The sequence below is a fragment of the Euphorbia lathyris genome, chromosome 10, assembly GCF_963576675.1.
Source record: "Euphorbia lathyris chromosome 10, ddEupLath1.1, whole genome shotgun sequence".
NCBI classification, from domain to species: Eukaryota; Viridiplantae; Streptophyta; class Magnoliopsida; order Malpighiales; family Euphorbiaceae; genus Euphorbia; species Euphorbia lathyris.
In genome coordinates, this window is record NC_088919.1 from 7,777,320 (window position 1) to 7,921,498 (window position 144,179).

Consider the following 144,179-nt stretch of genomic DNA (forward strand, 5'->3'; position numbering starts at 1 on the left):
ATAAAGATCCATCTGAAAATCAAGAAACTGTGACTTTGGTTGGGCCTTTTCCTCAACTTCAGTCCCCGTCTCCTCCTCCGCCACCACAGACTGGTTTGGATTTCATATATGTGTGATTTGATTTGTAGATGAATTTCTGATTATTATTTTATTTTCTTTCTTTTTTTTATAGAAATTTTTCTTTTATTGTTTTGGTAGTTTATTCGCACTATTGTCAATTTCTGCGGGATGAAATTCGGGTCAGGGAAAGGAGTCTTCGGTCATCTCTGTTCACATCCCGAAAGGGAGTGGCGCGGTTCTTTTCCGCCGTCGAAAAGTGATCAACTCACTTGGATGCCACCCCCTACGCAACTTGAGGAGGTACTCGCCCTTACTTTATTGGCAGTAGCACGTCAAACATTGGCTAAAAATAAGAGAAAAAGAGTCCATAGATGCGGATGCGGGTGCGGGTGCCGGTGCGAGTGAGGGTTCTAGGGTTACACTTGATTTAAATAAAGATCCATCTGAAAATCAAGAAATTGTGAGCTTGGTTAGGCCGTTTCCTCAACTTTAGTCTCCGTCTCCTCCGCCACCACGAACTGGTTTGGTTTGATATAAGTGTGATTTGATTTGTGGATGAATTTCTGATTATTATTTTATTTTCTTTCTTTTTTTATAAAAATTTTTCTTCTATTATTTGGTATTTTATTCGCCCTATTGTCAATTTCTGCAAGAAGAAATTCGGGTCATGGAAAGGAGTCTTCGGTCATCTCCATTCACATCCCGAAATACAGTGGCGTGGTGATTTTTTACCGGCAAAACGTGATCAACTCACTTGGATGCCTCCCACTACGCAACTTGAGGAGTTACTCGTCCCGTTTTTATTGGCAGTAGCACATCAAACATTGGCTAAAATGAAAGAAAAAAGTCCATAGATGCGGATGTGGGTGCGGGTGTAGGTGCGAGTGAGGATTCTAGGGTTACACTTGATTTAAATAAAGATCCATCTGAAAATCAAGACTATGTGACTTTGCTTGGGCCTTTTCCTTAACTTCAGTCTCCGTCTCCTCATCCGCCACCACAGACTGGTTTGGATTTGATATATCTGTGATTTGATTTGTAGATGAATTTCTGATTATTATTTTATTTCCTTTCTTTTTTTATAGAAATTTTTCTTTTATTGTTTTGGTAGTTTATTCTCACTATTGTCAATTTCTGCAGGAAGAAACTCGGGTCATGGAAAGGAGTCTTCGGTAATCTCCGTTCACATCCCGAAAGGGAGTGGCGTGGTGCTTTTTCGCCGCCGAAAAGAGATTAACTCACTTGGATGCCACCCAATATGCAACTTGAGGAGGTACTCGTCCTGACTTTATTGGCAGTAGCACGCCAAACATTGGCTAAAATAAGAGAAAAAATGCCATAGATGCGGATGCGGGTGTGGGTGCAAAGGCGAGTGAGGGTTCTAGGATCACACTTGATTTAAATAAAGATCCATCTGAAAATCAAGAAACTGTGACTTTGGTTGGGCCTTTTCCTCAACTTTAGTCTCCGTCTCCTCCTCCGCCACCACGGACTGGTTTGGATTTGATATATGCGTGATTTGATTTATCGATGAATTTCTGATTATTATTTTATTTTCTTTCTTTTTTTATAGAAATTTTTCTTTTATTGTTTTGGTAGTTTATTCGCACTATTGTCAATTTCTGCGGGATGAAATTCGGGTCATGGAAAGGAGTCTTCGGTCATCTCCATTCACTTCCCGAAAGGGAGTGGCACGGTTCTTTTCCGCCGTCGAAAAGTGATCAACTCACTTGGATGCCACCCACTACGCAACTTGAGGAGGTACTCGTCCCGTTTTTATTGGCAGTAGCACATCAAACATTGGCTAAAATGAGAGAAAAAGAGTCCATAGATGCGGGTGCAGGTGCGAGTGAGGATTCTAGCGTTACACTTTATTTAAATAAAGATCCATATGAAAATCAAGAATATGTGACTTTGTTTGGGCCTTTTCCTCAACTTCAGTCTCCGTCTCCTCATCCGCCACCACGGACTGGTTTGGATTTGATATATCTGTGATTTGATTTGTAGATGAATTTCTGATTATTATTTTATTTCCTTTCTTTTTTCATAGAAATTTTTCTTTTATTGTTTTGGTAGTTTATTCGCACTATTGTCAATTTCTGTAAGAAGAAACTCGGGTCATGGAAAGGAGTCTTCAGTAATCTCCATTCACATCCCGAAAGGGAGTGGCGAGGTGCTTTTCTGCCGCCGAAAAGTGATCAACTCACTTGGATGCCACCCACTATGCAACTTGAGGAGGTACTCGTCCCGACTTTATTAGTAGTAGCACGCCAAACATTGGCTAAAATGAGAGAAAAAGTGTCCATAGATGCGGATACGGGTGTGGGTGCAAATGCGAGTGAGGGTTCTAGGATTACACTTGATTTAAATAAAGATCCATCTGAAAATCAAGATACTGTGACTTTGGTTGGGCCTTTTCCTCAACTTCAGTTTCCGTCTCCTCCTCCGCCACCGCAGACTGGTTTGGATTTGATATATGTGTGATTTGATTTGTAGATGAATTTCTGATTATTATTTTATTTTCTTTTATTGTTTTGGTAGTTTATTCGCACTATTGTCAATTTCTGCGGGATGAAATTCGGGTCATGGAAACGAGTCTTCGGTCATCTCCGTTCACATCCCGAAAGGGAGTGGCGTGGTGCTTTTCCGCAGTCGAAAAGTGATCAACTCACTTGGATGCCACCCACTACACAACTTGAGGAGGTACTCGTTCTGACTTTATTGGCGGTAGCACGTCAAACATTGGCTAAAAATGAGAGAAAAAGAGTCCATAGATGCGGATGCGGGTGCGGGTGCAGGTGCGAGTGAGGGTTTTAGGGTTACACTTGATTTAAATAAAGATCCATCTGAAAATCAAGACTATGTGACTTTGCTTGGGCCTTTTCCTCAACTTCAGTCTCTGTCTCCTCCTCCGCCACCACAGACTGGTTTGGATTGGATATATGTGCGATTTGATTTGTAGATGAATTTCTCATTATTATTTTAGTTTCTTTCTTTTTTTATAGAAATTTTTCTTTTTTTTTGTTTTGGTAGTTTATTCGCAATTGTCAACTTCTGCGGGATGAAATTAAGGTCATGGAAAGGAGTCTTTAGTCATCTCCGTTCACATCCCGAAAGGGAGTGGCGCGGTGCTTTTCCGCCGCCGAAAAGTGATCAACTCACTTGGATGCCACCCACTACGCAACTTGAGGAGGTACTCGCGCCGACTTTATTGGTGGTAGCACGTCAAACATTGGCTAAAATGAGAGAAAAAGAGTCCATAGATGCGTATGCGAGCGTGGGTGCAGGTGCGAGTGAGGCTTCTAGGGTTACACTTGATTTAAATAAAGATCCATTTGAAAATCAAGAAACTATGACTTTGGTTGGCCTTTTCCTCAACTTCAGTCTTCGTCTCCTCCTCCGCCACCACAGACTGGTTTGGATTTGATATATGTGTGATTTGATTTGTAGATGAATTTCTGATCATTATTTTATTTTCTTTCCATTGTTTTATAGAAATTTTCTTTTATTCATTTGGTAGTTTATTGGCATTATTGTCAATTTCTACAGGAAGAAATTTGAGTCATGGAAAGGAGTCTTCGGTCATCTCCATTCACATCCCGAAAGGGAGTGGCGCGGTGCTTTTCCGCCGCCAAAAAGTCTTCAACTCACTTGGATGCCACCCACTACGCAACTTGAGGAGGTACTCGTCCCGACTTTATTGGCGGTAACACGTCAAACATTGGCTAAAATGAGAGAAAAAAGTCCATAGATGCGGGTGTGGGTGCAGGTGCGAGTGAGGATTCTATGGTTACACTTGATTTAAATAAAGATCCATCTGAAAATCAAGAATATTTGACTTTGCTTGGGCCTTTTCCTCAACTTCAGTCTCTGTCTCCTCATCCGCCACCACGGACTGGCTTGGATTTGATATATCTCTGATTTGATTTGTAGCTGAATTTCTGATTATTATTTTATTTCCTTTCTTTTTTTATAGAAATTTTTCTTTTATTGTTTTGGTAGTTTATTCGCACTATTGTCAATTTCTGCAGGAAGAAACTCGGGTCATGGAACGAAGTCTTCGGTAATCTCCATTCACATCCCGAAAGGGAGTGGCGAGGTGCTTTTCCACCGCTGAAAAGTAATCAACTCACTTGGATGCTACCAACTACGCAACATTGGCTAAAATGAGAGAAAAAGTGTCCATAGATGCGGATGCCGGTGCGGGTGCACGTGCGAGTGAGGGTTCTAGGATTACACTTGTTTTAAATAAAGATCCATCTAAAAATCAAGAAACAGTGACTTTGGTTGGGCCTTTTCCTCAACTTCTGTCTCTGTCTCCTCCTCCGCCACCATAGAGTGGTTTGGATTTGATATATGTGTGATCTGATTTGTAGATGAATTTCTGATTATTATTTTATTTTCTTTCGTTTTTTGTAGAAATTTTTCTTTTATTGTTTTGGTAGTTTATTCGCACTATTGTCAATTTCTGCGGGATGAAATTCGGGTCATGGAAAGGAGTCTTCGGTCATCTCCATTCACATCCCGAAAGGGAGTAGCGCGGTGCTTTTCTGCCGTCGAAAAGTGATCAACTCACCTGGATCTCACCCACTACGCAACTTGAGGAGGTACTCGCCCCGACTTTATTGGCGGTAGCACGTCAAACATTCGCTAAAAATGAGAGAAAAAGAGTCCATAGATGCGGATGCGAGTGCGGGTGCGGGTGCAGGTGCGAGTGAGGGTTCTAGGGTTACACTTGATTTAAATAAAGATCCATCTGAAAATCAAGAAACTGTGACTTTGGTTGGGCCATTTCCTCAACTTCAGTCTCCGTTTCCTCCGCCACCACGAACTGGTTTGGATTTGATATATGTGTGATTTGATTTGTGGATGAATTTCTGATTATTATTTTATTTTCTTTCTTTTTTTTATAAAAAATTTTCTTTTATTGTTTTGGTATTTTATTCGCACTATTGTCAATTTCTGCAAGAAGAAATTCGGGTCATGGAAAGAAGTCTTCGATCATCTCCGTTCACATCCCGAAATGCAGTGGCGCGGTGATTTTTTGCCGGTGAAACGTGATCAACTCACTTGGATGCCGCCCACTACGCAACTTGAGGAGGTACTCGTCCCGTTTTTATTGGCAGTAGCATGTCAAACATTGGCTATAATGAGAGAAAAAGAGTCCAGAGATGCGGGTGCGGGTGCAGGTGCAGGTGCGAGTGAGGGTTCTAGGATTACACTTGATTTAAATAACGAGCCATCTGAAAATCAAGAAACTTTGACTTTGGTTGGGCCTTTTCCTCAACTTCAGTCTCCGTCTCCTCCTCCGCCACCACAGACTGGTTTGGATTTGATATATGTGCGATTTGATTTGTAGATGAATTTCTCATTATTATTTTAGTTTCTTTCTTTTTTTATAGAAATTTTTTTTTTTTGGCAGTTTATTCACAATTGTCAACTTCTGCGAGATGAAATTAGGGTCATGGAAAGGTGTCTTCGGTTATCTCTGCTCACATCCCGGAAGGGAGTGGCACGGTGCTTTTTCGCCGCCGAAAAGTGATCAACTCACTTGGATGCCACCCACTACGCAACTTGAGGAGGTACTCGTGCCGACTTTATTGGCAGTAGCACGTCAAACATTGGTTAAAATGAGAGAAAAAGAGTCCATAGATGCGGATGCGGGTGCTGGTGCGAGTGTAGGTGTGAGTGAGGCTTCTAGGGTTACACTTGATTTAAATAAAGATCCATCTGAAAATCAAGAAACTATGACTTTGGTTGGCCTTTTCCTCAACTTCAGTCTTCGTCTCCTCCTCCGCCACCACAGACTGGTTTGGATTTGATATATGTGTGATTTGATTTGTAGATGAATTTCTGATCATTATTTTATTTTCTTTCCATTGTTTTATAGAAATTTTCTTTTATTCATTTGGTAGTTTATTGGCATTATTGTCAATTTCTACAGGAAGAAATTTGAGTCATGGAAAGGAGTCTTCGGTCATCTCCATTCACATCCCGAAAGGGAGTGGCGCGGTGCTTTTCCGCCGCCAAAAAGTCTTCAACTCACTTGGATGCCACCCACTACGCAACTTGAGGAGGTACTCGTCCCGACTTTATTGGCGGTAACACGTCAAACATTGGCTAAAATGAGAGAAAAAAGTCCATAGATGCGGGTGTGGGTGCAGGTGCGAGTGAGGATTCTATGGTTACACTTGATTTAAATAAAGATCCATCTGAAAATCAAGAATATTTGACTTTGCTTGGGCCTTTTCCTCAACTTCAGTCTCTGTCTCCTCATCCGCCACCACGGACTGGCTTGGATTTGATATATCTCTGATTTGATTTGTAGCTGAATTTCTGATTATTATTTTATTTCCTTTCTTTTTTTATAGAAATTTTTCTTTTATTGTATTGGTAGTTTATTCGCACTATTGTCAATTTCTGCAGGAAGAAACTCGGGTCATGGAACGAAGTCTTCGGTAATCTCCATTCACATCCCGAAAGGGAGTGGCGAGGTGCTTTTCCACCGCTAAAAAGTAATCAACTCACTTGGATGCTACCAACTACGCAACATTGGCTAAAATGAGAGAAAAAGTGTCCATAGATGCGGATGCCGGTGCGGGTGCACGTGCGAGTGAGGGTTCTAGGATTACACTTGATTTAAATAAAGATCCATCTAAAAATCAAGAAACTGTGACTTTGGTTGGGCCTTTTCCTCAACTTCTGTCTCTGTCTCCTCCTCCGCCACCATAGAGTGGTTTGGATTTCATATATGTGTGATCTGATTTGTAGATGAATTTCTGATTATTATTTTATTTTCTTTCGTTTTTTGTAGAAATTTTTCTTTTATTGTTTTGGTAGTTTATTCGCACTATTGTCAATTTCTGCGGGATGAAATTCGGGTCATGGAAAGGAGTCTTCGGTCATCTCCATTCACATCCCGAAAGGGAGTAGCGCGGTGCTTTTCTGCCGTCGAAAAGTGATCAACTCACCTGGATCTCACCCACTACGCAACTTGAGGAGGTACTCGCCCCGACTTTATTGGCGGTAGCACGTCAAACATTCGATAAAAATGAGAGAAAAAGAGTCCATAGATGCGGATACGAGTGCGGGTGCGGGTGCAGGTGCGAGTGAGGGTTCTAGGGTTACACTTGATTTAAATAAAGATCCATCTGAAAATCAAGAAACTGTGACTTTGGTTGGGCCGTTTCCTCAACTTCAGTCTCTGTTTCCTCCACCACCACGAACTGGTTTGGATTTGATATATGTGTGATTTGATTTGTGGCTGAATTTCTGATTATTATTTTATTTTCTTTCTTTTTTTTATAAAAAATTTTCTTTTATTGTTTTGGTATTTTATTCGCACTATTGTCAATTTCTGCAAGAAGAAATTCGGGTCATGGAAAGAAGTCTTCGGTCATCTCCGTTCACATCCCGAAATGCAGTGGCGCGGTGATTTTTTGCCGGTGAAACGTGATCAACTCACTTGGATGCCGCCCACTACGCAACTTGAGGAGGTACTCGTCCCGTTTTTATTGGCAGTAGCATGTCAAACATTGGCTATAATGAGAGAAAAAGAGTCCAGAGATGCGGGTGCGGGTGCAGGTGCAGGTGCGAGTGAGGGTTCTAGGATTACACTTGATTTAAATAACGAGCCATCTGAAAATCAAGAAACTTTGACTTTGGTTGGGCCTTTTCCTCAACTTCAGTCTCCGTCTCCTCCTCCGCCACCACAGACTGGTTTGGATTTGATATATGTGCGATTTGATTTGTAGATGAATTTCTCATTATTATTTTAGTTTCTTTCTTTTTTTATAGAAATTTTTTTTTTGGCAGTTTATTCGCAATTGTCAACTTCTGCGAGATGAAATTAGGGTCATGGAAAGGTGTCTTCGGTTATCTCTGCTCACATCCCGGAAGGGAGTGGCACGGTGCTTTTTCGCCGCCGAAAAGTCTTCAACTCACTTGGATGCCACCCACTACGCAACTTGAGGAGGTACTCGTGCCGACTTTATTGGCAGTAGCACGTCAAACATTGGTTAAAATGAGAGAAAAAGAGTCCATAGATGCGGATGCGGGTGCTGGTGCGAGTGTAGGTGCGAGTGAGGCTTCTCGGGTTACACTTGATTTAAATAAAGATCCATCTGAAAATCAAGAAACTGTGACTTTGGTTGGCCTTTTCCTCAACTTCAGTCTTCGTCTCCTCCTCCGCCACCACAGACTGGTTTGGATTTGATATATGTGTGATTTGATTTGTAGATGAATTTCTGATTATTATTTTATTTTCTTTCTTTTGTTTTATAGAAATTTTCTTTTATTCATTTGGTAGTTTATTGGCATTATTGTCAATTTCTACAAGAAGAAATTTGAGTCATGGAAAGGAGTCTTCGGTCATCTCCATTCACATCCCGAAAGGGAGTGGCGCGGTGCTTTTCCGCCGCCAAAAAGTCTTCAACTCACTTGGATGCCACCCACTACGCAACTTGAGGAGGTACTCGTCCCGACTTTATTGGCGGTAGCACGTCAAACATTGGCTAAAATGAGAGAAAAAAGTCCATAGATGCGGGTGTGGGTGCAGGTGCGTTTGAGGATTCTACGGTTACACTTGATTTAAATAAAGATCCATCTGAAAATCAAGAATATGTGACTTTTCTTGGGCCTTTTCCTCAACTTCAGTCTCCGTTTCCTCATCCACCACCCCGGACTGGCTTGGATTTGATATATCTATAATTTTATTTGTAGATGAATTTCTGATTATTATTTTATTTCCTTTCTTTTTTTATAGTAATTTTTCTTTTATTGTTTTGGTAGTTTATTCGCACTATTGTCAATTTCTGCAGGAAGAAATTCGGGTCATGGAAAGGAGTCTTCGGTAATCTCCGTTCACATCCCGAAAGGGAGTGGCGAGGTGCTTTTCCGTCACCGAAAAGTAATCAACTCACTTGGATGCCACCCACTACGTAACATGAGGAGGTACTCGTCCCGACTTTATTGGCGATAGCACGTCAAACATTGGCTAAAATGAGAGAAAAAAGTCCAGAGATGCGGATGCGGGTGTGGGTGCAGGTGCGAGTGAGGATTCTAGGGTTACACTTGATTTAAATAAATATCCATCTGAAAATCAAGAATATGTGACTTTGCTTGGGCCTTTTCCTCAACTTCAGTCTCCGTCTCCTCATCCGCCACCACGGACTGGCTTGGATTTGATATATCTCTGATTTGATTTGTAGTTGAATTTCTGATTATTATTTTATTTCCTTTCTTTTTTATAGAAATTTTTCTTTTATTGTTTTGGTAGTTTATTCGCACTATTGTCAATTTCTGTAGGAAGAAACTCGGGTCATGGAACGAAGTCTTTGGTAATCTCCGTTCACATCCCGAAAGGGAGTGGCGAGGTGCTTTTCCGCCGCCGAAAAGTAATCAACTCACTTGGATGCTACCCACTACGCAACTTGAGGAGGCACTCGTCCTGACTTTATTGGCGGTAGCACGACAAACATTGGCTAAAATGAGAGAAAAAGTGTCCATAGATGCGGATGCCGGTGCGGGTGCACGTGCGAGTGAGGGTTCTAGGATTACACTTGATTTAAATAAAGATCCATCTAAAAATCAAGAAACTGTGACTTTGATTGGGCCTTTTCCTCAACTTCTGTCTCTGTCTCCTCCTCCGCCACCATAGAGTGGTTTGGATTTGATATATGTGTGATTTGATATGTAGATGAATTTCTGATTATTATTTTATTTTCTTTATTTTTTTGTAGAAATTTTTCTTTTATTGTTTTGGTAGTTTATTCGCACTATTGTCAATTTCTGCGGGATGAAATTCGGGTCATGGAAAGGAGTCTTCGATCATCTCCATTCACATCCCGAAAGGGAGTGGCGCGGTACTTTTCCGTCGCCGAAAAGTGATCAACTCACTTGGAGCTCACCCACTACGCAACTTGAGGAGGTACTCGCCCCGACGTTATTTGCGGTAGCACGTCAAACATTCGCTAAAAATGAGAGAAAAAGAGTCCATAGATGCGGATGCGGGTGCGGGTGCAGGTGCGAGTGAGGGTTCTAGGGTTACACTTGATTTAAATAAAGATCCATCTGAAAATCAAGAAACTGTGACTTTGGTTGGGCCGTTTCCTCAACTTCAGTCTCTGTTTCCTCTTCCACCACGAACTGGTTTGGATTTGATATATGTGTGATTTGATTTGTGGATGAATTTCTGATTATTATTTTATTTTCTTTCTTTTTTTTATAAAAATTTTTCTTTTATTGTTTTGGTATTTTATTCGCACTATTGTCAATTTCTGCAAAAAGAAATTCGGGTCATGGAAAGAAGTCTTCGGTCATCTCCGTTCACATCCCGAAATGCAGTGGCGTGGTGATTTTTTGCCGGTGAAACGTGATCAACTCACTTGGATGCCGCCCACTACGCAACTTGAGGAGGTACTCGTCCCGGTTTTATTGGCAGTAGCATGTCAAACATTCGCTATAATGAGAGAAAAAGAGTCCAGAGATGCGGGTGTAGGTGCAGGTGCGAGTGAGGGTTCTAGGATTACACTTGATTTAAATAACGAGCCATCTGAAAATCAAGAAACTGTGACTTTGGTTGGGCCTTTTCCTCAACTTCAGTCTCCGTCTCCTCCTCCGCCACCACAGACTGGTTTGGATTTGATATATGTGCGATTTGATTTGTAGATGAATTTCTCATTATTATTTTAGTTTCTTTCTGTTTTTATAGAAATTTTTCTTTTTTTTTTGTTTTGGCAGTTTATTCGCAATTGTCAACTTCTGCGAGATGAAATTAGGGTCATGGAAAGGTGTCTTCGGTCATCTCCGCTCACATCCCGGAAGGGAGTGGCACGGTGCTTTTTCGCCGCCGAAAAGTGATCAACTCACTTGGATGCCACCCACTACGCAACTTGAGGAGGTACTCGCGCCGACTTTATTGGCAGTAGCATGTCAAACATTGGCTAAAATGAGAGAAAAAGAGTCCATAGATGCGAATGCGGGTGCGTGTGCGGGTGTAGGTGCGAGTGAGGCTTCTAGTGTTACACTTGATTTAAATAAAGATCCATCTGAAAATCAAGAAACTGTGACTTTGGTTGGCCTTTTCCTCAACTTCAGTCTCCGTCTCCTCCTCCGGCACCACAGACTGGATTGGATTTGATATATGTGTGATTTGATTTGTAGATGAATTTCTGATTATTATTTTATTTTCTTTCTTTTGTTTTATAGAAATTTTCTTTTATTCATTTGGTAGTTTATTGGCATTATTGTCAATTTCTACAAGAAGAAATTTGAGTCATAGAAAGGAGTCTTCGGTCATCTCCATTCACATCCCGAAAGGGAGTGGCGCGGTGCTTTTCCGCCGCCAAAAAGTCTTCAACTCACTTGGATGCCACCCACTACGCAACTTGAGGAGGTACTCGTCCCGACTTTATTGGCGGTAGCACGTCAAACATTGGCTAAAATGAGAGAAAAAAAGTCCATAGATGCGGGTATGAAGCAGGTGCGTGTGAAGATTCTACGGTTACACTTGATTTAAATAAAGATCCATCTGAAAATCAAGAATATGTGACTTTGCTTGGGCCTTTTCCTCAACTTCAGTCTTCGTTTCCTCATCCACCACCACGGACTGGCTTGGATTTGATATATCTATAATTTTATTTGTAGATGAATTTCTGATTATTATTTTATTTCCTTTCTTTTTTTATAGTAATTTTTCTTTTATTGTTTTGGTAGTTTATTCACACTATTGTCAATTTCTGCAGGAAGAAATTCGGGTCATGGAAAGGAGTCTTCGGTAATCTCCGTTCACATCCCGAAAGGGAGTGGCGAGGTGCTTTTCCGTCGCCGAAAAGTAATCAACTCACTTGGATGCCACCCACTACGTAACATGAGGAGGTACTCGTCCCGACTTTATTGGCGGTATCACGTCAAACATTGGCTAAAATGAGAGAAAAAAGTCCAGAGATGCGGATGCGGGTGTGGGTGCAGGTGCGAGTGAGGATTCTAGGGTTACACTTCATTTAAATAAATATCCATCTGAAAATCAAGAATATGTGACTTTGCTTGGGCCTTTTCCTCAACTTCAGTCTCCGTCTCCTCATCCGCCACCACGGACTGGCTTGGATTTGATATATCTCTGATTTGATTTGTAGCTGAATTTCTGATTATTATTTTATTTCCTTTCTTTTTTTATAAAAATTTTTCTTTTATTGTTTTGGTAGTTTATTCGCACTATTGTCAATTTCTGTAGGAAGAAACTCGGGTCATGGAACGAAGTCTTTGGTAATCTCCGTTCACATCCCGAAAGGGAGTGGCGAGGTGCTTTTCCGCCGTCGAAAAGTAATCAACTCACTTGGATGCTACCCACTACGCAACTTGAGGAGGCACTCGTCCCGACTTTATTGGCGGTAGCACGACAAACATTGGCTAAAATGAGAGAAAAAGTGTCTATAGTTGCGGATGCCGGTGCGGGTGCACATGCGAGTGAGGGTTCTAGGATTACACTTGATTTAAATAAAGATCCATCTAAAAATCAAGAAACTGTGACTTTGGTTGGGCCTTTTCCTCAACTTCTGTCTCTGTCTCCTCCTCCGCCACCATAGAGTGGTTTGGATTTGATATATGTGTGATTTGATTTGTAGATGAATTTCTGATTATTATTTTATTTTCTTTATTTTTTTGTAGAAATTTTTCTTTTATTGTTTTGGTAGTTTATTCGCACTATTGTCAATTTCTGCGGGATGAAATTCGGGTCATGGAAAGGAGTCTTCGATCATCTCCATTCACATCCCGAAAGGGAGTGGCGCGGTACTTTTCCGTCGCCGAAAAGTGATCAACTCACTTGGATCTCACCCACTACGCAACTTGAGGAGGTACTCGCCCCGACTTTATTTGCGGTAGCACGTCAAACATTCGCTAAAAATGAGAGAAAAAGAGTCCATAGATGCGGATGCGGGTGCGGGTGCAGGTGCGAGTGAGGGTTCTAGGGTTACACTTGATTTAAATAAAGATCCATCTGAAAATCAAGAAACTGTGACTTTGGTTCGGCCGTTTCCTCAACTTCAGTCTCTGTTTCCTTCGCCACCACGAACTGGTTTGGATTTGATATATGTGTGATTTGATTTGTGGATGAATTTCTGATTATTATTTTATTTTCTTTCTTTTTTTTATAAAAATTTTTCTTTTATTGTTTTGGTATTTTATTCGCACTATTGTCAATTTCTGCAAGAAGAAATTCGGGTCATGGAAAGAAGTCTTCGGTCATCTCCGTTCACATCCCGAAATGCAGTGGCGCGGTGATTTTTTGCCGGTGAAACGTGATCAACTCACTTGGATGCCGCCCACTACGCAACTTGAGGAGGTACTCGTCTCGTTTTTATTGGCAGTAGCATGTCAAACATTGGATATAATGAGAGAAAAAGAGTCCAGAGATGCGGGTGTAGGTGCAGGTGCAGGTGCAGGTGCGAGTGAGGGTTCTAGGATTACACTTGATTTAAATAACGAGCCATCTGAAAATCAAGAAACTGTGACTTTGGTTGGGCCTTTTCCTCAACTTCAGTCTCCGTCTCCTCCTCCGCCACCACAGACTGGTTTGGATTTGATATATGTGCGATTTGATTTGTAGATGAATTTTTCATTATTATTTTAGTTTCTTTCTTTTTTTATAGAAATTTTTTTTTTTTGTTTTGGCAGTTTATTCGCAATTGTCAACTTCTGCGAGATGAAATTAGGGTCATGGAAAGGTGTCTTCGGTCATCTCCGCTCACATCCCGGAAGGGAGTGGCACGGTGCTTTTTCGCCGCCGAAAAGTGATCAACTCACTTGGATGCCACCCACTACGCAACTTGAGGAGGTACTCGCGCCGACTTTATTGGCAGTAGCACGTCAAACATTGGCTAAAATGAGAGAAAAAGAGTCCATAGATGCGGATGCGGATGCGGGTGCGTGTGCGGGTGTAGGTGCGAGTGAGGCTTCTAGTGTTACATTTGATTTAAATAAAGATCCAACTGAAAATCAAGAAACTGTGACTTTGGTTGGCCTTTTCCTCAACTTCAGTCTCCGTCTCCTCCTCCGGCACCACAGACTGGTTTGTATTTGATATATGTGTGATTTGATTTGTAGATGAATTTCTGATTATTATTTTATTTTATTTCTTTTTTATAGAAATTTTTCTTTTATTGTTTTGGTAGTTTATTCGCACTGTTGTCAATTTCTACGGGATGAAATTCGGGTCATGGAAAGCAGTCTTCGGTCATCTCCGCTCACATCCCGAAAGGGAGTAGCGCGGTGCTTTTCCACCGCTGAAAAGTGATCAACTCATTTGGATGCCACCCACTACGCAACTTGAGGAGGTACTCGCCCCAAATTTATTGGCGGTAGCACGTCAAACATTGGTTGGGTGCAGGTGCAGGTGCGAGTGAGGGTTCTATGGTTACACTTGATTTAAATAAAGATCCATCTAAAAATAAGGAAACTGTGACTTTGGTTGGGCCTTTTCCTCAACTTTAGTCTCCATCTCCTCCTCCTCCTCCTCCTCCTCCTCCTCCACGGGCTGGTTTGGATTTGATATATGTGTGATTTGATTTGTGGATGAATTTCTGATTATTATTTTATTTTCTTTCTTTTTTTATAGAAATTTTTCTTTTATTGATTTGGTAGTTTATGGCATTATTGTCAATTTCTACAGGATGAAATTCGGGTAATGGAATGGAGTCTTCGGTCATCTCCGTTCACATCCCGAAAGGGAGTGGCGCGTTGCTTTTCCGCCGCCGAAAAGTGTTCAACTCACTTGGATGCCACCCACTACGCAACTTGAGGAGGTACTTGTCCCGACTTTATTGGCGGTAGCACGTCAAACATTGGCTAAAATGAGAGAAAAAAGACCATAGATGCGGATGCGGATGCGGGTGCAGGTGCGAGTGAGGGTTCTTGGGTTACACTTGATTTAAATAAAGATCCATCTGAAAATCAAGAAATTGTGACTTTGGTTGGGCCTTTTCCACAACTTCAGTCTCAGTCTCCTCCTCCGCCACCACAGACTGGTTTGGATTTGATATATGTGTGATTTGATTTGTAGATGAATTTCTGATTATTATTTTATTTTCTTTCTTTTTTTATAGAAATTTTTCTTTTATTGTTTTGGAAGTTTATTCGCACTATTGTCAATTTCTGCAAGAAGAAATTCGGTCATGGAAAGAAGTCTTCGGTCATCTCCGTTCACATCCCGAAATGCAGTGGCGCGGTGATTTTTTACCGGGAAACGTGATCAACTCACTTGGATGCCGCTGTTAGACAAGGTGCCGAACGGCCTCGCCCGGGCGGACCGGGGGTGGACACCTCATGGCGACATAAGCGGTGATTGGTGCCGAAAGCAACCAATCGTGGAATCAAGCTTCTCGGTAGGACCGGAGCTCGGATTATGGAAGAGTCGCCACCCACGAATGGGAAAATGAACACCGATCCTTTGCGGGAGACCGGTGAGGGTTCGGGAAACTTAGGTACGAGCCGAGAAGGCTAGCTCCTTTCCGAAGAAAGGCTACTAGGCACCCCGACATCGCCCGGTTATGAACCACCGGCCTCCTACTCAGCGTGTTAGGCGATAACGGACTAATCGCATATTTCTTTAAGTTTAAAATTCATTTGAAACTTTTTCTTTCTCACTTTGAAAACCGTTTTGAGCATGTCATTAAAAGCCACTTTAGTAAAGAATCACCCATTTTGCATAAATTTAAAATACATAGGAGAGAGAGGGGGAGAAGGAAGAATTGATTTATTCACAGTGTGATTTTATGCCTTAGTTTGTACACTAGTTCTAAGCTAATCTCATTCCCCAAAACGAGTTTATTTACATGGTTCGTGCCTTAATCGCCGTTGGAACGATTTAGGTACGTTTCAAAACCCCGTTAATGACGTTCACTCGAATCGCCGTTGGAACGACTCGAGCGTTTGAAAACGTTGAGCAAACATTTTTAATCTAAAAAAACGTGATTAAGCATACAAGTCAATTTATTTTGTACAAAACCATTTAGTTAGAAAAACAATTCAAAACTTCATTATTTATAATGAAAACGATTTTAATTACAAGGTTCGCCTAATCCGTCGTTGGAACGAATTAAGGTTTCAACACGTGATATTTTGGAAATGGTTAAAAAATAACAAGAAAACGTTATTTACACTTTAGGAATATCTAGAAAAGCTTTAATTTAAACAAACAAATTAAACTCTCTTTTTTGTGGTTTATTTTCCCCTCTTTCACTCAATTATCATTTATGTAGATAAAATGACAACAAGTAATGAATTAAATCTCAAAATTCACCAAATAAAACCCATTTAAAACACATACACCTAAATGTCAAAAGGATAAGAAAAACAAAAGGTTATATACATGTATATATGCATTTTGTCTAAAAATAATGATAAAAAAATGAGTAAGAGGATAATAAGTAATAAATATATAGGTATAAGAAATGATAGTGAAAATATTAAATAGAGTACATTTTTATCCTACTTATAACTATGTGAAAACAATGAAAACCATAAAAACTAGAAAATAAGTTTGATATAATAAGTACATAGAAAATACTCTTCCCTAAATAATAGCTAAACCATCATTTGATAACCCAAGAATATATATACATATATACCAAAACCAAATCAATGACAATCATAATCAAAAATACAAAATAAGTAAGTATATAGGTAGTTATTAAGTAAATACCTCAAAAATAATTTCTACCAACATGTTACATAATTATACATATATATATATAAAGGATTAAAATGCCAAAAAGTTGAGAAAATGGTTTAAAAGGGTGATTTTCGGTTTCCAGCAGATTACCGACGGAAAATCCGTCGCCAATCTGCTGTTAGTGACAGAAAAAGGAGAATTACAGAAACAGTCCACAACTTTCCAGATTTATTCAAACACTTTGGATTAGATCCATTCTATCGTTTTGGACCTCCGAACTACCAAAAATGGATCATAGTCTATAACAGAGGTTCCTAAACGATGTTTTTTATTTAAAACGTTATTTAGAAAAATTTTGAAAACTTATAATTACAACGTTTTTTAATCCCGAACTACCTTTGAATCGGATCACGGTTCGTATTGGGATATTAAAACGAGGTTTTTATTTCAAAACAAAACCGAACGTTTATTTAACACGAGGCGAAAATTAAATGAATACGAAAAATTAAATAAAGCGTGATAAATAAATAAATAACTAAATAAATAAAACTATAACATAAAAATAAATAAATAAAAGAAATAAATTAAATAAAATAAAACGAGTCTAGTCCTCGGATAATACCTCAAGATCGGTATCTGACAGTCGAAGTTGGTTGATTCCGCGAATCGTGATTTTCCGGTGTTTTTTGTGTTTTCGATAAAATATTCAACTTTGGAAAATTTGGATTTTTTTGGGAAAAAAAATATTTTCTCCAAAAAATTGATTTTCTCTTCTAAAAATGTCTAGAGTGAGAAAGCTCCAAAAATTTCCTCCCCTCAATGCATGGGGATCCGTGCCTTATATAGGCACGGATCCCGGAGACTTTGGGCGACGCCCGATTAAGATTGGGCGTCGCCCAAAGCAGGTTGGGCGAACGCCCAACCTAGTTGGGCGGACGCCCAACTTATGTTGGGCGAACGCCCAACTTGCATTGGGCGAACGCCCAACTCTCGTTGGGCGCTCGCCCAACAGGCGTTGGGCATTCGCCCAACGCTGGTTGGGCGTGCCTAACGAGAGTTGGGCGTTCGCCCAACAGCCGTCGGGCGCTCGCCCCACCTACGTTGGGTGTTTGCCCCACGTCGTTGGGCGCTCACCCAATGACCGTCGGGCGCACGCGCCCAACGGACGTCAAGCGTGCGCCCCGCGCCGCCGGGCGCGCGTCCAACTATCGTCGGACGCGCGTCGACTGCCGTTAGGCGTTCGCACCACGTCGCTGAGCACTCGCGAGCCGTCCACTCGACGATCGCGACTCCCACTAACTTCTTCCCTTTTTATTATATATTTTTGTTTTAAAACTTCCAGAACCAACCGCTTCGATCGTCTTGTTACAGGTTTTCGTCACAGGTCCTCCGACTCGGTGTCTACAGTTGCCCCTACTTTCCTATTTTGACAGTGATGTGTGTGTTTTGAAAACGTTTTTTGCTAACGCAACACATGCAATGTAAATATATTAAAGTAAAAGACACGTAAAGAGTAGGAGGAAGAATACCTGATCTCTGCGCTGCGTGCTCCAGCATCGTCTTCGATCCTCTCTGTCCTTGCCTTTGAATCGGCTGCTCGCGGATGTTCTTCTTAAGGACCCTAGCCTAAATTGACTGCGGGTAAAAAGCTCTTTCTAGCGACCCTAGTCTCTAAATCGATCACGGGTAAAAATGGCTCAAAAGCAACCCTGGTCCACGACCGCGGGTAAAATGGCTCAAAAGCGACCCTGGTCTACGACCGCGGGTAAAATGGCTCAACAGCAACCCTGGTCCACGACCGCGGGTAAAAGGGCTCAAAAGCCACCCTGGTCCACGACCGCAGGTAAGATGGCTCAAAAGCAACCCTGGTCCACGACTGCGGGTAAAATGGCTCAAAAGCAACCCTGGTCCACGACCGCGGGTAAAATGGCTCAAAAGCAACCCTGGTCCACGACCGCGGGTAAAATGGCTCAATAGCAAAAGGTTCTCTCTAACAATTCTAAATTCTAAAGCGCTGTCGTCGCTATCTTTACTGGAGCTCTCGTCTCGGGTATTTGAGTTGCTTGATAAGAGCGTCCTTATCTTTTCGTCTGGAACGATTTAGACTAACCATTATTTTTCTGTTGACTGTTGTCTGTATTTTAACTGGCACCGCTATTCTGTAAAATTTGGTTGTCGTCTAGAGTCATATCTTGATGTTATCGGTCACCGCCTGGCAGAAACGTAGGCTGAAACGAACTGTAGATCGGAGGTTTGTGCACCTAGTAATTAATTATTTACTTTTTACCTTTATGTCACATCGTACCTTTTTGCTACTTACGGGAATGCCATTCCCTCTTCTTATATAAGGTGGTGGGGTTTCATTTCAACCCCACACCTTCTCTCTCTTCTCTCTCTCTCTAACTTCTAATTTGGATCATTCTCGTGATGGATTTGGATAAATACGATGGTACGAAGGGCATGGATGCGGGTTTTGAGAACCTGACTACAGTGGCCCCTTTTCAGGATCCTGCTTCACATCTGAGCCGGACCCACGCTAACCAGGTAAGTACCCTTCTACTCTGTTATCCTTTGACTAGACTTATAGGCTTTAGTAGCCCTACTTTGAACATGATTTGCATGCTAACCTCTAAGTCGCTTTGGAAGACTTTAGCTAGAAAACACGAATTTCCTCGTCCGCAAGCAACACCTTATTTATCTTTTGAAAGAATGTGAATTATATGCATGTGAATAGTAAAAATACGAACAATGCATGTCAACAGTAGAAACGTGAATAGCACATGAATAGTGAAAACGTGAATAGTGCACGTGAACAGTAGAAACGTGAATAGTGCACGTGAATCGTGAAAACATGAATAGTGCATGTGAATAGTAAAAACATGAATAGTAAAAACGTGAATAGTGCACGTGAATAGTAAAAACAAAACACAAACGATCGAATTAAATGTTAAAATTGGATCGATCTCCTTGCCAATGCGTGGGAGAGTAGAGCATCAAAAATAATGAACTAGTCAAATCTTATACAAACGACCCAAAATTTCACCAAATGATGGTCCTAATTGACAAAGAGTCTCTAGGTTAGACTTAAGCATGACCGAAAGGACAACTAGGTTAACAAACCTTTATTAGACACGAGCCTAGGAGCGAGATTTAAACTTACCCGTTCTGTTCCTTCCAGGTCATTGGTATTTCCGGGACCACTGAGGAGATCCATGTCTGGTATGCCATGTTGAGCCCGGCGGCTAAAGCTCGGGTTCGGGAGTTGGGCTTTGAGCCCTTTATCCTGGTGTTGCCTCACGCCAACAGAGTGTGTGATCGATTCGGCCTTCGTGCCTTATGTGAGAGATGGGTAGACTCGACCCACACCTTCCACTTTTCGTTTGGGGAGATGACGATCTCGCCCCGTGACTTCTCCCTGCTGACCGGATTGCGGGGGAGTGGTATCCCGGTTCCCCTCTTCTTCGACATGGTGCGTCCCTGGGTCAACCGCGATGAGTTAGCTGCTCTGATTGGACCTGGAGTCTACACGGGGGTCAAGTCCACCCCGGCGAAGTTTATTACCACCTCCAGACTATTGAGTTGCAGGGACTCCTGCGGGCTAGACGACACTGATCTGGCTGTTCGCAGCTTTCTTCTATACGCCTTGGGCGAGACGATCTTCTGCACCAAGAGCGGGACGATACACGCGGGTCTTATCCAGGCCTTTTGTGATTTGGATCCAGTGTCGTCTTATGATTGGGCAGGAGCCGGCTTGGCTTTTCTGTATAAGTTTTTGGATCTGACTTGCCGGAAGCGCAAGGACTTCGGTGGTTAAACCTTTGCTCTCATGGTACGTCTTTCATCCTTAACTTGTTTCTTTATTCTTTTCGCGATTTCTGTTAGTAACCTTTGTTTCTGCGAGCATGTTTGGGCCTATGAGAGGCGGATCCTTCCATGCGAGCGTCGGCGCAGATCGCGGGTGGTTAGGCCTCCACTTATGGCTCGGTGGAGTGAGTTTGATCTAAGCGTCGAGGAGAGGTGGACAGTGGCGCGATTCCTAGCGTGGATCGACTCGCGGACTCTGGGGCAGGTGAACATCTTCTAACTACGCTAGATTTTCATTTGATCGGACTTGACTTTTCTTTTTTGTTTTCAGATTCGATTCGGATGGGATGACCTCGACTTTGGTCCTGACTACATGTATGTTACCCGCATCCAGGGGCAGTGGTGCGTACTCACAGGCCCCTGCGTGCGGGCCTGGTACTTTGGCGATCGGGGCATTACCGGGGTTAGCGCCTCACACTGGACACCTGGCGAGATTCCCGTGTCCATGTTTGTCGTGAGGACCATGCCTCTGTCGGACATTCGTCGCGACCTGACCCGCCAGTTTGCCCCCCGAGATGTGTGGGGCCACGCAGGGGGTCGTGCTCACTATTTATCGACTTTGTTGACCCCGGCGGACGCTCTCGAGGTTGTGATGGAGGTGGATCATAGAACGGACGTGTTTTCAGCCGAGGCTGTCGCGGCGGTTTTCGGTAGGGAGGAGCTCCCGGTGAGTGCTCGACCGTTTTTCATTCTTTATTTGCTAGGTGGTTAGGGATACTCATTGTGTCTTCATATGCAGGAGGGTTCTTTGAGGAGTGCTCGGATGTCCGACTTCTTTGATGGTGCTCAAGCTCGAACGCCTGCGGGCGAGCCCTCCTATTACGCGGGCGAGTCCTCGGGTGTCACCCGGCCGGAGTGGCCCCCTTTAGGCGTACCTATCCCTGACTTTGGGAGGGACTTCTCAATAGTTCACTATGATGAGTTCGGAGTGGCTTATGCCGGTGTTGAGATAGCTCCTCCTGCTTTCACATCGAGGATACCGTTTGATCCCCCGGACGCCCTCCAGACTTCGAGGGAGACGTGCACCGACTACGTGGGGTTGTCTGGTTATCTCCGAGAGAAACTTAGCCTTCGTTGCACCAGCCACCTGGTAAGTATCCTTATTTTATTTTAGTGTAGTGGAATGTATGCACATATGTATGTATGACTTCTGTTGTTGCCTTGTTTCAATGCTCTTTTTCTTTTTTTTTTCTTTATAGAGCGATCTCCATGCAAATGAGCAGAGGAGGAGTGAGTCGCAGCGGGAGGCCGATGCCAGGGTCGGCCAGGTCTATCGGGAGAGGAATGATCATTGGTCTGGGGTGATGCGAGCGGAGATCGAGGGGCGTCTTGCTGCAGAGGAGAGGGCGCGAGTGGAGACCGCGGGGCGCCTTGCCACCGAGGAGAGACTTCGAGTTGCCGAGGAGGCCTTATCTACGGAGCGGGCTTCCCGTCTGAGGGATTTTGAGGATTACTGGGATCTTCCTCCTTATTAGGCTCATTATTTATAGCTTTGTAGCTTTTTATTAGAATCACCCCGATGTATAGCTTGTGTATAGGGAGAGGGGTGGATAGTACGTAGGCTTTTTATGTGAAAAGAGAGGTAAGAAAATGTATAACTCATGATTTATATTACCATGCATTCAGTAGATTGTAATGATTCCAATCATCCTCTTCAAATATATTCATGCCTTTATTTATTTACAAACGATGGAAATACTTAGCCGCTCATACATTATTTTTATAATTGCTCAAGATATAACTATCGTTACCAGGACCCGCCTTTTCGGTTTTCAGATCCCAGCGATTTTTCATCTCTCCTTTTACTATCCCGGAATTTTCAAATGAGTGCCCTTTCGGGTTTTCACCCATTGGGATGTCCCTTATTGTTACATAGGCCGCCCTTTGCGGGTTTTCAACCTATCGGGAATTCTCGTTTCTTTTTTCCTTTTTTTTTTTACGAAAAGTATTTCTTAAGCCTATCCAGATTGGTAGGTTCGGAGAACTCCATGCCGTCCATAGTAGTAAGCTTCACCGCCCCTTTGCTCAGGATCTTCTTCACGAAGAACGGTCCTTCCCAGTTAGGCCTAAACTTGCCCCTAGGGTCGGTGTGCGTCACTCGGATCTGTTTCAGCACCAGGTCTCCTTCTTTGATAGGGCTGGCCTTGACCTTTTTGTTGAAGGCTCGGGCCATCCTTCTCTGATATAACTGCACATGGTAAAGGGCCTCCATCCTTTTCTCATCCACCAATGCTAACTGCTCATATCGCTTCTTCACCCATTCCGTCTCGGGAATCTCTGCTTCTACTGCAATTCTCAACGATCGCTTTTCAATCTCAATCGGGAGAACGTCTTCCGCACCGTATACCAAGGAGAATGGCGTTGCCCCAGTTGATGTTCTAACTGTCGTGCGATAAGCCCATAAAGCGAGCGGAAGCTGCTCGTGCCAGTTCCGGTGTGATTCTACTGTCTTTACGAGAATCCTTTTAAGGTTCTTATTAGCCGTCTCTACTGCGCCATTAGCTTGCGGACGATACGGAGAAGACCTATGATGTTCAATACCGTACTCTTGGAAGAGACTTCTCACCTCTCCATGAAATTGGACCCCATTATCCGTGATCATGTGATGAGGCACTCCGAACCTGGTGATCAAGTGCTTTTCAATGAACTTCCTCATCTGCTTAGACCCCAACTTGCTAAATGATTCTGCCTCTACCCACTTGGTGAAGTAATCAATAGCGACTGCAATGAATTTGTGCCCGTTCGAAGCATTAGGCCTCACCTCTCCGATGATATCAATGCCCCAAGCCGCAAACGGCCAAATGGGTGCTAACACGTGCAGTTCCATAGCTGGTAAATGATTGTAATCTCCGTGGATTTGACAATCATGGCATTTCTTCACATATTCGTTACAATATCTTTCCATGGTGAGCCAATAGAAGCCTTGCCTTATGATTTTCTTTGCCAATACCGCTCCTCCCATATGGGCCCCACAAATTCCCGAGTGTACTGACTCCATTGCCTCACGGGCTTCTCCCGCATCCAAGCACCTTAGTTGTAAACCATCGGTGTGCCTTTTGTAAAGCAAGTCGTTATGGATGACGAACTGCTGAGCTAACCTTCTAATCACAGCCTGATCCCTAAGTTCTGATTCTGCTGGGTATGCCCCACTCTTCATGAAGTTTACGATATCGAAATACCAAGGCTTTTCATCTGCTCCCAATAGCATCACATCTTCATAGCACGGTTTGTGAGACCTCCTCAACACCAACGGCTTTGAGGCGAGGTTCCGAGGGTTATCCCATACTGACACCAAAGTGGCCAAAGCATCCGCTGCCTGGTTCTGTGCTCGAGGAATGTGATAAAAACGACATTCGCTGAACTTATGCGCTAATCCCTCCAACTGGTCTAGGTATGGACGCAACCTTTCTTCCCTCACTTCCCAGTTTCCCTGCGCTTGTTCGATAATCAGTTTTGAGTCACCCCAAATCTCAACATATGATGCTCCCAGTGCTGCTAACGACTCCAACCCATAGATGCACGCTTCATATTCGGCCATATTATTGGTGAGAGGGAAGGATAACTTTTTTGCCATTGGAATCCTTTCTCCTTCTGGTGAGATAAGCAGCACTCCTACTCCGGCTCCATTTGAGTTAACTGCTCCATCGAAGAACATTTTCCACGGCATGACTTCTATTGCGTTCAAGTGCTCATCGGGGAAATCATAGTTTATCTCTTCCTCTTCTGCGTTCAGAGGTTGCTTGGCCAGAAATTCTGCTATGGCTCTCCCCTTGATAACCTTCTTCGTTACATATTCGATATCAAATTCGGACAAGAGCAACAACCATCGGGCTAGCTTCCCTGTTAGAGACGGAGTTCGGTACAGATACTTCACGGGATCCATCCTAGAAATAATGATCACTTTGTAAGATTGAAAATAGTGCCGTAGTTTCTTTGTTAACCATACTACCGCCACGCACGTCTTTTCGATCATGTTATACTTAAGCTCGTATTCCATGAACTTCTTACTCAGATAATACACCGCGTGCTCCGCACCGGTGTCCCCTTCTTGGGCCAGCATTGCCCCAATAGATCGCTCTTCGATTGCTATATAGAGGAGAAGCGGTTTTCCAAGTTTAGGCGGTCTCAGAACCGACGGGTTAGACAAGTAGTTCCGGACATTCTCTAAGGCTTGCTGACACTTATCATTCCAAATCGTGGGTTGATCTTTCCGTAGCAGCTTAAAGATCGGCTCGCAGATTGCAGTGAGTCTTGCTATGAACCGACTGATATACTGAACCTGTCCCAGAAACCCTCTCACCACTTTCTCATTCTTTGGTGCCGGCATTTCCCGTATGGCCTTTACTTTGTCGGGATCTACTTCAATTCCCTTATTTCCGATTACATAGCCTAAGATTTTCCCCAATGAAATGCCGAAGAAGCACTTCTTCGGGTTCAACCTTAGTTTGAATTCTGCAATTCGGGCCAAAAACTTCTCGAGCGCAGTGAAATGCCCCTCTCTCGTCTCCGATTTGACCATCATATCATCCACATAAACCTCTACCTCTTTGTGTATCATATCATGGAACAGTGCCGTAGCCATTCGCTGGTAAGTTGCCCCGGCATTTTTCAAACCAAACGGCATCACCCTATAGCAGTATGTTCCCCACTCAGTTGTGAATGAGGTTTTTGCTTTGTGTTTCTCGGCCATCTGAACTTGCATGTAGCCCATGAAACCGTCCACATTCATGTGTAAGACGCTCGATGCTGCACTATCGATTAACACGTCGATATGAGGCAGCGTGAATTCATCTTTGGGGCACGCCTTGTTAAGATCTCTATAATCGACGCACATTCTTACTTTGCCGTCCTTCTTTGCGATGGGCACTACATTTGCGACCCAAGGGGGATAGTCGATTACTTCGATGAACCCTGCTTCTAACTGCTTCTTCACTTCTTCTCTGATCTTATCTGCCCATTCCGGTCTCATGCGTCGGAGTTTCTGTTTCACGGGCTTAGCATCGGGGTATGTTGGAATACGGTGAGTTACGATTGATTGATCAATTCCTGGCATGTCTTCGTATGTCCAAGCAAACACTATTTCGTATTTTTTAATTATTCTCTCAAATTCTTTCCTCTCTTCAATAGTTAATTCTTGAGTAATTTGTATAAGTTTAGGATTTTCATCCGTGCCAAGATTGAAAGTTGACATTTCTATTGTATTGATTTCAAATGTAGGCATGTTATATGAATGAGAATGCATGGAATGCTCACGATCAACATCAAGCAAGTAAGCAAAATCAGAATTCATTTCATTGATAGTGTTGGTGAGTACATCATCGGATTCAAATAAAGCAGTAATACAATTTTCATCATCGGGGTTCTCGGGTTTCTCATAAGCCTTGGAGGTACTGGGCTCGTCCACCGCTCCCACAGTTGCTTCAATAGTGATGACCTGCTCCACGGTATTAAGATCTAACATCATGATCTCCTCGACAAAACAGCTTGCCTTTCCTTTTCCCCAGTCGGTAACATCATTGAAGATCTCGAAACCTGGCAGAATCTTTCCCTCGGTGCTAGTCCATGACTCAGGAGCCCCCGAATAAACCTTCATGTGACCCTCATTCACAAAATACTTCTTTAGACCCACTTTTCCTTCACCGCCTATGTTGGACGGACCTCCCTGCTCATACCCTAAGCCCCTCCGGGTTTTCTGACTCTTGAAATCCAGAAATTCTGGCAACCCCTGATGGTGTGCTCTCAAGCCCATGCCGGGGATGAAACCCCCTTTCATCATCTTCACCACATCGGTGGTCATGCTAGACTCGTAGATCCCAGAAACTTGGAATCCGGAGAAAAGCTGAGGCTCAATTCCCAATACCGCCACTGAACTCAATTTCTCAGCTCTAATCGTTACTATCTCCTCCCCGAAGGGAAATTTGATCATTTGGTGCAGCGTGGAGAGCACACCTCCCAACTTGTGGAACCATGGACGTCCCAACAACACAGCAAACGTCACCGGTATATCCAGCACAGTGAATTCAGTCTCCTCTTCATGCGGCCCTACTTTCAGCTTGGCCTTAAAAACTCCTTTGATGTGCCTACGGCTATCATCATAGGCCCTGATCACGGTTTCCGAGGCAGTCAAATCTCCTCTTCCTACTCCCAACTTGGACAAAAGTTTTAGTGGGTAAACATTAATGGCCGATCCATCATCGACCATCACACAGCTAGTCTTCTTCCCATTAAATTCAGCTCGGATGTACAAAGGCTTGTTGTGAGCCTTCCCCTCTTCTGGGAGATCTTCGTCAGTGAACGTGATTTCGGTCTTCTTCCAGGCCATAATTGCCCCTACTAACGCTGCCGGCTCAGTATCGGTAGAAATAACCAAATTCTGCAGCTCTTTCATCAGATTTTCACGGTGGTACTTGGAATGGCATAGGACTTCCCATACCGTAGACTTAGCTTGTGTTTTCTTCAACTTCTCGAGGACTTGGTCATCTGGCTTGGGAGCCGATCCTTCCCCTATCTCAGTCTCAACCACAGGTGCCTTTCCCTCAGCCACTCGACCTGATCTTATCATGACGGCGATTTCCGGCTCATCATCAGATTCATCCCAAATATTGATAGGAATCCTCCGATCAGCATCCTCCTCGTCCGAAGACCTTTCCCAGATGTCCACAACCATTAGGTCCATCACGTGAGGGACGTTTGAATTTAAATACAAGGGATCTGCCGATCCATACATGGCCCAGCCTATCAATTCATCATAATTTCGGAGAAACGCCCTATTCATTCTCCTTGCCGCTAACGGAATAGCGCCTCTCTGTATGCACATGATCTGCACCTTATCGCTCATCGTTTCATGACATAACTCGTAACGGTACCTCCACCTCCTAACATAATCCACGAATGGTTCCTCGGGGAATTGCCTGATCCTATCCAGATCTTCCAGGGATCCCATCTATGGAACGTACATCTCATACCTCGACATAAAAGCATCCCTAAGAGGTATCCAATGACCCATCTCTTCCTCTGATAAGCCTTGGTGCCACAACAAGGCTTCTCCCATGAGAGTTTTCAGGAAATGTTCATGTAATTCACACTGAGGGAACCCAGTGTCGTACATGTGGTTGCGGAACAACCTTGCATGCTCCACGGGATCCCGATATCCGCCATATCTGGGCATTGCCAACACCGCCTCGGGTGTTTCATAAGAGGGTGAGTCCGGGGTTTGCTCTGCAAGCATCCATACTGTGTATTCCTTAATGAACCTTTTGGTCATTGTGGCCCAATCGCGCTTAATATGCATTGGGAGAGACATATACCACATCAGCGGCTCCCCCATCAGTGAATTGCAAAACAGACTGGTGATCTCTTCTTCCTTAAAACCCAAAGGCCCCATGGCCGATAGGTAGAAGTGAAGGTGCTCCATTGGATCCTTGTTGCCATTATACTTAATGACCTTCAGTAGCGGACGCTTGATGGGTCCAATCTGCATCGCAAAGCGCTCTGCGGTCCTATCCTTAGCTTTCTTGTACTTTTCTAGGAATAGATCAGACAGTCGTTCCCAATCATGCTTGTAAGAGTCAGGTAATGAGTGGAACCACCCCAAAGGCTCGCCTATTAGCGAATGGTGGAACCACTGAGCAATCTCATCCACCCCGAAGGATTCAACAAACATATCATGCATATATTCACGCAAGTGCACATCGGGATCCTCTCCTCCACTAAATAGACTCAATTCTGGCACAATAGTCCGAGACGACCCTTCCCCGGTCTCTTCGGCACTATCCTCATCATACGGTGCTCCACCGTCCAACCCTTCATCCATCGGTTCGCCCTCCAGTTCCTTGCCAAGGAAGGACACATATAGACCATTTCCTACATTGCTCTTTTCATCGGAGTCCAACAACTCCTCTTCATTTTCCCTGAAGGATTCCACCACCATGCTTTCTTTCAGCCCGACTCCGATCATGCTCACCCTATGATTAGGCAGCGGATTGCGCCTAGTGGAAGGGTTTGCTGATGAAGGATCAACTATCTTCTTCTCCTCAATCAAATCTTGGATCTCATGCTTTAACCTCTCACAGTTCTCAATGGTATGTCCATAACTGCTGTGGAATTCGCAGTATCCCCTAGCTTGTATCTGGTGAGTGGGCGGAGCTTTGTTATAAGGAGTAAGAGCTTTCAACAACCCCTTTTTCTGCAATCGTTCGAAAACTTTTGCGTAGGTCTGATCAAATTTGGCGAACTGCCTCTTTTCGATAGCATTAAGATCAAGCACTTTCACTGCTGCAGATTCTGCACTCGCACTTGGCCCTCCGGCACTATATCCAGATTTCGTCCACTTGGTATAAGCTTTTTTCGGTTCTCCGTCCCCCTCAACTGTCAAGACGTAGCTATACATCTGGTTGAAATTGGTAAAAGGCATGTACCGCAGCTCATTCTTAATATACGACAATGTGTTACCGACTACCATTCGGATCTGATCCTGCTCAAGCGGCTTCTGCTTCATAACCGCAGCCTTGGCCCTCCATCTTCTCACGAAATTGGAAAAAGATTCCCCGGCCTGCTGCTTAGTGCTCTCTAGCTCCTTCAGAGTAACCTCAAGCATAGTGTTGAAACTATACTGAGTGATAAATGACTTTGCCAACTCCTTCCAATCTCTTTTCGTAACCATTGGCAACGGATGGAACCATGTGAGGGCAGCCCCCTCCAGATAAGTATTAAACAGCCCCAGGACTTGGTCCTTAGTCAGGATCGTGTGCTTCATTACTACGATATACTGATTCATGTGGGCGGTAGGATCCCCAGTTCCGTCAAACTTTTTCATGTCAGGAAGTCGAAACTTCAAAGGCAAAGCAGTTGTTGACAAACAATTCTTCAAATTATAAAAGTCCTGACTTCCGGCGCTTCCCCCACGCAGATCCTGCACCTCCTGAGTGATGTGCTGCTTCCACTCCTCTTCCTTAGCCTTCTCTTTCTCAAGCTGTTTCTGGATGTAGTCCTGATAGTCATCCTCATTCCCGATGCGGGGACCGGTGTTCACTTCATTCTCAGCACGCTTACTACCACTCTTGTTGTCCTTCAATGCTAGCTCAGCTACCTGGGCCAAAATTATGGCCAGCTGATCATTGATATTGTTCACAGAATTTTCCAATTCGGCCACCTTTTCGTCGGTCGCAGACATACTGGCTGAAGACTGAGTATACTCAGACGAAGATGACTCAGAAGCCACAACTGCCGATTCAGAACTGTCAATTTGTAGCTGATCAAACTGCCTGACTAACCGGTTACTCTCGCGAAACCACAACCGCTTAATGATGAAGTCTGCGCGAACGGCATCCATTAATATGTATGCATGATTTTATATGCATGATTTGTGGTGTGTGCGTTTATTTATTTACGGATATATAAGATAAGAAGAACAAACGTCAGTCTAATTACACGTATCACAACATCTCTCTTCCACCCTTATTCCTCCACACACTCGATGGTCCAAGTCTCTTTCCTAGGATTTTGGTTCAGGGCTCACATTGCGGTCCAGGGGACGCGTGATGCCGTCGATTATTGTGGAAAAGTAAATCATTCATCAGACAATACAATTTGTTTTGACATATCAACGTTCAGTGACTAAGATATCGACCAAGTTGGATTGTCCTTTTGGAATAACTCGTCTTTTGTCATTTTGCGAGACGCAGTAATTCGGGTTTTGACTCCCTTTGAGCGCGTCTCGGATTTTAGACGTGGTACGAGTTATTCTTTTGGTTCAATCATTCGTTATTGACAATGACTCGTTCCCTTTTATTCGCGTGGGTTTGTGTCTCGATTTTTGGATTACAACAGGATCTTTTGGATCTATCGAGAGACGTAACCATGTGTTTATTTAGTGATGAAATCACTTTTTGGATTTTATTTTAGGGAACGGACTCATCGCGTAACGTGTTTGTTTTTAGCGTCAAGAATCCGCTTGCTCGTTTTAGCTACGTGAGAAGACGACGAGTCTTATTCGAGCGCATGGTAATCTTTCGGCTAGCAACAAATTTTTATTTCTTCCAATTTACGGGATATACCATCCTAGCGTGGTTATAGAAAATCAACGTTTCGTTGAATCGCATGCTTATTCAAAGCAGGGATATTACCGTTCTTTTTCATTTAGGCACGAGTTAAGAAAATGCGCATGTCGGGCCATATTTCTTGTAGTTTTGGTAACGGTCGAAATGATCGAGTCATTAGTCAAACCCACAGTCTCGTCCATATGGCGCAATTATGCGGTTTAGCTTAATTCGGCTTTGTGATTTTAAACGGCGTATACACTCGTTCGAGGCACGTATTCAATGACATTGGTTCATTTTCTTTAACTACTCTCAGGATTGACATATATCGTAGATACGGAATGATTTTGGTCGTTCGTTTATTTTTGCTTTTAGTCACTTTCGCGGATACATCCATTTCTCTTAAGAACAACACAAGGCGTAATGTAAGAGTTTGTTTTTTCATTCGGAACAGGCCACGTTTATAAAACTCTTTACTTTATGACGAGGTCGTTCAAAACAGAAATGTTCTTCGTTTTCGTTTCGTCATGATTTCGTTTTATCCTAACGTATTTAAAGAATGTGAATAACGGTTACCGTTATTATAGTCTTTTGAATCGAGATATAACTATCCTTAATACCAAACCGATTCATACTGATACATGCTTAAGTCATAACGCATTTCCTGAACATGTGCCTTCTTCGGGACACGGAAAGGGACTAGGCGGGTCGCACAAGTTCATTCATACGAGATGACTAAGTCGTCTTTAGTTCGAATCATTTCAATGTTTTGGGGTAGTTTGTATATCGGTTTAAGAGTATATATTAACGTACCGTTTCATTTTCTTTACATATTTTAGAATGTAGACACGTATCATGGCAATTTGAAAACACGAACTGATTCATTCATCGCATCAAAAAATGGTAACGGGTAATCCTATGGCAACTTCTAAGGCTACTATATGCTGACACGGCTGATCGCGGGACCTCACAGGACCGCACAAATTCGCCCCTAACGAATGGATGGGGACCCTCTGGCGCCTTACTGTAAGGGGGAACTTACGCTAGCCTCTTTCGAGCGACGAAAGGACTCTCGCTAGAGGTTTCGCAGAAATTACCCAAAAGGTTTGCAATAATGCTTATGAATGCATACGAAAATAAATAATACGATCCGTCCCCGTTAAGGGCTTAATACACGCCTTCCGGAATCAAATTTCTCGCTTCCCCAGTAGAGTCGCCACTTGTTAGACAAGGTGCCGAACGGCCTCGCCCGGGCGGACCGGGGGGTGGACACCTCATGGCGACATAAGCGGTGATTGGCGCCGAAAGCAACCAATCGTGGAATCAAGCTGCTCGGCAGGACCGGAGCTCGGAGTATGGAAGAGTCGCCACCCACGAATGGGAAAATGAACACTGATCCCTTGCGGGAGACCGGTGAGGGTTCGGGAAACTTAGGTACGAGCCGAGAAGGCTAGCTCCTTTTCGGAGAAAGGCTACTAGGCACCCCGACATCGCCCGGTTATGAACCACCGGCCTCCTACTCAGCGTGTTAGGCGATAACGGACTAATCACATATTTCTTTAAGTTTAAAATTCATTTGAAACCTTTTCTTTCTCGCTTTGAAAACCGTTTTGAGCATGTCATTAAAAGCCACTTTAGTAAAGAATCACCCATTTTGCATAAATTTAAAATACATAGGAGAGAGAGGGGGAGAAGGAAGAATTGATTTATTCACAGTGTGATTTTATGCCTTAGTTTGTACACTAGTTCTAAGCTAATCTCATTCCCCAAAACGAGTTTATTTACATGGTTCGTGCCTTAATCGCCGTTGGAACGATTTAGGTACGTTTCAAAACCCCGTTAATGACGTTCACTCGAATCGCCGTTGGAACGACTCGAGCGTTTGAAAACGTTGAGCAAACATTTTTAATCTAAAAAAACGTGATTAAGCATACAAGTCAATTTATTTTGTACAAAACCATTTAGTTAGGAAAACAATTCAAAACTTCATTATTTATAATGAAAACGATTTTAATTACAAGGTTCGCCTAATCCGTCGTTGGAACGAATTAAGGTTTCAACACGTGATATTTTGGAAATGGTTAAAAAATGACAAGAAAACGTTATTTACACTTTAGGAATATCTAGAAAAGCTTTAATTTAAACAAACAAATTAAACTCTCTTTTTTGTGGTTTATTTTCCCCTCTTTCACTCAATTATCATTTATGTAGATAAAATGACAACAAGTAATGAATTAAATCTCAAAATTCACCAAATAAAACCCATTTAAAACACATACACCTAAATGTCAAAAGGATAAGAAAAACAAAAGGTTATATACATGTATATATGCATTTTGTCTAAAAATAATGATAAAAAAATGAGTAAGAGGATAATAAGTAATAAATATATAGGTATAAGAAATGATAGTGAAAATATTAAATAGAGTACATTTTTATCCTACTTATAACTATGTGAAAACAATGAAAACCATAAAAACTAGAAAATAAGTTTGATATAATAAGTACATAGAAAATACTCTTCCCTAAATAATAGCTAAACCATCATTTGAGAACCCAAGAATATATATACATATATACCAAAACCAAATCAATGACAATCATAATCAAAAATACAAAATAAGTAAGTATATAGGTAGTTATTAAGTAAATACCTCAAAAATAATTTCTACCAACATGTTACATAATTATACATATATATATAAAGGATTAAAATGCCAAAAAGTTGAGAAAATGGTTTAAAAGGGTGATTTTCGGTTTCCAGCAGATTACCAACGGAAAATCCGTCGCCAATCTGCTGTTAGTGACAGAAAAAGGAGAATTACATAAACAGTCCACAACTTTCCAGATTTATTCAAACACTTTGGATTCGATCTATTCTATCGTTTTGGACCTCCGAACTACCAAAAATGGATCATAGTTTATAACGGAGGTTCCTAAACGATGTTTTTTATTTAAAACGTTATTTAGAAAAATTTTGAAAACTTATAATTACAACGTTTTTTTAATCCTGAACTACCTTTGAATCGGATCACGGTTCGTATTGGGATATTAAAACGAGGTTTTTATTTCAAAACAAAACCGAACGTTTATTTAACACGAGGTGAAAATTAAATGAATACGAAAAATTAAATAAAGCGTGATAAATAAATAAATAACTAAATAAATAAAACTATAACATAAAAATAAATAAATAAAGGAAATAAATTAAATAAAATAAAACGAGTCTAGTCCTCGGATAATACCTCAAGATCGGTATCTGACAGTCAAAGTTGGTTGATTCCGCGAATCGTGATTTTCCGGTGTTTTTTGTGTTTTCGATAAAATATTCAACTTTGGAAAATTTGGATTTTTTTGGGCAAAAAAATATTTTCTCCAAAAAATTGACTTTCTCTCTCTAAAAATGTCTAGAGTGAGAAAGCTCCAAAAATTTCATCCCCTCAATGCATGGGGATCCGTGCCTTATATAGGCACGGATCTCGGAGACTTTGGGCGACGCCCGATTAAGATTGGGCGTCGCCCAAAGCAGGTTGGGCGAACGCCCAACCTTAGTTGGGCGAACGCCCAACCTAGTTGGGCGGACGCCCAACTTATGTTGGGCGAACGCCCAACTTGCGTTGGGCGAACGCCCAACATTAGTTGGACGAACGCCCAACCTGGTTGGGCGAACGCCGAACTCTCGTTGGGCGCGCGCCCAACAGGCGTTGGGCGTTCGCCCAACGGCCGTCGGGCGCTCGCCCCACCTACGCTGGGCGTTTGCCCCACATCGTTGGGCGCTCACCCAATGGCCGTCGGGCGTGCGCGCCCAGCGGACGTCAAGCATGCGCCCCACGCCGCCGGGCGCGCGTCCAACTATCGTCGGACGCGTGTCGGCTGCCGCTAGGCGTTCGCACCACGTCGCTGAGCACTCGCGAGCCGTCCACTCGACGACCGCGACTCCCACTAACTTCTTCCCTTTTTATTATATATTTTTGTTTTAAAACTTCCGGAACCAACCGCTTCGACCGTCTTGTTACAGGTTTTCGTCACAGGTCCTCCGACTCGGTGTCTACAGCCGCCCACTACGCAACTTGAGGAGGTACTCATCCCATTTTTATTGGCAGTAGCATGTCAAACATTGGCCAAAATTAGAGAAAAAAAGTCCATAGATGCGGGTACATGTGCAGGTGCGAGTCAGGGTTCTAGGATTACACTTGATTTAAATAACGATCCATCTGAAAATAAAGAAACTGTGACTTTGGTTGGTCCTTTTCCTCAACTTCAGTCTCCGTCTCCTCCTCCTCCACCACAGACTGGTTTGGATTTGATATATGTGCGATTTTAGTTTCTTACTTTTTTTATAGAAATTTTTCTTTTTTTTTTGTTTTTGAAGTTTATTCGCAATTGTCAACTTCTGCGAAATGAAATTCGGGTCATGGAAAGGAGTCTTCGGTCATCTCCATTCACATCCCGAAAGGGAGTGGCGCGCTGCTTTTCCGCTGCCGAAAAGTGATCAACTCACTTGGATGCCACCCACTACGCAACTTGAGGAGGTACTCGTCCCGACTTTATTGGCGGTAGCATGTCAAACATTGGCTAAAATGAGAGAAAAAGAGTCCATAGATGCATGTGCATGTGCGAGTGAGGGTTCTAGGGTTGCACTTGATTTAAATAAAGGTACATTTGAAAATCAAGAAACCGTGACTTTGGTTGGGCCTTTTCCTCAACTTCAGTCTCCGTATACTCCTCCGCCACCACGGACTAATTTGGATTTAATATATGTGTGATTTGATTTGTAGATGAATTTTTTATTATTATTTTATTTTCTTTCTTTTTTTATATAAATTTTTCTTTTATTGTTTTGGTAGTTTATTCGCACTATTGTCAATTTCTACAGGAAGAAATTTGGGTCATAGAAAGGAGTCTTCGGTCATCTCCGTTCACATCCCGAAAGGGAGTGGCGCGGTGCTTTTTCGCCACTGAAAAGTGATCAACTCACTTGGATGCCACCCACTACGTAACTTGAGGAGGTACTCGCACCGACTTTATTAGTGGTAGCATGTCAAACATTAGCTAAAATGAGAGAAAAAGAGTCCATAGATGCAGGTGCATGTGCGAGTGAGGGTTCTAGGGTTGCACTTGATTTAAATAAAGGTACATTTGAAAATCAAGAAACCGTGACTTTGGTTGGGCCTTTTCCTCAACTTCAGTCTCCGTATACTCCTCCGCCACCACGGACTAGTTTGGATTGGATATGTGTGTGATTTGATTTGTAGATGAATTTCTGATTATTATTTTATTTTCTTTCTTTTTTTATATAAATTTTTCTTTTATTGTTTTGGTAGTTTATTCGCACTCTTGTCAATTTCTAAAGGAAGAAATTCGGTTCATAGAAAGGAGTCTTCGGTCATCTCCGTTCACATCCCGAAAGGGAGTGGCGCGGTGCTTTTCCGCCGCCGAAAGTGATCAACTCACTTGGATGCCACCCACTACGCAACTTGAGGAGGTACTCGCCCCGACTTTATTAGCGGTAGCATGTCAAACATTGGCTAAAATGAGAGAAAAAGAGTCCATAGATGCAGGTGCATGTGCGAGTGAGGGTTCTAGGGTTGCACTTGATTTAAATAAAGGTACATTTGAAAATCAAGAAACCGTGACTTTGGTTGGGCCTTTTCCTCAACTTCAGTCTCCGTATACTCCTCCGCCACCACGGACTAGTTTGGATTGGATATGTGTGTGATTTGATTTGTAGATGAATTTCTGATTATTGTTTTATTTTCTTTCTTTTTTATATAAATTTTTCTTTTCTTGTTTTGGTAGGTTATTCGCACTCTTGTCAATTTCTACAGGAACAAATTTGGGTCATAGAAAGGAGTCTTCGGTCATCTCCGTTCACATCCCAAAAGGGAGTGGCGCGGTGCTTTTCCGCCGCCGAAAAGTGATCAACTCACTTGGATGCCACCCACTATGCAACTTGAGGAGGTACTCGCCCCGACTTTATTGGCGGTAACATGTCAAACATTGGCTAAAATGAGGGAAAAAGAGTCCATAGATGCAGGTGCATGTGCGAGTGAGGGTTCTAGGGTTGAACTAGATTTAAATAAAGGTACATCTGAAAATCAAGAAACTGTGACTTCGGTTGGGCCTTTTCCTCAACTTCAGTCTCCGTATACTCCTCCGCCACCACGGACAAGTTTGGATTTGATATATGTGTGATTTGATTTGTAGATGAATTTCTGGTTATTATTTTATTTTCTTTCTTTTTTTTATATAAATTTTCTTTTATTGTTTGGGTAGTTTATTCGCACTATTGACAATTTCTGCAGGAAGAAATTCGGGTCATAGAAAGGAGTCTTCGGTCATCTCCGTTCACATCCCGATAGGGAGTGGCGCGGTGCTTTTCCACCACCGAAAAGTGATCAACTGACTTGGATTCCATCCACTACGCAACTTGAGGAGGTACTCGCCCCGACTTTATTGGCGGTAGCATGTCAAACATTAGCTAAAATGAGAGAAAAAGAGTCCATAGATGCAGGTGCATGTGCGAGTGAGGGTTCTAGGGTTGCACTTGATTTAAATAAAGGTACATCTGAAAATCAAGAAACTGTGACTTTGGTTGGGCCTTTTCCTCAACTTCAGTCTCCAATCCCTTTGAGATGTGAACGAAGATGACCGAAGACTCCTTTCTATGACCCGAATTTCTTCCTGTACAAATTGACAATAGTGCGAATAAACTACAAAAACAATAAAAGAAAAATTTATATAAAAAGATAAAGAGAATAAAATAATAATTAAAAATTCATCTACAAATCAAATCACACATATATCAAATCCAGACTAGTCCATGGTGGCGGAGGAGTATACGGAGACTGAATTTGAGGAAAAGGCCCAACCAAAGTCATGGTTTCTTGATTTTCAAATGTACCTTCATTTAAATCAAGTGCAACCCTAGAACCCTCACTCACACATGCACCTGCATCTATGGACTCTTTTTCTCTCATTTTAGCCAATGTTTGACAAGCTACCGCCAATAAAGTCGGGGCGAGTACCTCCTCAAGTTGCGTAGTGTGGCATCCAAGTGAGTTGATCACTTTTCGGTGGCGGAAAAGCACCGCGCCAATCCCTTTTGGAATGTGAACGGAGATGACCGAAGACTCCTTTCTATGACCCGAATTTCTTCCTCTACAAATTGACAATAGTGCGAATAAACTACCAAAACAAACAAAGAAAAATTTATATAAAAAAGAAAGAAAATAAAATAATAATTAGAAATTCATCTACAAATCAAATCACACATATATCAAATCCAGACTAGTCCATGGTGGCGGAGGAGTATACGGAGACTGAAGTTGAGGAAAAGGCCCAACCAAAGTCACGGTTTCTTGATTTTCAAATATACCTTTATTTAAATCAAGTGCAACCCTAGAACCCTCACTCGCACATGCACCTGCATCTATGGACTCTTTTTCTCTGATTTTAGCCAATGTTTGACATGATACCGCCAATAAAGTCGGGGCGAGTACCTCCTCAAGTTGCGTAGTGGGTGGCATCCAAGTGAGTTGATCACTTTTCGGCGGCGGAAAAGCACCGCGCCACTCCCTTTCGGGATGTGAACAGAGATGACCGAAGACTCCTTTCTATGACCCAAATTTCTTCCTGTAGAAATTGTCAATAGTGCGAATAAACTACCAAAACAATAAAAGAAAAATTTATATAAAAAAAGAAAGAAAATAAAATAATAATCAGAAATTCATCTACAAATCAAATCACACATATATCAAATCCAAACTTGTCCGTGGTGGCGGAGGAGTATATGGAGACTGAAGTTGAGGAAAAGGCCCAACCAAAGTCACAGTTTCTTGATTTTCAGATGTACCTTTATTTAAATCAAGTGCAACCCTAGAACCCTCACTCGCACATGCACCTGCATCTATGGACTCTTTTTCTCTCATTTTAGCTAATGTTTGACATGCTACCACCAATAAAGTTGGGGCGAGTACCTCCTCAAGTTGCGTAGTGGATGGAATCCAATTGAGTTGATCACTTTTGGGTGGTGGAAAAGCACCGCGCCACTCCCTATCGGGATGTGAACGGAGATGACTGAAGACTCCTTTCTATGGCCCGAATTTCTTCCTGTAGAAATTGACAAGAGTGCGAATAAACTACCAAAACAATAAATTGACAAGAGTGCGAGTACCTCCTCAAGTTGCGTAGTGGGTGGCTTCCAAGTGAGTTGATCACTTTTCGGCGGCGGAAAAGCACCGCGCCAATCCCTTTGGGATGTGAACGAAGATGACCGAAGACTCCTTTCTATGACCCGAATTTCTTCCTGTACAAATTGACAATAGTGCGAATAAACTACAAAAACAATAAAAGAAAAATTTATATAAAAAGATAAAGAGAATAAAATAATAATTAAAAATTCATCTACAAATCAAATCACACATATATCAAATCCAGACTAGTCCATGGTGGCGGAGGAGTATACGGAGACTGAATTTGAGGAAAAGGCCCAACCAAAGTCATGGTTTCTTGATTTTCAAATGTACCTTCATTTAAATCAAGTGCAACCCTAGAACCCTCACTCACACATGCACCTGCATCTATGGACTCTTTTTCTCTCATTTTAGCCAATGTTTGACAAGCTACCGCCAATAAAGTCGGGGCGAGTACCTCCTCAAGTTGCGTAGTGTGGCATCCAAGTGAGTTGATCACTTTTCGGTGGTGGAAAAGCACCGCGCCAATCCCTTTTGGGATGTGAACGGAGATGACCGAAGACTCCTTTCTATGACCCGAATTTCTTCCTCTACAAATTGACAATAGTGCGAATAAACTACCAAAACAATCAAAGAAAAATTTATATAAAAAAGAAAGAAAATAAAATAATAATTAGAAATTCATCTACAAATCAAATCACACATATATCAAATCCAAACTAGTCCATGGTGGCGGAGGAGTATACGGAGACTGAAGTTGAGGAAAAGGTCCAACCAAAGTCACAGTTTCTTGATTTTCAGATGTACCTTTATTTAAATCAAGTGCAACCCTAGAACCCTCACTCGCACATGCACCTGCATCTATGGACTCTTTTTCTCTCATTTTAGCTAATGTTTGACATGCTACCACCAATAAAGTTGGGGCGAGTACCTCCTCAAGTTGCGTAGTGGATGGAATCCAATTGAGTTGATCACTTTTGGGTGGTGGAAAAGCACCGCGCCACTCCCTATCGGGATGTGAACGGAGATGACCGAAGACTCCTTTCTATGACCCGAATTTCTTCCTGCAAAAATTGTCAATAGTGCGAATAAACTACCAAAACAATAAAAGAAAAATTTATATAAAAAAAGAAAGAAAATAAAATAATAATCAGAAATTCATCTACAAATCAAATCACACATATATCAAATCCAAACTTGTCCGTGGTGGCGGAGGAGTATATGGAGACTGAAGTTGAGGAAAAGGCCCAACCAAAGTCACAGTTTCTTGATTTTCAGATGTACCTTTATTTAAATCAAGTGCAACCCTAGAACCCTCACTCGCACATGCACCTGCATCTATGGACTCTTTTTCTCTCATTTTAGCTAATGTTTGACATGCTACCGCCAATAACGTCGGGGCGAGTACCTCCTCAAGTTGCGTAGTGGATGGAATCCAAGTGAGTTGATCACTTTTCGGTGGTGGAAAAGCACCGCGCCACTCCCTATCGGGATGTGAACGGAGATGACTGAAGACTCCTTTCTATGGCCCGAATTTCTTCCTGCAGAATTGTCAATAGTGCGAATAAACTACCAAAACAATAAAAGAAAAATTTATATAAAAAAAGAAAGAAAATAAAATAATAATCAGAAATTCATCTACAAATCAAATCACACATATATCAAATCCAAACTTGTCCGTGGTGGCGGAGGAGTATACGGAGACTGAAGTTGAGGAAAAGGCCCAACCGAAGTCACAGTTTCTTGATTTTCAAATGTACCTTTATTTAAATCAAGTGCAACCCTAGAACCCTCACTCGCACATGCACCTGCATCTATGGACTATTTTTCTCTCATTTTAGCCAATGTTTGACATGCTATCGCCAATAAAGTCGGGGCGAGTACCTCCTCAAGTTGCATAGTGGGTGGCATCCAAGTGAGTTGATCACTTTTCGGCGACGGAAAAGCACCGCGCCAATCCCTTTTGGGATGTGAACGAAGATGACCGAAGACTCCTTTCTATGACCCGAATTTCTTCCTATAGAAATTGACAAGAGTGCGAATAAACTACCAAAACAATAAAAGAAAAATTTATATAAAAAAGAAAGAAAATAAAATAATAATCAGAAATTCATCTACAAATCAAATCACACACATATCCAATCCAAACTAGTCAGTGGTGGCGGAGGAGTATACGGAGACTGAAGTGTAGGAAAAGGCCCAACCAAAGTCACAGTTTCTTGATTTTCAAATGTACCTTTATTTAAATCAAGTGCAACCCTAGAACCCTCACTCGCACATGCACCTGCATCTATGGACTATTTTTCTCTCATTTTAGCCAATGTTTGACATGCTATCGCCAATAAAGTCGGGGCGAGTACCTCCTCAAGTTGCATAGTGGGTGGCATCCAAGTGAGTTGATCACTTTTCGGCGACGGAAAAGCACCGCGCCAATCCCTTTTGGGATGTGAACGAAGATGACCGAAGACTCCTTTCTATGACCCGAATTTCTTCCTGTACAAATTGACAATAGTGCGAATAAACTACCAAAACAATAAAAGAAAAATTTATATAAAAAAAGAAAGAAAATAAAATAATAATTAGAAATTCATCTACAAATCAAATCACACATATATCAAATCCAGACTAGTCCATTGTGGCGGAGGAGTATACGGAGACTGAAGTTGAGGAAAAGGCCCAACCAAAGTCACGGTTTCTTGATTTTCAGATGTACCTTTATTTAAATCAAGTGCAACCCTAGAACCCTCACTCGCACATGCACCTGCATCTATGGACTCTTTTTCTCTCATTTTAGCTAATGTTTGACATGTTACCGCCAATAAAGTCGGGGCGAGTACCTCCTCAAGTTGCGTAGTGGATGGAATCCAAGTGAGTTGATCACTTTTCGGTGGTGGAAAAGCACCGCGCCACTCCCTATCAGGATGTGAACGGAGATGATCGAAGACTCCTTTCTATGACCCGAATTTCTTCCTGCAGAAATTGTCAATAGTGCGAATAAACTACCAAAACAATAAAAGAAAAATTTATATAAAAAAAAGAAAGAAAATAAAATAATAATCAGAAATTCATCTACAAATCAAATCACATATATATCAAATCCAAACTTGTCTGTGGTGGCGGAGGAGTATACGGAGACTGAAGTTGAGGAAAAGGCCCAACCGAAGTCAAGGTTTCTTGATTTTCAGATGTACCTTTATTTAAATCTAGTTCAACCCTAGAACCCTCACTCGCACATGCACTTGCATCTATGGACTCTTTTTCTCTCATTTTAGCCAATGTTTGACATGCTACCCGCCATTAAAGTCGGGGCGAGTACCTCCTCAAGTTGCGTAGTGGGTGGCATCCAAGTGAGTTGATCACTTTTCGGCGGCGGAAAAGCACCGCGCCACTCCCTTTTGGGATGTGAACGGAGATGACCGAAGACTCCTTTCTATGACCCAAATTTCTTCCTGTAGAAATTGACAAGAGTGCGAATAAACTACCAAAACAATAAAAGAAAAATTTATATAAAAAAGAAAGAAAATAAAATAATAATAAGAAATTCATCTACAAATCAAATCACACACATATCCAATCCAAACTAGTCTGTGGTGGCGGAGGAGTATACGGAGACTGAAGTTGAGGAAAAGGCCCAACCAAAGTCACGGTTTCTTGATTTTCAAATATACCTTTATTTAAATCAAGTGCAACCCTAGAACCCTCACTCGCACATGCACCTGCATCTATGGACTCTTTTTCTCTCATTTTAGCCAATGTTTGACATGCTATCGCCAATAAAGTCGGGGCGAGTACCTCCTCAAGTTGCATAGTGGGTGGCATCCAAGTGAGTTGATCACTTTTCGGCGACGGAAAAGCACCGCGCCAATCCCTTTTGGGATGTGAACGAAGATGACCGAAGACTCCTTTCTATGACCCGAATTTCTTCCTGTACAAATTGACAATAGTGCGAATAAACTACCAAAACAATAAAAGAAAAATTTATATAAAAAAAGAAAGAAAATAAAATAATAATTAGAAATTCATCTACAAATCAAATCACACATATATCAAATCCAGACTAGTCCATTGTGGCGGAGGAGTATACGGAGACTGAAGTTGAGGAAAAGGCCCAACCAAAGTCACGGTTTCTTGATTTTCAGATGTACCTTTATTTAAATCAAGTGCAACCCTAGAACCCTCACTCGCACATGCACCTGCATCTATGGACTCTTTTTCTCTCATTTTAGCTAATGTTTGACATGTTACCGCCAATAAAGTCGGGGCGAGTACCTCCTCAAGTTGCGTAGTGGATGGAATCCAAGTGAGTTGATCACTTTTCGGTGGTGGAAAAGCACCGCGCCACTCCCTATCAGGATGTGAACGGAGATGATCGAAGACTCCTTTCTATGACCCGAATTTCTTCCTGCAGAAATTGTCAATAGTGCGAATAAACTACCAAAACAATAAAAGAAAAATTTATATAAAAAAAAGAAAGAAAATAAAATAATAATCAGAAATTCATCTACAAATCAAATCACATATATATCAAATCCAAACTTGTCTGTGGTGGCGGAGGAGTATACGGAGACTGAAGTTGAGGAAAAGGCCCAACCGAAGTCAAGGTTTCTTGATTTTCAGATGTACCTTTATTTAAATCTAGTTCAACCCTAGAACCCTCACTCGCACATGCACTTGCATCTATGGACTCTTTTTCTCTCATTTTAGCCAATGTTTGACATGCTACCGCCATTAAAGTCGGGGCGAGTACCTCCTCAAGTTGCGTAGTGGGTGGCATCCAAGTGAGTTGATCACTTTTCGGCGGCGGAAAAGCACCGCGCCACTCCCTTTTGGGATGTGAACGGAGATGACCGAAGACTCCTTTCTATGACCCAAATTTCTTCCTGTAGAAATTGACAAGAGTGCGAATAAACTACCAAAACAATAAAAGAAAAATTTATATAAAAAAGAAAGAAAATAAAATAATAATAAGAAATTCATCTACAAATCAAATCACACACATATCCAATCCAAACTAGTCTGTGGTGGCGGAGGAGTATACGGAGACTGAAGTTGAGGAAAAGGCCCAACCAAAGTCACGGTTTCTTGATTTTCAAATATACCTTTATTTAAATCAAGTGCAACCCTAGAACCCTCACTCGCACATGCACCTGCATCTATGGACTCTTTTTCTCTCATTTTAGCCAATGTTTGACATGCTACCGCCAATAAAGTCGAGGCGAGTACCTCCTCAAGTTGCGTAGTGGGTGGCATCCAAGTGAGTTGATCACTTTTCGGCGGCGGAAAAGCACCGCGCCAATCCCTTTTGGGATGTGAACGAAGATGACCGAAGACTCCTTTCTATGACCCGATTTCTTCCTGTACAAATTGACAATAGTGCGAATAAACTACCAAAACAATAAAAGAAAAATTTATATAAAAAAAAGAAAGAAAATAAAATAATAATCAGAAATTCATCTACAAATCAAATCACACATATATCAAATCCAAACTTGTCCGTGGTGGCGGAGGAGTATACGGAGACTGAAGTTGAGGAAAAGGCCCAACCAAAGTCACAGTTTCTTGATTTTCAGATGTACCTTTATTTAAATCAAGTGCAACCCTAGAACCCTCACTCGCACATGCACCTGCATCTATGGACTCTTTTTCTCTCATTTTAGCTAATGTTTGACATGCTACCGCCAATAACGTCGGGGCGAGTACCTCCTCAAGTTGCGTAGTGGATGGAATCCAAGTGAGTTGATCACTTTTCGGTGGTGGAAAAGCACCGCGCCACTCCCTATCGGGATGTGAACGGAGATGACTGAAGACTCCTTTCTATGGCCCGAATTTCTTCCTGCAGAATTGTCAATAGTGCGAATAAACTACCAAAACAATAAAAGAAAAATTTATATAAAAAAAGAAAGAAAATAAAATAATAATCAGAAATTCATCTACAAATCAAATCACACATATATCAAATCCAAACTTGTCCGTGGTGGCGGAGGAGTATACGGAGACTGAAGTGTAGGAAAAGGCCCAACCAAAGTCACAGTTTCTTGATTTTCAAATGTACCTTTATTTAAATCAAGTGCAACCCTAGAACCCTCACTCGCACATGCACCTGCATCTATGGACTATTTTTCTCTCATTTTAGCCAATGTTTGACATGCTATCGCCAATAAAGTCGGGGCGAGTACCTCCTCAAGTTGCATAGTGGGTGGCATCCAAGTGAGTTGATCACTTTTCGGCGACGGAAAAGCACCGCGCCAATCCCTTTTGGGATGTGAACGAAGATGACCGAAGACTCCTTTCTATGACCCGAATTTCTTCCTGTACAAATTGACAATAGTGCAAATAAACTACCAAAACAATAAAAGAAAAATTTATATAAAAAAAGAAAGAAAATAAAATAATAATTAGAAATTCATCTACAAATCAAATCACACATATATCAAATCCAGACTAGTCCATTGTGGCGGAGGAGTATACGGAGACTGAAGTTGAGGAAAAGGCCCAACCAAAGTCACGGTTTCTTGATTTTCAGATGTACCTTTATTTAAATCAAGTGCAACCCTAGAACCCTCACTCGCACATGCACCTGCATCTATGGACTCTTTTTCTCTCATTTTAGCTAATGTTTGACATGTTACCGCCAATAAAGTCGGGGCGAGTACCTCCTCAAGTTGCGTAGTGGATGGAATCCAAGTGAGTTGATCACTTTTCGGTGGTGGAAAAGCACCGCGCCACTCCCTATCAGGATGTGAACGGAGATGATCGAAGACTCCTTTCTATGACCCGAATTTCTTCCTGCAGAAATTGTCAATAGTGCGAATAAACTACCAAAACAATAAAAGAAAAATTTATATAAAAAAAAGAAAGAAAATAAAATAATAATCAGAAATTCATCTACAAATCAAATCACATATATATCAAATCCAAACTTGTCTGTGGTGGCGGAGGAGTATACGGAGACTGAAGTTGAGGAAAAGGCCCAACCGAAGTCAAGGTTTCTTGATTTTCAGATGTACCTTTATTTAAATCTAGTTCAACCCTAGAACCCTCACTCGCACATGCACTTGCATCTATGGACTCTTTTTCTCTCATTTTAGCCAATGTTTGACATGCTACCGCCATTAAAGTCGGGGCGAGTACCTCCTCAAGTTGCGTAGTGGGTGGCATCCAAGTGAGTTGATCACTTTTCGGCGGCGGAAAAGCACCGCGCCACTCCCTTTTGGGATGTGAACGGAGATGACCGAAGACTCCTTTCTATGACCCAAATTTCTTCCTGTAGAAATTGACAAGAGTGCGAATAAACTACCAAAACAATAAAAGAAAAATTTATATAAAAAAGAAAGAAAATAAAATAATAATAAGAAATTCATCTACAAATCAAATCACACACATATCCAATCCAAACTAGTCTGTGGTGGCGGAGGAGTATACGGAGACTGAAGTTGAGGAAAAGGCCCAACCAAAGTCACGGTTTCTTGATTTTCAAATATACCTTTATTTAAATCAAGTGCAACCCTAGAACCCTCACTCGCACATGCACCTGCATCTATGGACTCTTTTTCTCTCATTTTAGCCAATGTTTGACATGCTACCGCCAATAAAGTCGAGGCGAGTACCTCCTCAAGTTGCGTAGTGGGTGGCATCCAAGTGAGTTGATCACTTTTCGGCGGCGGAAAAGCACCGCGCCAATCCCTTTTGGGATGTGAACGAAGATGACCGAAGACTCCTTTCTATGACCCGATTTCTTCCTGTACAAATTGACAATAGTGCGAATAAACTACCAAAACAATAAAAGAAAAATTTATATAAAAAAAAGAAAGAAAATAAAATAATAATCAGAAATTCATCTACAAATCAAATCACACATATATCAAATCCAAACTTGTCCGTGGTGGCGGAGGAGTATACGGAGACTGAAGTTGAGGAAAAGGCCCAACCAAAGTCACGGTTTCTTGATTTTCAAATGTACCTTTATTTAAATCAAGTGCAACCCTAGAACCCTCACTCGCACATGCACCTGCATCTATGGACTCTTTTTCTCTCATTTTAGCCAATGTTTGACATGCTACCGCCAATAAAGTCGAGGCGAGTACCTCCTCAAGTTGCGTAGTGGGTGGCATCCAAGTGACTTTGGTCGAGGCGAGTACCTCCTCCGCCACCACGGACAAGTTTGGATTTGATATATGTGTGATTTGATTTGTAGATGAATTTCTGATTATTATTTTATTTTCTTTCTTTTTTTATATAAATTTTTCTTTTATTGTTTTGGTAGTTTATTCGCACTATTGACAATTTTTGCAGGAAGAAATTCGGGTCATAGAAAGGAGTCTTCGGTCATCTCCGTTCACATCCCGATAGGGAGTGGCGCGGTGCTTTTCCACCACCCAAAAGTGATCAACTCAATTGGATTCCATCCACTACGCAACTTGAGGAGGTACTCGCCCCAACTTTATTGGTGGTAGCATGTCAAACATTAGCTAAAATGAAAGAAAAAGAGTCCATAGATGCAGGTGCATGTGCGAGTGAGGGTTCTAGGGTTGCACTTGATTTAAATAAAGGTACATTTGAAAATCAAGAAACCGTGACTTTGGTTGGGCCTTTTCCTCAACTTCAGTCTCCGTATACTCCTCCGCCACCACGGACAAGTTTGGATTTGATATATGTGTGATTTGATTTGTAGATGAATTTCTGATTATTATTTTATTTTCTTTCTTTTTTTTATATAAATTTTTCTTTTATTGTTTTGGTAGTTTATTCGCACTATTGTCAATTTGTACAGGAAGAAATCGGGTCATAGAAAGGAGTCTTCGGTCATCTTCGTTCACATCCCAAAAGGGATTGGCGCGGTGCTTTTCCGCCGCCGAAAAGTGATCAACTCACTTGGATGCCACCCACTACGCAACTTGAGGAGGTACTCGCCTCGACTTTATTGGCGGTAGCATGTCAAACATTGGCTAAAATGAGAGAAAAAGAGTCCATAGATGCAGGTGCATGTGCGAGTGAGGGTTCTAGGGTTGCACTTGATTTAAATAAAGGTATATTTGAAAATCAAGAAACCGTGACTTTGGTTGGGCCTTTTCCTCAACTTCAGTCTCCGTATACTCCTCCGCCACCACAGACTAGTTTGGATTGGATATGTGTGTGATTTGATTTGTAGATGAATTTCTTATTATTATTTTATTTTCTTTCTTTTTTATATAAATTTTTCTTTTATTGTTTTGGTAGTTTATTCGCACTCTTGTCAATTTCTACAGGAAGAAATTTGGGTCATAGAAAGGAGTCTTCGGTCATCTCCGTTCACATCCCAAAAGGGAGTGGCGCGGTGCTTTTCCGCCGCCGAAAAGTGATCAACTCACTTGGATGCCACCCACTACGCAACTTGAGGAGGTACTCGCCCCGACTTTAATGGCGGTAGCATGTCAAACATTGGCTAAAATGAGAGAAAAAGAGTCCATAGATGCAAGTGCATGTGCGAGTGAGGGTTCTAGGGTTGAACTAGATTTAAATAAAGGTACATCTGAAAATCAAGAAATCTTGACTTCGGTTGGGCCTTTTCCTCAACTTCAGTCTCCGTATACTCCTCCGCCACCACAGACAAGTTTGGATTTGATATATATGTGATTTGATTTGTAGATGAATTTCTGATTATTATTTTATTTTCTTTCTTTTTTTTATATAAATTTTTCTTTTATTGTTTTGGTAGTTTATTCGCACTATTGACAATTTCTGCAGGAAGAAATTCGGGTCATAGAAAGGAGTCTTCGATCATCTCCGTTCACATCCTGATAGGGAGTGGCGCGGTGCTTTTCCACCACCGAAAAGTAATGAACTCACTTGGATTCCATCCACTACGCAACTTGAGGAGGTACTCGCCCCGACTTTATTGGCGGTAACATGTCAAACATTAGCTAAAATGAGAGAAAAAGAGTCCATAGATGCAGGTGCATGTGCGAGTGAGGGTTCTAGGGTTGCACTTGATTTAAATAAAGGTACATCTGAAAATCAAGAAACCGTGACTTTGGTTGGGCCTTTTCCTCAACTTCAGTCTCCGTATACTCCTCCGCCACAATGGACTAGTCTGGATTTGATATATGTGTGATTTGATTTGTAGATGAATTTCTAATTATTATTTTATTTTCTTTCTTTTTTTATATAAATTTTTCTTTTATTGTTTTGGTAGTTTATTCGCACTATTGTCAATTTGTACAGGAAGAAATTCGGGTCATAGAAAGGAGTCTTCGGTCATCTTCGTTCACATCCCAAAAGGGATTGGCGCGGTGCTTTTCCGTCGCCGAAAAGTGATCAACTCACTTGGATGCCACCCACTATGCAACTTGAGGAGGTACTCGCCCCGACTTTATTGGCGATAGCATGTCAAACATTGGCTAAAATGAGAGAAAAATAGTCCATAGATGCAGGTGCATGTGCGAGTGAGGGTTCTAGGGTTGCACTTGATTTAAATAAAGGTACATTTGAAAATCAAGAAACTGTGACTTTGGTTGGGCCTTTTCCTACACTTCAGTCTCCGTATACTCCTCCGCCACCACTGACTAGTTTGGATTGGATATGTGTGTGATTTGATTTGTAGATGAATTTCTGATTATTATTTTATTTTCTTTCTTTTTTATATAAATTTTTCTTTTATTGTTTTGGTAGTTTATTCGCACTCTTGTCAATTTCTATAGGAAGAAATTTGGGTCATAGAAAGGAGTCTTCGGTCATCTCCGTTCACATCTCGAAAGGGAGTGGCGCGGTGCTTTTCCACCGCCGAAAAGTGATCAAATCACTTGGATCCCACCCACTACGCAACTTGAGGAGGTACTCGCCCCGACTTTATTGGCGGTAGCAAGTCAAACATTGGCTAAAATGAGAGAAAAAGAGTCCATAGATGCAGGTGCATGTGCGAGTGAGGGTTCTAGGGTTGAACTAGATTTAAATAAAGGTACATCTGAAAATCAAGAAACCGTGACTTCGGTTGGGCCTTTTCCTCAACTTCAGTCTCCGTATACTCCTCCGCCACCACGGACAAGTTTGGATTTGATATATGTGTGATTTGATTTGTAGATGAATTTCTGATTATTATTTTATTTTCTTTCTTTTTTTATATAAATTTTTCTTTTATTGTTTTGGTAGTTTATTCGCACTATTGACAATTCTGCAGGAAGAAATTCGGGCCATAGAAAGGAGTCTTCAGTCATCTCCGTTCACATCCCGATAGGGAGTGGCGCGGTGCTTTTCCACCACCGAAAAGTGATCAACTCACTTGGATTCCATCCACTACGCAACTTGAGGAGGTACTCGCCCCGACGTTATTGGCGGTAGCATGTCAAACATTAGCTAAAATGAGAGAAAAAGAGTCCATAGATGCAGGTGCATGTGCGAGTGAGGGTTCTAGGGTTGCACTTGATTTAAATAAAGGTACATCTGAAAATCAAGAAACTGTGACTTTGGTTGGGCCTTTTCCTCAACTTCAGTCTCCATATACTCCTCCGCCACCACGGACAAGTTTGGATTTGATATATGTGTGATTTGATTTGTAGATGAATTTCTGATTATTATTTTATTTTCTTTCTTTTTTTATATAAATTTTTCTTTTTTATTTTTTTGGTAGTTTATTCGCACTATTGACAATTTTTGCAGGAAGAAATTCGGGTCATAGAAAGGAGTCTTCGGTCATCTCCGTTCACATCCCGATAGGGAGTGGCGCGGTGCTTTTCCACCACCCAAAAGTGATCAACTCAATTGGATTCCATCCACTACGCAACTTGAGGAGGTACTCGCCCCAACTTTATTGGTGGTAGCATGTCAAACATTAGCTAAAATGAGAGAAAAAGAGTCCATAGATGCAGGTGCATGTGCGAGTGAGGGTTCTAGGGTTGCACTTGATTTAAATAAAGGTACATCTGAAAATCAAGAAACTGTGACTTTGGTTGGACCTTTTCCTCAACTTCAGTCTCCGTATACTCCTCCGCCACCATGGACTAGTCTGGATTTGATATATGTGTGATTTGATTTGTAGATGAATTTCTAATTATTATTTTATTTTCTTTCTTTTTTATATAAATTTTTCTTTGATTGTTTTGGTAGTTTATTCGCACTATTGTCAATTTGTAGAGGAAGAAATTCGGGTCATAGAAAGGAGTCTTCGGTCATCTCCGTTCACATCCCAAAAGGGATTGGCGCGGTGCTTTTCCGCCACCGAAAAGTGATCAACTCACTTGGATGCCACACTACGCAACTTGAGGAGGTACTCGCCCCGACTTTATTGGCGGTAGCTTGTCAAACATTGGCTAAAATGAGAGAAAAAGAGTCCATAGATGCAGGTGCATGTGTGAGTGAGGGTTCTAGGGTTGCACTTGATTTAAATGAAGGTACATTTGAAAATCAAGAAACCATGACTTTGGTTGGGCCTTTTCCTCAAATTCAGTCTCCGTATACTCCTCCGCCACCATGGACTAGTCTGGATTTGATATATGTGTGATTTGATTTGTAGATGAATTTTTAATTATTATTTTATTCTCTTTACCTTTTAATATAAATTTTTCTTTTATTGTTTTTGTAGTTTATTCGCACTATTGTCAATTTGTACAGGAAGAAATTCGGGTCATAGAAAGGAGTCTTCGGTCATCTTCGTTCACATCCCAAAGGGATTGGCGCGGTGCTTTTCCGCCGCCGAAAAGTGATCAACTCACTTGGAAGCCACCCACTACGCAACTTGAGGAGGTACTCGCCCCGACTTTATTGGCGGTAACATGTCAAACATTGGCTAAAATGAGAGAAAAATAGTCCATAGATGCAGGTGCATGTGCGAGTGAGGGTTCTAGGGTTGCACTTGATTTAAATAAAGGTACATTTGAAAATCAAGAAACCGTGACTTTGGTTGGGCCTTTTCCTCAACTTCAGTCTCCGTATACTCCTCCGCCACCACGGACTAGTTTGGATTGGATATGTGTGTGATTTGATTTGTAGATGAATTTCTGATTATTATTTTATTTTCTTTCTTTTTTATATAAATTTTTCTTTTATTGTTTTGGTAGTTTATTCGCACTCTTGTCAATTTCTACAGGAAGAAATTTGGGTCATAGAAAGGAGTCTTCGGTCATCTCTGTTCACATCCCGAAAGGGAGTGGCGCGGTGCTTTTCCGCCGCCGAAAAGTGATCAACTCACTTGGATGCCACCCACTACGCAACTTGAGGAGGTACTCGCCCCGACTTTATTGGCGGTATCATGTCAAACATTGGCTAAAATCAGAGAAAAAGAGTCCATAGATGCAGGTGCATGTGCGAGTGAGGGTTCTAGGGTTGCACTTGATTTAAATGAAGGTACATTTGAAAATCAAGAAACCATGACTTTGGTAGGGCTTTTCCTCAACTTCAGTCTCCGTATACTCCTCCGCCACCACGGACTAGTTTGGATTTGATATATGTGTGATTTGATTTGTAGATGAATTTCTGATTATTATTTTATTTTCTTTCTTTTTTATATAAATTTTTCTTTTATTGTTTTGGTAGTTTATTCGCACTATTGTCAATTTGTATAGGAAGAAATTCGGGTCATAGAAAGGTGTCTTCGGTCATCTCCGTTCACATCCCAAAAGGGATTGGTGCGGTGCTTTTCCACCGCCGAAAAGTGATCAACTCACTTGGATGCCACCCACTACGCAACTTGAGGAGGTACTCGCCCCGACTTTATTGGCGGTAGCATGTCAAACATTGGCTAAAATGAGAGAAAAAGAGTCCATAGATGCAGGTGCATGTGCGAGTGAGGGTTCTAGGGTTGCACTTGATTTAAATGAAGGTACATTTGAAAATCAAGAAACCATGACTTTGGTTGGGCCTTTTCCTCAACTTCAGTCTCCGTATACTCCTCCGCCACCACGGACTAGTTTGGATTTGATATATGTGTGATTTGATTTGTAGATGAATTTCTGATTATTATTTTATTTTCTTTCTTTTTTAATATAAATTTTTCTTTTATTGTTTTGGTAGTTTATTCGCACTATTGACAATTTCTGCAGGATGAAATTCGAGTCATAGAAACGAGTCTTCGGTCAACTCAGTTCACATCCCGATAGGGAGTGGCGCGCTGCTTTTCCGCCGCCAAAAAGTGATCAACTCACTTGGATGCCACCCACTACGCAACTTGAGGAGGTACTCGCCCCGACTTTATTGGCGGTGGCATGTCAAACATTGGCTAAAATGAGAGGAAAAGAGTCCATAGATGCAGGTGCATGTGCGAGTGAGGGTTCTAGGATTGCACTTGATTTAAATAAAGGTACATTTGAAAATCAAGAAACCGTGACTTTGGTGGGCCTTTTCCTCAACTTCAGTCTCCGTATACTCCCCTACCACCACGGACTAGTTTGGATTTGATATATGTGTGATTTGATTTGTAGATGAATTTCTGATTATTATTTTATTTTCTTTCTTTTTTTATATAAATTTTTCTTTTATTGTTTTGGTAGTTTATTCGCACTATTGTCAATTTCTGCAGGAAGAAATTAGGGTCATGGAAAGGAGTCTTCTGTCATCTCCATTCACATCCCGAAAGGGACAGGCGCGGTGCTTTTCCGCCGCCGAAAAGTGATCAACTCACTTGCATGCCACCCACTATGCAACTTGAGGAGGTACTCGCTCCGACTTTATTGGCGGTAGCATGTCAAACATTGGCTAAAATGAGAGAAAAAGAGTCCATAGATGCAGGTGCATGTGCGAGTGAGGGTTCTAGGGTTGCACTTGATTTAAATGAAGGTACATTTGAAAATCAAGAAACCATGACTTTGGTTGGGCCTTTTCCTCAACTTCAGACTCCGTATACTCCTCTGCCACCACAGACTAGTTTGGATTTGATATATGTGTGATTTGATTTGTAGATGAATTTCTGATTATTATTTTATTTTCTTTCTTTTTTTATATAAATTTTCTTTTATTGTTTTGGTAGTTTATTCGCACTGTTGTCAATTTCTGCAGGAAGAAATTCGGGTCATGGAAAGGAGTCTTCGGTCATCTTCGTTCACATCCCGATAGGGACTGGCGCGGTGCTTTTCCGCCGCCGAAAAGTGATCAACTCACTTGGATGCCACCCACTACGCAACTTGAGGAGGTACTCGCCCTGACTTTATTGGCGGTAGCATGTCAAACATTGGCTAAAATGAGAGAAAAAGAGTCCATAGATGTAGGTGCATGTGCGAGTGAGGGTTCTAGGGTTGCACTTGATTTAAATGAAGGTACATTTGAAAATCAAGAAACCATGACTTTGGTTGGGCCTTTTCCTCAACTTCAGTCTCCGTATACTCCTCTGCCACGACGGACTAGTTTGGATTTGATATATGTGTGATTTGATTTGTAGATGAATTTCTGATTATTATTTTATTTTCTTTCTTTTTTTATACAAATTTTTCTTTTATTGTTTTGGTAGTTTATTCGCACTATTGTCAATTTCTGCAGGAAGAAATTCGGGTCATGGAAAGGAGTCTTCTGTCATCTCCGTTCACATCCCGAAAGGGACTGGCGCGGTGCTTTTCCGCCGCCGAAAAGTGATCAACTCACTTGGATGCCACCCACTATGCAACTTTAGGCGGTACTCGCCCCGACTTTATTGGCGGTAGCACATCAAACATTGGCTAAAATGAGAGAAAAAGAGTCCATAGATGCGGGTGCGGGTGCAGGTGCGAGTGAGGGTTCTAGGGTTACACTTGATTTAAATAAATATCAATCTGAAAATCAAGAAACCATGACTTTGGTTAGGCCTTTTCCTCAACTTTAGTCTCCGTCTCCTCAGCCTCATCCGCCTCCACCGCAACAGACTGGTTTGGATTTAAATGTCACTCCATCTCCGGAAAATGAAGTTCAATGAAAGGATGGGGATGAATAGGAGAAAAGGACATCCATGATGGGGAAAAAAGAGCTTTCACTCTAAATTTATCGAGTATATTATTTATATCATATAGTATTGATGATAATTTTGGTGTGTTTTATGAATTTCTTAAACATTGAAACAATTATTTATATGTTTATGATTTAATTTTTTTGATGAATTTATGTGGAGGCCTATATATTTTGATTATTATTATTATTATATTTTCTTTATTTTTTAATGATTTTTTTGTAGTTAATAATGAAACATGTGTTCGATATATTTATATTTTCTTTATTTTTTATGATTTTTTTTGTAATTAATAAGGAATCATAAGTTAGATATATGTGTTCTTTTTTATATAAATTTTTCTTTTATTGTTTTGATAGTTTATTCGTATGAATATCAATTTCTCTCATAATTAGTATGTAATCTAATAATTTGATTATTATTATTACATTTTCTTTGTTTTTTAATGATTTTTTTATTTTTTATTTTTTATTTTGTAATTAATAATAACACATATATTTGATATATTTGTGAGTTGATTTGGATCTGAATTTCTGATTATTATTTTATTTTCTTTCTTTTTTATATAAATTTTTCTTTTATTGTTTTAGTAGTTTATTCGCACAATTGTCAATTTCTATAGGAAGAAATTCGGATCATGGAAAGGAGTCTTCGGTCATCTCCATTCACATCCCGAAAGGGAGTGGCGCAGTGCTTTTCCGCCGCCGAAAAGTGATCAACTCACTTGGATGCCACCCACTACGCAACTTGAGGAGGTACTCGTCCCGACTTTATTGGAGGTAGCATGTGAAACATTAGCTAAAAGGAGAGAAAAAGAGTCCATAGATGTAGGTGCATGTGCGAGTGAGGGTTCTAGGGTTACACTTGATTTAAATAAAGGTACATTTGAAAATCAAGAAACCATGACTTTGGTTGGGCCTTTTCCTCAACTTCAGTCTCCGTATACTCCTCTGCCACGACGGACTAGTTTGGATTTGATATATGTGTGATTTGATTTGTAGATGAATTTCTGATTATTATTTTATTTTCTTTCTTTTTTTATATAAATTTTTCTTTTATTGTTTTGCTAGTTTATTCGCACTCTTGTCAATTTCTACAGGAAGAAATTTGGGTCATAGAAAGGAGTCTTCGGTCATCTCTGTTCACATCCCGAAAGGGAGTGGCGCGGTGCTTTTCCGCCGCCGAAAAGTGATCAACTCACTTGGATGCCACCCACTACGCAACTTGAGGAGGTACTCGCCCCGACTTTATTGGCGGTATCATGTCAAACATTGGCTAAAATCAGAGAAAAAGAGTCCATAGATGCAGGTGCATGTGCGAGTGAGGGTTCTAGGGTTGCACTTGATTTAAATGAAGGTACATTTGAAAATCAAGAAACCATGACTTTGGTTGGGCTTTTCCTCAACTTCAGTCTCCGTATACTCCTCCGCCACCACGGACTAGTTTGGATTTGATATATGTGTGATTTGATTTGTAGATGAATTTCTGATTATTATTTTATTTTCTTTCTTTTTTATATAAATTTTTCTTTTATTGTTTTGGTAGTTTATTCGCACTATTGTCAATTTGTATAGGAAGAAATTCGGGTCATAGAAAGGAGTCTTCGGTCATCTCCGTTCACATCCCAAAAGGGATTGGTGCGGTGCTTTTCCACCGCCGAAAAGTGATCAACTCACTTGGATGCCACCCACTACGCAACTTGAGGAGGTACTCGCCCCGACTTTATTGGCGGTAGCATGTCAAACATTGGCTAAAATGAGAGAAAAAGAGTCCATAGATGCAGGTGCATGTGCGAGTGAGGGTTCTAGGGTTGCACTTGATTTAAATGAAGGTACATTTGAAAATCAAGAAACCATGACTTTGGTTGGGCCTTTTCCTCAACTTCAGTCTCCGTATACTCCTCCGCCACCACGGACTAGTTTGGATTTGATATATGTGATTTGATTTGTAGATGAATTTCTGATTATTATTTTATTTTCTTTCTTTTTTAATATAAATTTTTCTTTTATTGTTTTGGTAGTTTATTCGCACTATTGACAATTTCTGCAGGATGAAATTCGAGTCATAGAAACGAGTCTTCGGTCAACTCAGTTCACATCCCGATAGGGAGTGGCGCGCTGCTTTTCCGCCGCCAAAAAGTGATCAACTCACTTGGATGCCACCCACTACGCAACTTGAGGAGGTACTCGCCCCGACTTTATTGGCGGTGGCATGTCAAACATTGGCTAAAATGAGAGGAAAAGAGTCCATAGATGCAGGTGCATGTGCGAGTGAGGGTTCTAGGATTGCACTTGATTTAAATAAAGGTACATTTGAAAATCAAGAAACCGTGACTTTGGTGGGCCTTTTCCTCAACTTCAGTCTCCGTATACTCCCCTACCACCACGGACTAGTTTGGATTTGATATATGTGTGATTTGATTTGTAGATGAATTTCTGATTATTATTTTATTTTCTTTCTTTTTTTATATAAATTTTTCTTTTATTGTTTTGGTAGTTTATTCGCACTATTGTCAATTTCTGCAGGAAGAAATTAGGGTCATGGAAAGGAGTCTTCTGTCATCTCCGTTCACATCCCAAAAGGGACAGGCGCGGTGCTTTTCCGCCGCCGAAAAGTGATCAACTCACTTGCATGCCACCCACTATGCAACTTGAGGAGGTACTCGCCCCGACTTTATTGGCGGTAGCATGTCAAACATTGGCTAAAATGAGAGAAAAAGAGTCCATAGATGCAGGTGCATGTGCGAGTGAGGGTTCTAGGGTTGCACTTGATTTAAATGAAGGTACATTTGAAAATCAAGAAACCATGACTTTGGTTGGGCCTTTTCCTCAACTTCAGTCTCCGTATACTCCTCCGCCACCACAGACTAGTTTGGATTTGATATATGTGATTTGATTTGTAGATGAATTTCTGATTATTATTTTATTTTCTTTCTTTTTTAATATAAATTTTTCTTTTATTGTTTTGGTAGTTTATTCGCACTATTGACAATTTCTGCAGGATGAAATTCGAGTCATAGAAACGAGTCTTCGGTCAACTCAGTTCACATCCCGATAGGGAGTGGCGCTCTGCTTTTCCGCCGCCAAAAAGTGATCAACTCACTTGGATGCCACCCACTACGCAACTTGAGGAGGTACTCGCCCCGACTTTATTGGCGGTGGCATGTCAAACATTAGCTAAAATGAGAGAAAAAGAGTCCATAGATGCAGGCGCATGTGCGAATGAGGGTTCTAGGGTTGCACTTGATTTAAATAAAAGGACATCTGAAAATCAAGAAACCGTGACTTTGGTTGGGCCTTTTCCTCAACTTCAGTCTCCGTATACTCCTCCGCCACCATGGACTAGTTTGGATTTGATATATGTGTGATTTGACTTGTAGATGAATTTCTGATTATTATTTTATTTTCTTTCTTTTTTTTATATAAATTTTTCTTTTATTGTTTTGGTAGTTTATTCGCACTATTGACAATTTCTGCAGGAAGAAATTCGGGTCATAGAAAGGAGTCTTCGGTCATCTCCGTTCACATCCCGATAGGGAGTGGCGCGGTGCTTTTCCACCACCAAAAAGTGATCAACTCACTTGGATTCCATCCACTACGCAACTTGAGGAGGTACTCGCCCCGACTTTATTGGCGGTAGCATGTCAAACATTAGCTAAAATGAGAGAAAAAGAGTCCATAGATGCAGGTGCATGTGCGAGTGAGGGTTCTAGGGTTGCACTTGATTTAAATAAAGGTACATCTGAAAATCAAGAAACCGTGACTTTGTTGGGCCTTTTCCTCAACTTCAGTCTCCGTATCCTCATCCGCCACCACGGACTAGTCTGGATTTGATATATGTGTTATTTGATTTGTAGATGAATTTCTAATTATTATTTTATTTTCTTTCTTTTTTTATATAAATTTTTCTTTTATTGTTTTGGTAGTTTATTCGCACTATTGTCAATTTGTACAAGAAGAAATTCGGGTCATAGAAAGGAGTCTTTGGTCATCTCCGTTCACATCCCAAAAGGGATTGGCGCGGTGCTTTTCCGCCGCCGAAAAGTGATCAACTCACTTGGATGCCACCCACTACGCAACTTGAGGAGGTACTCGCCCCGACTTTATTGGCGGTAGCATGTCAAACATTGGGTAAAATGAGAGAAAAAGAGTCCATAGATGCAGGTGCATGTGCGAGTGAGGGTTCTAGGGTTGCACTTGACTTAAATGAAGGTACATTTGAAAATCAAGAAACCGTGACTTTGGTTGGGCCTTTTCCTCAACTTCAGTCTCCGTATACTCCTCCGCCACCACGGACTAGTTTGGATTTGATATATGTGTGATTTGATTTGTAGATGAATTTCTGATTATTATTTTATTTTCTTTCTTTTTTTATATAAATTTTTTTTATTGTTTTGGTAGTTTATTCGCACAATTGTCAATTTCTATAGGAAGAAATTAGGATCATGGAAAGGAGTCTTCGGTCATCTCCATTCACATCCCGAAAGGGAGTGGCGTGGTGCTTTTCCGCCGCCGAAAAGTGATCAACTCACTTGGATGCCACTCACTACGCAACTTGAGGAGGTACTCGTCCCGACTTTATTGGAGGTAGCATGTCAAACATTAGCTAAAATGAGAGAAAAAGAGTCCATAGATGCAGGTGCATGTGCGAGTGAGGGTTCTAGGGTTGCACTTGATTTAAATAAAAGGACATCTGAAAATCAAGAAACCGTGACTTTGGTTGGGCCTTTTCCTCAACTTCAGTCTCCGTATACTCCTCCGCCACCATCGACTAGTTTGGATTTGATATATGTGTGATTTGACTTGTAGATGAATTTCTGATTATTATTTTATTTTCTTTCTTTTTTTTATATAAATTTCTCTTTTATTGTTTTGGTAGTTTATTCGCACTATTGACAATTTCTGCAGGAAGAAATTCGGGTCATAGAAAGGAGTCTTCGGTCATCTCCGTTCACATCCCGATAGGGAGTGGCGCGGTGCTTTTCCACCACCAAAAAGTGATCAACTCACTTGGATTCCATCCACTACGCAACTTGAGGAGGTACTCGCCCCGACTTTATTGGCGGTAGCATGTCAAACATTAGCTAAAATGAGAGAAAAAGAGTCCATAGATGCAGGTGCATGTGCGAGTGAGGGTTCTAGGGTTGCACTTGATTTAAATAAAGGTACATCTGAAAATCAAGAAACTGTGACTTTGTTGGGCCTTTTCCTCAACTTCAGTCTCCGTATCCTCATCCGCCACCACGGACTAGTCTGGATTTGATATATGTGTTATTTGATTTGTAGATGAATTTCTAATTATTATTTTATTTTCTTTCTTTTTTTATATAAATTTTTCTTTTATTGTTTTGGTAGTTTATTCGCACTATTGTCAATTTGTACAGGAAGAAATTCGGGTCATAGAAAGGAGTCTTTGGTCATCTCCGTTCACATCCCAAAAGGGATTGGCGAGGTGCTTTTCCGCCGCCGAAAAGTGATCAACTCACTTGGATGCCACCCACTACGCAACTTGAGGAGGTACTCGCCCCGACATTATTGGCGGTAGCATGTCAAACATTGGGTAAAATGAGAGAAAAAGAGTCCATAGATGCAGGTGCATGTGCGAGTGAGGGTTCTAGGGTTGCACTTGACTTAAATGAAGGTACATTTGAAAATCAAGAAACCGTGACTTTGGTTGGGCCTTTTCCTCAACTTCAGTCTCCGTATACTCCTCCGCCACCACGGACTAGTTTGGATTTGATATATGTGTGATTTGATTTGTAGATGAATTTCTGATTATTATTTTATTTTCTTTCTTTTTTTATATAAATTTTTTTTTATTGTTTTGGTAGTTTATTCGCACAATTGTCAATTTCTATAGGAAGAAATTCGGATCATGGAAAGGAGTCTTCGGTCATCTCCATTCACATCCCGAAAGGGAGTGGCGTGGTGCTTTTCCGCCGTCGAAAAGTGATCAACTCACTTGGATGCCACTCACTACGCAACTTGAGGAGGTACTCATCGCGACTTTATTGGAGGTAGCATGTCAAACATTAGCTAAAATGAGAGAAAAAGAGTCCATAGATGCAGGTGCATGTGCGAATGAGGGTTCTAGGGTTGCACTTGATTTAAATAAAAGGACATCTGAAAATCAAGAAACCGTGACTTTGGTTGGGCCTTTTCCTCAACTTCAGTCTCCGTATACTCCTCCGCCACCATCGACTAGTTTGGATTTGATATATGTGTGATTTGACTTGTAGATGAATTTCTGATTATTATTTTATTTTCTTTCTTTTTTTTATATAAATTTTTCTTTTATTGTTTTGGTAGTTTATTCGCACTATTGACAATTTCTGCAGGAAGAAATTCGGGTCATAGAAAGGAGTCTTCGGTCATCTCCGTTCACATCCCGATAGGGAGTGGCGCGGTGCTTTTCCACCACCAAAAAGTGATCAACTCACTTGGATTCCATCCACTACGCAACTTGAGGAGGTACTCGCCCCGACTTTATTGGCGGTAGCATGTCAAACATTAGCTAAAATGAGAGAAAAAGAGTCCATAGATGCAGGTGCATGTGCGAGTGAGGGTTCTAGGGTTGCACTTGATTTAAATAAAGGTACATCTGAAAATCAAGAAACTGTGACTTTGTTGGGCCTTTTCCTCAACTTCAGTCTCCGTATCCTCATCCGCCACCAGGGACTAGTCTGGATTTGATATATGTGTTATTTGATTTGTAGATGAATTTCTAATTATTATTTTATTTTCTTTCTTTTTTTAGATAAATTTTTCTTTTATTGTTTTGGTAGTTTATTCGCACTATTGTCAATTTGTACATGAAGAAATTCGGGTCATAGAAAGGAGTCTTTAGTCATCTCCGTTCACATCCCAAAAGGGATTGGCGCGGTGCTTTTCCGCCGCCGAAAAGTGATCAACTCACTTGGATGCCTCCCACTACGCAACTTGAGGAGGTACTCGCCCCGACTTTATTGGCGGTAGCATGTCAAACATTGGGTAAAATGAGAGAAAAAGAGTCCATAGATGCAGGTGCATGTGCGAGTGAGGGTTCTAGGGTTGCACTTGACTTAAATGAAGGTACATTTGAAAATCAAGAAACCGTGACTTTGGTTGGGCCTTTTCCTCAACTTCAGTCTCCGTATACTCCTCCGCCACCACGGACTAGTTTGGATTTGATATATGTGTGATTTGATTTGTAGATGAATTTCTGATTATTATTTTATTTTCTTTCTTTTTTTATATAAATTTTTTTTTATTGTTTTGGTAGTTTATTCGCACAATTGTCAATTTCTATAGGAAGAAATTCGGATCATGGAAAGGAGTCTTCGGTCATCTCCATTCACATCCCGAAAGGGAGTGGCGTGGTGCTTTTCCGCCGCCGAAAAGTGATCAACTCACTTGGATGCCACTCACTACGCAACTTGAGGAGGTACTCGTCCCGACTTTATTGGAGGTAGCATGTCAAACATTAGCTAAAATGAGAGAAAAAGAGTCCATAGATGCAGGTGCATGTGCGAGTGAGGGTTCTAGGGTTGCACTTGATTTAAATAAAAGGACATCTGAAAATCAAGAAACCGTGACTTTGGTTGGGCCTTTTCCTCAACTTCAGTCTCCGTATACTCCTCCGCGACCATCGACTAGTTTGGATTTGATATATGTGTGATTTGACTTGTAGATGAATTTCTGATTATTATTTTATTTTCTTTCTTTTTTTTATATAAATTTTTCTTTTATTGTTTTGGTAGTTTATTCGCACTATTGACAATTTCTACAGGAAGAAATTCGGGTCATAGAAAGGAGTCTTCGGTCATCTCCGTTCACATCCCGATAGGGAGTGGCGCGGTGCTTTTCCACCACCAAAAAGTGATCAACTCACTTGGATTCCATCCACTACGCAACTTGAGGAGGTACTCGCCCCGACTTTATTGGCGGTAGCATGTCAAACATTAGCTAAAATGAGAGAAAAAGAGTCCATAGATGCAGGTGCATGTGCGAGTGAGGGTTCTAGGGTTGCACTTGATTTAAATAAAGGTACATCTGAAAATCAAGAAACTGTGACTTTGTTGGGCCTTTTCCTCAACTTCAGTCTCCGTATACTCATCCGCCACCACGGACTAGTCTGGATTTGATATATGTGTTATTTGATTTGTAGATGAATTTCTAATTATTATTTTATTTTCTTTCTTTTTTTATATAAATTTTTCTTTTATTGTTTTGGTAGTTTATTCGCACTATTGTCAATTTGTACAGGAAGAAATTCGGGTCATAGAAAGGAGTCTTTGGTCATCTCTGTTCACATCCCAAAAGGGATTGGCGCGGTGCTTTTCCGCCGCCGAAAAGTGATCAACTCACTTGGATGCCACCCACTACGCAACTTGAGGAGGTACTCGCCCCGACTTTATTGGCGGTAGCATGTCAAACATTGGGTAAAATGAGAGAAAAAGAGTCCATAGATGCAGGTGCATGTGCGAGTGAGGGTTCTAGGGTTGCACTTGATTTAAATGAAGGTACATTTGAAAATCAAGAAACCGTGACTTTGGTTGGGCCTTTTCCTCAACTTCAGTCTCCGTATACTCCTCCGCCACCACGGACTAGTTTGGATTTCATATATGTGTGATTTGATTTGTAGATGAATTTCTGATTATTATTTTATTTTCTTTCTTTTTTTATATAAATTTTTTTTTATTGTTTTGGTAGTTTATTCGCACAATTGTCAATTTCTATAGGAAGAAATTCGGATCATGGAAAGGAGTCTTCGGTCATCTCCATTCACATCCCGAAAGGGAGTGGCGTGGTGCTTTTCCGCTGCCGAAAAGTGATCAACTCACTTGGATGCCACTCACTACGCAACTTGAGGAGGTACTCGTCCCGACTTTATTGGAGGTAGCATGTCAAACATTAGCTAAAATGAGAGAAAAAGAGTCCATAGATGCAGGTGCATGTGCATGTGCGAGTGAGGGTTCTAGGGTTGCACTTGATTTAAATAAAAGGACATCTGAAAATCAAGAAACCGTGACTTTGGTTGGGCCTTTTCCTCAACTTCAGTCTCCGTATACTCCTCCGCCACCATGGACTAGTTTGGATTTGATATATGTGTGATTTGACTTGTAAATGAATTTCTGATTATTATTTTATTTTCTTTCTTTTTTTTATATAAATTTTTCTTTTATTGTTTTGGTAGTTTATTCGCACTATTGACAATTTCTGCAGGTAGAAATTCGGGTCATAGAAAGGAGTCTTCGGTCATCTCCGTTCACATCCCGATAGGGAGTGGCGCGGTGCTTTTCCACCACCAAAAAGTGATCAACTCACTTGGATTCCATCCACTACGCAACTTGAGGAGGTACTCGCCCCGACTTTATTGGCGGTAGCATGTCAAACATTAGCTAAAATGAGAGAAAAAGAGTCCATAGATGCAGGTGCATGTGCGAGTGAGGGTTCTAGGGTTGCACTTGATTTAAATAAAGGTACATCTGAAAATCAAGAAACTGTGACTTTGTTGGGCCTTTTCCTCAACTTCAGTCTCCGTATACTCATCCGCCACCACGGACTAGTCTGGATTTGATATATGTATTATTTGATTTGTAGATGAATTTCTAATTATTATTTTATTTTCTTTCTTTTTTTATATAAATTTTTCTTTTATTATTTTGGTAGTTTATTCGCACTATTGTCAATTTGTAGAGGAAGAAATTCGGGTCATAGAAAGGAGTCTTCGGTCATCTCCGTTCACATCCCAAAAGGGATTGGCGCGGTGCTTTTCCGCCACCGAAAAGTGATCAACTCACTTGGATGCCACCCACTACGCAACTTGAGGAGGTACTCGCCCCGACTTTATTGGCGGTAGCATGTCAAACATTGGGTAAAATGAGAGAAAAAGAGTCCATAGATGCAGGTGCATGTGCGAGTGAGGGTTCTAGGGTTGCGCTTGATTTAAATGAAGGTACATTTGAAAATCAAGAAACCGTGACTTTGGTTGGGCCTTTTCCTCAACTTCAGTCTCCGTATACTCCTCCGCCACCACGGACTAGTTTGGATTTGATATATGTGTGATTTGATTTGTAGATGAATTTCTGATTATTATTTTATTTTCTTTCTTTTTTTATATAAATTTTTCTTTTATTGTTTCGGTAGTTTATTCGCACTATTGACAATTTCTACAGGAAGAAATTCGGGTCATAAAAAGGAGTCTTCGGTCATCTTCGTTCACATCCCAAAATGCATTGGCGCGGTGCTTTTCCGCCGCCGAAAAGTGATCAACTCACTTGGATGCCACCCACTACGCAACTTGAGGAGGTACTCGTCCCGACTTTATTGGAGGTAGCATGTCAAACTTTAGCTAAAAGGAGAGAAAAAGAGTCCATAGATGCAGGTGCATGTGCGAGTGAGGGTTCTAGGGTTGCACTTGATTTAAATAAAGGTATATCTAAAAATCAAGAAACCGTGACTTTGGTTGGGCCTTTTCCTCAACTTCAGTCTCCGTATACTCATCCGCCACCACGGACTAGTCTGGATTTGATATATGTGTTATTTGATTTGTAGATGAATTTCTAATTATTATTTTATTTTCTTTCTTTTTTTATATAAATTTTTCTTTTATTGTTTTGGTAGTTTATTCGCACTATTGTCAATTTGTACAGGAAGAAATTCGGGTCATAGAAAGGAGTCTTTGGTCATCTCTGTTCACATCCCAAAAGGGATTGGCGCGGTGCTTTTCCGCCGCCGAAAAGTGATCAACTCACTTGGATGCCACCCACTACGCAACTTGAGGAGGTACTCGCCCCGACTTTATTGGCGGTAGCATGTCAAACATTGGGTAAAATGAGAGAAAAAGAGTCCATAGATGCAGGTGCATGTGCGAGTGAGGGTTCTAGGGTTGCACTTGATTTAAATGAAGGTACATTTGAAAATCAAGAAACCGTGACTTTGGTTGGGCCTTTTCCTCAACTTCAGTCTCCGTATACTCCTCCGCCACCACGGACTAGTTTGGATTTCATATATGTGTGATTTGATTTGTAGATGAATTTCTGATTATTATTTTATTTTCTTTCTTTTTTTATATAAATTTTTTTTATTGTTTTGGTAGTTTATTCGCACAATTGTCAATTTCTATAGGAAGAAATTCGGATCATGGAAAGGAGTCTTCGGTCATCTCCATTCACATCCCGAAAGGGAGTGGCGTGGTGCTTTTCCGCTGTCGAAAAGTGATCAACTCACTTGGATGCCACTCACTACGCAACTTGAGGAGGTACTCGTCCCGACTTTATTGGAGGTAGCATGTCAAACATTAGCTAAAATGAGAGAAAAAGAGTCCATAGATGCAGGTGCATGTGCGAGTGAGGGTTCTAGGGTTGCACTTGATTTAAATAAAAGGACATCTGAAAATCAAGAAACCGTGACTTTGGTTGGGCCTTTTCCTCAACTTCAGTCTCCGTATACTCCTCCGCCACCATGGACTAGTTTGGATTTGATATATGTGTGATTTGACTTGTAAATGAATTTCTGATTATTATTTTATTTTCTTTCTTTTTTTTATATAAATTTTTCTTTTATTGTTTTGGTAGTTTATTCGCACTATTGACAATTTCTGCAGGTAGAAATTCGGGTCATAGAAAGGAGTCTTCGGTCATCTCCGTTCACATCCCGATAGGGAGTGGCGCGGTGCTTTTCCACCACCAAAAAGTGATCAACTCACTTGGATTCCATCCACTACGCAACTTGAGGAGGTACTCGCCCCGACTTTATTGGCGGTAGCATGTCAAACATTAGCTAAAATGAGAGAAAAAGAGTCCATAGATGCAGGTGCATGTGCGAGTGAGGGTTCTAGGGTTGCACTTGATTTAAATAAAAGGACATCTGAAAATCAAGAAACCGTGACTTTGGTTGGGCCTTTTCCTCAACTTCAGTCTCCGTATACTCCTCCGCCACCATCGACTAGTTTGGATTTGATATATGTGTGATTTGACTTGTAGATGAATTTCTGATTATTATTTTATTTTCTTTCTTTTTTTTATATAAATTTTTCTTTTATTGTTTTGGTAGTTTATTCGCACTATTGACAATTTCTACAGGAAGAAATTCGGGTCATAGAAAGGAGTCTTCGGTCATCTCCGTTCACATCCCGATAGGGAGTGGCGCGGTGCTTTTCCACCACCAAAAAGTGATCAACTCACTTGGATTCCATCCACTACGCAACTTGAGGAGGTACTCGCCCCGACTTTATTGGCGGTAGCATGTCAAACATTAGCTAAAATGAGAGAAAAAGAGTCCATAGATGCAGGTGCATGTGCGAGTGAGGGTTCTAGGGTTGCACTTGATTTAAATAAAGGTACATCTGAAAATCAAGAAACTGTGACTTTGTTGGGCCTTTTCCTCAACTTCAGTCTCCGTATACTCATCCGCCACCACGGACTAGTCTGGATTTGATATATGTGTTATTTGATTTGTAGATGAATTTCTGATTATTATTTTATTTTCTTTCTTTTTTTATATAAATTTTTTTTTATTGTTTTGGTAGTTTATTCGCACAATTGTCAATTTCTATAGGAAGAAATTCGGATCATGGAAAGGAGTCTTCGGTCATCTCCATTCACATCCCGAAAGGGAGTGGCGTGGTGCTTTTCCGCTGCCGAAAAGTTATCAACTCACTTGGATGCCACTCACTACGCAACTTGAGGAGGTACTCGTCCCGACTTTATTGGAGGTAGCATGTCAAACATTAGCTAAAATGAGAGAAAAAGAGTCCATAGATGCAGGTGCATGTGCGAGTGAGGGTTCTAGGGTTGCACTTGATTTAAATAAAAGGACATCTGAAAATCAAGAAACCGTGACTTTGGTTGGGCCTTTTCCTCAACTTCAGTCTCCGTATACTCCTCCGCCACCATGGACTAGTTTGGATTTGATATATGTGTGATTTGACTTGTAAATGAATTTCTGATTATTATTTTATTTTCTTTCTTTTTTTTATATAAATTTTTCTTTTATTGTTTTGGTAGTTTATTCGCACTATTGACAATTTCTGCAGGTAGAAATTCGGGTCATAGAAAGGAGTCTTCGGTCATCTCCGTTCACATCCCGATAGGGAGTGGCGCGGTGCTTTTCCACCACCAAAAAGTGATCAACTCACTTGGATTCCATCCACTACGCAACTTGAGGAGGTACTCGCCCCGACTTTATTGGCGGTAGCATGTCAAACATTAGCTAAAATGAGAGAAAAAGAGTCCATAGATGCAGGTGCATGTGCGAGTGAGGGTTCTAGGGTTGCACTTGATTTAAATAAAGGTACATCTGAAAATCAAGAAACTGTGACTTTGTTGGGCCTTTTCCTCAACTTCAGTCTCCGTATACTCATCCGCCACCACGGACTAGTCTGGATTTGATATATGTGTTATTTGATTTGTAGATGAATTTCTAATTATTATTTTATTTTCTTTCTTTTTTTATATAAATTTTTCTTTTATTATTTTGGTAGTTTATTCGCACTATTGTCAATTTGTAGAGGAAGAAATTCGGGTCATAGAAAGGAGTCTTCGGTCATCTCCGTTCACATCCCAAAAGGGATTGGCGCGGTGCTTTTCCGCCACCGAAAAGTGATCAACTCACTTGGATGCCACCCACTACGCAACTTGAGGAGGTACTCGCCCCGACTTTATTGGCGGTAGCATGTCAAACATTGGGTAAAATGAGAGAAAAAGAGTCCATAGATGCAGGTGCATGTGCGAGTGAGGGTTCTAGGGTTGCGCTTGATTTAAATGAAGGTACATTTGAAAATCAAGAAACCGTGACTTTGGTTGGGCCTTTTCCTCAACTTCAGTCTCCGTATACTCCTCCGCCACCACGGACTAGTTTGGATTTGATATATGTGTGATTTGATTTGTAGATGAATTTCTGATTATTATTTTATTTTCTTTCTTTTTTTATATAAATTTTTCTTTTATTGTTTCGGTAGTTTATTCGCACTATTGACAATTTCTACAGGAAGAAATTCGGGTCATAAAAAGGAGTCTTCGGTCATCTTCGTTCACATCCCAAAATGCATTGGCGCGGTGCTTTTCCGCCGCCGAAAAGTGATCAACTCACTTGGATGCCACCCACTACGCAACTTGAGGAGGTACTCGTCCCGACTTTATTGGAGGTAGCATGTCAAACTTTAGCTAAAAGGAGAGAAAATGAGTCCATAGATGCAGGTGCATGTGCGAGTGAGGGTTCTAGGGTTGCACTTGATTTAAATAAAGGTATATCTAAAAATCAAGAAACCGTGACTTTGGTTGGGCCTTTTCCTCAACTTCAGTCTCCGTATACTCATCCGCCACCACGGACTAGTCTGGATTTGATATATGTGTTATTTGATTTGTAGATGAATTTCTAATTATTATTTTATTTTCTTTCTTTTTTTATATAAATTTTTCTTTTATTGTTTTGGTAGTTTATTCGCACTATTGTCAATTTGTACAGGAAGAAATTCGGGTCATAGAAAGGAGTCTTTGGTCATCTCTGTTCACATCCCAAAAGGGATTGGCGCGGTGCTTTTCCGCCGCCGAAAAGTGATCAACTCACTTGGATGCCACCCACTACGCAACTTGAGGAGGTACTCGCCCCGACTTTATTGGCGGTAGCATGTCAAACATTGGGTAAAATGAGAGAAAAAGAGTCCATAGATGCAGGTGCATGTGCGAGTGAGGGTTCTAGGGTTGCACTTGATTTAAATGAAGGTACATTTGAAAATCAAGAAACCGTGACTTTGGTTGGGCCTTTTCCTCAACTTCAGTCTCCGTATACTCCTCCGCCACCACGGACTAGTTTGGATTTCATATATGTGTGATTTGATTTGTAGATGAATTTCTGATTATTATTTTATTTTCTTTCTTTTTTTATATAAATTTTTTTTATTGTTTTGGTAGTTTATTCGCACAATTGTCAATTTCTATAGGAAGAAATTCGGATCATGGAAAGGAGTCTTCGGTCATCTCCATTCACATCCCGAAAGGGAGTGGCGTGGTGCTTTTCCGCTGCCGAAAAGTGATCAACTCACTTGGATGCCACTCACTACGCAACTTGAGGAGGTACTCGTCCCGACTTTATTGGAGGTAGCATGTCAAACATTAGCTAAAATGAGAGAAAAAGAGTCCATAGATGCAGGTGCATGTGCGAGTGAGGGTTCTAGGGTTGCACTTGATTTAAATAAAAGGACATCTGAAAATCAAGAAACCGTGACTTTGGTTGGGCCTTTTCCTCAACTTCCCGTATACTCCTCCGCCACCATGGACTAGTTTGGATTTGATATATGTGTGATTTGACTTGTAGATGAATTTCTGATTATTATTTTATTTTCTTTCTTTTTTTTATATACATTTTTCTTTTATTGTTTTGGTAGTTTATTCGCACTATTGACAATTTCTGCAGGTAGAAATTCGGGTCATAGAAAGGAGTCTTCGGTCATCTCCGTTCACATCCCGATAAGGAGTGGCGCGGTGCTTTTCCACCACCAAAAAGTGATCAACTCACTTGGATTCCATCCACTACGCAACTTGAGGAGGTACTCGCCCCGACTTTATTGGCGGTAGCATGTCAAACATTAGCTAAAATGAGAGAAAAAGAGTCCATAGATGCAGGTGCATATGCGAGTGAGGGTTCTAGGGTTGCACTTGATTTAAATAAAGGTACATCTGAAAATCAAGAAACTGTGACTTTGTTGGGCCTTTTCCTCAACTTCAGTCTCCGTATACTCATCCGCCACCACGGACTAGTCTGGATTTGATATATGTGTTATTTGATTTGTAGATGAATTTCTAATTATTATTTTATTTTCTTTCTTTTTTTATATAAATTTTTCTTTTATTATTTTGGTAGTTTATTCGCACTATTGTCAATTTGTAGAGGAAGAAATTCGGGTCATAGAAAGGAGTCTTCGGTCATCTCCGTTCACATCCCAAAAGGGATTGGCGCGGTGCTTTTCCGCCACCGAAAAGTGATCAACTCACTTGGATGCCACCCACTACGCAACTTGAGGAGGTACTCGCCCCGACTTTATTGGCTGTAGCATGTCAAACATTGGGTAAAATGAGAGAAAAAGAGTCCATAGATGCAGGTGCATGTGCGAGTGAGGGTTCTAGGGTTGCGCTTGATTTAAATGAAGGTACATTTGAAAATCAAGAAACCGTGACTTTGGTTGGGCCTTTTCCTCAACTTCAGTCTCCGTATACTCCTCCGCCACCACGGACTAGTTTGGATTTGATATATGTGTGATTTGATTTGTAGATGAATTTCTGATTATTATTTTATTTTCTTTCTTTTTTTATATAAATTTTTCTTTTATTGTTTCGGTAGTTTATTCGCACTATTGACAATTTCTACAGGAAGAAATTCGGGTCATAAAAAGGAGTCTTCGGTCATCTTCGTTCACATCCCAAAATGCATTGGCGCGGTGCTTTTCCGCCGCCGAAAAGTGATCAACTCACTTGGATGCCACCCACTACGCAACTTGAGGAGGTACTCGTCCCGACTTTATTGGAGGTAGCATGTCAAACTTTAGCTAAAAGGAGAGAAAAAGAGTCCATAGATGCAGGTGCATGTGCGAGTGAGGGTTCTAGGGTTGCACTTGATTTAAATAAAGGTATATCTAAAAATCAAGAAACCGTGACTTTGGTTGGGCCTTTTCCTCAACTTCAGTCTCCGTATACTCCTCTGCCACCACGGACTAGTTTGGATTTGATATATGTGTGATTTGATTTGTAGATGAATTTCTGATTATTATTTTATTTTCTTTCTTTTTTTATATAAATTTTTCTTTTATTGTTTTGGTAGTTTATTCGCACTATTGTCAATTGCTGCAGGAAGAAATTCGGGTCATGGAAAGGAGTCTTCTGTCATCTCCGTTCACATCCCAAAAGGGACTGGCGCGGTGTTTTTTCGCCGCCGAAAAGTGATCAACTCACTTGGATTCCACCCACTATGCAACTTTAGGCGGTACTCGCCCCGATTTTATTAGCGGTAGCACATCAAACATTGGCTAAAATGAGAGAAAAAGAGTCCATAGATGCGGGTGCGGGTGCAGGTGCGAGTGAGGGTTCTAGGGTTACACTTGATTTAAATAAATATCAATCTGAAAGTCAAGAAACCATGACTTTGGTTAGGCCTTTTCCTCAACTTTAGTCTCCGTCTCCTCACCCTCATCCGCCTCCACCGCAACGGACTGGTTTGGATTTAAATGTCACTCCATCTCCGGAAAATGAAGATGAATGAAAGGATGGGGATGAATATGAGAAAAGGATATCCATGATGGGGAAAAAAAGAGCTTTCACTCTAAATTTATCGAGTATATTATTTATATCATATAGTATTGATGATAATTTTGGTGTGTTTTATGAATTTCTTAAACATTGAAACAATTATTTATATGTTTATGACTTATTTTTTTGGATGAATTTATGTGGAAGCCTATATATTTTGATTATTATTATTATTATATTTTCTTTATTTTTTAATGATTTTTTTGTAGTTAATAATGAAACATGTGTTTGATATATTTATATTTTCTTTATTTTTTATGATTTTTTTTTGTAATTAATAAGGAATCATAAGTTAGATATATGTGTTCTTTTTTATATAAATTTTTCTTTTATTGTTTTGATAGTTTATTCGTATGAATATCAATTTCTCTCATAATTAGTATGTAATCTAATAATTTGATTATTATTATTATATTTTCTTTCTTTTTTAATGATTTGTTTATTTTTTATTTTTTATTTTGTAATTAATAATAACACATATATTTGATATATTTGTGAGTTGATTTGGATCTGAATTTCTGATTATTATTTTATTTTCTTTCTTTTTTATATAAATTTTTCTTTTATTGTTTTGGTAGTTTATTCGCATAATTGTCAATTTCTATAGGAAGAAATCCGGATCATGGAAAGGAGTCTTCGGTCATCTCCATTCACATCCCGAAAGGGAGTGGCGCGGTGCTTTTCCGCCGCCGAAAAGTGATCAACTCACTTGGATGCCACCCACTACGCAACTTGAGGAGGTACTCGTCCCGACTTTATTAGAGGTAGCATGTCAAACATTAGCTAAAATGAGAGAAAAAGAGTCCATAGATGCATGTGCATGTGCGAGTGAGGGTTCTAGGGTTGCACTTGATTTAAATAAAAGGACATCTGAAAATCAAGAAACCGTGACTTTGGTTGGGCCTTTTCCTAAACTTCAGTCTCCTTATACTCCTCCGCCACCATGGACTAGTTTGGATTTGATATATGTGTGATTTGATTTGTAGATGAATTTCTGATTATTATTTTATTTTCTTTCTTTTTTTATATAAATTTTTCTTTTATTGTTTTGGTAGTTTATTCGCACTATTGACAATTTCTGCAGGAAGAAATTCGGGTCATAGAAAGGAGTCTTCGGTCATCTCCGTTCACATCCCGATAGGGAGTGGCGCGGTGCTTTTCCACCACCAAAAAGTGATCAACTCACTTGGATTCCATCCACTACGCAACTTGAGGAGGTACTCGCCCCGACTTTATTGGCGGTAGCATATCAAACATTAGCTAAAATGAGAGAAAAAGAGTCCATAGATGCAGGTGCATGTGCGAGTAAGGGTTCTAGGGTTGCACTTGATTTAAATAAAGGTACATCTGAAAATCAAGAAACCGTGACTTTGGTTGGGCCTTTTCCTCAACTTCAGTCTCCGTATACTCCTCCGCCACCACGGACTAGTTTGGATTTGATATATGTGTGATTTGATTTGTAGATTAATTTCTAATTATTATTTTATTTTCTTTCTTTTTTTATATAAATTTTTCTTTTATTGTTTTGGTAGTTTATTCGCACTATTGACAATTTCTGCAGGAAGAAATTCGGGTCATAGAAACGAGTCTTCGGTCATCTCCGTTCACATCCCGATAGGGAGTGGCGCGGTGCTTTTCTGCCGCCGAAAAGTGATCAACTCACTTGGATGCCACCCACTGCGCAACTTGAGGAGGTACTCGCCCCGACTTTATTGGCGGTAGCATATCAAACATTAGCTAAAAGGAGAGAAAAAGAGTCCATAGATGCAGGTGCATGTGCGAGTGAGGGTTCTAGGGTTGCACTTGATTTTAATAAAGGTACATCCGAAAATCAAGAAACCGTGACTTTGGTTGGGCCTTTTCCTCAACTTCAGTCTCCGTATACTCCTCCGCCACCACGGACTAGTTTGGATTTGATATATGTGTGATTTGATTTGTAGATGAATTTCTGATTATTATTTTATTTTCTTTCTTTTTTTATATAAATTTTTCTTTTATTGTTTTGGTAGTTTATTCATACTATTGTCAATTTGTACAGGAAGAAATTCGGGTCATAGAAAGGAGTCTTTGGTCATCTCCATTCACATCCCAAAAGGGATTGGCGCGGTGCTTTTCCGCCGCTGAAAAGTGATCAACTCACTTGGATGCCACTCACTACGCAACTTGAGGAGGTACTCGCCCCGACTTTATTGGAGGTAGCATGTCAAACATTGGGTAAAATGAGAGAAAAAGAGTCAATAGATGCAGGTGCATGTGCGAGTGAGGGTTTTAGGCTTGCACTTGATTTAAATGAAGGTACATTTGAAAATCAAGAAACTGTGACTTTGGTTGGACCTTTTCCTCAACTTCAGTCTCCGTATACTCCTCCGCCACCACTGACTAGTTTGGATTTGATATATGTGTGATTTGATTTGTAGATTAATTTCTAATTATTATTTTATTTTCTTTCGTTTTTTATATAAATTTTTCTTTTATTGTTTTGGTAGTTTATTCGCACTATTGTCAATTTCTACAGGAAGAAATTCGTGTCATAGAAAGGAGTCTTCGTTCATCTCCGTTCACATCCCGAAAGGGAGTGGCGCGGTGCTTTTCTGCCGCCGAAAAGTGATCAACTCACTTGGATGCCACCCACTACGCAACTTAAGGAGGTACTCACTCCGACTTTATTGGCGGTAGCATGTCAAACATTGGCTAAATTGAGAGAAAAAGAGTCCATAGATGCAGGTGCATGTTCGAGTGAGGGTTCTAGGGTTGCACTTGATTTAAATGAAGGTACATTTGAAAATCAAGAAACCGTGACTTTGGTTGGGCCTTTTCCTCAACTTCAGTCTCCGTATACTCCTCCGCCACCACGGACTAGTTTGGATTTGATATATGTGTGATTTGATTTGTAGATTAATTTCTAATTATTATTTTATTTTCTTTCTTTTTTTATATAAATTTTTCTTTTATTGTTTTGGTAGTTTATTCGCACTATTGACAATTTCTGCAGGAAGAAATTCGGGTCATAGAAACGAGTCTTCGGTCATCTCCGTTCACATCCCGATAGGGAGTGGCGCGGTGCTTTTCTGCCGCCGAAAAGTGATCCACTCACTTGGATGCCACCCACTGTGCAACTTGAGGAGGTACTCGCCCCGACTTTATTGGCGGTAGCATATCAAACATTAGCTAAAAGGAGAGAAAAAGAGTCCATAGATGCAGGTGCATGTGCGAGTGAGGGTTCTAGGGTTGCACTTGATTTTAATAAAGGTACATCTGAAAATCAAGAAACCGTGACTTTGGTTGGGCCTTTTCCTCAACTTCAGTCTCCGTATACTCCTCCGCCACCACGGACTAGTTTGGATTTGATATATGTGTGATTTGATTTGTAGATGAATTTCTGATTATTATTTTATTTTCTTTCTTTTTTTATATAAATTTTTCTTTTATTGTTTTGGTAGTTTATTCATACTATTGTCAATTTGTACAAGAAGAAATTCGGGTCATAGAAAGGAGTCTTTGGTCATCTCCATTCACATCCCAAAAGGGATTGGCGCGGTGCTTTTCCGCCGCCGAAAAGTGATCAACTCACTTGGATGCCACTCACTACGCAACTTGAGGAGGTACTCGCCCCGACTTTATTGGAGGTAGCATGTCAAACATTGGGTAAAATGAGAGAAAAAGAGTCAATAGATGCAGGTGCATGTGCGAGTGAGGGTTTTAGGCTTGCACTTGATTTAAATGAAGGTACATTTGAAAATCAAGAAACTGTGACTTTGGTTGGACCTTTTCCTCAACTTCAGTCTCCGTATACTCCTCCGCCACCACTGACTAGTTTGGATTTGATATATGTGTGATTTGATTTGTAGATTAATTTCTAATTATTATTTTATTTTCTTTCTTTTTTTATATAAATTTTTCTTTTATTGTTTTGGTAGTTTATTCGCACTATTGTCAATTTCTACAGGAAGAAATTCGTGTCATAGAAAGGAGTCTTCGTTCATCTCCGTTCACATCCCGAAAGGGAGTGGCGCGGTGCTTTTCTGCCGCCGAAAAGTGATCAACTCACTTGGATGCCACCCACTACGCAACTTAAGGAGGTACTCGCTCCTACTTTATTGGTGGTAGCATGTCAAACATTGGCTAAAATGAGAGAAAAATAGTCCATAGATGCAGGTGCATGTTCGAGTGAGGGTTCTAGGGTTGCACTGGATTTAAATAAAGGTACATATGAAAATCAAGAAATCGTGACTTCGGTTGGACCTTTTCATCAACTTCAGTCTCCGTATACTCCCCCGCCACCACGGACTACTTTAGATTTGATATATGTGTGATTTGATTTGTAGATGAATTTCTGATTATTATTTTATTTTCTTTCTTTTTTTATATAAATTTTTCTTTTATTGTTTTGGTAGTTTATTCGCACTATTGTCAATTTCTGCAGGAAGAAATTCGGGTCATGGAAAGGAGTCTTTTGTCATCTCCGTTCACATCCCGAAAGGGACTGGCGCGGTGCTTTTCCGCCGCCGAAAAGTGATCAACTCACTTGGATGCCACCCACTATGCAACTTTAGGCGGTACTCGCCCCGACTTTATTGGCGGTAGCACATCAAACATTGGCTCAAATGAGAGAAAAAGAGTCCATAGATGCGGGTGCGGGTGCGGGTGCGGGTGCGGGTGTGGGTGCGAGTGAGGATTCTAGGGTTACACTTGATTTAAATAAATATCAATCTGAAAATCAAGAAACCATGACTTTGGTTAGGCCTTTTCCTCAACTTTAGTCTCCGTCTCCTCAGCCTCATCCGCCTCCACCACAACGGACTGGTTTGGATTTAAATGTCACTCCATCTCCGGAAAATGAAGATGAATGAAAGGATGGGGATGAATAGGAGAAAAGGACATCCATGATGGGGAAAAAAAGAGCTTTCACTCTAAATTTATCGAGTATATTATTTATATCATATAGTATTGATGATAATTTTGGTGTGTTTTATGAATTTCTTAAACATTGAAACAATTATTTATATGTTTATGACTTATTTTTTTGGATGAATTTAGGTGGAAGCCTATATATTTTGATTATTATTGTTATTATATTTTCTTTATTTTTTAATGATTTTTTTTGTAGTTAATAATGAAACATGTGTTTGATATATTTATATTTTCTTTATTTTTTATGATTTTTTTGGTAATTAATAATGAAACATAAGTTAGATATATGTGTTCTTTTTTATATAAATTTTTCTTTTATTGTTTTGATAGTTTATTCGTATGAATATCAATTTCTCTCATAATTAGTATGTAATCTAATAATTTGATTATTATTATTATATTTTCTTTATTTTTTAATGATTTTTTTATTTTTTATTTTTTATTTTGTAATTAATAATAACACATATATTTGATATATTTGTGAGTTCATTTGGATCTGAATTTCTGATTATTATTTTATTTTCTTTCTTTTTTATATAAATTTTTCTTTTATTGTTTTGGTAGTTTATTCGCACAATTGTCAATTTCTATAGGAAGAAATTCGGATCATGGAAAGGAGTCCTCGGTCATCTCCATTCACATCCCGAAAGGGAGTGGCGCGGTGCTTTTCCGCCGCCGAAAAGTGATCAGCTCACTTGGATGCCACCCACTACGCAACTTGAGGAGGTACTCGTCCCGACTTTATTAGAGGTAGCATGTCAAACATTAGCTAAAATGAGAGAAAAAGAGTCCATAGATGCAAGTGCATGTGCGAGTGAGGGTTCTAGGGTTGCACTTGATTTAAATAAAAGGACATCTGAAAATCAAGAAACCGTGACTTTGGTTGGGCCTTTTCCTCAACTTTAGTCTCCGTATACTCCTCCGCCACCATGGACTAGTTTGGATTTGATATATGTGTGATTTGATTTGTAGATTAATTTCTGATTATTATTTTATTTTCTTTCTTTTTTTATATAAATTTTTCTTTTATTGTTTTGGTAGTTTATTCGCACTATTGTCAATTTCTACAGGAAGAAATTCGTGTCATAGAAAGGAGTCTTCGTTCATCTCCGTTCACATCCCGAAAGGGAGTGGCGCGGTGCTTTTCTGCCGCCGAAAAGTGATCAACTCACTTGGATGCCACCCACTACGCAACTTGAGGAGGTACTCGCCCCGACTTTATTGGCAGTAGCATGTCAAACATTAGCCAAAGGGAGAGAAAAAGAGTCCATAGATGCAGGTGCATGTGCGAGTGAGGGTTCTAGGGTTGCACTTGATTTAAATAAAGGTACATATGAAAATCAAGAAACCGTGACTTTGGTTGGGCCTTTTCCTCAACTTCAGTCTCCGTATACTCCTCCGCCACCACGGACTAGTTTGGATTTGATATATGTGTGATTTGATTTGTAGATTAATTTCTGATTATTATTTTATTTTCTTTCTTTTTTTATATAAATTTTTCTTTTATTGTTTTGGTAGTTTATTCGCAATATTGTCAATTTCTACAGGAAGAAATTCGTGTCATAGAAAGGAGTCTTCGTTCATCTCCGTTCACATCCCGAAAGGGAGTGGCGCGGTGCTTTTCCGCCGCCGAAAAGTGATCAACTCACTTGGATGCCACCCACTACGCAACTTAAGGAGGTACTCGCCCCGACTTTATTGGCGGTAGCATGTCAAACATTAGCCAAAAGGAGAGAAAAAGAGTCCATAGATGCAGGTGCATGTGCGAGTGAGGGTTCTAGGGTTGCACTTGATTTAAATAAAGGTACATCTGAAAATCAAGAAACCGTGACTTTGGTTGGGCCTTTTCCTCAACTTCAGTCTCCATATACTCCTCCGCCACCACGGACTAGTTTGGATTTGATATATATGTGATTTGATTTGTAGATTAATTTCTGATTATTATTTTATTTTCTTTCTTTTTTTATATAAATTTTTCTTTTATTGTTTTGGTAGTTTATTCGCATTAATGTCAATTTCTGCAGGAAGAAATTCGGGTCATGGAAAGGAGTCTTCTGTCATCTCCGTTCACATCCCGAAAGGGACTGGCGCGGTGCTTTTCCGCCGCCGAAAAGTGATCAACTCACTTGGATGCCACCCACTATGCAACTTTAGGCGGTACTCGCCCCGACTTTATTGGCGGTAGCACATCAAACATTGGGTAAAATGAGAGAAAAAGAGTCCATAGATGCGGGTGCGGGTGCGGGTGCAGGTGCGAGTGAGGGTTCTAGGGTTACACTTGATTTAAATAAATATCAATCTGAAAATCAAGAAACCATGACTTTGGTTAGGCGTTTTCCTCAACTTTAGTCTCCGTCTCCTCAGCCTCATCCGCCTCCACCACAACGGACTGGTTTGGATTTAAATGTCACTCCATCTCCGGAATATGAAGATGAATGAAAGGATGGGGATGAATAGGAGAAAAGGACATCCATGACGGGGAAAAAAAAGAGCTTTCACTCTAAATTTATCGAGTATATTATTTATATCATATAGTATTGATGATAATTTTGGTGTGTTTTATGAATTTCTTAAACATTGAAACAATTATTTATATGTTTATGACTTATTTTTTTGGATGAATTTATGTGGAAGCCTATATATTTTGATTATTATTATTATTATTATATTTTCTTTATTTTTTAATGATTTTTTTTGTAGTTAATAATGAAACATGTGTTTGATATATTTATATTTTCTTTATTTTTTTATGATTTTTTTTGTAATTAATAATGAAACATAAGTTAGATATATGTGTTCTTTTTTATATAAATTTTTCTTTTATTGTTTTGATAGTTTATTCGTATGAATATCAATTTCTCTCATAATTAGTATGTAATCTAATAATTTGATTATTATTATTATATTTGCTTTCTTTTTTAATGATTTTTTTATTTTTTATTTTTTATTTTGTAATTAATAATAACACATATTGATAACAAGGGAGAAACTTCTGATCGGAGCTCGTCCCTGTGGGAAACTCCGATGCCAAAGTCAGTAGAGAATATGAAGAATAAACTGTATTGACAAAGCTTAGAGAATATAGAAAAGTCTGAGTACCTTGATAGCCTAGAATGGTAGGCTATATATAGTTGAGAAGTTCGTAACCTCTAGGTAACTAGAAAGTCCCCATTAATGCTCATTTAATGGCGGTTACAAGTTACTCTTAACCTGGCGGATAAGACAGTTAATGATCCATTTAATGATCCTTTATGGCCGAGCCGGCGGCCAGCCGTTACCAAGGTGAATGGAGAGATTCGCCTTAGAGATCCGCCAGCGGATCTCTTAGAGCTAGTCCAGGGAGATCCGCCAGCTGACTTCCTTTGCTACGTGGCATACTTAAAGGCAGATATCTCTTTTGGTCCTCATGATAATATCTCGATGTTATCAGAAGCCCCCCTAAAATGCCTTTAAAGTCCTTTAGGGCTTTTAGACTTCCGCGCGCCGTCATATGCTCCATCATTAATGTGCACTCTGTTCAACGCCATTTGATGGTTGACACGTGTGGTGGCACACTGTCCCAGGCAAGTTCAAAAGAAACCTTTTTCTCCTTCTAATTTCTCTTTCTTCTTCGTTTCTTCATCTCTCTCCGTTTTCGAAGCTTTTCCTAGAAGTTTTCCAGAGCTCTTCTTCAAACTTCTACGTTTCCATGTAAGTGCCCTTTCTTTTTATCTTGAATGTTTAGAAGTTCATCCTCGTCTTCTGGGTCGACTTCTGAACTTTTTAACTCGTCATCTCCTCCTAAGATTGAAGTAGATTTTAGTTGGACCACTTCATCGTCGGAGGACTCCCAATCTTCTGTAGGTGCGATTAATTCCGGTTTAGCTGAGTTCAATAACTCGGCGTGTAACCATTACCAGACTCGTTCAACCAGAAATCCCTCTTTCTTTTTTCCTGTTTCCGGTGCCGTTCCGGCCGGTGCTCGTAACCGGTTTCTGGGTTCCATGGCCACTTCTTCCCTCCCTGCTAAGAAAAAGAATCCTCGAGCGGAGTCCACTCCATCCCGTATGAATGCCGTGGATTTGGCGAATCTGGCGGATCGCTTTCCGTGGATCAAAAATTACGAAACCCAACTTGCTGCTTCTCATCAACGCCCCTCCAATCCGCCTAACGGCTTCTTTACTGTATTCTGTAGTCATGTAGAGAGAGGGTTTCGCCTTCCTCTTCCTAAGATGATGGCGGATATCCTCTCATACTTTGATATTGCCGTCAGTCAGCTACATCCTAATGGATGGCTCGACATGGCCCTAGACTGCTATCTCGCTTCAAATTTAGGCGTTGTTTATACGGGCCGTATTTTTAGGGCCTTTCATAAACCTTCCAAGAGGAAGTCAGAATCCTATCTTACATTCGCCAAATTTGGTGTCTATTCGCCCTTTTACGACAAAATGTCCAACGTTCATAGCTGGGATGAGAGTTTATTCTATGTGAAGATAAAGGAGGATGAACCGTTAGGTTTCCCTTTAGTTTGGAATTCTCGTCCGCTACATATGGCGGGTGACATGCGGATCTTAACAAGCAGTGATGAAGAGGTGGCGGATCTCATGAAGTAGATCAAGGCGGATGCATGGACTTATGCAGATGCCTTAGCCTTCATGATGAGTGACATTCCATTGATTCACCGAGAAGGGGATCAATTTATTTATTCGAAAATTACTCAGTTTGATCAAGGTACCTTTCCGTTACTTCAAAAGTCTTGATTATCTTGATGTTTTCTTTGGCAGGGGTGTATCTAAGGCCAATCACGCTCTTGCAGAGACGCGCAGGAAGCTTTTGGAAGATGAAGCGCGCAAGAAAAGTCAAGCGGCTAATCCTCAAGCCGATACGGGCAAACGTCCTGCAGAGATAGCTGTTGATCCGCCACTGAAGAAGAGGCGGCCCAACACTATGGGTAGTACCAAGATTATGGCGGACGCGATACGATCCGCCAAACCTGCTGAGAAGATTGTTCAGGTAATCCATCTTTTGATTTCCTCTGTTGCTCATCCGATTCTAAAGTGATGTATGGCTCTTCTCTGTTTGTGCAGATGGCGAAGCCCGATATTGGAGGATACTGGTCCGCCAAATTGGGGGCCCAAGGTTCTTTTGAGAATGAATCCCTTCTGAATGATCTGGATGAGGCCTTGGGTCAGGTGGGAGAGGTACAAAGGAACTATAACCAAATCCCTGGGCCAACTCATGTCCAGAAGGGGAAATCGGAGCTTCTTTCGGTGAGTTCAAAAAGAATGTAGATAATGATAATTCCTTCACCTCTTTTTCGCCCTTGGACTAAATCATTTTGTCTTTTATAGCTGTATGCCCGTCTGCGTACTTTGGAAAATGGACTCCTTCAGAACGTGGCGGACAGGGCAACCATTGAAAGGTTAGAAAAAGAGATAGCGAATGCCAATTCCACCATTGCCTCTGCAAACGCGGATCTTGCTTCCGCCACAGCGGCTTTAGTTCTTCGGGATGAAGAGATTAAAAGTTTAAAGGCAACGATGGCTTCTGATGCCAAAAGCCATGAGGATGCTCTCGGAGAAGCTGAATACACGGCGGGTGTACAGGCGTTTTACTATGGCGAGATGCTTATGGCGTACTTCTCCCTGGCCCATCCCGAAGTTGACTTCACAGATCCTCTGCTCGCTGTCCCCGAACCAGAAGACGTGGCGAGGTTCAACAAAATGCCGGATGTCAGGGAATACCTTCGTAATTATGTACGGAAATGGATGAAAGGACCCCCGCAGGAGACCAAACCTTCTACCACAGTTGTGGCGGACAATTCTGAAGAGATGCCGCCCAAGGTAGGTACAGAGCCCATTCTTGATTCTGTCCTTCCACCGGGTCCTACTTCTTCGAAGGATAAGGAGGTATCTCCTGGTGGCGGATCTGTGACTGTGGAGAAGAAGGATCCTCAAGCAAGCATCATAGGCGAAGGAAGCAAAAAAGAGGATGCCCCTATTATTATTTAGTTTCTGTTTAAAGATCTTTTTGTAAAAAATCTTCTAAGTACAATCTGGTTAATCCTTTACGCTGTTATCTATTTATTTTACTCTTACATTTACGTAGAGAAGTACTTTGAACATGAGCATGTTTAGGATTTATGTTTGGAGTAGGTGGCCAGCCATACTCTATGGTATGAACCTTTGTGAAGGTTTGAAGCTGTTTTATTCCTTCTTGGAGGAAGTAAAGCTGCCCAGGGGTTCAATTTGCTACCTATCTTTGAGGTGAAATGATCCGCCCATAGGACTTGTGAATCCCTCTCCGGGAGGGATAAGAGAGTGTAAAGACCTTGCGTCCAAGGATCGTTTTAACTCAATCAGTGATCAGGATTCGCCAAGTGGCGGATCTACATTGAATGTGGAGAGCGTTGGATGCCCCCCTTCTTTTTAAGACTGGAATATTGATATTGTAGCAGTAAACTATAAAAAGAACATAGATGATAAAACCAACAATGTTTATTAATGGGAGAAACACCTTATTACAGCAAATAGGTCTTTATAAATGAGCCTCGTTAAAACCTTTAACAAGAAAAACCACATGGGAAAAAGCTTGTTAAAGGAAAAAGAGTGCTCAAGACCATGAACATACTTCATTTTTTAACAAAGTATTTGCGGAGGTTTTGGAGATTCCACGTGTGTGGCAGTGTATTTCCCTCCATATCTTGTATTTTGAATGTGGCCGGTCCAACCTTGTCTACTATCTGGTATGGACCTGTCCAGTTGAGCCCCAACTTGCCCTTGCCTTCTCGAGATTGGACTTTGTCAGTTTTGCGAAGCACAAGATCTCCTATCTTTAGATCTATAAGCTTGGCATTTTTATCATGGTAAGCCGCGATCCGCTGTTTGTATGCTGCCATGCGTACATAGGATTGGTTCCTGCGATCCTCAACCTGATCCAAACGCTCCCTTAGTCGTTTGTTGTTGTCCTCTTCACAATAAAAGGCTACCCGATCACTGGGGACTTGTATCTCAACTGGGATCACGGCCTCCACTCCATGAGAAAGGGCGAATGGTGTTTCCCCAGTAGCTGTTCTTAGGGTGGTACGATAAGCCCATAAAACACTTGTAAGCTGATTCGCCCACTTCTTGTCATGCTCTCCCAACCTCTTCTTTATCCCCTTAATAATTGTCCGATTGGTAACTTCGGTCATTCCATTGGACCGAGGATAATAAACGGAGGCGAATCTGTTCAGGATGCCCAACCCCTCACAGAAAGCCTTGAATTTGCCACAGTTAAACTGTGTTCCGTTGTCAGTGATGATGGTATGTGGAATGCCATATCTTCCCACGATGTTGTCCTTGACAAACTCCACCATCTGTTCTGCTGTAATAGAGGAAACAGCCTCGGCTTCTACCCATTTTGTGAAATGGTCTACTGCCACTATTACGTACCTCTTTTGCCGGCGAGTTGGGGGAAATGGGCCAACGATGTCTATTCCCCAGAGGGCGAATGGACGTCCCTCAATGATTGGCTTTTGGATATGTTTGATAATATGTGACTCATTTGCGTGAATCTGACAATTGTGACAAGATTCTACCAAACTCTGGGCATCTAATTCAGCTGTGGGCCAGTAGAAACCTGCTAACCTGGATTTCTTCAAGATCGTGGCGGAAGCTTCATGTGACCCACAGGATCCCTCGTGTAGCTCCTTGAGGATCTGCTGCCCTTCTTCTGGTAGAATGCATTTCAGCCAAGGATGACTAAAGGATTTTCTGTAAAGACCATCATTGATCAAGGAGAAATAGGCTGATCTCCTAACTATCCTCCGTGCCTCTTCCTTGTCTTCAGGTAATGATCCATTAAGCAGATATTGGCGGATGACCGATCTCCAATCACCCTCCCCCGCTGTGAGTAGGGACACTTCTTCAAAGGCAAATGCTGGAGCCATTTTTACTTTAAAGGGACAATCCGGGTCCGCCGATTTTTCCTCACAGGAAGCCATTTTGGCCAATTGATCAGCCTCTGTATTGGATTCCCTTGGTATGTGAATCAATTCCCACTTCGTTTCTTTAACTTCAAGGTGATCCAGCAACTTTTTGACTTCTGCTACATATTTGGCCAGAACCTCGTCTTTCACCTCGTAATTCTTGATTACTTGGTTGACCATTAGTTTTGAATCGCTATATATCACGATCCGCTCTGGGGTGATTTCTTGAAGTAGACGTAATCCCAGTATCAGAGCTTCGTACTCAGCAGCATTATTAGTGGCATGGAAATTTAATTTTGCTGCGTATCGCAATCTTATGTAGTGGGGACCTTTGATCACAACTCCCACACCTGCTCCATCCGCCGAGGAAGCTCCATCAGTGTACATCGACCATTCTTCTAACGGAGGCTTGGGATGAGATATCCCTTCGTCAGTGAATTCATTCACGAAGTCCGCCAGGACCTGACTTTTCAAAGATGATCTGCTTTCATATCTTACATCAAATTCGCCCAGGCGAATCGCCCATTCCATCAACCTTCCTGAAGTGTCCGGCTTCTGCAATACCTTTCTCATTGGTATATTGGTTCGAACTATTACAGTATGCGCCTGAAAATATGGCCTAAGGTGAACTGTTGTGGTTACAACAGCCAGTGCCATTTTATCCAGCTTTGAATATCTGGTTTCAGCGTCTTTCAAAACTTTACTCACGTAATAAATTGGGAATTGTTGGCCATCTTCTTCTCGTATCATGACTGTGCATACGGCTTTATCCATGACCGATACGTACATGTAAAGATCCTCCCCTTTCAAAGGTCGACTCATCATGGGTGGCTCTGTGAGGAACCGCTTGATTCCTTCAAAGGCATTTTGACAATCCTCATTCCACTCGAATGCTTTTTGTTTCTTGATGACTTCGAAAAAAGGCTGACATCTACGAGCTGAGCAAGAGATAAACCTGCCCAAGGCTATGATACGTCCATTGAGGCGCTGTACTTCTCTGATATTCTGGGGCGCTTGCATTTTTAGGACTGCTTTGACCTTGTCAGGATTTGGGCTGACTCCTTTTTCGCTGATCATGAATCCTAAAAACTTCCCATATGTTGCCCCGAAAGTGCATTTCTCTGGATTCAACTTGATGTTGTGGTGCCGAAGTACGCCCAATACCTCCTTTATATCTTCTGCATGCCTTTCTACAGTTGTTCTTTTAATGATCATATCGTCTACATAGACAGAATAATTACCGCTCTTATTGTCCGCAAATATCTTGTTCATCATCCTCTGATAGGTAGCACCTGCGTTCTTAAGCCCAAAGGGCATGACTTTAAAACAATAAGTAGCTTGATGCGTCACGAACGAGGTCTTAATTCTATCTGAGGGCTCCATGGGGATTTGATGATAGCTTGACTTCACATCAGTAAAGGAGTACATTGCGTGACCGGCAGTTCCATCTACAAGCATGTCTATGCATGGCAAAGGATAGTTATCCTTGGGGCAAGCTTTATTAAGATCTGTAAAGTCAATGCACATGCGGTAAGATGCGCCAGCTTTCTTGACTAGCACGACGTTCGCCAACCACTGTGTGTAGAGTACCTCCTCAATGGCATCCGCCTTCTGGAGCTTGGCGATCTCTTCCTCTATCACCTTTTGCCTTTCCGGACCATGGTTTCTCCGCTTCTGAGCCACAGGAACTGCATCTTTATCGATGTTGAGCTTATGGGTGATCACATCTGGGCTAATTCCTGGGAGAACTTCGTCCTTCCATGCAAAGACATCTTCAGCTTCACAAAGTACTTTGGTGATTGCATCTCTGATCTTGCCCCGTAGCCCCTTAGATATTCGTACCTGCTTCTCCTCTTCCATAAAGTACATTTCGGTTTCTCCTAAGGCCATTGTGACACGCTCCTCTTCATCTTCTTCCTTAGATTGAGGGCGAATCATTAAGGATGCCGAATATGTTTCTTGAGCCACCTTTTGACAACCTTTGACCATCACACCTCCCTTGACCGTGGGAATGTAAAGTGTCAAATGGCGAATAGAGATAAGAGCTGCAACTTCGGAGATAAAAGGTCGTCCGAGGATAATGTTATAAGCTAATTGTCCATCCAAGATCGAGAACTCCAAATCTCCTTTCCAAACTTGATCATTATCAACAAGCTCACAATCCAAAGTAACTTGGCCTTTCGTCTGAATGGTATGACCTGTCACTCCCAAAATGTCAACCACCGTCGGCTCCACCTGGACGGGATCAATCCGGAGTCTGGCGAATGCTCCTCGGGTAATGACATTATATGAACTTCCCGTATCAATCATTACCCTCTTCATTTCCCAACCTTCGACCATCATGGTGACGACCAGTGCATCCGCATGGGGTGGAATCTCAGGACCCACGTCTGAGAAAGGGCGATTTAATGATGTCCTATCAAGGGCGGTCGTCTTCGCCTTTTTCGATGCTGGCTGATAACCAGGTCCTCCTACTATGACATTGATGGTACCCTTTCCTTTCTTCTTTGGGTCCTCCTTGGATCTATCCTCTTCTTTTCCTTCAGCTTGGATGAACCGATCCAATTTACCTCTTTCAATGAGTCGTTCAATTTCTCGAGCTAACTCCCAGCAAGCATCCGTATCATGGCCATTTTTCCTGTGATACTTACAATAATTTTTAGGATTTTTACCTTTATTGGTGTACTCCCCCCCTTTTGGCTCGGGGTATGAAATGCTCCGCTTGTGCTGGCTGTTCTCAATCCACATAAGAACTTCACTTTTAGAGGCATTGAGAGGTGTGAAGGAGGTGACAAACGTTGATTTATTCCGAGAATCCCTTCGTTTGTTCCGAGAAGAAGAATCCTGACGTTTGTCCTTGTCCCGGTCCCGAGGACGAGATTCGCCTCTGTTTTTTTTGGTGATGATGGCGAACCTCGACGAATGTCATCCACTTCTATAAAGTCTTTACAACGCTCCATTAACTCTGCCATGCTGGTGGGCTTTTTACGAATGAGATCCTCTTCCAAACTTTTACAAGTAGTGTTTCTCACAAAACACTCCACAGCTACGGAGATATCTACATCAACGATTTGTATACACAATTGGTTGAAAGTGTCCACATAGTCTCAGAGGGGTTCATTCGCCTTCTGCTTTAATTCAAAAAGCTTTCCAGATTTCACCACTGCAGGAATACAACCAGCAAATTTAGCACAAAATTCCCTGCTTAATTGATCAAAGCTGTTTATTGATCCTGGAGGTAGAGATTGAAACCACAAATAAGCTGGACCTCCCAGCGTGGTGACAAAAATTTTGCAGAGCACGGGTTCGGTGGCTCGATTGAGCCTGGCCAAGATTCGATACTTTCGAACATGAGCTTCCGGATTATCTTTGCCTGTGTATATTGCAAGATTAGGAATCTTGAAAGCTCTGTCGGTTTCCTCTGCCTCGATCCAGACTGCAAAAGGCGAATCCCTATTGGCGAATGGATTGTGCCTAGCATTTTCTTCATTCATTTGGAGTACTAGGGCCCTCACTCTATCATCAAAATTCTCCGGATCCGCCCTGGGGCGACCCCTTCGTGGCGATCTACTTGGAGAAGAAGAAGAAGAAGAACTTGAATCAGACGATGGATCCGATGGCGAATGTCTTCCTGTATTACCACGTCCGCTCCCTCCTCTTCCTCCACCATCTCCTCCACCACTTCCTCTGCCTGGGGGAGTTGGACCATTTCCTCCTTGCTGGCCTCCAGACGAGGTGCGTCCAACAGTTCCTGAAGATGGATGTGGCGGTGGTCCACCTATATGAGATGTTTTTTCTGGCCTTTTACTTCTTCTACGACCAGTAGATGGAGGTGATCTGCCACGGCATGGGGATCCTGCTTGCTTATTTTTATCCTTTTTATGCTTTTTACGAGTGGGCTCCTTAAATCCGCCAAGAGACGAATTTGTCCGCGGACGCCTAGGTACATTTGGTCCATCAAGATTAAACCTTGGAATCTCCGATCCGCCAGGAGGGACCGTATCATTCCTTCGACTTCCCTCGCCCGAAAATAACTCCCTGATAACCGGTCGTCCGCCACCCGATGCCGTAGTAGTTATCATGGAATCAATGTTGTGAGCTTGAAGGAATGAAGAGCTATGGGCACCTGGTCCCAGACCAAAGTTTAATGGAGGTAAAGATGAGACAGCTGACGTAGATACCGTACTCCAACGAGGAGGAAGAGTCATGAACGCCCGGAGGCGGTTCCCAATTTCAAGCCCATATCGTGCCTCGATATCCCGAGCACACATATCGATGAAAGAAGCAGTGGGCATGTTTCCATCGATATTTGTTACAGGTGTAGTTGTGTTAGTGCGATCAGCACTAGATGGTGTAATTATCGGTGATTCAATCCTAGAGGAGGGATTTTGTCCTCCATCGGTCATGATGTTTCAGTGTGAACGAAAAACCCTTTATTTGATCAAGGATTCCACGCTCACCGCACCAATTGATAACAATGGAGAAACTTCTGATCGGAGCTCGTCACTGTGGGGGGCGTCGTTGGGTTCGACGGGGGAAACTCCGATGCCAAAGTCAGTAGAGAATATGAAGAATAAACTGTATTGACAAAGCTTAGAGAATATAGAAAAGTTTGAGTACCTTGATAGCCTAGAATGGTAGGCTATATATAGTTGAGCAGTTCGTAACCTCTAGGTAACTAGAACGTCCCCATTAATGCTCATTTAATGGCGGTTACAAGTTACTCTTAACCTGGCGGGTAAGACAGTTAATGATCCATTTAATGATCCTTTATGGCCGAGCCGGCGGCCAGCCGTTACCAAGGTGAAAGGAGTCTTCGGTCATCTCCATTCACATCCCGAAAGGGAATGGCGTGGTGCTTTTCCGCCGCCGAAAAGTGATCAACTCACTTGGATGCCACCCACTACGCAAGTTGACGAGGTACTCGTCCCGACTTTATTGGAGGTAGCATGTCAAACATTAGCTAAAATGAGAGAAAAAGAGTCCATAGATGCAGGTGCATGTGCGAGTGAGGGTTCTACGGTTGCACTTGATTTAAATAAAAGGACATCTGAAAATCAAGAAACCGTGACTTTGGTTGCACCTTTTCCTCAACTTCAGTCTCCGTATACTCCTCCGCCACCATGGACTAGTTTGGATTTGATATATGTGTGATTTGATTTATAGATGAATTTCTGATTATTATTTTATTTTCTTTCTTTTTTTATATAAATTTTTCTTTTATTGTTTTGGTAGTTTTTTCGCACTATTGTCAATTTCTGCAGGAAGAAATTCGTGTCATGGAAAGGAGTCTTCTGTCATCTCCGTTCATATCCCGAAAGGGACTGGCGCGGTGCTTTTCCGCCGCCGAAAAGTGATCAACTCACTAGGATGCCACCCACTATGCAACTTTAGGCGGTACTCGCCCCGACTTTATTGGCGGTAGCACATCAAACATTGGCTAAAATGAGAGAAAAAAGAGTCCATAGATGCGGGTGCAGGTGCGAGTGAGGGTTCTAGGGTTACACTTGATTTAAATAAATATCAATCTGAAAATCAAGAAACCATGACTTTGGTTAGGCCTTTTCCTCAACTTTAATCTCCGTCTCCTCAGCCTCATCCGCCTCCACCACAACGGACTGGTTTGGATTTAAATGTCACTCCATCTCCGGAAAATGAAGATGAATGAAAGGATGGGGATGAATAGGAGAAAAGGACATCCATGACGGGGAAAAAAAGAGATTTCACTCTAAATTTATCGAGTATATTATTTATATCATATAGTATTGATGATAATTTTGGTGTGTTTTATGAATTTCTTAAACATTGAAACAATTATTTATATGTTTATGATTATTATTATTATTATTATATTTTCTTTATTTTTTAATGATTTTTTTGTAGTTAATAATGAAACATATGTTTGATATATTTATATTTTCTTTATTTTTTTATGATTTTTTTTGTAATTAATAATGAAACATAAGTTAGATATATGTGTTCTTTTTTATATAAATTTTTCTTTTATTGTTTTGATAGTTTATTCATATGAATATCAATTTCTCTCATAATTAGTATGTAATCTAATAATTTGATTATTATTATTATATTTGCTTTCTTTTTTAATGATTTTTTTATTTTTTATTTTTTATTTTGTAATTAATAATAACACATATATTTGATATATTTGTGAGTTGATTTGGATCTGAATTTCTGATTATTATTTTATATTCTTTCTTTTTTATATAAATTTTTCTTTTATTGTTTTGGTAGTTTATTCGCACAATTGTCAATTTCTATAGGAAGAAATTCGGGTCATGGAAAGGAGTCTTCGGTCATCTCCATTCACATCCCGAAAGGGAGTGGCGCGGTGCTTTTCCGCCACCGAAAAGTGATCAACTCACTTGGATGCCACCCACTACGCAACTTGAGGAGGTACTCGTCCCGACTTTATTGGAGGTAGCATGTCAAACATTAGCTAAAATGAGAGAAAAAGAGTCCATAGATGCAGGTGCATGTGCGAGTGAGGGTTCTAGGGTTGCACTTGATTTAAATAAAAGGACATCTGAAAATCAAGAAACCGTGACTTTGGTTGGGCCTTTTCCTCAACTTCAGTCTCCGTATACTCCTCCGCCACCATGGACTAGTTTGGATTTGATATATGTGTGATTTGATTTGTAGATGAATTTCTGATTATTATTTTATTTTCTTTCTTTTTTATATAAATTTTTCTTTTATTGTTTTGGTAGTTTATTCGCACAATTGTCAATTTCTATAGGAAGAAATTCGGGTCATGGAAAGGAGTCTTCGGTCATCTCCATTCACATCCCGAAAGGGAATGGCGCGGTGCTTTTCCGCCGCCGAAAAGTGATCAACTCACTTGGATGCCACCCACTACGCAACTTGAGGAGGTACTCGTCCCGACTTTATTGGAGGTAGCATGTCAAACATTAGCTAAAATGAGAGAAAAAGAGTCCATAGATGCAGGTGAAAGTGCGAGTGAGGGTTCTAGGGTTGCACTTGATTTAAATAAAAGGACATCTGAAAATCAAGAAACCGTGACTTTGGTTGGGCCTTTTCCTCAACTTCAGTCTCCGTATACTCCTCCGCCACCATGGACTAGTTTGGATTTGATATATGTGTGATTTGATTTGTAGATGAATTTCTGATTATTATTTTATTTTCTTTCTTTTTTATCTAAATTTTTCTTTTATTGTTTTGGTAGTTTATTCAAGCTATTGACAATTTCGGCAGGAAGAAATTCGGGTCATAGAAAGGAGTCTTCGGTCATCTCCGTTCACATCCCGATAGAGAGTGGCGCGGTGCTTTTCCACCACCAAAAAGTGATCAACTCACTTGGATTCCATCCACTACGCAACTTGAGGAGGTACTCGCCCCGACTTTATTGGCGGTAGCATGTCAAACATTAGCTAAAATGAGAGAAAAAGAGTCCATAGCTGCTGATGCATGTGCGAGTGAGGGTTCTAGGGTTGCACTTGATTTAAATAAAAGGACATCTGAAAATCAAGAAACCGTGACTTTGGTTGGGCCTTTTCCTCAACTTCAGTCTCCGTATACTCCTCCGCCACCATGGACTAGTTTGGATTTGATATATGTGTGATTTGATTTGTAGATGAATTTCTGATTATTATTTTATTTTCTTTCTTTTTTATATAAATTTTTCTTTTATTGTTTTGGTAGTTTATTCGCACAATTGTCAATTTCTATAGGAAGAAATTCGGGTCATGGAAAGGAGTCTTCGGTCATCTCCATTCACATCCCGAAAGGGAGTGGAGCGGTGCTTTTCCGCCGCCGAAAAGTGATCAACTCACTTGGATGCCACCCACTACGCAACTTGAGGAGGTACTCGTCCCGACTTTATTAGAGGTAGCATGTCAAACATTAGCTAAAATGAGAGAAAAAGAGTCCACAGATGCATGTGCATGTGCGAGTGAGGGTTCTAGGGTTGCACTTGATTTAAATAAAAAGGACATCTGAAAATCAAGAAACCGTGACTTTGGTTGGGCCTTTTCCTCAACTTCAGTCTCCGTATACTCCTCCGCCACCATGGACTAGTTTGGATTTGATATATGTGTGATTTGATTTGTAGATGAATTTCTGATTATTATTTTATTTTCTTTCTTTTTTATATAAATTTTTCTTTTATTGTTTTGGTAGTTTATTCGCACAATTGTCAATTTCTATAGGAAGAAATTCGGGTCATGGAAAGGAGTCTTCGGTCATCTCCATTCACATCCCGAAAGGGAATGGCGCGGTGCTTTTCCGCCGCCGAAAAGTGATCAACTCACTTGGATGCCACCCACTACGCAACTTGAGGAGGTACTCGTCCCGACTTTATTGGAGGTAGCATGTCAAACATTAGCTAAAATGAGAGAAAAAGAGTCCATAGATGCAGGTGAAAGTGCGAGTGAGGGTTCTAGGGTTGCACTTGATTTAAATAAAAGGACATCTGAAAATCAAGAAACCGTGACTTTGGTTGGGCCTTTTCCTCAACTTCAGTCTCCGTATACTCCTCCGCCACCATGGACTAGTTTGGATTTGATATATGTGTGATTTGATTTGTAGATGAATTTCTGATTATTATTTTATTTTCTTTCTTTTTTATCTAAATTTTTCTTTTATTGTTTTGGTAGTTTATTCAAGCTATTGACAATTTCGGCAGGAAGAAATTCGGGTCATAGAAAGGAGTCTTCGGTCATCTCCGTTCACATCCCGATAGAGAGTGGCGCGGTGCTTTTCCACCACCAAAAAGTGATCAACTCACTTGGATTCCATCCACTACGCAACTTGAGGAGGTACTCGCCCCGACTTTATTGGCGGTAGCATGTCAAACATTAGCTAAAATGAGAGAAAAAGAGTCCATAGCTGCTGATGCATGTGCGAGTGAGGGTTCTAGGGTTGCACTTGATTTAAATAAAAGGACATCTGAAAATCAAGAAACCGTGACTTTGGTTGGGCCTTTTCCTCAACTTCAGTCTCCGTATACTCCTCCGCCACCATGGACTAGTTTGGATTTGATATATGTGTGATTTGATTTGTAGATGAATTTCTGATTATTATTTTATTTTCTTTCTTTTTTATATAAATTTTTCTTTTATTGTTTTGGTAGTTTATTCGCACAATTGTCAATTTCTATAGGAAGAAATTCGGGTCATGGAAAGGAGTCTTCGGTCATCTCCATTCACATCCCGAAAGGGAGTGGAGCGGTGCTTTTCCGCCGCCGAAAAGTGATCAACTCACTTGGATGCCACCCACTACGCAACTTGAGGAGGTACTCGTCCCGACTTTATTAGAGGTAGCATGTCAAACATTAGCTAAAATGAGAGAAAAAGAGTCCACAGATGCATGTGCATGTGCGAGTGAGGGTTCTAGGGTTGCACTTGATTTAAATAAAAAGGACATCTGAAAATCAAGAAACCGTGACTTTGGTTGGGCCTTTTCCTCAACTTCAGTCTCCGTATACTCCTCCGCCACCATGGACTAGTTTGGATTTGATATATGTGTGATTTGATTTGTAGATGAATTTCTGATTATTATTTTATTTTCTTTCTTTTTTATATAAATTTTTCTTTTATTGTTTTGGTAGTTTATTCGCACAATTGTCAATTTCTATAGGAAGAAATTCGGGTCATGGAAAGGAGTCTTCGGTCATCTCCATTCACATCCCGAAAGGGAATGGCGCGGTGCTTTTCCGCCGCCGAAAAGTGATCAACTCACTTGGATGCCACCCACTACGCAACTTGAGGAGGTACTCGTCCCGACTTTATTGGAGGTAGCATGTCAAACATTAGCTAAAATGAGAGAAAAAGAGTCCATAGATGCAGGTGAAAGTGCGAGTGAGGGTTCTAGGGTTGCACTTGATTTAAATAAAAGGACATCTGAAAATCAAGAAACCGTGACTTTGGTTGGGCCTTTTCCTCAACTTCAGTCTCCGTATACTCCTCCGCCACCATGGACTAGTTTGGATTTGATATATGTGTGATTTGATTTGTAGATGAATTTCTGATTATTATTTTATTTTCTTTCTTTTTTATCTAAATTTTTCTTTTATTGTTTTGGTAGTTTATTCAAGCTATTGACAATTTCGGCAGGAAGAAATTCGGGTCATAGAAAGGAGTCTTCGGTCATCTCCGTTCACATCCCGATAGAGAGTGGCGCGGTGCTTTTCCACCACCAAAAAGTGATCAACTCACTTGGATTCCATCCACTACGCAACTTGAGGAGGTACTCGCCCCGACTTTATTGGCGGTAGCATGTCAAACATTAGCTAAAATGAGAGAAAAAGAGTCCATAGCTGCTGATGCATGTGCGAGTGAGGGTTCTAGGGTTGCACTTGATTTAAATAAAAGGACATCTGAAAATCAAGAAACCGTGACTTTGGTTGGGCCTTTTCCTCAACTTCAGTCTCCGTATACTCCTCCGCCACCATGGACTAGTTTGGATTTGATATATGTGTGATTTGATTTGTAGATGAATTTCTGATTATTATTTTATTTTCTTTCTTTTTTATATAAATTTTTCTTTTATTGTTTTGGTAGTTTATTCGCACAATTGTCAATTTCTATAGGAAGAAATTCGGGTCATGGAAAGGAGTCTTCGGTCATCTCCATTCACATCCCGAAAGGGAGTGGAGCGGTGCTTTTCCGCCGCCGAAAAGTGATCAACTCACTTGGATGCCACCCACTACGCAACTTGAGGAGGTACTCGTCCCGACTTTATTAGAGGTAGCATGTCAAACATTAGCTAAAATGAGAGAAAAAGAGTCCACAGATGCATGTGCATGTGCGAGTGAGGGTTCTAGGGTTGCACTTGATTTAAATAAAAAGGACATCTGAAAATCAAGAAACCGTGACTTTGGTTGGGCCTTTTCCTCAACTTCAGTCTCCGTATACTCCTCCGCCACCATGGACTAGTTTGGATTTGATATATGTGTGATTTGATTTGTAGATGAATTTCTGATTATTATTTTATTTTCTTTCTTTTTTATATAAATTTTTCTTTTATTGTTTTAGTAGTTTATTCGCACAATTGTCAATTTCTATAGGAAGAAATTCGGGTCATGGAAAGGAGTCTTCGGTCATCTCCATTCACATCCCGAAAGGGAATGGCACGGTGCTTTTCCGCCGCCGAAAAGTGATCAACTCACTTGGATGCCACCCACTACGCAACTTGAGGAGGTACTCGTCCCGACTTTATTGGAGGTAGCATGTCAAACATTAGCTAAAATGAGAGAAAAAGAGTCCATAGATGCAGGTGCAAGTGCGAGTGAGGGTTCTAGGGTTGCACTTGATTTAAATAAAAGGACATCTGAAAATCAAGAAACCGTGACTTTGGTTGGGCCTTTTCCTCAACTTCAGTCTCCGTATACTCCTCCGCCACCATGGACTAGTTTGGATTTGATATATGTGTGATTTGATTTGTAGATGAATTTCTGATTATTATTTTATTTTCTTTCTTTTTTATATAAATTTTTCTTTTATTGTTTTGGTAGTTTATTCAAGCTATTGACAATTTCGGCAGGAAGAAATTCGGGTCATAGAAAGGAGTCTTCGGTCATCTCCGTTCACATCCCGATAGAGAGTGGCGCGGTGCTTTTCCACCACCAAAAAGTGATCAACTCACTTGGATTCCATCCACTACGCAACTTGAGGAGGTACTCGCCCCGACTTTATTGGCGGTAGCATGTCAAACATTAGCTAAAATGAGAGAAAAAGAGTCCATAGATGCAGGTGCATGTGTGAGTGAGGGTTCTAGGGTTGCACTTGATTTAAATAAAGGTACATCTGAAAATCAAGAAACTGTGACGTTGGTTGGGCCTTTTCCTCAACTTCAATCTCCGTATACTCCTCCGCCACCACGGACTAGTCTGGATTTGATATATGTGTGATTTGATTTGTAGATGAATTTCTAATTATTATTTTATTTTCTTTCTTTTTTTATATAAATTTTTCTTTTATTGTTTTAGTAGTTTATTCGCACTATTGTCAATTTCTACAAGAAGAAATTCGTGTCATAGAAAGGAGTCTTCGTTCATCTCCGTTCACATCCCGAAAGGGAGTGGCGCGGTGCTTTTCCGCCGTCGAAAAGTGATCAACTCACTTGGATGCCACCCACTACGCAACTTAAGGAGGTACTCGCTCCGAATTTATTGGCGGTAGCATGTCAAACATTGGCTAAAATGAGAGAAAAAGAGTCCATAGATGCAGGTGCATGTTCGAGTGAGGGTTCTAGGGTTGCACTGGATTTAAATAAAGGTACATCTGAAAATCAAGAAATCGTGACTTCGGTTGGACCTTTTCCTCAACTTCAGTCTCCGTATACTCCTCCGCCACCACAGACTAGTTTGGATTTGATATATGTGTGATTTGATTTGTAGATGAATTTCTGATTATTATTTTATTTTCTTTCTTTTTTTATATAAATTTTTCTTTTATTGTTTTGGTAGTTTATTGGCACTATAGATAATTTCTGCAGGAAGAAATTCGAGTCATAGAAACGAGTCTTCGGTCATCTCCGTTCACATCCCGATAGGGAGTGGCGCGATGCTTTTCCGCCGTCGAAAAGTGATCAACTCACTTGGATGCCACCCACTACGCAACTTGAGGAGGTAAGCGCCCCGACTTTATTGGCGGTAGCATGTCAAACATTAGCTAAAAGGAGAGAAAAAGAGTCCATAGATGCAGGTGCATGTGCGAGTGAGGGTTCTAGGGTTGCACTTGATTTAAATAAAGGTACATCTGAAAATCAAGAAACCGTGACTTTGGTTGGGCCTTTTCCTCAACTTCAGTCTCCGTATACTCCTCCGCCACCACGGACTAGTTTGGATTTGATATATGTGTGATTTGATTTGTAGATGAATTTCTGATTATTATTTTATTTTCTTTCTTTTTTTATATAAATTTTTCTTTTATTGTTTTGGTAGTTTATTCGCACTATTGTCAATTTCTGCAGGAAGAAATTCGGGTCATGGAAAGGAGTCTTCTGTCATCTCCGTTCACATCCCGAAAGGGACTTGCGCGGTGCTTTTCCGCCGCCGAAAAGTGATCAACTCACTTGGATGCCACCCACTATGCAACTTTAGGCGGTACTCGCCCCGACTTTATTGGCGGTAGCACATCAAACATTGGCTAAAATGAGAGAAAAAAGAGTCCATAGATGCGGGTGCGGGTGCAGGTGCGAGTGAGGGTTCTAGGGTTACACTTGATTTAAATAAATATCAATCTGAAAATCAAGAAACCATGACTTTGGTTAGGCCTTTTCCTCAACTTTAGTCTCCGTCTCCTCAGCCTCATCCGCCTCCACCACAACGGACTGGTTTGGATTTAAATGTCACTCTATCTCCGGAAAATGAAGATGAATGAAAGGTTGGGGATGAATAGGAGAAAAGGACATCCATGACGGGGAAAAAAAGAGCTTTCACTCTAAATTTATCGAGTATATTATTTATATCATATAGTATTGATGATAATTTTGGTGTGTTTTATGAATATCTTAAACATTGAAACAATTATTTATATGTTTATGACTTATTTTTTTGGATGAATTTATGTGGAAGCCTATATATTTTGATTATTATTATTAATATTATATTTTCTTTATTTTTTAATGATTTTTTTGTAGTTAATAATGAAACATGTGTTTGATATATTTATATTTTCTTTATTTTTTTATGATTTTTTTTGTAATTAATAATGAAACATAAGTTAGATATATGTGTTCTTTTTATATAAATTTTTCTTTTATTGTTTTGATAGTTTATTATATGAATATCAATTTCTCTCATAATTAGTATGTAATCTAATAATTTGATTATTATTATTATATTTGCTTTCTTTTTTAATGATTTTTTTATTTTTTATTTTTTATTTTGTAATTAATAATAACACATATATTTGATATATTTGTGAGTTGATTTGGATATGAATTTCTGATTATTATTTTATTTTCTTTCTTTTTTATATAAATTTTTCTTTTATTGTTTTGGTAGTTTATTCGCACAATTGTCAATTTCTATAGGAAGAAATTCGGGTCATGGAAAGGAGTCTTCGGTCATCTCCATTCACATCCCGAAAGGGAGCGGCGCGGTACTTTTCCGCCACGGAAAAGTGATCAACTCATTTGGATGCCACCCACTACGCAACTTGAGGAGGTACTCGTCCCGACTTTATTGGAGGTAGCATGTCAAACATTAGCTAAAATGAGAGAAAAAGAGTCCATAGCTGCTGATGCATGTGCGAGTGAGGGTTCTAGGGTTGCACTTGATTTAAATAAAAGGACATCTGAAAATCAAGAAACCGTGACTTTGGTTGGGCCTTTTCCTCAACTTCAGTCTCCGTATACTCCTCCGCCACCATGGACTAGTTTGGATTTGATATATGTGTGATTTGATTTGTAGATGAATTTCTGATTATTATTTTATTTTCTTTCTTTTTTATATAAATTTTTCTTTTATTGTTTTGGTAGTTTATTCGCACAATTGTCAATTTCTATAGGAAGAAATTCGGGTCATGGAAAGGAGTCTTCGGTCATCTCCATTCACATCCCGAAAGGGAGTGGAGCGGTGCTTTTCCGCCGCCGAAAAGTGATCAACTCACTTGGATGCCACCCACTACGCAACTTGAGGAGGTACTCGTCCCGACTTTATTGGAGGTAGCATGTCAAACATTAGCTAAAATGAGAGAAAAAGAGTCCACAGATGCATGTGCATGTGCGAGTGAGGGTTCTAGGGTTGCACTTGATTTAAATAAAAAGGACATCTGAAAATCAAGAAACCGTGACTTTGGTTGGGCCTTTTCCTCAACTTCAGTCTCCGTATACTCCTCCGCCACCATGGACTAGTTTGGATTTGATATATGTGTGATTTGATTTGTAGATGAATTTCTGATTATTATTTTATTTTCTTTCTTTTTTATATAAATTTTTCTTTTATTGTTTTGGTAGTTTATTCGCACAATTGTCAATTTCTATAAGAAGAAATTCGGGTCATGGAAAGGAGTCTTCGGTCATCTCCATTCACATCCCGAAAGGGAGTGGCGCGGTGCTTTTCCGCCGCCGAAAAGTGATCAACTCACTTGGATGCCACCCACTACGCAACTTGAGGAGGTACTCGTCCCGACTTTATTGGAGGTAGCATGTCAAACATTAGCTAAAATGAGAGAAAAAGAGTCCATAGATGCAGGTGCATGTGCGAGTGAGGGTTCTAGGGTTGCACTTGATTTAAATAAAAGGACATCTGAAAATCAAGAAACCGTGACTTTGGTTGGGCCTTTTCCTCAACTTCAGTCTCCGTATACTCCTCCGCCACCATGGACTAGTTTGGATTTGATATATGTGTGATTTGATTTGTAGATGAATTTCTGATTATTATTTTATTTTCTTTCTTTTTTATATAAATTTTTCTTTTATTGTTTTGGTAGTTTGTTCAAGCTATTGACAATTTCTGCAGGAAGAAATTCGGGTCATAGAAAGGAGTCTTCGGTCATCTCCGTTCACATCCCGATAGAGAGTGGCGCGGTGCTTTTCCACCACCGAAAAGTGATCAACTCACTTGGATTCCATCCACTACGCAACTTGAGGAGGTACTCGCCCCGACTTTATTGGCGGTAGCATGTCAAACATTAGCTAAAATGAGAGAAAAAGAGTCCATAGATGCAGGTGCATGTGCGAGTGAGGGTTCTAGGGTTGCACTTGATGTAAATAAAGGTACATCTGAAAATCAAGAAACTGTGACTTTGGTTGGGCCTTTTCCTCAACTTCAGTCTCCGTATACTCCTCCGCCACCACGGACTAGTCTGGATTTGATATATGTGTGATTTGGTTTGTAGATGAATTTCTAATTATAATTTTATTTTTTTTCTTTTTTTATATAAATTTTTCTTTTATTGTTTTGGTAGTTTATTCGCACTATTGTCAATTTCTACAGGAAGAAATTCGTGTCATAGAAAGGAGTCTTCGTTCATCTCCGTTCACATCCCGATAGGGAGTGGCGCGGTGCTTTTCCGCCGCCGAAAAGTGATCAACTCACTTGGATGCCACCCACTACGCAACTTAAGGAGGTACTCGCCCCGACTTTATTGGCGGTAGCATGTCAAACATTAGCTAAAAGGAGAGAAAAAGAGTCCATAGATGCAGGTGCATGTGCGAGTGAGGGTTCTAGGGTTGCACTTGATTTAAATAAAGGTACATCTGAAAATCAAGAAACCGTGACTTTGGTTGGGCCTTTTCCTCAACTTCAGTCTCCGTATACTCCTCCGCCACCACGGACTAGTTTGGATTTGATATATGTGTGATTTGATTTGTAGATGAATTTCTGATTATTATTTTATTTTCTTTCTTTTTTTATATAAATTTTTCTTTTATTGTTTTGGTAGTTTATTCGCACTATTGTCAATTTCTGCAGGAAGAAATTCGGGTCATGGAAAGGAGTCTTCTGTCATCTCCGTTCACATCCCGAAAGGGACTGGCGCGGTGCTTTTCCGCCGCCGAAAAGTGATCAACTCACTTGGATGCCACCCACTATGCAACTTTAGGCGGTACTCGCCCCGACTTTATTGGCGGTAACACATCAAACATTGGCTAAAATGAGAGAAAAAAAGAGTCCATAGATGCGGGTGCGGGTGCAGGTGCGAGTGAGGGTTCTACGGTTACACTTGATTTAAATAAATATCAATCTGAAAATCAAGAAACCATGACTTTGGTTAGGCCTTTTCCTCAACTTTAGTCTCCGTCTCCTCAGCCTCATCCGCCTCCACCACAACGGACTGGTTTGGATTTAAATGTCACTCCATCTCCGGAAAATGAAGATGAATGAAAGGATGGGGATGAATAGGAGAAAAGGACATCCATGACGGGGAAAAAAAGAGCTTTCACTCTAAATTTATCGAGTATATTATTTATATCATATAGTATTGATGATAATTTTGGTGTGTTTTACATGAATTTCTTAAACATTGAAACAATTATTTATATGTTTATGACTTATTTTTTTGGATGAATTTATGTGGAAGCCTATATATTTTGATTATTATTATTATTATTATTATATTTTCTTTATTTTTTAATGATTTTTTTGTAGTTAATAATTAAACATGTGTTTGATATATTTATATTTTCTTTATTTTTTTATGATTTTTTTTGTAATTAATAATGAAACATAAGTTAGATATATGTGTTCTTTTTATATAAATTTTTCTTTTATTGTTTTGATAGTTTATTATATGAATATCAATTTCTCTCATAATTAGTATGTAATCTAATAATTTGATTATTATTATTATATTTGCTTTCTTTTTTAATGATTTTTTTATTTTTTATTTTTTATTTTGTAATTAATAATAACACATATATTTGATATATTTGTGAGTTGATTTGGATCTGAATTTCTGATTATTATTTTATTTTCTTTCTTTTTTATATAAATTTTTCTTTTATTGTTTTGGTAGTTTATTCGCACAATTGTCAATTTCTATAGGAAGAAATTCGGGTCATGGAAAGGAGTCTTCGGTCATCTCCATTCACATCCCGAAAGGGAGCGGCGCGGTACTTTTCCGCCACCGAAAAGTGATCAACTCACTTGGATGCCACCCACTACGCAACTTGAGGAGGTACTCGTCCCGACTTTATTGGAGGTAGCATGTCAAACATTAGCTAAAATGAGAGAAAAAGAGTCCATAGATGCAGATGCATGTGCGAGTGAGGGTTCTAGGGTTGCACTTGATTTAAATAAAAGGACATCTGAAAATCAAGAAACCGTGACTTTGGTTGGGCCTTTTCCTCAACTTCAGTCTCCGTATACTCCTCCGCCACCATGGACTAGTTTGGATTTGATATATGTGTGATTTGATTTGTAGATGAATTTCTGATTATTATTTTATTTTCTTTCTTTTTTATATAAATTTTTCTTTTATTGTTTTGGTAGTTTATTCGCACAATTGTCAATTTCTATAGGAAGAAATTCGGGTCATGGAAAGGAGTCTTCGGTCATCTCCATTCACATCCCGAAAGGGAGTGGCGCGGTGCTTTTCCGCCGCCGAAAAGTGATCAACTCACTTGGATGCCACCCACTACGCAACTTGAGGAGGTACTCGTCCCGACTTTATTGGAGGTAGCATGTCAAACATTAGCTAAAATGAGAGAAAAAGAGTCCATAGATGCAGGTGCATGTGCGAGTGAGGGTTCTAGGGTTGCACTTGATTTAAATAAAAGGACATCTGAAAATCAAGAAACCGTGACTTTGGTTGGGCCTTTTCCTCAACTTCAGTCTCCGTATACTCCTCCGCCACCATGGACTAGTTTGGATTTGATATATGTGTGATTTGATTTGTAGATGAATTTCTGATTATTATTTTATTTTCTTTCTTCTTTATATAAATTTTTCTTTTATTGTTTTGGTAGTTTATTCGCACAATTGTCAATTTCTATAGGAAGAAATTCGGGTCATGGAAAGGAGTCTTCGGTCATCTCCATTCACATCCCCAAAGGGAGTGGCGCGGTGCTTTTCCGCCGTCGAAAAGTGATCAACTCACTTGGATGCCACCCACTACGCAACTTGAGGAGGTACTCTTCCCGACTTTATTGGAGGTAGCATGTCAAACATTAGCTAAAATGAGAGAAAAAGAGTCCATAGATGTAGGTGCATGTGCGAGTGAGGGTTCTAGGGTTGCACTTGATTTAAATAAAAGGACATCTGAAAATCAAGAAACCGTGACTTTGGTTAGGCCTTTTCCTCAACTTCAGTCTCCGTATACTCCTCCGCCACCATGGACTAGTTTGGATTTGATATATGTGTGATTTGATTTGAAGATGAATTTCTGATTGTTATTTTATTTTCTTTGTTTTTTTATATAAATTTTTCTTTTATTGTTTTGGTAGTTTATTCAAGCTATTGACAATTTCTGCAGGAAGGAATTCGGGTCATAGAAAGGAGTGTTCGGTCATCTCCGTTCACATCCCGATAGAGAGTGGCGCGGTGCTTTTCCACCATCGAAAAGTGATCAACTCACTTGGATTCCATCCACTACGCAACTTGAGGAGGTACTCGCCCCGACTTTATTGGCGGTAGCATGTCAAACATTAGCTAAAATGAGAGAAAAAGAGTCCATAGATGTAGGTGCATGTGCGAGTGAGGGTTCTAGGGTTGCACTTGATTTAAATGAAGGTACATTTGAAAATCAAGAAACCGTGACTTTGGTTGGGCCTTTTCCTCAACTTCAGTCTCCGTATACTCCTCCGCCACCATGGACTAGTTTGGATTTGATATATGTGTGATTTGATTTGTAGATGAATTTCTGATTATTATTTTATTTTCTTTCTTCTTTATATAAATTTTTCTTTTATTGTTTTGGTAGTTTATTCGCACAATTGTCAATTTCTATAGGAAGAAATTCGGGTCATGGAAAGGAGTCTTCGGTCATCTCCATTCACATCCCCAAAGGGAGTGGCGCGGTGCTTTTCCGCCGTCGAAAAGTGATCAACTCACTTGGATGCCACCCACTACGCAACTTGAGGAGGTACTCTTCCCGACTTTATTGGAGGTAGCATGTCAAACATTAGCTAAAATGAGAGAAAAAGAGTCCATAGATGTAGGTGCATGTGCGAGTGAGGGTTCTAGGGTTGCACTTGATTTAAATAAAAGGACATCTGAAAATCAAGAAACCGTGACTTTGGTTAGGCCTTTTCCTCAACTTCAGTCTCCGTATACTCCTCCGCCACCATGGACTAGTTTGGATTTGATATATGTGTGATTTGATTTGAAGATGAATTTCTGATTGTTATTTTATTTTCTTTGTTTTTTTATATAAATTTTTCTTTTATTGTTTTGGTAGTTTATTCAAGCTATTGACAATTTCTGCAGGAAGGAATTCGGGTCATAGAAAGGAGTGTTCGGTCATCTCCGTTCACATCCCGATAGAGAGTGGCGCGGTGCTTTTCCACCATCGAAAAGTGATCAACTCACTTGGATTCCATCCACTACGCAACTTGAGGAGGTACTCGCCCCGACTTTATTGGCGGTAGCATGTCAAACATTAGCTAAAATGAGAGAAAAAGAGTCCATAGATGTAGGTGCATGTGCGAGTGAGGGTTCTAGGGTTGCACTTGATTTAAATAAAGGTACATCTGAAAATCAAGAAACTGTGACTTTGGTTGGGCCTTTTCCTCAACTTCAGTCTCCGTATACTCCTTCGACACCACGGACTAGTCTGGATTTGATATATGTGTGATTTGATTTGTAGATGAATTTCTAATTATTATTTTATTTTCTTTCTTTTTTTATATAAATTTTTCTTTTATTGTTTTGGTAGTTTATTCGCACTATTGTCAATTTCTACAGGAAGAAATTCGTGTCATAGAAAGGAGTCTTCGTTCATCTCCGTTCACATCCCGAAAGGGAGTGGCGAGGTGCTTTTCCGCCGCCGAAAAGTGATCAACTCACTTGGATGCCACCCACTACGCAACTTAAGGAGGTACTCGCTCCGACTTTATTGGCGGTAGCATGTCAAACATTGGCTAAAATGAGAGAAAAAGAGTCCATAGATGCAGGTGCATGTTCGAGTGAGGGTTCTAGGGTTGCACTGGATTTAAATAAAGGTACATCTGAAAATCAAGAAATCGTGACTTCGGTTGGACCTTTTCCTCAACTTCAGTGTCCATATACTCCTCCGCCACCACAGACTAGTTTGGATTTGATATATGTGTGATTTGATTTGTAGATGAATTTCTGATTATTATTTTATTTTCTTTCTTTTTTTATATAAATTTTTCTTTTATTGTTTTGGTAGTTAATTCGCACTATTGACAATTTCTGCAGGAAGAAATTCGGGTCATAGAAACGAGTCTTCGGTCATCTTCGTTCACATCCCGATAGGGAGTGGCGCGGTGCTTTTCCGCGGTCGAAAAGTGATCAACTCACTTGGATGCCACCCACTACGCAACTTGAGGAGGTACTCGCCCCGACTTTATTGGCGGTAGCATGTCAAACATTAGCTAAAAGGAGAGAAAAAGAGTCCATAGATGCAGGTGCATGTGCGAGTGAGGGTTCTAGGGTTGCACTTGATTTAAATAAAGGTACATCTGAAAATCAAGAAACCGTGACTTTGGTTGGGCCTTTTCTTCAACTTCAGTCTCCGTATACTCCTCCGCCACCACGGACTAGTTTGGATTTGATATATGTGTGATTTGATTTGTAGATGAATTTCTGATTATTATTTTATTTTCTTTCTTTTTTTATATAAATTTTTCTTTTATTGTTTTGGTAGTTTATTCGCACTATTGTCAATTTCTGCTGGAAGAAATTCGGGTCATGGAAAGGAGTCTTCTGTCATCTCCGTTCACATCCCGAAAGGGACTGGCGCGGTGCTTTTCCGCCGCCGAAAAGTGATCAACTCACTTGGATTCCACCCACTATGCAACTTTAGGCGGTACTCGCCCCGACTTTATTGGCGGTAGCACATCAAACATTGGCTAAAATGAGAGAAAAAAGAGTCCATAGATGCGGGTGCGGGTGCAGGTGCGAGTGAGGGTTCTAGGGTTACATTTGATTTAAATAAATATCAATTTCAAAATCAAGAAACCTTGACTTTGGTTAGGCCTTTTCCTCAACTTTAGTCTCCGTCTCCTCAGCCTCATCCGCCTCCACCACAACGGACTGGTTTGGATTTAAATGTCACTCCATCTCCGGAAAATGAAGATGAATGAAAGGATGGGGATGAATAGGAGAAAAGGACATCCATGACGGGGGAAAAAAAGAGCTTTCACTCTAAATTTATCGAGTATATTATTTATATCATATAGTATTGATGATAATTTTGGTGTGTTTTATGAATTTCTTAAACATTGAAACAATTATTTATATGTTTATGACTTATTTTTTTGGATGAATTTATGTGGAAGCCTATATATTTTGATTATTATATTTTCTTTATTTTTTTATGATTTTTTTTGTAATTAATAATGAAACATAAGTTAGATATATGTGTTCTTTTTTATATAAATTTTTCTTTTATTGTTTTGATAGTTTATTCGTATGAATATCAATTTCTCTCATAATTAGTATGTAATCTAATAATTTGATTATTATTATTATATTTGCTTTCTTTTTTAATGATTTTTTTATTTTTTATTTTTTATTTTGTAATTAATAATAACACATATATTTGATATATTTGTGAGTTGATTTGGATCTGAATTTCTGATTATTATTTTATTTTCTTTCTTTTTTATATAAATTTTTCTTTTATTGTTTTGGTAGTTTATTCGCACAATTGTCAAATTCTATAGAAAGAAATTCGGGTCATGGAAAGGAGTCTTCGGTCATCTCCATTCACATCCCGAAAGGGAGTGGCGCGGTGCTTTTCCGCCGCCGAAAAGTGATCAACTCACTTGGATGCCACCCACTACGCAACTTGAGGAGGTACTCGTCCCGACTTTATTGGAGGTAGCATGTCAAACATTAGCTAAAATGAGAGAAAAAGAGTCCATAGATGCAGATGCATGTGCGAGTGAGGGTTCTAGGGTTGCACTTTATTTAAATAAAAGGACATCTGAAAATCAAGAAACCGTGACTTTGGTTGGGCCTTTTCCTCAACTTCAGTCTCCGTATACTCCTCCGCCACCATGGACTAGTTTGGATTTGATATATGTGTGATTTGATTTGTAGATGAATTTCTGATTATTATTTTATTTTCTTTCTTTTTTATATAAATTTTTCTTTTATTGTTTTGGTAGTTTATTCGCACAATTGTCAATTTCTATAGGAAGAAATTCGGGTCATGGAAAGGAGTCTTCGGTCATCTCCATTCACATCCCGAAAGGGAGTGGCGCGGTGCTTTTCCGCCGCCAAAAAGTGATCAACTCACTTGGATGCCACCCACTACGCAACTTGAGGAGGTACTTGTCCTGACTTTATTGGAGGTAGCATGTCAAACATTAGCTAAAATGAGAGAAAAAGAGTCCATAGATGCAGGTGCATGTGCGAGTGAGGGTTCTAGGGTTGCACTTGATTTAAATAAAAGGACATCTGAAAATCAAAAAACCGTGACTTTGGTTGGGCCTTTTCCTCAACTTCAGTCTCCGTATACTCCTCCGCCACCATGGACTAGTTTGGATTTGATATATGTGTGATTTGATTTGTAGATGAATTTCTGATTATTATTTTATTTTCTTTCTTTTTTATATAAATTTTCCGTTTATTGTTTTGGTAGTTTATTCGCACAATTGTCAATTTCTATAGGAAGAAATTCGGGTCATGGAAAGGAGTCTTCGGTCATCTCCATTCACATCCCGAAAGGGAGTGGCCCGGTGCTTTTCCGCCGCCGAAAAGTGATCAACTCACTTGGATGCCACCCACTACGCAACTTGAGGAGGTACTCGTCCCGACTTTATTGGAGGTAGCATGTCAAACATTAGCTAAAATGAGAGAAAAAGAGTCCATAGATGCAGGTGCATGTGCGAGTGAGGGTTCTAGGGTTGCACTTGATTTAAATAAAAGGACATCTGAAAATCAAGAAACCGTGGCTTTGGTTAGGCCTTTTCCTCAACTTCAGTCTCCGTATACTCCTCCGCCACCATGGACTAGTTTGGATTTGATATATGTGTGATTTGATTTGTAGATGAATTTCTGATTATTATTTTATTTTCTTTCTTTTTTTATATAAATTTTTCTTTTATTGTTTTGGTAGTTTATTCAAGCTATTGACAATTTCTGCAAGAAGAAATTCGGGTCATAGAAAGGAGTCTTCGGTCATCCCTGTTCACATCCCGATAGAGAGTGGCGCGGTGCTTTTCCACCACCGAAAAGTGATCAACTCACTTGGATTCCATCCACTACGCAACTTGAGGAGGTACTCGCCCCGACTTTATTGGCGGTAGCATGTCAAACATTAGCTAAAATGAGAGAAAAAGAGTCCATAGATGCAGGTGCATGTGCGAGTGAGGGTTCTAGGGTTGCACTTGATTTAAATAAAGGTACATCTGAAAATCAAGAAACTGTGACTTTGGTTGGGCCTTTTCCTCAACTTCAGTCTCCGTATACTCCTCCGCCACCACGGACTAGTCTGGATTTGATATATGTGTGATTTGATTTGTAGATGAATTTCTAATTATTATTTTATTTTCTTTCTTTTTTTATATAAATTTTTCTTTTATTTTTTTGGTAGTTTATTCGCACTATTGTCAATTTCTACAGGAAGAAATTCGTGTCATAGAAAGGAGTCTTCGTTCATCTCCGTTCACATCCCGAAAGGGAGTGGCGCGGTGCTTTTCCGCCGCCGAAAAGTGATCAACTCACTTGGATGCCACTCACTACGCAACTTAAGGAGGTACTCGCTCCGACTTTATTGGCGGTAGCATGTCAAATATTGGCTAAAATGAGAGAAAAAGAGTCCATAGATGCAGGTGCATGTTCGAGTGAGGGTTCTAGGGTTGCACTGGATTTAAATAAAGGTACATCTGAAAATCAAGAAATCGTGACTTCGGTTGGACCTTTTCCTCAACTTCAGTCTCCGTATACTCCTCCGCCACCACAGACTAGTTTGGATTTGATATATGTGTGATTTGATTTGTACATGAATTTCTGATTATTATTTTATTTTCTTTCTTTTTTTATATAAATTTTTCTTTTATTGTTTTGGTAGTTTATTCGCACTATTGACAATTTCTGCAGGAAGAAATTCGGGTCATAGAAACGAGTCTTCGGTCATCTCCGTTCACATCCCGATAGGGAGTGGCGCGGTGCTTTTCCGCCGTTGAAAAGTGATCAACTCACTTGGATGCCACCCACTACGCAACTTGAGGAGGTACTCGCCCTGACTTTATTGGCGGTAGCATGTCAAACATTAGCTAAAAGGAGAGAAAAAGAGTCCATAGATGCAGGTGCATGCGCGAGTGAGGGTTCTAGGGTTGCACTTGATTTAAATAAAGGTACATCTGAAAATCAAGAAACCGTGACTTTGGTTGGGCCTTTTCCTCAACTTCAGTCTCCGTATACTCCTCCGCCACCACGGACTAGTTTGGATTTGATATATGTGTGATATGATTTGTAGATGAATTTATGATTATTATTTTATTTTCTTTCTTTTTTTATATAAATTTTTATTTTATTGTTTTGGTAGTTTATTCGCACTATTGTCCATTTCTGCAGGAAGAAATTCGGGTCATGGAAAGGAGTCTTCTGTCATCTCCGTTCACATCCCGAAAGGGACTGGCGCGGTGCTTTTCCACCGTCGAAAAGTGATCAACTCACTTGGATTCCACCCATTATGCAACTTTAGGCGGTACTCGCCCCGACTTTATTGGCGGTAGCACATCAAACATTGGCTAAAATGAGAGAAAAAGAGTCCATAGATGCGGGTGCGGGTGCAGGTGCGAGTGAGGGTTCTAGGGTTACACTTGATTTAAATAAATATCAATCTGAAAATCAAGAAACCATGACTTTGGTTAGGCCTTTTCCTCAACTTTAGTCTCCGTCTCCTCAGCCTCATCCGCCTCCACCACAACGGACTGGTTTGGATTTAAATGTCACTCCATCTCCGGAAAATGAAGATGAATGAAAGGATGGGGATGAATAGGAGAAAAGGACATCCATGATGGGGAAAAAAAGAGCTTTCACTCTAAATTTATCGAGTATATTATTTATATCATATAGTATTGATGATAATTTTGGTGTGTTTTATGAATTTCTTAAACATTGAAACAATTATTTATATGTTTATGACTTATTTTTTAGGATGAATTTATGTGGAAGCCTATATATTTTGATTATTATTATTATTATATTTTCTTTATTTTTTAATGATTTTTTTTGTAGTTAATAATGAAACATGTGTTTGATATATTTATATTTTCTTTATTTTTTTATGATTTTTTTTGTAATTAATAATGAAACATAAGTTAGATATATGTGTTCTTTTTTATATAAATTTTTCTTTTATTGTTTTGATAGTTTATTCGTATGAATATCAATTTCTCTCATAATTAGTATGTAATCTAATAATTTGATTATTATTATTATATTTGCTTTCTTTTTTAATGATTTTTTTATTTTTTATTTTTTATTTTGTAATTAATAATAACACATATATTTGATATATTTATGAGTTGATTTGGATCTGAATTTCTGATTATTATTTTATTTTCTTTCTTTTTTATATAAATTTTTCTTTTATTGTTTTGGTAGTTTATTCGCACAATTGTCAATTTCTATAGAAAGAAATTCGGGTCATGGAAAGGAGTCTTCGGTCATCTCCATTCACATCCAGAAAGGGAGTGGCGCGGTGCTTTTCCGCCGCCGAAAAGTGATCAACTCACTTGGATGCCACCCACTACGCAACTTGAGGAGGTACTCGTCCCGACTTTATTGGAGGTAGCATGTCAAACATTAGCTAAAATGAGAGAAAAAGAGTCCATAGATGCAGGTGCATGTGCGAGTGAGGGTTCTAGGTTGCACTTGATTTAAATAAAAGGACATCTGAAAATCAAGAAACCGTGACTTTGGTTGGGCCTTTTCCTCAACTTCAGTCTCCGTATACTCCTCCGCCACCATGGACTAGTTTGGATTTGATATATGTGTGATTTGATTTGTAAATGAATTTCTGATTATTATTTTATTTTCTTTCTTTTTTATATAAATTTTTCTTTTATTGTTTTGGTAGTTTATTCGCACAATTGTCAATTTCTGTAGGAAGAAATTCGGGTCATGGAAAGGAGTCTTCGGTCATCTCCGTTCACATCCCGAAAGGGAGTGGCGCGGTGCTTTTCCCACCGCCGAAAAGTGATCAACTCACTTGGATGCCACCCACTACGCAACTTGAGGAGGTACTCGCCCCGACTTTATTGGCGGTAGCATGTCAAACATTAGCTAAAATGAGAGAAAAAGAGTCCATAGATGCAGGTGCATGTGCGAGTGAGAGTTCTAGGGTTGCACTTGATTTAAATAAAGGTACATCTGAAAATCAAGAAACCGTGACTTCGGTTGTGCCTTTTCCTAAACTTCAGTCTCCGTATACTCCTCCGCCACCACGGACTAGTTTGGATTTGATATATGTGTGATTTGATTTGTAGATGAATTTCTGATTATTATTTTATTTTCTTTCTTTTTTTATATAAATTTTTCTTTTATTGTTTTGGTAGTTTATTCGCACTATTGACAATTTCTGTAGGAAGAAATTCGGGTCATAGAAACGAGTCTTCGGTCATCTCCGTTCACATCCCGATAGGGAGTGGCGCGGTGCTTTTCCGCCGCCGAAAAGTGATCAACTCACTTGGATGCCAACCACTACGCAACTTGAGGAGGTACTCGCTGTTGAAACACCTTTCCATATAATTTTGATTTGACAAAATTGTTTAAGTATAATTAAAAACATATTCTAAAACACACTAAGTTTAAATGCTTTGATTTATTCTACTAATGTGTTTGTTCAATGTTGAGTTAAATTGTTTATAAGACACAAAGATTAAAAGGCCCAAAGCCCAATACGGAAGTCAAAGCCCAAGTCAAACAGTTTAAGGCAACTCGGCCCGCGTATGTCAAAACGCTGTCGTTATGTACAAAACGCAGCTCAGCGGAAGAAGGATCTAGAAGACCTTCGAGGAACAACTTCGGGACGAAGCTGCTGAGTTGATTCGACGAACAGTACAAGACAGCAGCTGGCTAAGAACAACTTCCAGACAAAGTGTTTCCACTTTGGGTAAAGTTCAGAAGACACAGTATGCTGTCTGGTTGACATTACCATAAATGGAGAGACATTCTGCCGAGCTGACCAAAAGCTGACCGAGGACAGAAGATACTCAAATCTGATTGGCCGAGAGCTCTAAGCAAGTCAGGATGACAACGACATGAAGCCGTTTCCCTCCAACGGTTATTTCGAAATTTGAAATGACCGACACCTCAGACGTCTCTATAAATAGAGCCCTTCAGTTGCTTCATTCAATACAGAACTTGATCAAGCCATTACGCTGACCAAATTTCTACGCAAAGTTCTGCAAGAAAAAGCAAAGCAATCTTACACTAAATTTCATATCTTTTGTGTAAAAGTCTAGAGTGATTATTCAATCATCTAAGGTGTCTTAGCAATCATTGTTTAGGACAAACACTTATCATTTCTAGAGATTAGAAAGGAGAGGCTGAGTACTCGGTTATAGTACTCAACGAGAGATTAGGATTGAGTAGAGGTATAGAGGAAGGTACTCTTGTTATACTCAATTGCTAAGTTTGTAAAAGGTTTGATGCTCTACCGTTAAAGAGCTCAGTAGAGAATTCGAAATCTCGGAACGTGTTTTGGGGACAGGACGTAGGCTTGGAGGCCGAACCTGGATAAATCTGCTGAGTAATATATTTCTAACCTTTAACTCCTTTATATATTTATTGCTTGCTTAAACAAAAAAACTGACCAAGTAAAGAGGTCAAGTTGAGTTGTGCGCATTGAATATCTGAGCTCAGGAATAGACTCTAAGTGCTATCTCCTGACTCAAGTAAAGAAACTGACCTAGTCACTAGTTGACTAAGCCAGTATCTTGCTATTCACTCAGCGCCGCTGTCCAAACCTTTTTCTCACGAAAAAGAATTCCGCCCAAGCTTAAATTTTTTTAAATAGTTCCTAACCCCCCCTTGGAACTATACTTGTAACGTTATAAGGGACCAACAACTGGTATCAGAGCTTAAAAGCTCACTATAAAAGGTTTAACCACCTTGAGCTGATCCCCACTATGGGCGAAAACAGCACTCGGTTTCTCCCAGGAAACCAAACAACTCAGATCTTACCTGAGGGGCTGTCCATTACTCGGCCTCCCCTATTCTTCGGGTCTAACTACACCTTCTGGAAGAATAGGATGAAAAATTTCATTCAGGCTACAAATATGAGTGCCTGGCTATCCATAGTCCAAGGTCCATTTGTACCTGTCGAAGTTGTGGCTGGCCAAACAGTTGTTAAAGCTGAGGCCAAATGGACAGAGGATGATCTCAAGAAGCTACAAAATCATGCTTCGGCTATAAATATGCTTCACTGTGCGCTTGATGCTGCAGAATATAATAAAATCCCAGGTTGTGAGTCGGCGCAAGAGATTTGGAAGAAGCTGGAGGTCACCTACGAAGGAACCAATAAAGTAAAGGAGTCCAAGGTGAACCAGCAGATGAGACTGTACGGGCTATTCGAAATGAACAATGATGAGGGTATATCTGACATGAATGCAAGGTTTACCAACATCATCAATGAGCTCAAGAGACTTGGGAAGATCTTCACTGAGGAAGAACAAGTCAAAAAGATACTCAGGAGTCTTCCTAAAGACTGGCAAGCAAAGAAGACCGCTGTTGAGGAAGCTCAGGACTTAACCACCTACAAATATGACGAACTGATCGGCTCGTTGCTGACCCATGAGATATCAATGAAAAACTTCGAGGTGAAGGAAAAGTCTGAAGACAAGAAGTAGAAGTCTCTTGTCATGAAAGCTAATTCCATTGATGGGAGCTCAACAGATGATGAAGAGATGGCTATGTTCACAAGGAAGATGAAAAGGCTGTTCAGGAAGAATGACAAATATTCTAAGAAGCCTTACAGAAAGTTTGATAAGTATAAAGCTGAGTCCAGCGACAACAAATACAAGAAAGACAACTCAAAGCCCATTACATGCTTTGAATGTCATCAAACTGGCCATATCAAGTCAAGCTGCCCCACGCTGAGGAAAGATAAGAAGAACGACAAAAAGGCAATGGTGGCTATATGGAGCGACAGTGATGAGTCTTCATCAACAGAAGCTGAGGCCACCGAGTCAGCGAAGATATGCTTCATGGTTGACGAACTTGCTGAGTCGTGCGTCTCTGAGCATGCTGACCCCTCCATTGCATCTGACGATGAGGAACAATCAAATGAGGTAATATCACTTTCTCAGCTCAGAAACGAAATGGGTAATGCCCTGAGTGACCTCTATACACTTGTCAAAAAGTGTAATAAGAAAATTAGAGCACTCAGCAGGCGTTGTGACGAGGTTGAAGAGGTCAAGCTAAGTGACCTCAGATTCCTTCTTCAGGACAACTCAACTTTGCATGATAATATGGAGATCATACATAAGTCTGTCTCTGAAGTCCAATCAGATTCAAAGAAACTGAGAAAGGACGTCATAAATATCCAGAACCAACTAAAGGTTCAAAACAAAAGAAATATTCCTCTGAATGCTCAGTACCGAAGTACTGGTCAGCAGAGATGGAATCCCCAGCGGAATGTCCAGTGTGACTTCTGTGGGAAGAAAGGACACACCACAAAGGTGTGCTGGCACGCTCAGCACTGGGGTGCTGACCAGTCAGTGAGAAATCCTAAACGGAAGGTCAGCTGTGACTTCTGTGGAAAGAATGGCCATACTGTCCAAGTATGCCGCCATAAAATAAAATATGTTGCTTTACCTGTTGAACCTAACAAGCAAGGACCCAAAAAGAATTGGCTACCTAAAAGTAACTAGTTACAATGCAGGTAAGCCTGAGGTGTGCTGAGAAGTCAAAGATGTGTTATATTGACAGCGCATGCTCGAGGCACATGACTGGTGATGAAACTCAGTTCATCACGTTTGAGCGTAAACGAGGAGGAAGTGTAAGTTTTGGAGACAACAAAAAGGGTAAGATAGTAGGGTCAGGAACCATCGGAGGTAATCCTACTATTGAGTCAGTCTCCCTAGTCAGCGGACTCAAATATAACTTACTCAGCGTAGCTCAGCTATGTGACAATGGGAGAAAAGTTATATTTGATGCTACTGGATGTAAAATATACGAGGGAAAAACAAATGAGTTAATTTTAACTGCCCCTCGGATTGATAATGTCTTTATGCTAGACTTAGAGAAAAAGTTTTCAAAAACTGTATGCTTAGTTTCAAAGGAAGAAAATTCCTGGCTATGGCACAGGAGACTTGGTCATGTAAGCATGGACCTCCTGGCCAAATTAGCAAGAAAGCAATTGGTTGAGGGACTGCCTGAACTTAGATTTGAAAATGATCAATTATGCCACACTTGCCAAGCTGGAAAACAAACCAAACAATCTTTTCATAGCAAAAACATTGTCTCAACTAAGCGTCCGTTAGAATTACTACACTTGGATCTCTTCGGTCCAGTCCAGCCGCTGAGTCTAGGTGGAAGAAGATTTTCCTTGGTCATTGTAGATGACTTCTCTCGGTACACTTGGGTCATCTTGCTGAGTAGCAAGGATGAGACCTTTGAGACATTTTCAAATTTGGTTAGAAAACTTGAAAATGATAAAGACCTAAAACTAGCTCACATCCGAAGTGATAATGGTGGAGAATTCAAAAACCAACAGTCTGTTGAATTCTGTGAAGCCAGCGGCATTGACCATAACTTTTCTGCTCCTAGAACGCCTCAACAAAATGGGGTTGTTGAAAGGAAGAACAGAACACTGGTTGAAATAGCCAGGACAATGCTGAGTGAGCATAGGCTTCCAAAGTATTTTTGGGGAGAAGCTGTTAACACAACGTGCTATATTCTTAATAGGGCTCTTGTTAGACCTATACTAAAGAAAACCCCCTATGAGCTTTGGAAAGGACGAAAGCCCAATATTGGATACTTTCGTGCCTTTGCCTGTAAATGTTTTATTTTAAACACTAAGGATAGCCTAGCTAAGTTTGACTCAAAAGCTGATGAAGCTATCTTTTTAGGCTACTCAACAAACAGCAAAGCATACAGAGTTTTCAATAAACGAACTCAAGTTTTAGAAGAGTCAGTACATGTTGAGTTCGACGAAACTAACCCTGCAGGAAGATATCTGCCGCTGACCGAGGATGATCCACACTCAGCACCTGCTGATCAAGATACAGCCGCTGAGTCATTCCCTCAAGGGCTGACCAAAGGTAAAAGTGAACCAAATATTGTCTTCACTGACCAGTCTTCACCTGCAGAGATTGTTGAAACACAGACAACACAAGACATCAATCTACCCAAAGAGATAAGGATTCCAAGAGGGCACTCAGAGAGTACAATCCTTGATGCCGCTGAGAATACCCTGATGACAAAAAACCAACTCAGGAGGTACCTCAGCAATGTAGCCTTCGTCTCAGTTCAGGAACCTAAGAACTTCGCTGATGCTGAGGAAGATGAATTCTGGATGAGTGCAATGCAAGAAGAACTTGACCAATTCAGAAGAAACGATGTATGGGAGCTAGTGCCACATCCAAGGAGTCAGAAGACCATTGGAACAAGATGGGTCTTCCGCAACAAGCTGGATGAGCAAGGAAACGTAGTCAGGAACAAAGCAAGGCTTGTAGCTCAGGGCTACAGTCAGCAAGAAGGTATTGACTATGGTGAGACCTTTGCCCCAGTGGCAAGGCTAGAGGCTATTAGGATTTTATGTGCATATGCATCTTACATGAACTTTAAACTGTTTCAAATGGATGTTAAGAGTGCATTCCTTAATGGAGTTATAAATGAGGAAGTTTATGTTAATCAACCTCCAGGATTTGAGGATCCTAAATTCCCAAACCACGTTTATAAACTCAAAAAGGCTCTGTACGGCCTCAAGCAAGCACCACGTGCTTGGTATGAGAGGCTGACCAGTTTCCTGCTGACTAGAAATTATGTCAGAGGCAAAGCTGATACAACATTATTCATTAAGAGAAAGGGTAAAGATACCCTGCTGGCTCAAATATATGTTGATGATATTATTTTCGGTGCCACTAATGAGTCAATGTGCAAGGAATTTAGCAAGCAAATGCAGACTGAGTTTGAAATGTCTATGATGGGAGAACTCAACTTCTTCCTTGGACTTCAAATCAAACAAGGAAAGAATGGCATCTTCATCAGTCAAGCTAAATATGCCAAGGAGATATTGAAGAAATATGATCTTGAAAATTGCAAGCCAATATCCACTCCTATGGGCACTGACACTGTCCTCTGCGCTGACAAGAATGGTAAGTCGGTAGACAGCAAATTGTATCGAGGTATGATAGGCTCTCTACTTTACTTAACAGCAAGTAGACCGGACATTCAGTTCTCAGTATGCTACTGTGCTAGATATCAATCTAACCCTAAGGAATCTCATTACATAGCTGTAAAAAGAATCCTTAGATATTTGCAAAGCTCAGTGAACGCAGGTTTATGGTATCCCAACACTCATGGCTTTACACTCGTTGGATACACTGACGCTGACTATGGTCGAGACAAGCTAGAACGGAAAAGCACCTCTGGAGGATGTCATTTCTTAGGAAGCTGTCTTGTATCCTGGTTCAGCAAGAATCAGGCGTCAGTAGCCTTGTCTACCACTAAAGCTGAGTACATTGCTGCTGGTCACTGTGTTGCTCAAGTCCTATGGATTAAGCAACAGCTTGAAGACTATGGTGTTCAAACAAAGACAATTGAGGTCAAATGCGACAACAAAAGTGCAATTGATCTATTAAAGAACCCAATTCAACACAGCAGAATGAAGCATGTCAGCATAAGGCATCACTTCATTAGAGACCATGTACTCAAGGGTGAGATAAAGCTGACCTATGTCCAAACGGATGAGCAGCTTGCGGATATCTTCACAAAGCCACTGGCTTGTGAACAGTTCATCATACTGAGAGAAGCCATTGGTATGTTTAATCCTCTTCAGTAAATTCATGTTTTAAAAAAACAAATGCATGCTGAGTGATTGTTATGCTGAGTACTTAACGCAATATACATATCAATACTGAGTAAATATGCACACCGATTAGTAATCTCAAACTGAGAAATCATCCTTTCATATACTACTGACCACTCAGAATATAAAACGCTTAGTATTCTAAACGCTGAGTGTTAGATCCGTTGCATTAAATGCAAAAGCACGCGAATAGCCACCTAGGATGACGTATGCACCGAATGTGTCATAAAAGCCAGGATCTTTGTCGGTTGACAATCCCAAGGCAAAACTGACACATGGATTCGATAAGATCCACACTTCATCGCTATAAATAATGGGTAAATCCCCATTCTTTACTTTCTTTACACTTACCGAATTCTTTGGCAAAGCATTCTCTCTCTCTCTCTCTCTAAGACTCTCAAAGCTTCCTAATCCTTTTCTGAAATAATGACTAGAGTTTCCGTCAACATCTCCGGTGCCGGTCACCCTAAGACCAGCTCTGATGAACCCTCCAGGCAAACCACTGTGTCTGAAACCACCAAGGTCACTACACCGAGCAAAGGCAAAACTGGGCAAGCTACCTCCTCCAAAGGAAAACTGACCACAATCAGAACCTATACCAAGGTATTTGATAACATTAGCGAATGGAAAGTAGACTTCTCACGATGGGTTTCTGAGGCCTTCGTGACATCCGAACAACCCTTCTGCGAATGGATATCGCAAAATGGATGGACCGAGCTGTTCTTCATTAGGGATCACACCTATCCTGACCTAGTAAGGGAGTTCTACCACAATCTCCTAGTCGCTGACGATAACCAGGACTACTTAACAACAGTGGTAAAGGGGAAAACGATTTTCATCAATCCCACCTATTTGGCGAATTTGCTAAAGTTGAAAAATGAGGGAGCAAAACTAAGAAGAACTGGAGATCAGGATGACATTAACTATGAAGTCAACTTTTGCAAGCCTCCTGGTCATTCTGGAGAAATCTCAAGTTCATCCATGGGTCGGTTTGTGAGTTGATTTGGATCTGAATTTCTGATTATTATTTTATTTTCTTTCTTTTTTATATAAATTTTTCTTTTATTGTTTTGGTAGTTTATTCGCACAATTGTCAATTTCTATAGGAAGAAATTCGGATCATGGAAAGGAGTCTTCGGTCATCTCCATTCACATCCCGAAAGGGAGTGGCGCAGTGCTTTTCCGCGGCCGAAAAGTGATCAACTCACTTGGATGCCACCCACTACGCAACTTGAGGAGGTACTCGTCCCGACTTTATTGGAGGTAGCATGTCAAACATTAGCTAAAATGAGAGAAAAAGAGTCCATAGATGCAGGTGCATGTGCGAGTGAGGGTTCTAGGGTTGCACTTGATTTAAATAAAAGGACATCTGAAAATCAAGAAACTGTGACTTTGGTTTGGCATTTTCCTCAACTTCAGTCTCCGTATACTCCTCCGCCACCATGGACTAGTTTGGATTTGATATATGTGTGATTTGATTTGTAGATGAATTTCTGATTATTATTTTATTTTCTTTCTTTTTTTATATAAATTTTTCTTTTATTGTTTTGGTAGTTTATTCCCACTATTGACAATTTCTGCAGGAAGAAATTCGGGTCATAGAAAGGAGTCTTCGGTCATCTCCGTTCACATCCCGATAGGGAGTGGCGCGGTGATTTTCCACCACCAAAAAGTGATCAACTCACTTGGATTCCATCCACTACGCAACTTGAGGAGGTACTTGCCCCGACTTTATTGGCGGTAGCATGTCAAACATTAGCTAAAATGAGAGAAAAAGAGTCCATAGATGCAGGTGCATGTGCGAGTGAAGGTTCTAGGGTTGCACTTGATTTAAATAAAGGTACATCTGAAAATCAAGAAACTGTGACTTTGGTTGGGCCTTTTCCTCAACTTCAGTCTCCGTATACTCCTCCGCCACCACGGACTAGTCTGGATTTGATATATGTGTTATTTGATTTGTAGATGAATTTCTAATTATTATTTTATTTTCTTTCTTTTTTTATATAAATTTTTCTTTTATTGTTTTGGTAGTTTATTCGCACTATTGTCAATTTGTACAGGAAGAAATTCGGGTCATAGAAAGGAGTCTTTGGTCATCTCCGTTCACATCCCAAAAGGGATTAGCGCGGTGCTTTTCCGCCGCCGAAAAGTGATCAACTCACTTGGATGCCACCCACTACGCAACTTGAGGAGGTACTCGCCCCGACTTTATTGGCGGTAGCATGTCAAACATTGGGTAAAATGAGAGAAAAAGAGTCCATAGATGCAGGTGCATGTGCGAGTGAGGGTTCTACGGTTGCACTTGATTTAAATGAAGGTACATTTGAAAATCAAGAAACCGTGACTTTGGTTGGGCCTTTTCCTCAACTTCAGTCTCCGTATACTCCTACGCCACCACGGACTAGTTTGGATTTGATATGTGTGTGATTTGATTTGTAGATGAATTTCTGATTATTATTTTATTTTCTTTCTTTTTTTATAGAAATTTTTCTTTTATTGTTTTGGTAGTTTATTCGCACTATTGACAATTTCTGCAGGAAGAAATTCGGGTCATAGAAAGAAGTCTTCGGTCATCTTCGTTCACATCCCAAAAGGGATTGGCGCGGTGCTTTTCCGCCGCCGAAAAGTGATCAACTCACTTGGATGCCACCCACTACGCAACTTGAGGAGGTACTCGTCCCGACTTTATTGGAGGTAGCATGTCAAACATTAGCTAAAAGGAGAGAAAAAGAGTCCATAGATGCAGGTGCATGTGCGAGTGAGGGTTCTAGGGTTGCACTTGATTTAAATAAAGGTACATCTGAAAATCAAGAAACCGTGACTTTGGTTGGGCCTTTTCCTCAAATTCAGTCTCCGTATACTTCTCTGCCACCACGGACTAGTTTGGATTTGATATATGTGTGATTTGATTTGTAGATGAATTTCTGATTATTATTTTATTTTCTTTCTTTTTTTATATAAATTTTTCTTTTATTGTTTTGGTAGTTTATTCGCACTATTGTCAATTTCTGCAGGAAGAAATTCGGGTCATGGAAAGGAGTCTTCTGTCATCTCCGTTCACATCCCGAAAGGGACTGGCGCGGTGCTTTTCCGCCGCCGAAAAGTGATCAACTCACTTGGATGCCACCCACTATGCAACTTTAGGCGGTACTCGCCCCGACTTTATTGGCGGTAGCACATCAAACATTGGCTAAAATGAGAGAAAAAGAGTCCATAGATGCGGGTGCGGGTGCGGGTGCAGGTGCGAGTGAGGGTTCTAGGGTTACACTTGATTTAAATAAATATCAATCTGAAAATCAAGAAACCATGACTTTGGTTAGGCCTTTTCCTCAACTTTAGTCTCCGTCTCCTCAGCCTCATCCGCCTCCACCGCAACGGACTGGTTTGGATTTAAATGTCACTCCATCTCCGGAAAATGAAGATGAATAAAAGGATGGGGATGAATAGGAGAAAAGGACATCCATGATGGGGAAAAAAAGAGCTTTCACTCTAAATTTATCGAGTATATTATTTATATCATATAGTATTGATGATAATTTTGGTGTGTTTTATGAATTTCTTAAACATTGAAACAATTATTTATATGTTTATGACTTATTTTTTTGGATGAATTTATGTGGAAGCCTATATATTATATATTTTGATTATTATTATTATTTTATTTTCTTTATTTTTTAATGATTTTTTTGTAGTTAATAATGAAACATGTGTTTGATATATTTATATTTTCTTTATTTTTTATGATTTTTTTTTGTAATTAATAAGGAAACATAAGTTAGATATATGTGTTCTTTTTTATATAAATTTTTCTTTTATTGTTTTGATAGTTTATTCGTATGAATATCAATTTCTCTCATAATTAGTATGTAATCTAATAATTTGATTATTATTATTATATTTTCTTTCTTTTTTAATGATTTTTTTATTTTTTATTTTTTATTTTGTAATTAATAATAACACATATATTTGATATATTTGTGAGTTGATTTGGATCTGAATTTCTGATTATTATTTTATTTTCTTTCTTTTTTATATAAATTTTTCTTTTATTGTTTTGGTAGTTTATTCGCACAATTGTCAATTTCTATAGGAAGAAATTCGGATCATGGAAAGGAATCTTCGGTCATCTCCATTCACATCCCGAAAGGGAGTGGCGCGGTGCTTTTCCGCCGTCGAAAAGTGATCAAGTCACTTGGATGCCACCCACTACGCAACTTAAAGAGGTACTCGCTCCGACTTTATTGGTGGTAGCATGTCAAACATTGGCTAAAATGAGAGAAAAAGAGTCCATAGATGAAGGTGCATGTTCGAGTGAGGGTTCTAGGGTTGCACTGGATTTAAATAAAGGTACATCTGAAAATCAAGAAATCGTGACTTCGGTTGGACCTTTTCCTCAACTTCAGTCTTCGTATACTCCTCCGCCACCACGGACTAGTTTGGATTTGATATATGTGTGATTTGATTTGTAGATGAATTTCTGATTATTATTTTATTTTCTTTCTTTTTTTATATAAATTTTTCTTTTATTGTTTTGGTAGTTTATTCGCACTATTGACAATTTCTGCAGGAAGAAATTCGGGTCATAGAAACGACTCTTCGGTCATCTCCGTTCACATCCCGATAGGGAGTGGCGCGGTGCTTTTCCACCGCCGAAAAGTGATCAACTCACTTGGATGCCACCCACTACGCAACTTGAGGAGGAACTCGCCCCGACTTTATTGGCGGTAGCATGTCAAACATTAGCTAAAAGGAGAGAAAAAGAGTCCATAGATGCAGGTGCATGTGTGAGTGAGGGTTCTAGGGTTGCACTTGATTTAAATAAAGGTACATCTGAAAATCAAGAAACCGTGACTTTGGTTGGGCCTTTTCCTCAACTTCAGTCTCCGTATACTCCTCCGCCACCATGGACTAGTTTGGATTTGATATATGTGTGATTTGATTTGTAGATGAATTTCTGATTATTATTTTATTTTCTTTCTTTTTTTTATATAAATTTTTCTTTTATTGTTTTGGTAGTTTATTCGCACTATTGACAATTTCTGCAGGAAGAAATTCGGGTCATAGAAAGGAGTCTTCAGTCATCTCCGTTCACATCCCGATAGGGAGTGGCGCGGTGCTTTTCCACCACCAAAAAGTGATCAACTCACTTGGATTCCATCCACTACGCAACTTGAGGAGGTCCTCGCCCCGACTTTATTGGCGATAGCATGTCAAACATTAGCTAAAATGAGAGAAAAGAGTCCATAGATGCAGGTGCATGTGCGAGTGAGGGTTCTAGGGTTGCACTTGATTTAAATAAAGGTACATCTGAAAATCAAGAAACTGTGACTTTGGTTGGGCCTTTTCCTCAACTTCAGTCTCCGTATACTCCTCCGCCACCACGGACTAGTCTGGATTTGATATATGTGTTATTTGATTTGTAGATGAATTTCTAATTATTATTTTATTTTCTTTCTTTTTTTATATAAATTTTTCTTTTATTGTTTTGGTAGTTTATTCGCACTATTGTCAATTTGTACAGGAAGAAATTCGGGTTCACATCCCAAAAGGGATTGGCGCGGTGCTTTTCCGCCGCCGAAAAGTGATCAACTCACTTGGATGCCACCCACTACGCAACTTGAGGAGGTACTCGCCCCGACTTTATTGGCGGTAGCATGTCAAACATTGGGTAAAATGAGAGAAAAAGAGTCAATAGATGCAGGTGCATGTGCGAGTGAGGGTTTTAGGGTTGCACTTGATTTAAATGAAGGTACATTTGAAAATCAACAAACCGTGACTTTGGTTGGGCCTTTTCCTCAACTTCAGTCTCCCTATACTCCTCCGCCACCACGGACTAGTTTGGATTTGATATATGTGTGATTTGATTTGTAGATTAATTTCTAATTATTATTTTATTTTTATTTTTTTTATATAAATTTTTCTTTTATTGTTTTGGTAGTTTATTCGCACTATTGTCAATTTCTACAGGAAGAAATTCGTGTCATAGAAAGGAGTCTTCGTTCATCTCCGTTCACATCCCGAAAGGGAGTGGCGCGATGCTTTTCCGCCACCGAAAAGTGATCAACTCACTTGGATGCCACCCACTACGCAACTTAAGGAGGTACTCGCTCCGACTTTATTGGCGGTAGCATGTCAAACATTGGCTAAAATGAGAGAAAAAGAGTCCATAGATGCAGGTGCATGTTCGAGTGAGGGTTCTAGGGTTGCACTGGATTTAAATAAAGGTACATCTGAAAATCAAGAAATCGTGACTTCGGTTGGACCTTTTCCTCAACTTCAGTCTCCGTATACTCCTCCGCCACCACAGACTAGTTTGGATTTGATATATGTGTGATTTGATTTGTAGATGAATTTCTGATTATTATTTTATTTTCTTTCTTTCTTTATATAAATTTTTCTTTTATTATTTTGGTAGTTTATTCGCACTATTGACAATTTCTGCAGGAAGAAATTCGGGTCATAGAAACGAGTCTTCGGTCATCTCCGTTCACATCCCCATAAGGAGTGGCGCGGTGCTCTTCCGCCGCCGAAAAGAGATCAACTCTCTTGGATGCCACCCACTACGCAACATGAGGAGGTACTCGCCCCGACTTTATTGGCGGTAGCATGTCAAACATTAGCTAAAAGGAGAGAAAAAGGGTCCATAGATGCAGGTGCATGTGCGAGTGAGGGTTCTAGGGTTGCACTTGATTTTAATAAAGGTACATCTGAAAATCAAGAAACCGTGACTTTGGTTGGGCCTTTTCCTCAACTTCAGTCTCCGTATACTCCTCCGCCACCATGGACTAGTTTGGATTTGATATATGTGTGATTTGATTTGTAGATGAATTTCTGATTATTATTTTATTTTCTTTCTTTTTTTTATATAAATTTTTCTTTTATTGTTTTGGTAGTTTATTCGCACTATTGACAATTTCTGCAGGAAGAAATTCGGATCATAGAAAGGAGTCTTCGGTCATCTCCGTTCACATCCCGATAGGGAGTGGCGCGGTGCTTTTCCGCCGCCGAAAAGAGATCAACTCTCTTGGATGCCACCCACTACGCAACATGAGGAGGTACTCGCCCCGACTTTATTGGCGGTAGCATGTCAAACATTAGCTAAAAGGAGAGAAAAAGGGTCCATAGATGCAGGTGCATGTGCGAGTGAGGGTTCTAGGGTTGCACTTGATTTTAATAAAGGTACATCTGAAAATCAAGAAACCGTGACTTTGGTTGGGCCTTTTCCTCAACTTCAGTCTCCGTATACTCCTCCGCCACCACGGACTAGTTTGGATTTGATATATGTGTGATTTGATTTGTAGATTAATTTCTAATTATTATTTTATTTTTATTTTTTTTATATAAATTTTTCTTTTATTGTTTTGGTAGTTTATTCGCACTATTGTCAATTTCTACAGGAAGAAATTCGTGTCATAGAAAGGAGTCTTCGTTCATCTCCGTTCACATCCCGAAAGGGAGTGGCGCGATGCTTTTCCGCCACCGAAAAGTGATCAACTCACTTGGATGCCACCCACTACGCAACTTAAGGAGGTACTCGCTCCGACTTTATTGGCGGTAGCATGTCAAACATTGGCTAAAATGAGAGAAAAAGAGTCCATAGATGCAGGTGCATGTTCGAGTGAGGGTTCTAGGGTTGCACTGGATTTAAATAAAGGTACATCTGAAAATCAAGAAATCGTGACTTCGGTTGGACCTTTTCCTCAACTTCAGTCTCCGTATACTCCTCCGCCACCACAGACTAGTTTGGATTTGATATATGTGTGATTTGATTTGTAGATGAATTTCTGATTATTATTTTATTTTCTTTCTTTCTTTATATAAATTTTTCTTTTATTATTTTGGTAGTTTATTCGCACTATTGACAATTTCTGCAGGAAGAAATTCGGGTCATAGAAACGAGTCTTCGGTCATCTCCGTTCACATCCCCATAAGGAGTGGCGCGGTGCTCTTCCGCCGCCGAAAAGAGATCAACTCTCTTGGATGCCACCCACTACGCAACATGAGGAGGTACTCGCCCCGACTTTATTGGCGGTAGCATGTCAAACATTAGCTAAAAGGAGAGAAAAAGGGTCCATAGATGCAGGTGCATGTGCGAGTGAGGGTTCTAGGGTTGCACTTGATTTTAATAAAGGTACATCTGAAAATCAAGAAACCGTGACTTTGGTTGGGCCTTTTCCTCAACTTCAGTCTCCGTATACTCCTCCGCCACCATGGACTAGTTTGGATTTGATATATGTGTGATTTGATTTGTAGATGAATTTCTGATTATTATTTTATTTTCTTTCTTTTTTTTATATAAATTTTTCTTTTATTGTTTTGGTAGTTTATTCGCACTATTGACAATTTCTGCAGGAAGAAATTCGGATCATAGAAAGGAGTCTTCGGTCATCTCCGTTCACATCCCGATAGGGAGTGGCGCGGTGCTTTTCCGCCGCCGAAAAGAGATCAACTCTCTTGGATGCCACCCACTACGCAACATGAGGAGGTACTCGCCCCGACTTTATTGGCGGTAGCATGTCAAACATTAGCTAAAAGGAGAGAAAAAGGGTCCATAGATGCAGGTGCATGTGCGAGTGAGGGTTCTAGGGTTGCACTTGATTTTAATAAAGGTACATCTGAAAATCAAGAAACCGTGACTTTGGTTGGGCCTTTTCCTCAACTTCAGTCTCCGTATACTCCTCCGCCACCACGGACTAGTTTGGGTTTGATATATGTGTGATTTGATTTGTAGATTAATTTCTAATTATTATTTTATTTTTATTTTTTTTATATAAATTTTTCTTTTATTGTTTTGGTAGTTTATTCGCACTATTGTCAATTTCTACAGGAAGAAATTCGTGTCATAGAAAGGAGTCTTCGGTCATCTCCATTCACATCCCGAAAGGGAGCGGCGCGGTACTTTTCCGCCACCGAAAAGTGATCAACTCATTTGGATGCCACCCACTACGCAACTTGAGGAGGTACTCGCTCCGACTTTATTGGCGGTAGCATGTCAAACATTGGCTAAAATGAGAGAAAAAGAGTCCATAGCTGCTGATGCATGTGCGAGTGAGGGTTCTAGGGTTGCACTTGATTTAAATAAAAGGACATCTGAAAATCAAGAAACCGTGACTTTGGTTGGGCCTTTTCCTCAACTTCAGTGTTTGGATTTGATATATGTGTGATTTGATTTGTAGATGAATTTCTGATTATTATTTTATTTTCTTTCTTTTTTATATAAATTTTTCTTTTATTGTTTTGGTAGTTTATTCCCACTATTGACAATTTCTGCAGGAAGAAATTCGGGTCATAGAAAGGAGTCTTCGGTCATCTCCGTTCACATCCCGATAGGGAGTGGCGCGGTGATTTTCCACCACCAAAAAGTGATCAACTCACTTGGATTCCATCCACTACGCAACTTGAGGAGGTACTTGCCCCGACTTTATTGGCGATAGCATGTCAAACATTAGCTAAAATGAGAGAAAAAGAGTCCATAGATGCAGGTGCATGTGCGAGTGAAGGTTCTAGGGTTGCACTTGATTTAAATAAAGGTACATCTGAAAATCAAGAAACTGTGACTTTGGTTGGGCCTTTTCCTCAACTTCAGTCTCCGTATACTCCTCCGCCACCACGGACTAGTCTGGATTTGATATATTTGTGATTTGATTTGTAGATGAATTTCTAATTATTATTTTATTTTCTTTCTTTTTTTATATAAATTTTTCTTTTATTGTTTTGGTAGTTTATTCGCACTATTGTCAATTTGTACAAGAAGAAATTCAGGTCATAGAAAGGAGTCTTCGTTCATCTCCGTTCACATCCCAAAAGGGATTGGCGCGGTGCTTTTTCGCCGCCGAAAAGTGATCAACTCACTTGGATGCCACCCACTACGCAACTTGAGGAGGTACTCACCCCGACTTTATTGGCGGTAGCATGTCAAACATTGGCTAAAATGAGAGAAAAAGAGTCCATAGATGCAGGTGCATGTGCGAGTGAGGGTTCTAGGGTTGCACTTGATTTAAATTAAGGTACATTTGAAAATCAAGAAACAGTGACTTTGGTTGGGCCTTTTCCTAAACTTCAGTCTCCGTATACTCCTCCGCCACCACGGACTGGTTTTGATTTGATATATGTGTGATTTGATTTGTAGATTAATTTCTGATTATTATTTTATTTTCTTTCTTTTTTTATATAAATTTTTCTTTTATTGTTTTTGTAGTTTATTCGCACTATTGACAATTTCTGCAGGAAGAAATTCGGGTCATAGAAAGAAGTCTTCGGTCATCTTCGTTCACATCCCAAAAGGGATTGGCGCGGTGCTTTTCCGCCGCCGAAAAGTGATCAACTCACTTGGATGCCACCCACTACGCAACTTGAGGAGGTACTCGTCCCGACTTTATTGGAGGTAGCATGTCAAACATTAGCTAAAAGGAGAGAAAAAGAGTCCATAGATGCAGGTGCATGTGCGAGTGAGGGTTCTAGGGTTGCACTTGATTTAAATAAAGGTACATCTGAAAATCAAGAAACCGTGACTTTGGTTGGGCCTTTTCCTCAACTTCAGTCTCCGTATACTTCTCCGCCACCACGGACTAGTTTGGATTTGATATATGTGTGATTTGATTTGTAGATGAATTTCTGATTATTATTTTATTTTCTTTCTTTTTTTATATAAATTTTTCTTTTATTGTTTTGGTAGTTTATTCGCACTATTGTCAATTTCTGCAGGAAGAAATTCGGGTTATGGAAAGGAGTCTTTTGTCATCTCCGGTCACATCCCGAAAGGGACTGGCGCGGTGCTTTTCCGCCGCCGAAAAGTGATCAACTCACTTGGATGCCACCCACTATGCAACTTTAGGCGGTACTCGCCCCTACTTTATTGGCGGTAGCACATTAAACATTGGCTAAAATGAGAGAAAAAGAGTCCATAGATGCGGGTGCGGGTGCGGGTGCAGGTGCGAGTGAGGGTTCTAGGGTTACACTTGATTTAAATAAATATCAATCTGAAAATCAAGAAACCATGACTTTGGTTAGGCCTTTTCCTCAACTTTAGTCTCCGTCTCCTCAGCCTCATCCGCCTCCACCGCAACGGACTGGTTTGGATTTAAATGTCACTCCATCTCCGGAAAATGAAGGTGAATAAAAGGATGGGGATGAATAGGAGAAAAGGACATCCATGATGGGGAAAAAAAGAGCTTTCACTCTAAATTTATCGAGTATATTATTTATATCATATAGTATTGATGATAATTTTGGTGTGTTTTATGAATTTCTTAAACATTGAAACAATTATTTATATGTTTATGACTTATTTTTTTTTGGATGAATTTATGTGGAAGCCTATATATTTTGATTATTATTATTATTATTATATTTTCTTTATTTTTTAATGATTTTTTTTTGTAGTTAATAATGAAACATGTGTTTGATATATTTATATTTTCTTTATTTTTTTATGATTTTTTTTGTAATTAATAATGAAACATAAGTTAGATATATGTGTTCTTTTTTATATAAATTTTTCTTTTATTGTTTTGATAATTATTCGTATGAATATCAATTTCTCTCATAATTAGTATGTAATCTAATAATTTGATTATTATTATTATATTTTCTTTATTTTTTAATGATTTTTTTATTTTTTATTTTTTATTTTTTAATTAATAATAACACATATATTTGATATATTTTTCTTTTTTATATAAATTTTTCTTTTATTGTTTTGGTAGTTTATTCGCACAATTGTCAATTTCTATAGGAAGAAATTCGGATCATTGAAAGGAGTCCTCGGTCATCTCCATTCACATCCCGAAAGGGAGTGGCGCGGTGCTTTTCCGCCGCCGAAAAGTGATCAACTCACTTGGATGCCACCCACAACGCAACTTGAGGAGGTACTCGTCCCGACTTTATTGGAGGTAGCATGTCAAACATTAGCTAAAATGAGAGAAAAAGAGTTCATAGATGCAGGTGCATGTGCGAGTGAGGGTTCTAGGGTTGCACTTGATTTAAATAAAAGGACATCTGAAAATCAAGAAACCGTGACTTTGGTTGGGCCTTTTCCTCAACTTCAGTCTCCGTATACTCCTCCGCCACCATGGACTAGTTTGGATTTGATATATGTGTGATTTGATTTGTAGATGAATTTCTGATTATTATTTTATTTTCTTTCTTTTTTTTATATAAATTTTTCTTTTATTGTTTTGGTAGTTTATTCGCACTATTGACAATTTCTGCAGGAAGAAATTCGGGTCATAGAAAGGAGTCTTCGGTCATCTCCGTTCACATCCCGATAGGGAGTGGCGCGGTGCTTTTCCACCACTGAAAAGTGATCAACTCACTTGGATTCCATCCACTACGCAACTTGAGGAGGTACTAACCCCGACTTTATTGGTGGTAGCATGTCAAACATTAGCTAAAATGAGAGAAAAAGAGTCCATAGATGCAGGTGCATGTGCGAGTGAGGGTTCTAGGGTTGCACTTGATTTAAATAAAGGTACATCTGAAAATCAAGAAACTGTGACTTTGGTTGGGCCTTTTCCTCAACTTCAGTCTCCGTATACTCCTCCGCCACCACGGACTAGTCTGGATTTGATATATTTGTGATTTGATTTGTAGATGAATTTCTAATTATTATTTTATTTTCTTTCTTTTTTTATATAAATTTTTCTTTTATTGTTTTGGTAGTTTATTCGCACTATTGTCAATTTGTACAAGAAGAAATTCAGGTCATAGAAAGGAGTCTTCGTTCATCTCCGTTCACATCCCAAAAGGGATTGGCGCGGTGCTTTTTCGCCGCCGAAAAGTGATCAACTCACTTGGATGCCACCCACTACGCAACTTGAGGAGGTACTCACCCCGACTTTATTGGCGGTAGCATGTCAAACATTGGCTAAAATGAGAGAAAAAGAGTCCATAGATGCAGGTGCATGTGCGAGTGAGGGTTCTAGGGTTGCACTTGATTTAAATTAAGGTACATTTGAAAATCAAGAAACAGTGACTTTGGTTGGGCCTTTTCCTCAACTTCAGTCTCCGTATACTCCTCCGCCACCACGGACTGGTTTTGATTTGATATATGTGTGATTTGATTTGTAGATTAATTTCTGATTATTATTTTATTTTCTTTCTTTTTTTATATAAATTTTTCTTTTATTGTTTTTGTAGTTTATTCGCACTATTGACAATTTCTGCAGGAAGAAATTCGGGTCATAGAAAGAAGTCTTCGGTCATCTTCGTTCACATCCCAAAAGGGATTGGCGCGGTGCTTTTCCGCCGCCGAAAAGTGATCAACTCACTTGGATGCCACCCACTACGCAACTTGAGGAGGTACTCGTCCCGACTTTATTGGAGGTAGCATGTCAAACATTAGCTAAAAGGAGAGAAAAAGAGTCCATAGATGCAGGTGCATGTGCGAGTGAGGGTTCTAGGGTTGCACTTGATTTAAATAAAGGTACATCTGAAAATCAAGAAACCGTGACTTTGGTTGGGCCTTTTCCTCAACTTCAGTCTCCGTATACTTCTCCGCCACCACGGACTAGTTTGGATTTGATATATGTGTGATTTGATTTGTAGATGAATTTCTGATTATTATTTTATTTTCTTTCTTTTTTTATATAAATTTTTCTTTTATTGTTTTGGTAGTTTATTCGCACTATTGTCAATTTCTCTCATAATTAGTATGTAATCTAATAATTTGATTATTATTATTATATTTGCTTTCTTTTTTAATGATTTTTTTATTTTTTATTTTTTATTTTGTAATTAATAATAACACATATATTTGATATATTTGTGAGTTGATTTGGATCTGAATTTCTGATTATTATTTTATTTTCTTTCTTTTTTATATAAATTTTTCTTTTATTGTTTTGGTAGTTTATTCGCACAATTGTCAATTTCTATAGGAAGAAATTCGGGTCATGGAAAGGAGACTTCGGTCATCTCCATTCACATCCCGAAAGGGAGTGGCGCGGTGCTTTTCCGCCGCCGAAAAGTGATCAACTCACTTGGATGCCACCCACTACGCAAGTTGAGTAGGTACTCGTCCCGGCTTTATTGGAGGTAGCATGTCAAACATTAGCTAAAATGAGAGAAAAAGAGTCCATAGATGCAGGTGCATGTGCGAGTGAGGGTTCTAGGGTTGCACTTGATTTAAATAAAAGGACATCTAAAAATCAAGAAACCGTGACTTTGGTTGGGCCTTTTCCTCAACTTCAGTCTCCGTATACTCCTCCGCCACCATGGACTAGTTTGGATTTGATATATGTGTGATTTGATTTGTAGATGAATTTCTGATTATTATTTTATTTTCTTTCTTTTTTATATAAATTTTTCTTTTATTGTTTTGGTAGTTTATTCGCACAATTGTCAATTTCTGTAGGAAGAAATTCGGGTCATGGAAAGGAGTCTTCGGTCATCTCCGTTCACATCCCGAAAGGGAGTGGCGCGGTGCTTTTCCCACCACCGAAAAGTGATCAACTCACTTGGATGCCACCCACTACGCAACTTGAGGAGGTACTCGCCCCGACTTTATTGGCGGTAGCATGTCAAACATTAGCTAAAATGAGAGAAAAAGAGTCCATAGATGCAGGTGCATGTGCGAGTGAGGGTTCTAGGGTTGCACTTGATTTAAATAAAGGTACATCTGAAAATCAAGAAACCGTGACTTCGGTTGGGCCTTTTCCTCAACTTCAGTCTCCGTATACTCCTCCGCCACCACGGACTAGTTTGGATTTGATATATGTGTGATTTGATTTGTAGATGAATTTCTGATTATTATTTTATTTTCTTTCTTTTTTTATATAAATTTTTCTTTTATTGTTTTGGTAGTTTATTCGCACTATTGACAATTTCTGCAGGAAGAAATTCGGGTCATAGAAACGAGTCTTCGGTCATCTCCGTTCACATCCCGATAGGGAGTGGCGCGGTGCTTTTCCACCGCCGAAAAGTGATCAACTCACTTGGATGCCAGCCACTACGCAACTTGAGGAGGTACTCGCTGTTGAAACACCTTTCCACATAATTTTGATTTGACAAAATTGTTTAAGTATAATTAAAAACATATTCTAAAACACACTAAGTTTAAATGCTTTGATTTATTCTACTAATGTGTTTGTTCAATGTTGAGTTAAATTGTTTATAAGACACAAAGATTAAAAGGCCCAAAGCCCAATACGGAAGTCAAAGCCCAAGTCAAACAGTTTAAGGCAACTTGGCCCCCGTATGTCAAAACGCTGTCGTTATGTACAAAACGTAGCTCAGCGGAAGAAGGATCTAGAAGACCTTCGAGGAACAACTTCGGGACGAAGCTGCTGAGTTGATTCGACAAACAGTACAAGACAGCAGCTGGCTAAGAACAACTTCCAGACAAAGTGTTTCCACTTTGGGTAAAGTTCAGAAGACACAGTATGCTGTCTAGTTGACATTACCATAAATGGAGAGACATTCTGCCGAGCTGACCAAAAGCTGACCGAGGAGAGAAGATACTCAAATCTGATTGGCCGAGAGCTCTGAGCAAGTCAGGATGACAACGACATGAAGCTGTTTCCCTCCAACGGTTATTTCGAAATTTGAAATGACCGACACCTCAGACGTCTCTATAAATAGAGCCCTTCAGTTACTTCATTCAATACATAACTTGATCAAGCCATTACGCTGACCAAATTTCTACGCAAAGTTCTGCAAGAAAAAGCAAAGCAATCTTACACTAAATTTCATATCTTTTGTGTAAAAGTCTAGAGTGATTATTCAATCATCTAAGGTGTCTTAGCAATCATTGTTTAGGACAAACACTTATCATTTCTAGAGATTAGAAAGGAGAGGCTGAGTACTCGGTTATAGTACTCAGCGAGAGATTAGGATTGAGTAGAGGTATAGAGGAAGGTACTCTTGTTATACTTAGTTGCTAAGATTGTAAAAGGTTTGATGCTCTACCGTTAAAGAGCTCAGTAGAGAATTCGAAATCTCGGAACGTGTTCCGGGGACAGGACGTAGGCTTGGAGGCCGAACCTGGATAAATCTGCTGAGTAACATATTTCTAACCTTTAACTCCTTTATATATTTATTGCTTGCTTAAACAAAAAAACTGACCAAGTAAAGAGGTCAAGCTGAGTTGTGCGCATTGAATATCTGAGCTCAGGAATAGACTCTAAGTGCTATCTCCTGACTCAAGTAAAGAAACTGACCTAGTCACTAGTTGACTAAGCCAGTATCTTGCTATTCCCTCAGCGCCGCTGTCCAAACCTTTTTCTCACGAAAAAGAATTCTGCCCAAGCTTAAAATTTTTTAAATAGTTCCTAACCCCCCCTTGGAACTATACTTGTAACGTTATAAGGGACCAACAAGTGGTATCAGAGCTTAAAAGCTCACTATAAAAGGTTTAACCACCTTGAGCTGATCCCCCACTATGGGCGAAAACAGCACTCGGTTTCTCCCAGGAAACCAAACAACTCAGATCTTACCTGAGGGGTTGTCCATTACTCGGCCTCCCATATTCTTCGGGTCTAACTACACCTTCTGGAAGAATAGGATGAAAAATTTCATTCAGGCTACAAATATGAGTGCCTGGCTATCCATAGTCCAAGGTCCATTTGTACCTGTCGAAGTTGTGGCTGGCCAAACATTTGTTAAAGCTGAGGCCAAATGGACAGAGGATGATCTCAAGAAGCTACAAAATCATGCTTCGGCTATAAATATGCTTCACTGTGCGCTTGATGCTGCAGAATATAATAAAATCTCAGGTTGTGAGTCGGCGCAAGAGATCTAGAAGAAGCTGGAGGTCACCTACGAAGGAACCAATAAAGTAAAGGAGTCCAAGGTGAACCAGCAGATGAGACTGTACGGGCTGTTCGAAATGAACAATGATGAGGGTATATCTGACATGAATGCAAGGTTTACCAACATCATCAATGAGCTCAAGAGACTTGGGAAGATCTTCACTGAGGAAGAACAAGTCAAAAAGATACTCAGGAGTCTTCCTAAAGACTGGCAAGCAAAGAAGACCGCTGTTGAGGAAGCTCAGGACTTAACCACCTACAAATATGACGAACTCATCGGCTCGTTGCTGACCCATGAGATATCAATGAAAAACTTCGAGGTGAAGGAAAAGTCTGAAGACAAGAAGCAGAAGTCTCTTGTCATGAAAGCTAATTCCATTGATGGGAGCTCAACAGATGATGAAGAGATGGCTATGTTCACAAGGAAGATGAAAAGGCTGTTCAGGAAGAATGACAAATATTCTAAGAAGCCTTACAGAAAGTTTGATAAGTATAAAGCTGAGTCCAGCGACAACAAATACAAGAAAGACAACTCAAAGCCCATTACATGCTTTGAATGTCATCAAACTGGCCATATCAAGTCAAGCTGCCCCACGCTGAGGAAAGATAAGAAGAACGGCAAAAAGGCAATGGTGGCTATATGGAGCGACAGTGATGAGTCTTCATCAACAGAAGCTGAGGCCACCGAGTCAGCGAAGATATGCTTCATGGCTGACGAACTTGCTGAGTCATGCGTCTCTGAGCATGCTGACCCCTCCATTGCATCTGACGATGAGGAATAATCAAATGAGGTAATATCACTTTCTCAGCTCAGAAACGAAATGGGTAATGCCCTGAGTGACCTCTATACACTTGTCAAAAAGTGTAATAAGAAAATTAGAGCACTCAGCAGGCGTTGTGACGAGGTTGAAGAGGTCAAGCTAAGTGACCTCAGATTCCTTCTTTAGGACAACTCAACTTTGCATGATAATATGGAGATCATACATAAGTCTGTCTCTGAAGTCCAATCAGATTCAAAGAAACTGAGAAAGGACGTCATAAATATCCAGAACCAACTAAAGGTTCAAAACAAAAGAAATATTCCTCTGAATGCTCAGTACCGAAGTACTGGTCAACAGAGATGGAATCCCCAGCGGAATGTTCAGTGTGACTTCTGTGGGAAGAAAGGACACACCACAAAGGTGTGCTGGCACGCTCAGCACTGGGGTGCTGACCAGTCAGTGAGAAATCCTAAACGGAAGGTCAGTTGTGACTTCTGTGGAAAGAATGGCCATACTGTCCAAGTATGCCGCCATAAAATAAAATATGATGCTTTACCTGTTGAACCTAACAAGCAAGGACCCAAAAAGAATTGGGTACCTAAAAGTAACTAGTTACAATGCAGGTAAGCCTGAGGTGTGCTGAGAAGTCAAAGATGTGTTATATTGACAGTGCATGCTCGAGGCACATGACTGGTGATGAAACTCGGTTCATCACGTTTGAGCGTAAACGAGGAGGAAGTGTAAGTTTTGGAGATAACAAAAAGGGTAAGATAGTAGGGTCAGGAACCATCGGAGGTAATCCTACTATTGAGTCAGTCTCCCTAGTCAGCGGACTCAAATATAACTTACTCAGCGTAGCTCAGCTATGTGACAATGGGAGAAAAGTTATATTTGATGCTACTGGATGTAAAATATACGAGGGAAAAATAAATGAGTTAATTTTAACTGCCCCTCGGATTGATAATGTCTTTATGCTAGACTTAGAGAAAAAGTTTTCAAAAACTGTATGCTTAGTTTCAAAGGAAGAAAATTCCTGGCTATGGCACAGGAGACTTGGTCATGTAAGCATGGACCTCCTGGCCAAATTAGCAAGAAAGCAATTGGTTGAGGGACTGCCTGAACTTAGATTTGAAAAAGATCAATTATGCCACGCTTGCCAAGCTGGAAAACAAACCAAACAATCTTTTCATAGCAAAAACATTGTCTCAACTAAGCGTCCGTTAGAATTACTACACTTGGATCTCTTCGGTCCAGTCCAGCCGCTGAGTCTGGGTGGAAGAAGCTTTTCCTTGGTCATTGTAGATGACTTCTCTCGGTACACTTGGGTATCTTGCTGAGTAGCAAGGATGAGACCTTTGAGACATTTTCAAATTTGGTTAGAAAACTTGAAAATGATAAAGACCTAAAACTAGCTCACATCCGAAGTGATAATGGTGGAGAATTCAAAAACCAACAGTTTGTTGAATTCTGTGAAGCCAGCGGCATTGACCATAACTTTTCTGCTCCTAGAACGCCTCAACAAAATGGGGTTGTTGAAAGGAAGAACAGAACACTGGTTGAAATAGCCAGGACAATGCTGAGTGAGCATAGGCTTCCAAAGTATTTTTGGGGAGAAGCTGTTAACACAACGTGCTATATTCTTAATAGGGCTCTTGTTAGACCTATACTAAAGAAAACCCCCTATGAGCTTTGTAAAGGATGAAAGCCCAACATTGGATACTTTCGTGCCTTTGGCTGTAAATGTTTTATTTTAAACACTAAGGATAGCCTAGCTAAGTTTGACTCAAAAGCTGATGAAGCTATCTTTTTAGGCTACTCAACAAACAGCAAAGCATAGAGAGTTTTCAATAAACGAACTCAAGTTTTAGAAGAGTCAGTACATGTTGAGTTCGACGAAACTAACCCTGCAGGAAGATATCTACCGCTGACCGAGGATGATCCACACTCAACACCTGCTGATCAAGATACAGCCGCTGAGTCATTCCCTCAAGGGCTGACCAAAGGTAAAAGTGAACCAAATATTGTCTTCACTGACCAGTCTTCACCTGCAGAGATTGTTGAAACACAGACAACACAAGACATCAATCTACCCAAAGAGATAAGGATTCCAAGAGGGCACTCAGAGAGTACAATCCTTGATGCCGCTGAGAATACCCTGATGACAAGAAACCAACTCAGGAGGTACCTCAGCAATGTAGCCTTTGTCTCAGTTCAGGAACCTAAGAACTTCGCTGATGCTGAGGAAGATGAATTCTGGATGAGTGCAATGTAAGAAGAACTTGACCAATTCAGAAGAAACGATGTATGGGAGCTAGTGCCACATCCAAGGAGTCAGAAGACCATTGGAACAAGATGGGTCTTCCGCAACAAGCTGGATGAGCAAGGAAACGTAGTCAGGAACAAAGCAAGGCTTGTAGCTCAGGGCTACAGTCAGCAAGAAGGTATTGACTATGGTGAGACCTTTGCCCCAGTGGCAAGGCTAGAGGCTATTAGGATTTTATGTGCATATGCATCTTACATGAACTTTAAACTATTTCAAATGGATGTTAAGAGTGCAATCCTTAATGGAGTTATAAACGAGGAAGTTTATGTTAATCAACCTCCAGGGTTTGAGAATCCTAAATTCCCAAACCACGTTTATAAACTCAAAAAGGCTCTGTACGGCCTCAAGCAAGCACCACGTGCTTGGTATGAGAGGCTGACCAGTTTCCTGCTGACTAGAAATTATGTCAGAGGCAAAGCTGATACAACCTTATTCATTAAGAGAAAGGGTAAAGATACCCTGCTGGCTCAAATATATGTTGATGATATTATTTTCGGTGCTACTAATGAGTCAATGTGCAAGGAATTTAGCAAGCAAATGCAGACTGATTTTGAAATGTCTATGATGGGAGAACTCAACTTCTTCCTTGGACTTCAAATCAAACAAGGAAAGAATGGCATCTTCATCAGTCAAGCTAAATATGCCAAGGAGATATTGAAGAAATATGATCTTGAAAATTGCAAGCCAATATCCACTCCTATGGGCACTGACACTGTCCTCTGCGCTGACAAGAATGGTAAGTCGGTAGATAGCAAATTGTATCGAGGTATGATAGACTCTCTACTTTACTTAATAGCAAGTAGACCGGACATTCAGTTCTCAATATGCTACTGTGCTAGATATCAATCTAACCCTAAGGAATCTCATTACATAGCTGTAAAAAGAATCCTTAGATATTTGCAAAGCTCAGTGAACGCAGGTTTATGGTATCCCAACACTCATGGCTTTACACTCGTTGGATACACTGACGCTGACTATGGTCGAGACAAGCTAGAACGGAAAAGCACCTCTGGAGGATGTCATTTCTTAGGAAGCTGTCTTGTATCCTGGTTCAGCAAGAAGCAAGCGTCAGTAGCCTTGTCTACCACTGAAGCTGAGTACATTGCTGCTGGTCACTGTGTTGCTCAAGTCCTATGGATTAAGCAACAACTTGAAGACTATGGTGTTCAAACAAAGACAATTGAGGTCAAATGCGACAATAAAAGTGCAATTGATCTATAAAAGAACCCAATTCAAAACAGCAGAATGAAGCATGTCAGCATAAGGCATCACTTCATTAGAGACCATGTACTCAAGGGTGAGATAAAGCTGACCTATGTCCAAACGGATGAGCAGCTTGCGGATATCTTCACAAAGCCACTGGCTCGTGAACAGTTCATCATACTGAGAGAAGCCATTGGTATGTTTAATCCTCTTCAGTAAATTCATGTTTTAAAAAAACAAATGCATGCTGAGTGATTGTTATGCTGAGTACTTAACGCAATATACATATCAATACTGAGTAAATATGCACACTGATTAGTAATCTCAAACTGAGAAATCATCCTTTCATATACTACTGACCACTCAGAATATAAAACGCTTAGTATTCTAAACGCTGAGTGTTAGATCCGTTGCATTAAATGCAAAAGCACGCGAATAGCCACCTAGGATGACGTATGCACCGAATGTGTCATAAAAGCCAGGATCTTTGTCGGTTGACAATCCCAAGGCAAAACTGACACATGGATTCGATAAGATCCACACTTCATCGCTATAAATAATGGGTAAATCCCCATTCTTTATTTTCTTTACACTTACCGAATTCTTTGGCAAAGCATTCTCTCTCTCTCTCTCTCTCTAAGACTCTCAAAGCTTCCTAATCCTTTTCTGAAATAATGACTAGAGTTTTCGTCAACATCTCCGGTGCCGGTCACCCTAAGACCAGCTCTGATGAACCCTCCAGGCAAACCACTGTGTCTGAAACCACCAAGGTCACTACGCCGAGCAAAGGCAAAACTGGGCAAGCTACCTCCTCCAAAGGAAAACCGACCAAAATCAGAACCTATACCAAGGTATTTGATAACATTAGCGAATGGAAAGTAGACTTCTCACGATGGGTTTCTGAGGCCTTCGTGACATCCGAACAACCCTTCTGCGAATGGATATCGCAAAATGGATGGACCGAGCTGTTCTTCATTAGGGATCACACCTATCCTGACCTAGTAAGGGAGTTCTACCACAATCTCCTAGTCGCTGACGATAACCAGGACTACTTAACAACAGTGGTAAGGGGGAAAATGATTTTCATCAATCCCACCTATTTGGCGAATTTGCTAAAGTTGAAAAATGAGGGAGCAAAACTAAGAAGAACTGGAGATCAGGATGACACTAACTATGAAGTCAACTTTTGCAAGCCTCCTGGTCATTCTGGAGAAATCTCAAGTTCATCCATGGGTCAGCACCAAAAGATGGCTCATTACCTGCTGACCTACTTTATTTACCCAAAGATAAACTGCACCAGCTCAGCGACAAATTTCGAGCAATGCTTTATATGGCATATGCTGACATACACGCCTATCAACATACCAGTATTCTTGATTGTTGGGTTCATAAGGAGCACTGGAACTCTCAGGCTGGGATCGCTCATCACTAGGATCCTCATTGATCATCAAATAGACCTAACTGATGAAGTTAAAGCTAGAGGATCTGAAATACAGCTGCTTCGCTGAGGGCTTTGAAGTTCAATCAGCCACTAAAGAAAGGAAAAGTTGCTGCTGAACAACAAGCTGAGGAAACAACTCCAAAGCAAAGCCAAAGGACGAAGGCTCCAGCTGCTCGCAAGAGGAAAGCTATTGTGACCTCTTCAAAGAAGGCTGAGCCTCAGACCAAGAAGCCAAAGTCAGCTGCTGAACCAGGTCAGGAAAGACCTAAGTCAGCTGTGAAAAGGAGCAGGCAAGAAGAGCCTGAAATTGAGGAAAGAACAAATGCTGATGAGCAACCTCAAAAGAAGCAGAAGTCTTCTACACTGACTCCCATTGATGCTATTCCTACTGACGTAGTAGTTCCTGGTGATTCTCACTACACACAGTGTCTAGGAACTATAGCTGAGCATCAAGAAGATGAGGTGCATCTGGACGATCAGTTCATTGCACAAGTTGAGGAAGAGTTAGATGGTGATAGTGAAGAAGATGAAGAACAAGAAGTAGAAGGCGGTCAGGATGACGCTGAGGACACTGAGGAGACAGCTAGTGAGATTGGAGCTGAGCCAATCAATACTGGGTTGGCTGCTGGAAATGAACAAGAACCTGACCAACACAATGTTGATCAAGAACAAGCTGACCAGCTTAATGCTGATCAAGAAGAAACTTCCCCATCTCACTCAAGAGAGTCTATTCATGCTGACACTCCTCCTCCAAGAAGAAGATTAATTAAGGGAAGTCAGAAGTCTATCATTGACACTCCTCCTCCAACTGTCCCTGACTTTGTTATCCAGAAGCCGACCCAAGACCCTTCTAAACTCAAGCTGAAATTTTTCAGAAAATAACCATCTTCTACTCCATCGGCTTCCCTTGAAAAGCAAGCCTCTGTTTCTTCACCAAAGGAACACGCTGACTTGAATGCTTCCGCTAACTCTACAAGCCAAGTGGAGCCAATTCCTGTAAATGCTGTCAATCCAAGCATTATGCTGACTCAAAACATTCCTGCCCCTGTCAGCACATATAGCATTATAATCACTTCTTCTCCAATCAACACTTCTGCCGATCAACCAGCTTTACCTGAGACTCAAGTGCAGATTGGAAACACACTTCCAGTCACTGACCACGTTATTCCTCTGACTCCTTTTCCAACCGGTCATACTGAGGCAACAATGCAAGTTAATGAAGGCCCTCTTAGCTACTTTCATGCCACCGAGTCTGGAAAAAGAATCATCGACTCGGTGCAAACACTGATCAAAGACCTTCATCAAACCACTCAACCTGCTGCTGGGTCTTCTACCTCTGAGACAACTCAGCTTTCCCATGTAACTCAGCTTCTCAACGAAGTTAAGGGATTCAAGGACTTGCTGTGTGTCATCGTTACCTTTCAAGCACAGCAAGCTAAGCAGGATTCCATCGTAAAGCTGGCTGAGATCCAGCTGACAATAGTTAGACATCTCAACGCTCTTCAATAACAAGTTCAGACTTTGTCAGCTGCGAACACGCGCTATGCAACTTCTGATGAAGTCAAAATGCTGTTTGCTCAGTTTTACACTGAGCAAATCAAAACCAACGAGCAAATGGTCTCCTACTCTCAATGCTCAGTGGAGCAAATTGGTGAGGCTGTTCGATTGCTGAACTTGAACAAGAAAGAGATGGATACTGACGCTATGAAGCAAAATGAAATGCTGTCTATCACCAGACAAACCTTCAACCACATACGTCACACAAATATTCAGCGTCAATACTACGACACATCCTTACTGAAGACTTTTCATCAAGTCATTGCTGGTCTGACCGATGCACTTACCTGGATAGGTAAATCTCAAGCTTTCATAGTAAGAATGATCAGCGCTGCTGAACTTAACATACCCGCCGAGGTATCAGATGATGGAGTTGCTATTTTTGATGGTGTCAATGAAAGCGCCGATAGACTTAAGACGCTATCCATGGAACTGACCAGAGCCGTCTTAACCGACGCTTTTAGGATTCCTCCTCCCGATGCTGACAAAACGGGGGAGAAAGAACAACCTAGAACACAGCATGAGCATAGTCAGTCCAAACAAAAGAAAAAGAAATAGAAATTAGGCTAGCTCAGTTATGCTAAGTTTGTAGTCTCTATGTGTATGTTTATCTTTTGTTGTATACGCTGACTACTTCTAGTAATATCAATACTTGCATCTTTTTATTCAAAAACTGAGTTATGAGCTATTATCTATGATGCTGAGTATTAAGTTATTATGTATCTTCAATCACATCCAATGCTGATAACATGTTTGACATTGACTTGTATGTTTATATAACATTGTCTTATAAAACTCATTGAACAACAAATTACTCAGCGCCCTCTGAATGTTAAAACTTCCACTTAAACACTGAGTAAAATAGAATATGTTTCATGAGCTGACCTATATCTGAAAACTGGCCTTAGACTTACTCAATTAAACCTTCAAATGTTTAGAGTAAAACTAAGTCAGTAGCTCAACCCTTACGGGGGAGTTTGCTAAGCTATAATAGGTCAACTATTATGGGGGAGCTCAATACTGAGTTCTTCGCTGAATAGTTTTGCCAACATCAAAATGGGGGAGTTTGTTGAAACACCTTTCCACATAATTTTGATTTGACAAAATTGTTTAAGTATAATTAAAAACATATTCTAAAACACACTAAGTTTAAATGCTTTGATTTATTCTACTAATGTGTTTGTTCAATGTTGAGTTAAATTGTTTATAAGACACAAAGATTAAAAGGCCCAAAGCCCAATACGAAAGTCAAAGCCCAAGTCAAACAGTTTAAGGCAACTCGGCCCGCGTATGTCAAAACGCTGTCGTTATGTACAAAACGCAGCTCAGCGGAAGAAGGATCTAGAAGACCTTCGAGGAACAACTTCGGGACGAAGCTGCTGAGTTGATTCGACAAACAGTACAAGACAGCAGCTGGCTAAGAACAACTTCCAGACAAAGTGTTTCCACTTTGGGTAAAGTTCAGAAGACACAGTATGCTGTCTAGTTGACATTACCATAAATGGAGAGACATTCTGCCAAGATGACCAAAAGCTGACCGAGGACAGAAGATACTCAAATCTGATTGGCCGAGAGCTCTGAGCAAGTCAGGATGACAACGACAGGAAGTCGTTTCCCTCCAACGGTTATTTCGAAATTCGAAATGACCGACACCTCAGACGTCTCTATAAATAGAGCCCTTCAGTTGCTTCATTCAATACAG